Raw genomic sequence first — 144,179 nt, 5'->3', positions numbered from 1 at the left:
GGAGGACAGTTATCTTTGGCTACTCGTCCTGAGAGAAAAGCCTGGGAGCTCTGGATGCTTCGACCTGATTTGCCCTTCAGGTGGAACACGCTTGAGGTTAATCGACAGCATTATGATCCAACAACCTGCCAGGGGAACGGGAAGCAACTCATGGATTTGGTGAAATAATGTTATTTATTGCTTGTATTGGTCGTATATAAATTAGATTTACAAGTAGCAAAAGCAGGACGGCGAGCTACAAAGGGAAAAAGGCTTGAATTAAATAAATAAATACACTCCTGGCATTAAACATGTGTCTTGGTTCCAGATTGTATATCTAGATGTGATTTAACCTGATTATATTTACACCTGGTGTTAATACAGGATGTGTCTCCAGTGTCCACATATAGATCCTAATGAGGTCTGGCGGCTGCTGCTGCAACGAGGAGCCGCACTGCTGCATGCGGGCCACAGCGCACCGCAAAACGGATGGACATCTTTAAAATGCAGTTTCGGGATGTTTTGGAGGTGCAACGTCTAACCACACCGGCCACTTTCGCCTCAGCACTAACACTGCACCGAGCTGCACTGTGAGTGATTCTTTTTATTTTTATTTCTCTAATGGGACTTTTCTTTTGTTGCTGAATGGAGATGTTCTTTGTGTCTGGGCTGAAAGTATTTTAAAACCCTAAAAGATTCAGGGCGTTTGAGAAAACATTAGGGGCTGGAGCCCCAGAAGTCCGCCCTGAAGACCTGCCCTACTCATACTGTCCAAAACCTTATTGAATACAAACAACTTGGCTGAGAATATACAGCTTTTCTGACAAAATTGCATCCTCTCGATTGAAGAGCTGGACTGGGTGCCTCTCCAATCAGGGTCTTCAGGACAGCAGGCAGGAAGCGAGATGGGCGGGGCGACCAATCTGGACCAATCTCACGCAGGCATGCAAAACACTGGAAAGGGTCAGTCACAAGGGGCGGGCGCCAGAGGCCGTAACACAGCAGCTAATTAAAGTTTGCTAGGAGAAAATAAATGTTGCTGTGGGGTGAAAGGAGTTGTTATGTGGGCAGTCTGCGAGAGGGTCAAGCTTTGAACAGGAGGGAAGATAGATATGTGGTGGAGGCGGAGGGCGTGAAATTGAGAGTTGAACCAAAGGCCTGGGTCAAAATTGTTTATCCTCCCTTTCCTTTTAATTTGGAACATTGGTTGGCCATAACTAAAGCCTAGGTATGAGCTAATTCACATAATACATAACTGTGTAAGAATAATACACAGTTGACCATAATCACCCTTATCCTAAAATGTGTGTGTGTGTGTGTGTGTGTGTGTGTGTGTATGTGTGTGTGTGTGTGTGTGTGTGTGTGGCAAAAACTCTTCTCTCTAACTGACAGGACATCCTTTTCTTTAGAAACCTCCGTAGAAACAGTGCAGCTTCTATTAATGAATGCTCTATATTGAGTTAAAGTGGATCTTTATTCTGCTGATGAGACAATCTGTTCTTTCTTAAAGCCAAACACTTGGAGGAATGTTCTCCTATTCCCCTCTGCTGGCATGTGAACGTCTCATCCAACTTTGCTAAGTATCTGTTTTGAGTGTAATGACAGCGTTTCTGAGCGAACTGTGTATTTTATATCACAGTGGAAAGACTCCATGCTGTGAAATTCAGCGTTTAGAGCTAGAACACAAGATCCAGCCTGAAGCCAGGGTTACGCTTTCTGCATTTAGTTACTTTCTTGGTTAGTGTGTGGACAGGTTTATTCAGAAAGGAGAACCTTTATAGAGGAATTTGTGCAGAAGAGACTTTTTTGACATGAGGAGTTGTGTCAAAACAGAAGGCAAACAGAATTTGCCTTCTGTTTTTTTACAGACTGGGTTTTCATTGGGCACAGAAATACAAGCCTCAGATAATATAGTATTGTTGGGAAATATGCTTATTTTTCCTCTGACAATGAGAGTAGAAGATTGATATCAGTCTCTGCTAGAAGTATTTTTTTGTCAAACCGCTGTGTGCAGTGACTGTGTGCAACATCCCAAAGTCTTGTCACAGTGAGGTTGCCAGTTTTGGTACCATTGTGCCAACAAAAGCAAAAAACCTGTGCCCATCAACCAAACCTGGCAACCCTCATAGAAATGTTCAAGTTTGGAAAAGGCCCTTTGATCCCTCAGCTCTGTTACCTCACTTTGAAACCATTCTTATTCCCTCAAACAATGTACACAAATATTCAATTTTAGAAGACCCCATGTTGCCTTAACATAAAAATAATAGTACACAATTTGTTTGTATAATTTACTGATATTGACCTACATGGATATACTTAATTAATTATAAAAGATATGCCAAATAGTCCACTGAATTTGTGTTGGTGGCAAGGTAGTGTACAGTGGAATAATAAATAAACAGCTGAGATTCTGCAGCTGGAAATAAGGTTGATTAGAGCGGATACGGCTGAATCAAAACGCCGGAGTTGTGTTTCCATGACACGAAAACAACAAGCTGGAAGTAGAGTTACTTTTAGGATTCCAACCATAGACAGTTAAAGAAATGGACCAACAGATCCCATTGCTCTGGATGGAGACCAGTGAAGGATATTAGAAGCATTTTCCCGGTGAGTGCTGAGCGTTACTGAGCAGCCTCCAACTGAGCTTGAAGACATAGATGTGACGTGAGCAACCTGTCTGAAAGTTGTAAGTCTTCTGGTAGCTGTGCCAAGAGAAATCTCTATCATTTCCAATCTTGCAGAGACGGAGAGCGTAGGTATATGTAAAGAGATAACATGGACACAGGCTAATTATTGCTAACTAAAATGCTAGTTAAGTAAGTAATTAGTAATTAAACTTAAACAGGTAATGTGAGTCCAAACTGCCTGCGAGCTTCTCCTGTACTATACTGTAATTCCTCTACTGTGTGACAGTAAGTTGCATGGTTATGACACAATCGTTAGTTTTTACAAAAACGTCTGCTACGGAGCCATAACGTGAGGTACAAGGTAATGGAGCCTTTTATACATTGTCGTGCTTCTTTAGAAATAAACAATGGACAAATAGAGTCTTTAAACGCTTCAGATGTAAAGTTATTCGTTGTCAAAGTGACGTCAAAATGAATGGCAGTCAATGGAATGCTAACGGGAGGTGATGGCTTGATAGCATCAAAATGGCTCCATAGGAGGTACGCGTTGTGGAGAGAAGCTTACCCCCTTGATTCCAACCCAGTCCCCAGAAAAACAAGTTTTCCTGCCAAGCAGGTTTTTTTTTTTATCTGACAAATGATTTGAAAGATAAAACATTTTGTAAACAAAAACTTGCCATGGAGAAATTGAGTGGAATGATCACTTTATTTCTGCCTCGTTTCCAGTGAAATCCTTCCCCCCCTCTAGCTCCACTGGGAAGATCTCAGGATTAAAAAAAATGTGACTAAATTAAATAAAAAGAATTAACACTTTGTTGTGATTGTTCAGCTGAAATGCTCTTGGCAGCCTTTGGTGAGATGACAGATATATAGAAGTTTTCTGCTCATTAGTAAGAATTTTCTCAGACTACAGTACATGATCTAAGTAGGAGGAATGAATGGGATTTCACCCTGAGGATTGTCTCTGGCATGTGTTGACACACAGAAAGCAGAATTTCACAAGAGGTTGACAACAGCCCGGGAGGAATTGGTGATGTGTTAGCCTGTTAGATACTTGTTTCCTTGAAACACTTTTCCATGACAATATCACCTTTTCTTTATCTTTTTTTTTTTTGCACTAGCATGAATCTGATAGACCAAATGGGTTTTGGATACTGCAGCACTTTCCTACTGACTTCTCCACTTGGCCCCTTGATGCCTGCATTTATTGCAGTTTGAGGAAATGTTCTGTTAATCCTGCACTTCTGTAACTTGCTGAAATTGGACTCTGTTTTGTTGTTTACCATGCTGGAAGGGAAATGAATGCACATCTTCTGGGACAGACGAGAATCACTCAGCTGTACGAAAATCCCTTTTCCACCTGATATCACGGTATACCTCAGAATGTCTCCGTGGTGTTTAATAAATAACTACTCACCTATTTCTGCTTTTCAACATCTCCTGATTTACAATCCCTCCTCTGGTGACTCTGAGTGTTTTTCATATCCTCGCTGACCCCTCAGCTCTTATGACATTTGCAGTGTGCAGTGACTAAATTGTTAAAGGGACACACAGTCACGCACAGCTCCGGGCCGAGGCTGGATGAAACAGATCTGCAGGGATGGCGCGCTCCAAACGCCTCGACGATCATGGTTTTGCATATGGCAACACTAGTTAAGTCGTAAAAGATCATCCCCATCCTGTGTTCAATGAAGCAAATAAAAAATGATAATGCACACTTCTGCAGCATTATCACAGGCCCGATTAGAAGCAAAACCGTAAGTGCTCTGAGCCAATGAGCAGCTGCTTATGTCACTGTATTTCTCTAATATAAAACCCAAAAGTACATTCAAAAAAAGTTAAAAGTTAAAAATAGAAATGATGGAAATTAGCCACTTGGGCAGTTCTTTGTATGGTTTTAAACTCTAAATGTTTGTTTGTTACCAATGCTGAGTTCAAGAAGGATATTTTATGCATGCGTCCCTATATAGCTTTCTGTTTTTCATTGCTATAACTGTGAATGAGCCATGAGGGATGTGGGACTGGGTCAGGAAATACCAATGTGGAAGGCAGTAGCTCTCCTTAGGATTCCTCTGGCTGGGAGGCCCTCTCTGACTGGCCAGGCTGGAATCTGCAGGCAAGAGGAAACGGGTCGGCTAATGCACCTAGTGATCCCTCTCATCAGACTGCTGCAACCTTTCAAAGGCAGGGAGGCAGGCAGGCAGGGAGAGAGAGAGAGAGAGAGAGAGAGAGAACCAAATACCATTTTTTCCCAGAGAGGAACTCGGGCTCAGCATTCCTGGCATTGCCACTGGCCTCCAAACAATCCGTACTCTATCCTGTGTGTGCTGGGAGAGTGAATAGCCGCAGTGTGTGAGGCTCGCAGGCCCAGTTTGGCCAGCGTAGGGAGAGCAGCCAATGTTGCCGACGCACTCCCCAGACCCGGCCCGGCCTCCGTCCCCCAGCCGCTAAGCTAAACACTGACATGTCTGAGACGGCACTGTTGAGCCAGCGCACAGGTCTGACCACTGCTGAAAACACACTCCAGAAAATAAACAGACTGGTGCCCAAGAAGAGCAAATATTTGATCAGTCTGAGAAAGGCCAGAAAGAGGATGAATGTGCGGAGGTGGTGGAGGAGACAGAGGAGAAAAGGGGAGGCAGGGATTGCTGGAGATGAAAGGTATCTAAACCAAGGTTCACGTTTTTGTGACATTGTATACATTTGATCTGGTTGGTTTTGGTTTTACGCTGCAATGATGCGAGCACACTAAAGAACTCTACAGGACATACCTACGTCCTGTCGTCATCACCCACGTGAGCTGCGTCTCCCGATGCATGACTTTGATTGGTCTGTAGACAGGCTTCCCCATCCTCTGGTATCCTCTCGAAAAATAATTGAAAAGTGGGGTTTTTTTTTGTGAGTTTTTTCACTGACTCTTTATAAAGGCGTTGGATCAAATGTCAATTAAACATTTGGTCTCCTCCTCTCCCCATGTCTTACCAAGGCTCGTTTTGTTTTGTTGCGTTGTTTTTCCTTTTTCCAGTTCTGACGCTGGCCTGCCAGAACGTCCTGTAATTTAGGGCTGTCCCAAACGATTATTTTTTTCTAAAGATGAATTAATTTTTCAATTAGCGATTATTTTCCCATTGCTCAATTATTAACAATTTACACAAAACTAATTTCAATGACGTTCAAATCTCTTATTTATTCAAATTGTTTAACACTGCACTGTTCAAGTAAAATTCATTTGTAGTGCAACCTGAAGCCAGATGGAGGCTATCAATCCGACCACAAAATAAAGTCCCTTTCAGAAGGAATACAAAAATAAAAACTTAAAGTAAACAAGTGCAGAAAGAGTAGCCTGTATTTGCTCTTTTTAACAGTAGTAGGTAAAATAATGAATACGCTCTTGTTTAACATCCAAGCTCTTCTCCCTTTAATTTAACTTTAATTATTTGTATCTGAAGGCTGGAGGGAGGAGAAGTTGGACAGTTTTTTTTGTCTCGTTCCAGTGATTGGCACATCTGGGTGATGGCGTTGGATATATAAATATAAACGTATTGATTATTATGATGTTAGATGAATTTCCACTCACATACCCAACAACTGCTGAACAACGCCGACACAGTCCTTGTCTTATCCACCACTCTCTCGCCTGTAGCCTACTACTGGAACTGTTTTCGAGGCGGGCAGGCACCAGGCGGGAGGGCATGACACAGGAGGCTCCAGGCTGCAGCTATACAATCTCGAAGTTTTCCCAAACTTGAGATCTTAAAGAGGCCGGCGGGTCCTCTAACTCTTGTGGGTCGCCACTACTGCTATCTCTGACTCACTCACTGGACCGTCTACCTGACAAAACACTGCATGTAGGCGGAGAGCTCGGCTAGCTTCAGAGCTAAGGCGGGGCTACAGATTAGGTGTCCCTAGAACCTGCGTATCTAACAGTAGTTCCGCATTACATTCGTTCCGCATTACATTAATTAATTTGCATGCAAGTTTTATTTATTTTATTTAGTGACGCGTCATTTGTCAGCTCAAAATAAATCCAAGAAAATGGCGGACTTGGTTGAAATGTGGCAAGAAACAACAAATGAATCACTCAATTCTCAATGGTTACCTGCCAATTTCGCAGGTAGATTGACAGTTTAACCCGCCAAACTTCACCCTCATTTGGTCTGTGGTCGGGTGTTAATTTCAGACCCTGGACCTAAGTAACAAGAATTTCAGTACTGAATGGCCTGGGGGTCAACTTTTTCTTGGGGTGCCTTTAAGTAGAGCATGGAAGTTCATTCCTCACCGTGGAAATATCAACTTGATAAAAAAAGCCTCTACTCAAGATCCACTTACTATCTTCTTTTAAATTTTTTGCAGCTTGCAACTGCATGTCACAGATTTTAATTAACAAATTAGGAGTTTCCTAAATTATCATGGCAATGGCTGTCATCACGTTGTTGTTGTCGTTTCATACTTAGTCATCACACCTGAGCTGCTGATGAAGGCCATGAGATGTGGTTAAAAGCTCCAGAAAAAGCAAAGAAGTGGAAGATGTCTTTTTCCTTCTTCTTTTTTTGTCAAACTACTATTTCCAAGATCAAGAACGAACCTATGCATTCAGTTGATTGAAATGTGGATGAAAGCTAAAGGAAGAAGATAGTTAAGTGGACCTTTTTTGTTTTGTTTTTTGTCCAAGTTCCTTTGTAACTTCTTTATAAAACCCTGTCAATCTTTTCTCTCAATGCTGCAGGTCAAAACACAGCACTTTGGCTTCACCTCCTTTGGAAAAACGGGTCTGAAAAAAGTCACACCACCGTACAAGTACTATTTCTCTTTTTGGAATTCTTTTTGCACCGTACTCTTCTCTGAAACAGCAATAATATGCGTCAAGTCCCAATGTTCACTGAACCAGTAAATTATTTTCTGAGACAAAGTATTTTCTAATCACATCTAATAACATAAACGGTACGACGGTAGGAAATGATTGGCATATTGTATGTTTGTTTGTCAAGCTGTAAATAGGTCAATCATGTTGGACAGAGAGCAGTGATTATGACTCAGCTAATCTCAATATGTGGGAGCTGACACATAGGGATATGCTACACCTACCATTCCACATTCTCTAACATGCTTCTTCAGTTCGCCAAACATAACCTTAGGCGTCCGGTATACTCGCCGTATCCGACCTGTCGTGCGCCAATGTGACGTCGTGGGAGCGTCGTAACTATTAATACTCCCGCGTGGTGATCGCGACACTAGTTGCAGTCTTCTCCTGAACAGAGGTGTCGCTAATGAGGAAAGGCGACCGACTTTGCTATTTCTACGGACTAGAATGAGAAGAAAAAGGTAAACAATGGCGAAGAGAAGAAGAGAAGCACTTTGAATACTTCAGAATGTCTGCACAACGATTCGATGACCTACTTCGTCGGATCAAGCCTTTCATTTCACCATAAAAGAACTCATCTTAACTCAGTAAGTTTACCAGAGAGACTTGCCGTCACTCTGAGAGTCCTGGCATCCGGTTGCCCTCGAATTCGTCCATGCTTCCTATTTCCGCTTTGTCTTGCGCCGCTGAAATAAATAGATCTAGGTCTACATCATTTTGACATCACATTGGCGCGCGCCCGGCCTTTATTCCACAGACCTCTGGTTTTTCTTTTTTTATCTGTTCAGCCATGGAAGTCTCATCATCTAGGGAGAAGAGCAAATGGGAAAGCTTTCATGACCTGTTGCTGTGTTTCAGCCGACCCTAGAGAGCAGCAAAACACATTTTTTGCATATGAAAATGCTTCAGTGTGTTTCTGGGAGCACAAATGAATGCATAAATGTCTGTTTACCTTACAATCATCACCAACAGGAGTTTATGGTACCCTCTCTCTTTTCATTTATGACATATTCCTGGCTGTGTGAGTGATTGTAGGAATCCACTGTGACTGTCTCAGTGTATTCAGTTCATGACACTCATGAAGCTGACATGAACTGCAGCTATGATCTAAAGTTTATCTGACACGTCACCAGTAGGGTTAGGATGTGATTTACCTTTCCCCCAGGCAGATCCAGAATCTGCAAAGGTTTTGATGGAAACAGAAGCAGGCCTGTCCTTCCCCACTTGGGCAGATCAGATGTCATTCCCCCTTGTTTACAGCAACTCAAACTGTGGCTCATCAATCACCTTCCCTGCCTCCTCCTCAGCATGCAGCTGTGATGCCATAGCCTGCTGAGCTGTATTTCAGAAGGAAACATCAACACTGCCAGTGAAATGTTGCTTCTCTTTACAAGGCTTGATATACAGTGTATGAATCTGGGAAATCAAATTGAGAGGAAAATGAGCCTCGGGGCAAGCAGGCATATGCATTATGCTTAAAATAATACGTTTTTAGCCCTTTTTTTTTTTTAAAAGAGTCGACTCACGCATCTTATATACCTTCCAGATTCCATCAGAATGCTTTGAAGCGAAAGGCGTAATGTGAAATCTTACACATACATAGTTGCCTGGAGGATTTTTTATTTTTTTTGGTGGTATCAGAGAAAGCACATTTCATGCTTAGGAATGCAAAGTAATGAAAGGCTGGGATTTTCTTTAATAAATCCAAATCAAGCAAACGTCCCTCCAAAGTTTTCCTGATATTTATCTCCAATTCGCAGACTCATGGTTGTCTTGGAACCAAAACAAAACTTCTTTTTGCCTATCCTGGCTGCTGTCTGCATATCATTTGGCTGCGGTTGAAATCAGCGGACAACCAGATATGCTGTAGCTTTATTTTTTGAGGAGTTTGTGAGTAAAATGGAGTGGTCATCATAGTGAAGCATGGTATGCTTAGTCTGTGTTGCTCAGATTATTATATTACACTGTTATATAAGATGTGTGAGGCCAACTGATAAACAAGACCCACTATACTGTATTCAGCCAGCTGGGTGCAATGAAGGGTTGGAGTGCCTGGAGGGTAATCCATCATTTGGTGAGAATTTACAGCTGTTGGTTATTCAAGTGGAGAGCTGATGTGGTTGGCAGTAAAACTGTCTGCTATCGCTGATTTCACTTTTAAAGCCAAAGTGATCAAAAAGAATCAAAGCCATGAGGGATCGGAGCTCCAGTCATTTTGGGCTAAGAAGATCCATATGGCAGGAGCAGCGGCCAGACTTTTCCAGGTTGGCCTACCTCTCTGTTTTCCCATGGCCCCACAGTGGAGGAGCCTCTTGCAGCGTTAAAAGGAACAACCCTCCCTCCCACCCTCCACACCCCTTGTTAACAGTCAGTGGCCCCATTCGGTACAGTGGCCATTAATATTTATGAGAGCTCCTCGCAAGGGCCCAAGGGTGACAAACAGTGTGACCTTTCAGAGGGCCAGTGTTTACTGGGGCTGTCAGGAAGCTGGTGGGATAAGGGAAGAGCACCCCCGCCCATCTTCCTTATCCAAATGAAAGCAGGCTGGTGTTTGGCCTGAGCAGATGTTGGTATGATATACCATTAGTTTTTGTCTTCACATGAACTCCAGCAGATGCGTGGAAGCCTGTGAGCTGAAAAAGATCCTCTGTGCCATTTCAAGATGTGACATTTCCATTCAGCAAATCTTTCCCGAAATTGTGTCGTGCGCTCACACTGTCTCTTTTTGTTTCAGTCTGCACCCTCAGTGGTCTGGGACTCTCTCTTAAAAATACAGTTCATTATTTTTAGTGTGGGAGTGACTCAACAGAATATGGTGCTCAGCCGTCTGTGTCCCAGCCCTTATTTGTCATGAAAACACAGACCGAGGCCTCTCTTCAGCGCCTGTGATGTTGTCTGTAAATTATAGGTTACTCACTAATTTGTTCAAATAAAGCGGAGAGATGTATATGAGAACAGTTCTGTTCTGCTTGTTTTGGAAAAATAAATTCAGCTACTGAAGGCATTATACAGCCTGTGTCAATCCAGGAAAATTATGACTTGCTTGACTTTGTTGATTGATTGATCAGTGAGCTGGCCTTTATGGGGACTTTGATGAGATTATATTCCTTTTATTATTTCTGTCTAGTTAACCTCAGATTTGAAATTAGAGAAGACTTATATTGGTTTCTCTGTAGCGTGATAGTGTTAGAAGTAGAATTACATTTTATTTATCTATGAGACTACAGGAACTGGAAAAGTTCTCTCATGGGTGCACAGATATTTCATATTATAATGTAGAACAGACTGTTCACTTAAAATGCATTAAAGGGACACTGTTCAAAAAGGTACCATTGTCAAGTAGCATAATTCTACTCAAAATCTGACGCTAAAGTTCAGTTTTTGAATAGCAGCTGGGAATGCAATTGACCCCATGGTCCATTTAGTAGCAGTTCTGGAGCTTTATATCACGATCTTATCATAATTAGAATTTCTTTTTTGAGCAATTTAGTTTCTAGTTAATTTAATTCTTCTCATTTTGATCATATCCAACCCTATTTTGAGAGTATTTATGACTAGCATGTATCCTGCTATAGCCCTGACATGTATTAGCACTTTCTTGTAACCTAGTAGTTTACATTGTCAGAGGCGGAGTCCGCCATTCCCATTTTATTTTATTTTTTTCTGCCAGAGTAACAGTTTTCTGTCCCCGGTGAATGATAAACGTGTCATTTAGAACAGAACTCTGGGAGTTATTAAGATGTTCTTAGGGTTACCACCAGTAACCACAGGTGTTGCCAAATCAACCAGAACTGAAATGTTAGGATTATGAACTTTAACGACATCTTGCCTTGGTTCATTCTTGACATTGGAAACATCATAGAGAGAAGAAATTTAATCAGCTGATAAAGCTCATTTGATTGATTAAAAGCTCTTTAACAGCTGCTTAATGGCCCTTGTGGCGAGATTATGATTTTAGCTGCTGCTGTTAAGGTCAACCTCAGATTTTGACTATTCAAGAATTAAGTCACATATCATGACATGGTTTGCTCATAGGAGCATCTAGCCCAAGAAGTCAGCAAAAAGGGAGGGAAAATATGCTAAACCGATTTTTTTGTATGTAGCCAATTGGACTTTAATGCCTTCACATAAATGTCATGAATTTTCACTCTTTTGAACAGAAATTCCCCCAATAAATGTGTTTTAACTAGGGCTGTCAGCGATGCGATTAAAGGACAATTCCGGCGCAAAACGAACCTAGGGGTTATTAACTGATGTGTACCTACTCTGTCGCTCTCTGGGACATGTTTTCATGCTAATCAAATGAGTTTGGAGCTTTAACGAGACTACCACGGACCGCTGGTTAGCTTACAATGCTAGTGTTTGGGGCATGGGGACACTCAAATTAAATCGCTATTTAATGCCACTAAAAATACCACTAGTCGGCCGTGCAACGTGGAATCTATGGCGTTCGACTAGTCATGACTGGTTTCCAAGATGGCTCCCGCAAGTAAACATGAACGCGACTGTCTTTATAATCTATCTTTTTAATAAACTATCTGTATACTTACAACGTTGTCAATGCTTCGGTTCACATTTAGGGACCCTAATTATGCTAACGTTAAAGTGTGGTGATATTTCGAGCCTTTTTAGTGGTATTAAATAGAGATTTAATTTGAGTATCCCCATGCCCCCAAATACTAGCATTGTAAGCTAACCAGCGGTCCGCGGTAGCCTCGTTAAAGCTCCAAACTCATTCGATTAGCATGAAAACATGTCCCGCCAAGCACGCCAAGCTTGAGCTACCACCTACGAGCTAAGCATAGCAGTACAGTTAACGTTGATGCTAGCCGCTAGCATGTTACCCGCTCAGGCAAAGCACTATTTTGGAGAGTGCTACTTGCCGACCTGTGGATGAAACCAAATCCCAAAAAATTACTACATTAACATTAAAATTATTACATGTGATAAAATATGTGATTAATCGCGATTAACTATAGAAGTTCAGCGATTAATCGCGATTAAAAAAAAAATTATCGTTTGACAGCCCTAGTTTTAACTCATTTTGTGGCACAGAAAGGTCCAAGGTGGATGCATAGTTAGTGTTTAGTGCCCACTGTATGGCACAGGCAGCCCCTTTGCATTTCAGGACAACAAGTAAACATCACCATGGTGAAGCCGCTTTGAATATCCTCAGATCCTACAAATAGAAATCCTGTGAGTTCCTGGGAATCGCTCACTAACGACATGATGATGGATGGAGCTATGCCACCCAGTCCAGTAAACAGCTTTATGAGAAAAACTTCAGCACCACTTCCTTCATTCTTCAGCTGTAAAGACTGAAATTAGTATAAATCCGATTCAATCGTTCTTGAATAAAAAAACAATAAAAATATATTATATCTCAATCGCAGATTTTTGTACATGTGGTACTTTTATGGAACTTAATTTGGATGGTGGCATCTGAAACTGGGAAAGCATAGTTCTTAACACTTTCTTTGATATAGTGTCTTTTGATATGTTGACTTCCCCTCTAATTTCCCCTAAACTTCTCCTCCCATCATAAATATTTCTTTAACATCCTTCTTGAAGCATAAAGTTCACTGCATTCATCTTTGTTTGAGAAGATCCAGCCACCCACGTAGTATCTCAAGGACAAATTTTGTTTTTCTATTACAATCTCCCCAGGCAGTAAATATACCCAGAAGGTGAACAGTTTCTTACACTGGAGACCACTCTTGTCTTCACGCTCATCCTGACCCCTCCCATCATCCCCCAGGTGGTATCTGTCACCACTAAAGTAGACATTCCCATAATCTAATCAACTGGTGTTCAAACCTACCGCATCCCTAAACAACATGCACACTGTTATCGTCAGATAAGACAGATATTACTCTTCACAGCAGACTAATACAGAACGAGGGGGGGAAATGATAACGAGGCCTTTTGAGCTCAAATGTCATTGGTGGGAGTCAAAGCCAGAAGGGCCCACCCACGTAGACAGGAAAAGATGGGGGTGAGAAGGCCAAGTTGCTGAGGGTTGCTTACCACAGTGTCAGATTTATCTGTGGTATTTGTACAGGTAAAACTAAACTGTGGCAACCTTGCCTTAAATCTAAGGTGCATGACTTAGAATACCCCTCAGCTACTCTTGGAGGAACTGTGTTGGTGTAGAAAAAAATGAACCTTTATGGCATAAAGCCTACATCAAGGTTTTTGCTGGTTAACCACAAGCCTCTGAAACATCAAAAGTCTTCCACGATAATTTCACTTTTTGTAATATTTTTATTTACTAGACTAAGAGTTTATAGCCACATTGGCCGCTCAGTGAGGCTGTACTTATAGTCACAGTAGCAATAGAGCTGAATGCTAACGTTAGCAGGCTAGTATGCTCACAGTGTTAATGTTAAGTCGTTTAATCCTTACCAATTGTACCATGCTTTGCTAATTAGTACTTAACACAATAGTGTCAGCTGAGGCTGATGGGAATGTTAGGAGTTTTGCAGGTATTTGGTTATAAAACAAAATTTTAAATGATAATGGCACTCAGAGTTGTTACAATTAATTCTTAGGGGGGCATGAATGTCTGTACCAAATGTCATGGAAACCCATCAAATAGTTAAGACATTTCACTAAAAACTACAAATGCCAATCTCATGGTGACGCAAGAGGAAAAGTCAGGGATCACCAAAGTCATTAGCATTAATCGTCTAGCAGTAATGAATATCTGTGCCAAATTGTGTGCCAATCCATCATGTAAATGTTGAATAATTTCACTAGATAAGTACAACTTTTTTACAGGGGAACACCAAGTCATTAGGGTTCACCCTCTGGGGACAATGATACGAAATGTCATAGCAATCCATCCAATAGTTGTTGAAATATTTCAGTCTGGACTAAAGTGGTGAAGAACGACCAAGCAGATCGGCATCGCCATCCATGGAGCTGTGCCGCGAGTGTGGCTGAACACTTCAAGTACAGTTTCATTGAGATCAATCTAAACTAATCTTCTCTTTTAACATTAACAACTTCCTGTAGTTTGTTAATTAATATTACACAGAGATGTTTCCTCACAGCTCTCTGTTTGACTCTCGAGGTTTGGCCACCGGGCGCAGAAATCACTGGGTTGTTCAATATACGACAAGCTCACGACATACCATTTGTGACTTTAATGCGTGTTCTCTCCAGGGGTATCCTTTGTTCCCCTTTAATGTTTCTGTTGCAGTTTGGAGACAAGTCTGACAGCTAACCCAGGGGGGAAATTTCCCTTGTCACATTTATATTTCAAACCTTAATCACTTTGACAGACGCTTTCCTTCCAAATGAACTTTTAGAAAGAAATCAGTGAGAGCTTCACTAATGTGTTCTTGCATGAAGTACTCCATCAGAAGCAATAGTAAGCAGGTGTGTCCCAGCTACATGCCTTTTCATGCTCTACTAAATCTCAACAAGTCGTCCCCCATGCAAAAGTAATTAGGATGGAATATCATTGCTGGAGAAATGTTGGTCTTGGTGAGGATGAAATACTGAACTGTTATGATCATCCAGGAAGTGAAGTGCTGGAATGCATCATTACATTTGCTGAAAAGCCAGCAGTCCCATTTCCCCACCTGGTCCTCAACTCATCCAAGACAAGCAGCAGCAATCTCCCCTTTCTGAATGAGGCCAAGGAAACCCCTTGTCGGATGCACAAGTGGAAAGGAAATGGCTAATATATAGGCTGGGCCTCAGGGGACTCCGTTTCTGAGGGGGGCAGAGGAAATGCACAGTGTTTGAACAAGTGTCTGGCTGAAGGAACACAGACAACACACTGAGGAGTTTGTTTGTGATAAAGACAGATAGTGACATAGAAGAATTTTAGAGAGGCAGAAACTGAGAAAGTGAGATACCGAGAATGGAGATAGAGTATGCCTTCATGAACCACATCCCCAGCCTCTTTCAAGTTAACTGGAGCATATTAAAATCCTCTGAACGTTTTTTGAAAAAGTAGAAAGAAAGACCAATGTACCACATCTTTTCATTTTTGTCATTTTTTTTTAATGATTTAAAAACAAATACCCTGACCCTGGATATAGAAATGTAAAGTAACCTGGATGAAAAAGTTTCAAAAACATATTCTTACAGAGCAAATACTATAAAGACAGTTGGTCAGTTTCAGGCACTTGGAACCACATACAGTATTTTTTTGTCATGCTACACAAGAAAGTATTTCTTTGGTCCTTTTTCCCCTCCGATTTGTTCAGCTGAAACCACAGAGAGAACAAAAAAAAAAAAAAAAACAGCTGGTTTTGTACAAAGTATATACATTTCATTTAAGACCCAATGCGATCCTCCATCAGACAAGAAGCAGACCTAGCAAACCCTTCATATTTTTCCATACATGTCCACATTGGTTATAAAACGACAACAGAATAAAAAGATATAAGTATAATGGCTCGAATTAGATTTTTTTTTTTTTTTTTACAGCAGTATTAATATAACTTAGTGGAAGGTTTTTAATATAAGATTTGGCAAAAAAAAAAAAAAGATAACATTATTCCTTTTTGTCCACGCTGGGCCCCAAACCAAAAAGCCACATTGCTACAGAGGCACTGAGCACTTGAATGAATGCTCAGCTTACATCAATGTAAAGTTAAAATGGAAAGCTCACCCTAAACGTAACCGTCATCGCTCAACTGCAAGGCAGCCACGTTTGATAAGAGTTGCATGTTACCATAGGTGACTGAACTTGGGCCACATAATAATTGCTGAAGTTGAGGTCTCTGACATAGGGAGCGGGCTGGTAGTAGCAGGTGATGTTGGACAGAGCAGGGATAGCGTTCTGTTCGGCCATTACGCGCAGCGCCAGGGCGGAAATAAGTGCCAGCGTCTGTCTGCGCTCGTGGCCCATAAGACACACAGTGCTCTCATCCACCACTTGCCTCAGCGTCACCAGGCACTCGTAGCGCTTGTGCTCCATGCCCATGAAGTGGTTCTGCAGATACGCCTCCAGTTTCCTCTGCTGTACGCTAATGTCGGGGAAGTCGATGAAGAAGCGCGAGCACATGTAGCGCTGCATCTGTTTCATCTGAATCTCTGAGGAAGGCCGGAAGCCGCGCACCAGCAGGTGGCAGTACTTGAGCAGCCCGCCGCCCCTGATCTCTTCTGGGCTGCGGGTGGCAATAGTCCTGGTACGGAGGTGACCCAGAGCTTCCTCAAAGTCTCCGTACATGCTCTCCCCATGCACTGTAGGGTGGAAGGTCTCGGACATTGCCGTCTCCGAGCAGCGGTCGAAGAGCAGCAGCGAGTCCAGAGTGATCTGGAAGGAGTCAACACTGAACTCAAACTGCCTTCTCAGGGAGTCCACGAACTTCAGCTCCACGTTCTTGCCGGTGTTGTTTGACAGCGAGATGAGGCTCCAGCGGTCCGTCTCGTTGCAAACTTTTACCAGTTTCTGCACGTACGCTTCCTTCAGGGCGATGGCTGTGATCCGCTCCCTGCACACCCCTTCAGGCAAGAAGTCCACCAGGCAGTCCAGCACCACATCCTTCACTAGCCGGAAGGTTTTGTCATCAGTCAGACTCAGGCCAAAGATCAGGTCCAGGTCTTTGTAGCCAAGGCCATTGTCCTCGTGAAGCACGTGGCTGGCCGCTGAGCCGTTCAGCTTGACGTCACATACCACCACGCCCCGCTCCTCCAGCCGAGCCCTGACCACCTGAAAGGTACACAGACAGGGAGGGGATACTGAGTGATGGCTATCCACATAAGACACCAATCAGAATAGGCTGACAGAAAATACAAGTTTGTACATGCAGAAAGGGAGCTGCTTTCTCCTTCCTGCTTGAAAGAGAATCTGAGGAGCTGTCATTTGAACATAATAAAGCATGACTTGAGGGAGGGACATGAGGGAAAAATGTTTTTAAATGTAAAAATATATTTATAAATGTGTACATGCTTATCTTTCACAAGCTAGTAGATATTATTTAGTTACACATGTCTTGACTTCTTGGATTTAGAGGCAAAATGTGTTCATATAAGAAACCAGTTTACTGCACAAATGCTGCAGGATTTCAGCATTTCATTGCATGTTAATGCAGAAGCTACATTGTAGAGTCAGGGAAAGCAGGTGGCAGATTCCTGAAGCAAGCAGGCTTTCACTATCTTGCTTAAAGGACACTTTAAACAAAGCAGCTGCTTAGAGGCTGTGATCCTCCACTCACTGCACGGTGTCATTAACTGCAGCCAATCCTGTTGCGTGCAGGTTATGATACCCTACACACTGCACAGTTCAGTTGCATACCTATATTATCTGACTTTTCTCTTCACATGTGAAGTAAAAGCAACATCAGCACAACAGAGATAAGTTCTGGAAAAATGACAAGTCAGTGCTTGTTGCTGTTAGAGACTTTAAACATAAAAAAGAACAGCTCAGCTGTGAACTTTTCAACTTGCCCTATGACCACAGCGAGAAAACATGATCCATTTTGCCATCACATAAACACTCTTTGGCAAAGGTTTATCTGATTATTGGAACACACACAATGCTGCGCTACTGCGATTCTTGGGAAAAACTACACACAGCTATGATGTTTTTGCATCCTGTCTGTTGGCATCACATGACACTAAGAGGAGAAACTTATCCAAACAAGACCATTTCTGAAGAAATCCAAAGCACAGCTGTCTGTTAGAAAGCTCTCGCTGAGCCATAGGGATCTGCTGCTGTCCTACAAGCTATCAATCTATGCAGACAGACGTATATGACGTGGTATCCAGCCAGCCAGGTAATCCTATCAGAATTGATTTTAGACCCTAAGATTTTAAATTGCAATGTGTGAACTTAATCTGATGAATCCCTGTTTATCCACTACTTGGCAGTTACAAAGGATATTCTTATGAAAACTAAGAGTGCCCTATTTATTTTGTTATTTTCAGCAATTAAGGTACCGACTAAAGCCATTGAAAGAAAGAAGATTAAAGGAAGTAAGAAGAGGAGGGTATTTTTTATGTTGCAATTCCCCACCCCCCTCTGGCTTCACACCTACTGTACATTAATCTCTGAAGGTTCCTTATTTTTGTAACAGACCATACTGGTACCAAGTGTCTCCATTCATTACATGAAAAAAAAGTTAGGTAGTAGGGAGCTAGAACCTAGAATGTTTAGCCTAGCTAAACAGGGGGGATAACAGCTAGCCAAGTGCTCCCCAAAGTACAAGATATACACTTACAAAGCATCTCCAAAGCCCATGTTAACTCTATCTCGTTGTTTAATCTGTACACAAACATAAATGTGGTAGAGTTAGTTATGTGCTGGATTTCGTGCCTGCAGAGAAAGCAACACCTGTGCCTACTGGCAGCTGGCACGTTAGCGGAAACTGCTGCACAGAAATAGTACCTAAATCTAGCATACAACTCCCCCTAAAGTAACAACTTGTAATTTTTCCGCATTTCTGTTTGTGTATGGATTAAACAAATGCGATACAATGTGTAAATAAGACAACATATAGGTGTTGGTAGATGTATATTTGAAATTGAACACAGTCACGCCTCTTTTATGTTTAGCTAACACCTAGTAACAGTCCTGTCCTTAAGTGTGTGAAGGACAGCGTATTAGTATCAATCTTCTCACCTCACAAGCAAATGAGTGTATTTCCCAAAATATCCCTTTAAAACTAAAGGCTATGATAGAAAAGCAACAAAAACTTGGTTTATCTGCTAATTTTCTTAAAACACTTCTAAAATACAGCATATAATATAATAATATAACAGAAAGCCAATACAAAGCAAAGATGACACAATCCAATGAAAAAATTAGTTTTACAGGGCATTGGACAAAAATGCAGAGAAGTGGATTATTATTAGCTATCCAGCAAGGGAAACCCACAGCAGTATTTGCTGTGACCTCACACTTAAAGTGAGTTAACAGCACACCATAATCTGCCTGTCTGGGGGTCCCCACAAGGAGCGTATGAGGAAGCACAGCTCTGCCACCCCCACCATCCCCCCAGTCCTTCAGCACTCATTAAACAGGCTAGGAGATTTCCCACATGACGCAACAGCACCTGGTGAGCTGAGCGAAGGGAGACACTTCCGCCGACGTTTGAGCAAAAAAATAAATAAAAAATACTCGTAAAAAGAGCCGCAAACACACCAGACTGTCTGGTGTTGACAACGCCTTGGCGACACATTGCAGTCTCTACACTTTCCTTCTCCAGTCTCAATAGTTTCCTTGAGTATTTCATTTAAGCTGCGCCCTGAATGTGTTTTTATTATGGCAGTTTGAAATGATCCAGCCATTTACTAGCCCATAGTCCCCTCTGGACGCCAACGAGAGCTCTGGGCAGTGAGTCAGGTGACCCTCTGCCAAGGATATGGCGACAGTGAGTGAGGAGTTACGGGTCCCTGACCTTCACATTCACTCCAAAACTAACCCAGCCAGTCAGGCATACAGTAGCTTTGCAGGCAACGGGGGGATGATGATGGTTTTTCCTCTGGTTTGAAAGGCTTCCTTGAATTTCCTATGCACGGGTGGTCATTTCACCTGTATGCTCAGGCCAGAGTGAGTCACAGGCTGAAACGTGATGCTATTACTCCTCTATGAGATGGATGTTTTTAATGAAGGATCTGCTTCAAGGGTTCACAGATATTTTAATGTAATTAGTCGTATTAGGTTTTTGAGCTACCCATGTAAGTGATAGTTTATTGTTATTTAATAGTAAAATCGAGCTATTCCCCATCTGGCTGGGTGCCCCTGCAACCATCTAAATCACCTTAATAAGGTACATTACATAGTACAGTGTTGAAGTCAGCATTGAAATTGTATCCGTATTTGTCAAATGGACTTGTTATTATAGTTAGGTGTCAAATGTTGAGTAAAAAAGGTTTTGCTGTGTCTTTTACTGTAGGTTTTATTCTACAAAAATCAACTAGCACACAGGGCTGTAGCCATAAGGCACAAGTCCCCAAAATATATCCACCGCCCACTTTATTGTGATTTTTCGTATTTGATTGATTTAGTTAACGGTTTAATTTCATTTTTTGTAAAATGTATTTCCCAACAAGATGGTCTAAATTAGAAAAAAAGGATACTAAATAATTTTTTGTAGAAGTAATCATATTTAAGTCATAAATATAAATTATTAATACCCATCGAGTACAGGTTTCACTAGAAGGGCATACGGAGAGGCAAAACTCTGCCAAGGCCATGCCCTATCTCGCAATGTTAACATAAGTGAAAAATAATTCCCATAATAATATTATAATAATTAATAATAATATCTTCCCTGGCCCATGATACACCCCTCCACCAAGTTTCATGGATATTAGACCAGTAGTTTTTCTGTAATCCAGTTGATAAACTGACAAACAAACCAACCGTACCGAACACATTACCTTGCTTGCTGAAGATAATGAGTAAACTGACCCCAGGTTGCTAAAGCCACGAAAATCCCACGGAAAAAAGTACCTTGGTGTCATCTATTGTAACTACTACCATGGGCCCACAGGAAGGGATGAAAAGTCCTGAGCAACATTAGCCTCTTTAGTATTAAAAAAAACTCCAACTTTTTCAACAGATAAACCAACCAAAGAGATCAGCACCACCCACACTGTTTGATCAGTGAGAAGCACAAAGATGTGCAAAATGATTAATTTAAAGCCCAAAAATCGAAAGCAGACTGCCAAATCAAATAAAAACCATGACTGAACAGTCTAATCTGAATGTAATCTCCTCTAGGGAGCATCGGGAGCATGTGGTGTCTTCATGTTGCTCATTCTCAACAAAAGCCTAGTAAGGAGTTGGTTTACAGTCTGGCAAAGGCCACAGTGGAGTCAGGCGACAGGTCTTCACTTACCACAGTGATACATTGTCAAACCTGCCCAACAAGCCCAGTGTTATTACAGGCACTAATCCAGTGCTCACATTCTGCTTCCAATCCAGGCCGCTCTCTACTATCCGGGAAAGTGGAGTACTACTTCCAGTAGTTAAAACAATTTAGTTCAAATATGATCGCCCACAGAGCTGGAATAAAATACAACCCTCTTGGTGGCCAACAAAAACACACTGTCCTCAATAGTTCCAACCCACTCATACTGATGTAACGTATGACATACACATCAGATATATGCGTTTATCATCATGTGGTATGATGCTACCGAGTATGTACATAGGGCTCCTATAGATTTAGGGAACATGTAACAGATATTCTGTCTGTGGGTTGATTGCTGAGGACATTAAATCCAGAGTTATACATAGGTGTCAGTAACAGTAAAAGTTTTCCTTCATTGCTCCCGGGGCTCACTCACAACCAGACCGCAAACAGATGTTATTTAAATGTGGCCCTCAGACCAACCCAACCAATGAGAAAGGCTCCTCTTGATTCTTTGGAAACGTGATCCCTTGGTCACCTTACCCAGTGTATGATGACAGGAGCTGTCTCAGGTAGACAGCTCTGTCTGGTGCGTAGGCTAAATATAAATGACAATAAAAGGAGCAGACTGGCGGTTTTGCGTGTTTTAGCCCATTTACCGTTAATCACGAATACCTTGCATGACTGTCAACCATTTTCCAAAACATTTCATAGTGGTTTTTCCTTCCTTCCAGGCAGCCATTAGTTTCCCTTCATGGCCATATGGTATTAAAATCAACTTGCAGAGACTTGAAACCGTGACAGCAAACATGCCGTCTGCTTTGTCAAAACAATGGTACTGTTGCACGGTGATGCAGTGCAGACTTTTCACACCAGTTTCTACCTATAGATCCATTGTGCTAATAACATTTATATATTGTTTCCATATTGTATAGTTAACATAGGCCCCATACAGCTGTCTACCTGAGACTAGCGTCATCCTAAAATGTACAAAACTGGATCTTGTAGCACCTAAGTTTAAATGTTATTTTAAATTAACAGAATACACATGGATGTATCCACAAATATTCCTTTCTCCAACTTTTGAAATGTTGCTTTTTTAGTTTTAATTAGATGTTTTTGCACTGCTGAACTTCACCGACATGAAATGTTTTCTTAAGATAACACTCCCCAGGCCATACACGCGTATCCCTGGGGAGTGTTGTCCCTGTTGGGGTCCCTGTTGTCTTCAGCATTGTGTAACCAAGGGAAGACATCAGTGGATGATAGGGGGGCCTCCTTGATTATAGAGGGCCTTGAAATGTTTTGTGTGTGAGGGTCTCTTTCTTCCCCACAGGATCACCACAGAAAATATGAATCACTCAAGTGAAATATGAACCTGGATTACAGGCAAAGACATTTAAATGTCTGCGAGAACTGCAACGCAGAAGTTCACCTATGTTGTGTCATTCCTAGGAAATATACTGCAGCTCAGTCATTATCTCATTCCCTACAGCTGTGAAAAAAATAAATAACTTAAGGAGCAGAAGCATTAGTGAGCTAGTGGAAAACTGCAGTCATTGTGTTAGATCATCCAAACTCGTATGTCTGTGTTAAACGTACGAGTCATCGAATGTCTTTTTAAGAGTAATTAGCTCTGCCACAAAGCCTTACCACTGCACGTGTGTTTTGTATAAGCAGTGGCAATCTGTGTCCACACGAGACACACAGAGAGAGAAGCCAGGGTGATTTTGTTGGTTCAAGTTGTATGTTTCTGCACACTGTTGTTTCAGCAACAAGTGGACTTACTTGACTTGTTTTTTTTTTCCTTTTACACCCACTGAAACCTGTCCAACACAGCATGTACATCAGTGGTGGAAGAAGTATTCAGATGCTTTATTTAAGTAAAAGTACTAATACCACACTGTAAAAAAAGCAAAAGGAGTGTAAAAGTCCTGCATAGACAATGTATGTATCATCAGGAAAATGTACTTGAAGTATTAAAAGTAAAAGTACTCGATGCAGAAAAATCCTCACATTTTAGAAACGATCCAAACAACTAAGTCTGATGTCAACCAACTAAGTGTTTAATGGTCTAATCATTACAGCTTTACAACAGGCTGTTATATTGTTGGGTAGTTTAATAAAACATTTTATAGTTTTGTGTGCAAGAATCTTAATTTGTAAAGTAACTAGTCACTAAAGCTGTCAGATGAATGTAGTGGAGTAAAAAGAACAATATTTCTCTCTGAGATGTAGAAGTAGAAAATGGCATGAAAAGAAAAGACTCAAGTCAAGTACAAGCACCTCAACATTTGTACTTAAATACAGTACTTGAGTAAATGTACTTAATTCAATTCCACCACTGATACATGGATTAAGGTGCTATTAATGTGACATGTAACGTGGATAGTTCCACCAGTGCAGAGACATACTTTCAGATTTTTCCGAAGAATTTTCCGGCAATTCCAGCAAAGATCACTCAGTGTCAGCTGATTATTAATATGTTGAATGTTATCCGAAACGATAAACACCTTTCACTTTGCTATATCATTGAACTTAGCACTATGGAGACATGTGCAGTATTGGGCAGTCAGTGTGAATTTGTCTGTGTGTGTGTGTGTGTGTGTGTGTGTGTGTGTGTGTGTGTGTGTGTGTGTGTGTGTAGTGTGAGGGGGGGGTAATTCACAGATGAATCATTTCTTCAACCTGGTCATCTCTCATACTACTGTAAACACTTTCTCGGTCTGTTTAAATTACTGACACCTTGTCTTTTGTTTAATTGAAATGACACAAAAAAAATGTATGTCACCCAGGGAAGTTGATGATGTTTACATAGCTTTGGTGTTTGACATAATATAGTTAATACACCACAGTAAGTTAAACTAATGACATTTGCATTATGTCTTGGAAAAAAGTCTGGGTCATTTAGTTCATCCAAGTTTTTATTCCCCTATATCCACCACTAGTGCCACGAGACTTTATTGGAGTGGGCTGATGAATAGCCAAAGGCATTTGGATAGACTGTGGTCTCACCTGGACGATCTGCCGGGGCTGCACGGACAGCGTGGGGAAGTTTCCGCGGCCGTGGATCGGGACGCTCTCTCCCAGTATGGAGTCCAAACGCCGCACCTGATCCCAAGACAGCACGCTGACCCGCCGACTCTGCTCCGCGGCATCACCGGAGGACATGACGACCGGACTGAACGGGATGTGTGCAGGCTATAACGAGAACAGCAGCACGGCGCAATCTCCCAGAAGTGTCCGGTGACTTTAGCTGTGGATAACTGTGGATGAGGTTCTCTATATGTCTCCTCTTCGGGGTTTCACAAACCTCCAAAATGCAATAAAGTGATGGGAAAGTTTTGTGGAATATCGGACATCTCCGAAATGAAAACTTCCAGTCCCTCTGCGCCTCTCTGTCTGCACTGAGTCTCTCCTCACATTAGAGCCGTCTCTGCCTCTCACCGGCTTTTTACCGAGCTGGGTTTACCAGGAGCTTTTCTATTGGCTGGACAGAGATGTATGAGCGCTTCAACATACGGAAGACTACAATCAGCATAGACACACACACGTTCACCCACGCACACACACATACTTCCCATGCGTCAGATGATAGCTTCAAGGAGTGTAGGAAATATTGCCAATGTTTAGTTAAGCGACGCAGCTCTCTTTAACTAAGCACTAAGGCTTATTATTATACGCAATATTGTGTCCCCGTTGCATACTCCCGGTATTCTAACTGCGTTTTGAGTATGTTGTATAAAAATTGAGCATGTTTGATATATTCAAGCCTACACTTGTAGGTGTTTTTATAGGATTTTTAAAGTAAAAAATAAAAAATAGGACTGGATGCGCTCAACTTACGAAGATACTTAGAAAGCTTTGAAGGGTGGGTCAGGTGCTGGATCCTAAAAGTGAATACTCATAAATAAAGCTACTAGGACAGCACTACCAGTTGATAGTTTACTGCCAAACAATGGGCGTTTTGGGCAAAAAATATTTTTCACTGCTTATTTATGGTTTGGTTTGTGTTTACTAACCCTGATCTGGATTGGTTGTGGAACCTTCCGTTGGGATTGATGTGCTTGTTGTGGATGATGTACGCCACCTGTGTACTGTGTATTGGTGGTATAATTAAACCCACCTGTGTGTGGAGTGTAATTGCATGTGCACACGCTGAGGAAGGGCGGTGCCAGAAACGTCTGTCAAATTGGGAGCGCTGTCCTAGTAGCTTTGTTTATTATTTATGATGATTTATGAATTCTGCCTTGCCCTTCTCACCACTGAGTCAGTATGCAGCGCCCAGACCAGGCCCTCTGTGATATGAACACCAAGGTACTCGAAGCTGTCCACCCTCTCCACCACCTGTTGATAATAAGGGGGTGTAGTTCCTTCCCTGCTTTTTCCCAAAGTCCACTATCACCCCTTTAGTTTTACTGACGTTTATGAGTGGGTTGTTGGCCTGACACCAGCGGTTCAGGTCCTCTTTGGGGAGGAGGTCAAGGTGGGTGCATGGTTCGAAAGAACACTGGACTTTAACAAGAGACTGCTGTTTTAAAAATAAACTAATAATACCTCAACCATGTTTTCATTGTTATAATAATCATCAAGATGATGAAGGTGCCCTAACGATGACGATGTACTTTAAAGCTTTAGTGCGTAACTTTTTGATATTCATGAACGTCCGTTACATTCAAGCCATTGCCAAATGAGTTGCTAAAAAGCTAATTATGACTATCAGCTCCACACAACTCTGTCTGGATTTCTCAATGTGACTCAATGTTCAGAAGATTGTGTCGTCCGGTGACTTTTGCAGCACAGAAACTCGAGTGAAGATAATAACCTCTTCTACAGAGTCCATCGTGTTTTTTTTTAATCGTCTGTGTCCTCCTTGGTAACAAGCAACATCGTGGAGGAGGGGTGGGGGTGGTGCACGATCACGGAAGGCTTGTATCATGTGGATGCGGCAACAGTTTTGTTGTCGTTACTTAGAATTCCTCATGGGGGAGACAGAAACTCGCACTATAGCTTTAACCCAAATCATGGTCTTTCCCTACATCTAACTAAGTCGTATTTGTGCCTAAACCTAACCAAACCTTATCGATGGTGAAGTCACATTACAGGGAGATTTAGAAGGGCTTTATTTTTCATCATATGTAACAGTTTTGGAAGGCAGAGACAATTTCATGTCATGCCCTCAGATCAGAAAACTCTTTTATGTTGTTCTTCGTGGCATGGGAAAATGAAGTATTTTGTCATTTAGGTTGGAGGACTTGGAAATTGTTTGATAGATTAAGTTAAGGTTTGTTTTGTGCATCAGAGATTAAATTAAGAATGTCAAAACAGATGTTGAGATATTTCACTGGATAAGGGAAAAAATGACCTGCTGGTCAAATTGAAGAATTAAAAACAAAAAAGTCCAACTTTCATAGAAATCAACCCAACAAACAAGAATTGCAGCCTAATGGCGGCGCTAGATGACGAGTCAGATGCTCACCAGTCATTAGGATTCATTCACTTGTGACCGTAAATGGATTTTTTTGTGAAGTTTTTATTGGCTTTTAATTTTTCATTCAATTTGGGGGTAACAATATCTAAGAAAGTATAATAATAAACGAGACATGCATTCCAAATTGCATTGGTCTCCGTTCTAATAAAAAGTTGTAATCAAGATGAAGTATAAAATACAGAAAATACAGATAAATAAGGTATACATTTTGAATTCCAACTAAATATATTATTACCCAAACGGTTTGGGACACACACCGAAATTTGTTGTCTTGTGGCAGTTTGGGGTAGGCGAATTGATGAACGTCCATTTCTTATGCTTCTTTGTGGAAAGTTACTGACGCCTACGTCAGTAACTTGCCCATGCAGATAGGTTAGTGATGTCTGGACACACAAATACGATCTGATCACTCATAAATAACAGTGCGTCCAGTCGGTCTTAAAGATCTGATTTGAGAAACAAATCAGATTTCCCTGCAGTCTGAACATAGCCTAATTTCATGGAAATCCAACCAGAGGTCAACCAACAGAACAACATTGCAATCCTAGACCAATGGTACTGTAGTGTAGTGTGGCCGAAAACAAGGTACTGACCGAGTAATCATCTGTTTGTCATCAGCTCGGCGTTGTTCCCAGAAATGAACCTGACATCTGTTTTGACCTAATGTCAAACCTCATTGATTTGGAAAGTTTTTTTTGCATTTGATTGGTAAAGTACAAAATATTTTAAGGTATGTTTCCACCCAACCATCCAGGGAATATTATGAAATACTTCAAAGCATACAAAATGGCAATCAGGTGTTTTTCTATCTACTTAAGCTGTATTAGAATACTAAATCACAGGAGAAATGGAAAGAGCCTTTAAAGGCCAGATTAGTTTTAGGCAAGTCAATTTGTCGCTGTATCTGAAAAGAGAATGACGTCATTGATATTGTACAAACAAAAGGTCAGAATGGAGACTCATTCCTTCCTGGATGTTGTGATTAACCAGTATACTTTTCAGGATGTCAGAACATCCCAAATCATGAGACTGAGACATTTGTCAGGCTGATCATATTGATGCCTCGTCAACTTGTGTCATTGTTCATTTCAAATAAGAAGAGTTTGTTTATTATGTAACATATGTATAAAAAAAAAAAAAGCACTTGTAGGCAGAATACCAAAATGTACAACATGTTAGTAACTTGCATGTTATGAATGTCACTTCTGACTGACAGTGTACTAAAAATAGTTATTCCTTTTCAAAAGAAGTTTTTCATTCCAGCCCCAGGGACTGAACACAAAGCGTGACATTTTACGGTGCACTGGCAAATGTGTTTTGAGTTTTTGTAGCTTCTGCTAAAGTTCCCCGCTGGACAACGAAAACTAAACTAATAATAGTAATATTATTGCGGTAATAATAGTCAATCTTTGATTTTCTTCTTGTGTTTAAAGTGCTCATATTATGCTCATTTTCAGTTTCATAATTGTATTTAGAGGTTATATCAGAATAGGTTTACATGGTTTAATTTTCAAAAAACACCATATTTCATTGCTGCAGCTCCTCTTTTCACCCTGTGTGTTGAGCTCTCGGTTTTAGCTACAGAGTGAGACATCTCTCTTCTGTTCCATCTTTGCTGGGAGTCGCACATGAGCAGTAGCTAGGTAAGGACTACTAGCCAACAACAACTAAATGTTTGTTTTTAAATGAAAATTCGGAAGTTAAAATCAAAAGTTTGTGTACTTTATTTTTGTATATATGTAGATATTTATTTAGAGCCTGTCAAATTCCATATAGATGAAATTGATTTTGGAAATTAGGGTATTCGCAGGTTGAAATTGACTCATACAAATGACACCACATCTATTCATCACAAACACTCCTGTGTGGCTTCCCTAAGACGGGGTTTGAACCTGCATGGTCGACGGACAGCGTTCTTCCCTGACTGGACCATCTCCAAGGCTCATCGAAACAAAGACCCAGAGAGGAAGAAGAAACTTCACCTTCATCTAACTGCAGGGAAAAAAGCAATACTGTGTCATAACAAAGTATGTCGAAAATAGTCACAGTATAGTATGTTGAGAAGGTCCCAAAAAAGTCATGCTATAGTACAGTCATGTGAAAAAATTAGGACACCCATGCTAAAGTTGATTAAAAAGAGGAATAAAAAAATCATCTTTTGGAAATTGGCATGGGGTACTTTCCATAAAATCATCTCTCAATGCAAATCAAACCAGCTATTAGGCTAACTGAAATAAAACCATGCTAATCTCTAGGTATGGTGAAGGGGATGTGATGATGTGGAGCTATTTTAATTCCAAAGGCCAAGGGAACTTTATCAGGATCATAGTATCCTGGATCCATGAAATAACTGGCCTTTAAAAATAAAAGAAATCTACCTGCCTCTATGGGAATTTAACATAGGGGTGTACTTACTTATGCCCCCTGTATTTTAAGTATATATAGTATGTATATGTATATAGTATAGTATGTAGAAAAAAGTGATAAAAAAGCCATAGTATATTGTGTTGAAAAAAGTGATAAAAAAGCCATAGTATGGTATGTCGAAAAAAGTCATAGTATAATATGTCAAAAAAGTGATAAAAAGCCATAGTATAGTATGTCGAAAAAAGTGATTAAAAAACATAGTATAGTATATCGAAAAAAGTGATAATAAATCAATTTAAAAAAAGTTATTAAAAAGCCATAGTATAGTATTTCGAAAAAAGTGAGAAAAAAAAGTCATAGTATAGTATGTTGAAAAAAGTTATATAAAAGCCGTAGTATATTATGTCCAAAAATGCTATAGAATAGTGAATTTTAAGGGCTAACAGTGACAGTGAAGAAGTCATATACACTCTACAAATTACACTCTACTAACAACTGTCAAATGTGTCAGATTGGATTGCTCAAAGTAATAGAAAGCTGGTTGGAAAACACAGAGGCCGTGGGTTCAATCCTCATGAGACTTCTTTAATTTTAAGGTCTAACATTGAAAGCGAACAAGTCAAATACGCTCTAAAACAACGGTAGATGGTTCAGAGAAATACTGCGCTGGTTGAAAAACACAGAGGTTTTGGTTTCAATCCACATGAGATTAAAATAATTTTAAGGTCCAACAGTGAAAGCGAACAAGTGTGTCTGATCGGATGGTTCAGAGTTATAGAAAGCTGGTTGGAAAACACAGGTTGAATTTGAAAGTCTAACAGTGAACAGTGGAAGCGAACAAGTCAAATACCTTCTAAAACATTTGTATAGTGTGTCAAATCAGATGATTCAGAGTAATACAACACTGGTTGGAAAACACAGATGTGTGTTCAATCCTCATGTCGCTTGTTTAATTAACAGTGAACAAGTCAAATAAGCTCTGAAACAATTGTAGAGTGTGTCAGATTGGATGGCTCAGAGTAATAGAATGTATGTCAAAAAAAGTGATAAAAAAAGCCATATACACTACCGGTCAAAAGTTTGGGGTCACTTAGAAATTTCCATTCGACTCCATTACAGACAGAATACCAGCTGAGATCAGCTGCAGTGTTTTTTTTAACCAGGGCAGCAGTTTTCAGATAACATTATGTGTTCTCGACTGTTGTAGACAGAAGTGGCCAAAGAAACGCTTAAAATCTATGCTTTTTGGTCTAAACGTCATACCCAAATTAAAAGTGGTACAGCTCCCATATACTTTAACACTCTGGGGAGTGCCTGACATCATTTAAAAAGGTAACACTCTAAAGTTTTTGTTAGAAGTGTCAGGGTGATTCTAGGCCTTACTGACACAGAGTTACAGAGGGTAGAATGGAGGTTTTTTATTTCCATCCAAGTCATACATCTGTAAAATGATTTTATATGATTTATTTTCTACAGCTATGTCTGTGTGTTTTTTTATTTCCATTTGAAAAGTGCAAAGAAAAAAGCCAAAAAAATGCAAAATACAACACTTCTTTCCACATACTATACTATGGCTTTTTTATCACTTTTTTCGTCATACTATACTATGGCTTTTTTATTGATTTTTTCAACATACTATACTATGGCTTTTTTCGACATAATATACTATGACTTTTTTTGACATACTATACTATGGCTTTTTTATAACGTTTTTGACATATTATACTATGGATTTTTTATCACTTTTTTGATATATTATACTATAGCTTTTTTTATCACTTTTTCAAAAGTCATAGTATAGTATAGTATATTATAGTATGTCGAGTACGTCTTTTTCATCACTTGATTCAACATACTATACTATGACTTTTTTCGACATACTATACTATGGCTTTTTTGACATACTATACTATGGCTTTTTTATTACTTTTTTCGACATATTTTACTATGGCTTTTTTATCACTTTTTTGACATACTATACTATGGCTTTTTTTTATCACTTATTTCGACATATTATACTATGGATTTTTTATCACTTTTTTCGACATACTATACTATGGCTTTTTTATCACTTATTTCGACAAACTATACTATGACTGTTTCATAACTTTTTTGACATATTATACTATGGATTTTTTATCACTTTTTTGACATGCTATACTATGGCTTTTTTATTTTTTTTTCCGACATACTATACTATGACTTTTTTCGACATACTATACTATGGCTTTTTTCGACATACCATACTATGGCTTTTTTATTTTTTTTTCCGACATACTATACTATGACTTTTTTCGACATACTATACTATGGCTTTTTTTCGTCATACTATACTATGGCTTTTTTATCACTTTTTTGATATACTATACGATGGCTTTTTTCGACATACTATACTATGGCGTTTTTTTTCACTTTCTTCGACATACTATACTATGGCGTTTTGATCACTTTTTTGACATACTATACTATGGCTTCTTTATCACTTTTTCAAAAGTCATAGTATAGTATATTAGAGTATGTCAAGTATGGCTTTTTATCACTTTTTTCGACTTACTATACTATGACGTTTTTTCGACATACTATACTATGACTTTTTTATTACATTTTTAGACATACTTCACTATGGCTTTTTCATAACTTTTTACGACATACTATACTATGGCTTTTTTATCACTTTTTTGACATACTATACGACGGCTTTTTTCGACATACTATACTATGACTTTTTTCGACATACTATACTATGGCTTTTTTCGACATACTATATTATAGCTTTTTAATCATTTTTTTTTTTACATACTGTACTATGGCGTTTTTATCACTTTTCTTGACATAATATACTATGACATTTAAAAAAAAAAATTTGACATACTATACTATGGCGTTTTGATCACTTTTTTCGACATACTGTACTATGACTTTTTTCGAAAAATTATACTATGACTTTATTCAACAACCTATACGATGGCCTTTTATCACTTTTTCGACATACTATTCTATGGCGTTTTCATCACTTTTTTTGACATGTTATCTTATGACCTTTTTCCACATACTATACTTTGGCTTTTTCATCACTTTTTTCAACAACCTATACTATGGTTTTTTATCACTTTTTTCAACATACTATTCTATGGCTCTTTAATCACTATTTTGACATACTATACTATGAATTTTGTCAACATACTATACTATGACTTTTTTCAACAACCTATACTATGGCTTTTTTATCACTCTTTTCAACAACCTATACTATGGCTTTTTTATCACTCTTTTCGACATACTATACTATGACTTTTTTATAAATAGTTTCAACATACTATACTATGTTTTTTTCATCACTTTTTTCGACATACTATACTATGGCTTTTTTATCACTTTTTCAAAAGCAGCACTAAATCAGTCTCATGTAATAACACTGAAGGAGATGATTATGAGGAAGGCTGCTGTGCTTCCATCATCATGGGTGTCACTCGTAGTGACGAGACCAGTCCCTAATGACTACTGTTAGTTAGGACATTTTTGTTGGCTTTGTTTAAGGACAGAAAAACAAAGTTAGCAATTAGCTGGTAGGGCTGAACCAAATAGTTTGAAGCTTCATTCATAGCATTGACATTGGAATTCTAACAAACACAGGATTTTCATCCAGGAGGCGAGATTCATTTTTATATACCATGGGGAATTGAATTGAAAGCAATGGCTGCCAGGATGGTGGGTAATGTAAAAATGTGCATTGCTTGACAAAACCATTATCAGTAATATGTAGTATGCAATTTGTAATTAATGGGCTAAAACATGCAAAACCACCAACATATTCCTTTAATATGAACCAACCGTAACGCCTCGGAACTGTTACAAGTAATGCTTTCTTTAGAAAAAAACTTAAAGGTTCCACACTTAAAAAAAGCAAGAAAAAACCCAGAGTAGTCTTTTAGATTCAGACTTATATTAAATAATAAGGGTCAAATACAACACTGAATCTGCAGAAAACTTAATGAGGAAACCAAATGGCTATCATGCTACATTACCGTGTTAAATCATGCATTTTTATAGGCATGCCTGAAATATACCAAAACCAAGTATTATGTTCTTACATTATTTTAAAGTGAAGTAATTCTTCTGTCTGTGACAAAAGGGAAAATACTGTATGTCTGACATCAAAGTTACGACTAAATAGACATCTAATTTTGGTCTGCAGGTTTCTGTGTAATTTAATCTATTGTGATCTAAAAAAAAATGTATCACATAAAGTCTCTTTTGGTAAAAGATGTACAATACGCCTCAAATATGACCTCACTGTGACCAAGTCCACAAGACATTGTTGTCAAAGCAACTTACCATTGAACATAGTTTGTGGTATAAGTTGGCAGTAGGCTTATTATCAGTCTTACCTATAATGTTGTTGTCCCATTTTCAAGAGCAACCAACTAAGAGACACAGAAACTAGCTGGTCACGTCCCAGTAAGGATTGCAATTTACACATGTAAATGTCACATGCTACATGTTACTAAAATACTTGCAACCCTTTTCCTTGCCTGACTGCTGACATTTCATGAACATTAATTATAGTGCATCTCTGCAATGAACAATGGAAGCCTTTATGAGTTCCAAAATATTTTTGCACTGGTTTTATCCCCAAGCTCAAATGTGTTCCTTGTTTTCTTAACGTTATTTGTTGCAAACTTGCTTGGCCTGATAAAAATCCTTACACAAGAGAGTCTGTTTCTTGAGTCAATTTCGGATCCCTGGCAGCATTTTTGGTAGTATTTTGTTTTTTCTTCTCTGGTTTAATCTTACTTTGTCCCTGTCTGTCACTACATTAAAAAAAAAAGCAATGGACACCGAAATAGGTCTAAAATGTGATTTATTCATCAATCAAATCATCAGTATGTTTACCTTCACCTTCAAGCATTGTTGTACCAGGTCACATGTAAAGTAGGTCAAATGCTGCAAACAAACTCCTGCACACGGTCTAACTTGCAACAACAACAAAAATTGTCATTTTTTTTGCTAGACCTTTATCAGTTTATTAAGTGTATTTGCATTATAGGGACAAGCTACAAAGAAAGATTAATCTCAAATTAATCTCAGATATAGCTACTAGCAACTTTCCATTCGTAGTCCCTGGGTGAAAGGACACAATGAAAAACAGAACAAAACCTATCATCTCCACTACAAAGGGACCAATAATGCATACACACACACACACACACACACACACACACACACACACACACACACACACAGAGGCATATCACACACACACATCTTAATACAAATACAAATATCAGAATAATACACAATTATTTTTTTTAACTATAATGCAGATATAGTCAGACCTATATTCAGATACTTGTTACAATAAATGTGTTTTAATTTAGGATTGGCTTTAGGACCAGGTGTCCTGCCAGTTGAACTGTTCCAAAAGGAAGTAACATATAGTACATATAAAGTGGTAATACAAAATGACTTATTAGTTACAGGTATGACGATTCAGGAAGCAATGCTAAGCATTCCTCAGGCATCGTACTTGTGATTTATGGCCACCTAACCTATTATTCCAGTTAAAAGGAAGTAAAGAAGCAGGGTGTTTATCTTCAGAGCACTAAATCATTTCCTTTTTATCTGGGAACATTCTAGCCACCTAGCCTCCGTTGTGAGGTAATGGCTTCTACTATATTAAATCAAATGATATACCAACTAGAGGTATACTGTAGATGGGGCTTCTTAGAATCGTATCACTCAAACACCAGATTTTGCATTGCAGTAAATTTAATATCAAGTCACATTATTGCATTTTAACATGCACAAAGTCCAGTATTAAATCAGATCAATTGAAAAAGGGCCAACACACACAGAGTGCCCATTACTTGGAATTCACACCACATGATCGGTAGAGATCAAGACATGCTTTATGAGGTGCAATGGCAATAAAAACTAATGAATGCCCCATTAGGGGTAAAGCCTTTTCCTCGATGGCATCAAACAACCAACAGGTCTTGTTAGACCAATGGCAGCTCCAGCTCCACCCCAGTGTGGAGGAGCTGATGCTGGAGGCTGATCCGTGCACACCTGCCTGGGCCTTTGAAGCAGCAGAAGCACTGCTTCTGGTCCATCTCCAGGGGATAGGATGTGGCTTGTGTCGGGATTTCCACTCTATTACAAAAACACCTCAGAGGGTTTGATTTTGTATCTACCTGTGGGGTTTGGATTATTGCAACTACCCAGCCACATCTTTATTCAGATGGGATTAGTTTTATAGTAGCATGTGGAGCAATGTAATCATTGCCAGCCATGGCTGCAACTCTAGTGCTAATCCTGCTCAAAAAGAGAGAGAAACAGAGGAGAATACCAGCAGTCAGCGACATCTTTGAGGCCCGCTGCCGAAGCAGGGCCACTAACATCACCCATGACCCCACCCACTCTGCCCACCACCTCTTCAGGCTCCTACCATCTGGTAGGAGATTCAGGAGCATATAAACCCAGACTACTAGACTGAAGCACCCCAAGCAGTGAAACTGTTAAATGGTTCCTAGTTTCATATCCCAATTCATCAAACCAATATTTACACATACAAACCTATTTATGTATCTATTTATTACTGAGGCTGCTATCTATCATATGTAATGTGCATTATGCTGGGACTTTTTCATGTCTTGCTCTTATTCAACTGCCTTTTTTATTGGTTTTTATTTCCACTTTTTTAGTGTTTATTGTGATTGTTGTTGTTTTTTAATTTTCAGGGAGTATCAACGTAATTTTGTTGTAATACTGTCAGACAGTGGTGCAATGACAATACAGCTTCTTATGTCTTGTGTCCTCTCTAGGTGTATAATTGTAAATGCTGGCGTCATCCTTCAGCTTTGCGGGAAGGAAGCTTGTTGAGACAGCCGGGCTTCACTCCAGCATTGCTGGAGGGTAGAGTTGAAACTGTAAAAGAAGATTACCTGCAGTTTGAAAGCAAGTGTTTTATATACTTGGCTGACAGGCAACAATCCTGAATCTGATTCAACGAACCACAGTACTAATGCTAATACCAAACCAATAATGTACAAACCAAATTATAATAAAACATTACATTTTCTGTACCTGAATTATCGGTTTACAAAGTTTAGGAATTGTAAGATGTCAATATTAAATCAAATGACTTTAAGGAAGCGATCATTCATTTGGGGAAAGTGGAAGAAGCTGACACAACATTAAAAGTGCAATATGTAATACTGACAGCTAGTATTTAAAATAGTTACTGCAGTACAAATTCAAAATACTGGAGAGAGTCGTCTCCCCCTCCCCTTCCTCCCCAGACTCGAAGTTCACGGAGGTTGCCAGGCTGAGACCACAGCATCCAACAATGTTGCTAGACGCTTGTCTCACATAGCCAGACATTACTTCACAGCACAGCGGAGTAACTTACGTTAGAGGCTGGCTATATTGACAGTCATAAAAGCCCGTGCTCACGTGAAGCTCTGTACCCAACTGACAGACACACTTTTTCGGCTTAGAATTACAATAGGAAACCCTAAAAAACCCACAACCGCGCCGTCCTCTTCACACGCCAGACAGGCACACTTCATCGGCTTAGAATTATGATAGGAACCGCTAAAAATACCACTACCTTTTCATCCTTTTCCACCCGACTGAACACACTTTATTGGCTTAGAATTATGGCAACAATCGCTAAACACACTGCCAACTCACGGTCCTCTCTTCCTGATTTACAGCCCCTCTCTCGTGACTTAAAATAACTGATAACTAATAAGCTGAACTACATTTTGTAAACAGCCTTGGCCCGCTTGCCTGGTCCTCCGGTAACGTTAGCAGTTTGCAGGGTTAGCATGGCGGCGTTAGCCAGGACCAGTTGGGATCACTTCACTGGCTGTGTCTCAATTATTGTTGCGAGTAACCAACTCGGGTACTCTAGCTATATAATTCAATGTGAGTACACAAATATTAAAATTACATCAAATGCCCGTCCCTAGTAGCCGTGATAAATTAGCCTTAAGCTAATGCTTGTTCAGGAGGAAATTAGCCAACTCTGCGTCCTTTTGGGCTCTAAGCTGTCTTCCTCTTTCAAATACATCTCCAATTTCTTAAATTGCTGTTTTTACCACTCACAGGCTCAGATTGTTATTCTGGAAAAGGATCCCTACATTTAGTTAAAGAGTAAGATCCTTTTTCTTTAACCAGAAACAGCTCTGAAATCACTTTCCCCATACTTACCAGACTCCATTTAAATAAACAACACTTTCAACGTGGATAGAGCCAGCATATTTTCATGTGTAAATGGATGAATTAAGGGTTTATTTCAACCAAACCACAGTGGTGATTGTTGAAACAGTGGACAGATGAACAAAGACAGCTTTTCATAGTTTTATATTGGTTCTGTCGACTTTGAATGAATTGTGTTTTATGATGATAAAACCCCTGTTTATTTAAATGGAGTCTGGTGGGTTTGAACATAGCGATTTTGGGTTTTGTTTCATGTTAAAAAATAAATAAAAAATCTTACTATTTAACAAAAAGGTTGACCTCTGTAGGGATCATTTCCATAATGTTGTCAGACACTAAGAATAAGCCTGTCAGTAGCAAAACCAGCACTTTTAGTGGACGTAAACTGACGGTGCAAAATTGCCCATTAACATTACTTGCTTGTTTCACTGAGGCCAACTGCAGTGGTCTCCCTTAATACTGGACCAATTTCAAAGATGTTGTTCCCATCAGTCACTTAGACAAAAAAAACATAGGAAAATAGGGTCCAGATTGAAAAAAAACAATGTTACCCATTAAGTGCAAGGCTCGAGGCTGACCAACTGACCCTGACCTACAGTTTTAGCCGTGAACAAGTCAAAGATGCACTGTATATATATGAAACTGTGTCAGACTCAGCTGCACTCCTTGCTATCATCTGTGGAAGATTCCAAACCTTTGGCCAGAGCCAAGTCCTGATGATGCAGCCATGTGGTCTAAAGGCCTCCAATAAGACCCCCAGTTCAGCAGCAGAGCGTTATATTCTCCACAGCCCTCCACTGATGTTTTCCATTAGCTTTAAGTATACAGGCTTACCTGAGCTTCAGGCCCCCTACCTGGGTCCTTCTCTCCTCTAGCAGAGAACAAAGGCCTTGTGATCGTCCTTACACGCCACGCTGAAGATTGAGCACAGATGTGAGGCCGTTTACGCTCAGCCCAAAAGCCTCTTTTACAACCACATAAATTCATCAGAGTCCATTCGTTTGATGTTAGTAGAAAGCAGTATACGTCACAGGATTGACAAAGTATAGGTCTTTGAAGTCTTGCATTGATAATCCAGGTATTTCAAAGGTTATTGGATTAAATCATTGCTACCGCACCTAGATCACATCTACAAATCTGTGCAGAGAAAGATGTTCAAGCTGTTCAACTCTACATGAATAGCTGACATGTTGCATGCAACTAAAACGTACCCCACATGTGTGCACTGTGAAGTGCAACCGCTGTAATCAACTGTGGAAAATTCATTAGTAGTAGATGTGATAAATGTGTTTAATCAGATAATCTGAGACGGTAGTTGTTGTAATATGCTGCAACAATACACCTTTGTGTAGTTGTACATATGGAAAGTGACTTAGCGGGGTCTTTCAGGGGTGGTCTTCCCTCATTAGAGCATTGTGGGCAGATAATACAGTATGGGCCATGGCACCACACTGTGTTCACAATAACACAGAGAGCGCATGAAAAAAACACTGCAAAAATGTGGAGAATAAAGACCTCCCCAAGAGGCTGTGGCTCGGGGTCAGCATTTTTTTTTTTTTTTTTTAAGATTATTTTTTGGGCATTTTTTAGGCCTATATTTATAGAGGACAGCTGAAGACATTAAAGGGGGGAGAGAGGGGGAATGACATGCAGCACAGGGCTGAGTCGAACCTGTGGCCGCTGGGTCAAGGAGTAAACCTCTATATATGGGTGCCCGCTAGCCTGACAAGCCAGACCCACATCAAGATGTTGGGTCTGGGAACTCACCATTGGCAGGGCTCAATCCGAGGGGCGGGATAAACGGTTGTCTTTCAAATTCCCTCTGCACGCACGCTACAACCAACCAGAGCAACGAAGAAGGTATCCGGTCGACAAAACTCCAAACACATCTTCCTTTTTTAAGAATGACTTTAGTGCCGTTCTTTGTTCTTTTCTCAAAGAAAAGCTTAACTCCAAGTCTTCCAGAGTCGCGGCCAAAGCCGATTCGAAAGACCGCTGTTCGCCAGCAGCAGCAGCAGCAGCAGCAGCAGCAGCAGCAGCCATCGTCTTTGTTTTCAAGTAGCAGGGAATTCACACGGAACCGTCATTATGTTAAGCCCGCCGACCGACTCTCTACACAATGTGATTAGCCCGGCTGGAGTTTGGCTTTTCCAACGGACAGTAGCTAGACCCCTTGCCTTCAAATTACATTTGCTGCCGATAGGGTGCGTCTAGATTTCTAGGCTTGGCGCCCACTCCACCAGGCGAGCTACCCAGGTGACCCAATACAGCATTTTTTTAAAGATGATGTGCTAAAATCATATCAATATCCCACTCATTTCTACGTAGGGAGATTTTAAAATTAAAAGTTCAGACAAGTAAAATAACTTGTGTTAAGGTTTGGCAACTGAAAAAACTATATTTAAAGCTTGGGCGAGGCTATGGTTATGCTTAGGCAACTAAAACAAGTTTGGCTAAGGTTAGGGAGAGGCTGGTTAGGGTGAAACAACAAAACCTTTAGGTACAAATTAAAACCTGACTCACAGTGCGTTCTGGGTAAAAGTCGTGAATTAAAGGCCAATGTATCTGCCCATCCACCCTCGACCACAACACCCTTACTGCACTTTCTGTCATGCTATTTCCATGCTGGACTGCTTCTACACATTGTCCCTCTACGGATGGAAATCAGATTTTTCTCATTTTGTGTAAGAATGAATTAGCAGTTTTAGATTTTACAATGTTTCTCTATTTAACTATGTTTTGAAGTTTTGGTTTATTAGGGTTAAATAGCAGCTTCATTTGTGCATTGTTATATTTGTGGTCACTTTGAATTCCACCTACTTTTCTTCAGCTCTCAACTTGGCTTGAAACAATTCCCTTTTCTTCTTTGGTAGGCTACGTGAACTGTGTATTTTGAGCTGTGAACTGTGTATTTTGAGCAAACTCCGAATACTGAACACCGTGGGGACCCTTTCCTCGCCCGGTTGTTTTATTTTGACTCAAATAAAGTCAAATAACGATAAGGAGAGGAGAGCCCTTTGATTATATTTCCCCACTGGATTATTTTTACTTGCACAACACGGCTCATTGACAGAATTGCAGTCCTTGGCTGTATTTTGGGCCTTTTATTTTTAGGCCTCTTATTTTCTTATTTTCTGACCTTTATGACCAGAAAACCTTCCCAACAACCTCACAAGATCAAAACGAGCTCACCATTATGCCCTCTTTCTTCATAGCGCATTTAAAAACACCTCTTTTATTTTTCAGCAGTTTATTTTTCAGCGTCGGGCATGACGTTTTGGTAATAATCTTATGTGCTCTTCAAATGTTGTGGTGATGACTGATACTCTTCAGTGATTGAATGAACAGTTGTATCTTTATATAAAGTGTGACATTATATAAATGTGTGAAAATGCCCTCCAAAAAAGGAGGTGGAAATGCTCGCGAAAAGCTTAAAATGCATTGACATGACACGCAAAAATTGGCGAACTAATTAAAAAAAATTTAAAAAAATTAAAACACAAGTTTAGTCACATACACACAGTACAATGTAGTGAAACTCAATTACTGCATTTAACCCATCCTAAGTATTAGGAGCAGTGGACAGCTGACAGCATCAGGGTTCAGTGTCTTGCTCAGGGATACTTTGACATGTGGCCAGAGGAGCCTGGGACCAAACTGCCAATCTTGTGGTTGAGGGGCAACCACTCTACATCTGAGCCAGAAAACACCCATATGCCTGCCCATGAGATCACGTCGCACAGTGCTGAACCTCCAGTGTGTTCTCTCTCCCTACCCAGCCTGGTCTCATGAACCATTCGTTTAAAAAGCTACGAAAAGTTAAGCACTGTAATTCGTAAGCATTCCACTTTTTTTTGTTGTTGTTGCTGTATTCACTACATTGGCCACAAAGGAAGGAGGATGGGGTTAATGGCTAGCCGTTAACATGCAGGACTTTCAAGCCAAAGAGCAGCGTTTGCTTCCCAGGAGAAACTAAAGCCTTTCACCCAAGAAATGAATGTTCCTTAAGAGTGTTTTAAGCCAAACCGCGATCTTTTCCCTAATCTTAACTAGTCGTTTTGGTGCCTATCTTAACTTTTGTTGTCCGCCGAAACGACCGGCAGCTCGCCGTGCTTTGTACCCGGCTCAAAGTCACCTATTTTCATGTAACTAAATCACCAACTTCTGCTAATACAACGGAGGTCTGTAGCCGGCGTCACAAAGCTCTGTAGCGGCTTAAACAACTAGCAACTGCCGCTCGGTGTCATGGAGCTCGCAGCCAGCCGGCGTCACGTGACCAGCCGGCGGTCTCCTAATTTCATAAGATATCATGTGTTTTGGTGTGCATACATTTTCGTACGATATCATACGAGAATGTGTTGCCCTACCTGCTGGCTTCTCCCTACCTACCCATCCTCCATAAATTATAGTAAAAAAAAAACTCCTCCCTGATCTATTCATACACACACACACACACACACACACACACACACACACACACAAAAGCAATTGTAACAAGAAAGAATAGGTAAAATGTATATAATGCATCCCATTTCAGCTAAGTGTTGTTTCTGCCACATTCATTATTAATAAAAGAAAAGAAAAAAGATTAGATGCAAGCCCACATCCATAACTCTGAAACTAATGAACATCTTGCTACTTCCCACCCTCCTGCATTGCCACGCGTTGCATACTGACACAGTGGTGAGAAATTAGCCATACTGTTTCACAAATTCCATGTATTCCCTCAAAGACTGAAGGATTTCTACTCCTGCACCATTGGGAGTGTCTTAACAGGGAACATCACGGCTTGGTACAGAAACAGCACCAAAGGTCAGGGTACTAAAGGATAATAAGTTTTTCCAAACAGGCCGCAAGGCCCAACAAAGAGTGACCTGAAAGAGGCTGAACATACCTGCGGTGCTCTATAATGCCTGAAAGATATTTACTGGTGATGGCGAGATGAAGCCTCATGAAGCGTTGAGGCTTTCCAGCAAATTGGTGTGCAAAAGGATTCATTTCTCGAGACTTCATACGCTCACAATACCACCTGCTGGTCAAAGAGTGTAAAATGGGCACACCTTACCGCTGTTACCGACAATGTATTTTGCGTAAAGCCTTAAAAATAACGATGAAGAAAAAATAAATTCCACGTAAGCCATTTATATCAATATAGTGTGTATTTACTGGTTGTAATTGTACAACATAACTGTATAATAAACAAATTGCCTTGAGAGGAATGCGGCTATCAAATGTGTGTAAATCAATCCTTTGGTCACAATATAATAATGTCAGGAGTAGAGTGCGGATCGGGCCGCATTTTTCTGTCCGAACCCGGCCCGCGTCGGACAGGCATTAAGATATTTATGTCTGAACCTGAGCCCGACACAGTTCAAATCTCTTTTTTTTTTCCTCATACTAATGACACATAGGTTTGTTTGTGTGGAAAGCCTGCTTTTATTAAGCAACTGCAGGAAGGCATTCGGAAATGTCAACAGATGAGCGCATCAGCGCACACGGGGCAACAAGCGCACGTTAACACAGGCGCGCACCTACATAATAAGCTTTTTTAAGCACCTTATCGCGCCCGATGTGACCGAGCCCGACCCAAACCCGAATATCATTTCTAAATATCTGTCCGAACCCGGCCCGGCCCGTCGGGTCCCGTCGGGTACCGTCGAGTCCCGTCGGGCTCGGTTTGGGTATCCTTCCTCTAGTCAGGAGGGGAAGTATTAGTATTCTTAAACTGGAAAGTGGCAGTGGTTTAACTGGGCAGAGGGCAGTGAATGTGCTCGTGTAGCTCATGGATGTATAATATAATCGTGTAGATTCGAACCACTTCCTAAACCATTAACATGGTATGAACGGGCAGCGAGGCTTCAGACATCATCAATGACATCATTAGCCTAAAACCATACACGCTTCACAGGAAACTGTTATAAAATATATAAATTCCTAGATTTCTCAATGCACGCTTCGAAGCCTCGGCACAGAACGTAACGTCACTAATATTTACAACAGGAGCTGCGAGAAAAAAGGCTAGGAGAATCATTAAAGATCCAAACCACCCAGGTAACAGCCTTTTCTCCCTGCTGAGTTCGGCAAGAAGGTACTAGATACACCAGGCCAGCACTGAAAGGCTCAGGAGGAGCCACTAGGATCCTAAAAGAGGACACTAAATGTGTGTGTAAATCACTCCTTCATTATAGTTGCATACAGTATATGACATTCTACGGTTAATGGTGGCCAATGATTGTAGGCCTTTTCTAGCTGATGATCTTGTGCTGACAGCTTCTTTTTTGTGTGGTTCAGGGAAACCGTGCAAGCAATCTCTCACATCTCGCCTGTAAAGTAAAAATCAATTAATTTGCAGCACAAGTTAAGCGGCTGCATGTGATTTCTCAATGCAGGAAAGAAAACACCTTTCTCTCCCCTTCATTCAGCAGGGTTTCACGCTGGCGGACCCCACACAGCGTTAGAGGCTGAACAGTCGGTGGTGAGGCAGGGAGAGGCAATGCAATGCCAGCCCACACTGTGAAACTGCCCACAGTTTATACTTATTGTACCACAGAAAACCTGACATGATGGTTCTGTCAGTATGGGATGAGGCAGGGATCCGAAAGTTGAAGAAAAAAGGTAAGTGAGGTTATCCAGCAGCACCTGGATCTGAAATCCAAATTAAGAAGGCACTTTTTCCTTTCTCCTCTAATCCTTCAAAAGTCACAGGTTCAAAAAGAAATACTCTTTCCAGCTCCGATCCAGTCAACACGTGGCCTCCAGGTGCTCCATCATAATTTCCATCTGCCAGCTGTCAGACAGCCTGCCTCTGTCTGAATATCAACCAGTGTAGAAAAATATGACAGCAAGACCAAACACTTATCTGTTTTTGGATTCACAGATTAAAAAGACAATGTCAGTGTGTAATAGAATTCAGTCAGCAGTGGAGTTGTGATCTGAACTGAGCATGAATCTCCTCAAAGCAGTTGAATCCCTCCAGCATCTGTGTTGATGCTTTGGACATGTGACAAATCAACCATTTCCTTCTGGGAGACAGCGCTGACTGGAGGAATTTCAGAATTGGACTGAACCTGTCTGAATCACACAATCTAGTTAAAACATTCAGTGAAATATATAAAACAGAACTCGCGGAAGCTTCTTCAAGCATAAAGGCTCATCTGCTAGATGACGCACTAATCAGTGTGTTTATGCTTGAAGGAAATTATTTAAACACCTGGTCAAACAGGAGGTGCAACTGGCTCTGCTGGGGTTTAACCAAGCGGCAACTTCCAGGCCTAAAAAGTAAAGCTAATGCCAAAGTGCCTTAACCCTGCATTCTATCTAATTTCCAGCAAGGAAAGAAGTCAGTCTCCATAGAAGTCTATGGGGAAATGACCCTACTACTACCTACTACTGCCTTGATGAATTACCTCAATAAACATTTTCATTTTGAGTTTATGGTCTCAATCACTAGTTTCAAGTCTTCTTCAATGCAGCTTGACGTTCATTTAGTAAATGATGGTCCCATTTATTAAAGCAGGGGATGCTTTAGGGGCGTGGCTACATGCCGGCCTGTCAATCATGGCAGAGGCTTAGCAATGCTAACCATGGCCCTGTGTACATAAAAATGGCTGTGAACCTGTTTTGGGGTGTTGTCTGTGTTTTATTTTAAAACGTTGACCCTCTCACTGTGTGTTTTCACTTCATCAGAGTTAATCGGAACGTTTTTCTTGTTTAGCGTTCTGCCAACCAAGCTAGCTAGGGTACAGCTAGCGTTAGTTGGTAATTTAAGGAAAAGTCTATTTTCAACCAGCTCTGTGTACTGCCGGTCATTCAGATGAACGGCAACAGTACCCGGATGGTCCGCGTTTACCCACCAGTAAAACTCCGCAGGATGACTCATGTTAGAAGGGTTGAAAATTAGCGACTTTCCCTCTTTAGCGTTCAGCTTAGCGCAGTGCCATTGAAACCATACACACTGGCTTAGACATGTCACCCTCCCGAGCTGCGCCCTTTTGTCCAAATATGGTCCCTTCAGGCTCCAAAATACCAAAATGCCGACGACCAAAATGCAAACTCCTGGCTTCTAAACGGCAGTCCACAAACCTAAGTGATGCTACGTCCACTATTTTTACAGTCTATGGGTTTAACACAGAGCAGACATCAATTGTCTGGCTACTGACTGCTAGCTGTTCACACAAGCTACCTCAAAACATTTTCTCAACAGATTCACATATAAAATACACTATAGTTATATTCACAATTGACCTATTTTCAGATCTTTCAGAAACTTACTTTGTGCTTGCGTTGTGTCACCACTGTTGACATTATCTAAACAAGACTAAAGCCCCATTCGGGACAGGATTGAAATATTCACTGTGGTTCTCTGTCATTTACAACCATGGCCTCAGACTTGGAGGTGCTGCTGACTTTCATCCCGACTGCTTTTCATTCGACGGCAAAACCACCCCATGCAACATGGCTCCACCCCTCACCCTCCAGTATTCATCACAGTCAGCCCCAGTGTGTCCCGACAGATTTGGGTCTGTCCATCATAAGGAAAAGCTCATCAGGAAACCTTCTATCTCATCCAATTTTTCTGCTGAAGCCTCGTGATCTTCAGATTTTCACCACCACCAGTCTCTAGATTCTGTTAGGGCATATTCCAGCGAGACACCCCCTTGGGTCCAATTGGGTCCAATTGCCCACTATGTTAAAGACATTAATTTAATTATGGCTCTCTAAGCTCCTCTTTCAATTAGTCTTCTCTGATTTAAATGGAAGATATGATGGATAGAAATCTGGCAGGTCAGTTTGTCACGTCACATTTTCCGTTCCTCTCCACTCTATTACTTTCCAGTCATAAGCTCAAAATGACAGCCCTTTTCCAGCCATATTTCAACGCTGACTACAAATCATATTCATTTACTGACTAATACTGTATATTATCTTATTTTTTTATTATTTATTTAGGTAAGTCAAAGCACCAAAATAAAAGTTGGGAAACATTGGGATCACAAATGGGAAAGATTAGGCATTTCAAACACTTGGTTATGTTTGGGGAAGGATCGTGGTCTTTGTTACATGTTGAAAAAGTCGACACTGACATGGTTTGAGGAAAGAATGAGTCCTCAGTGTCAGCCTTGTGCTTTGTGCGCCATTACAAAAGAAAATGACAAGTTTGTTTCCTGTTTTATGTGTCACATGTGACAGCCAATTCATCACTGGTGGATGTGGTCTGTTTTGCCTGTAACCACACCCAAAGTGATGTCACAGTGTCACACATTAACACGTATGTACAGAAGTAAAAAAAAATATATATATATATACATTCCCATTCATATACACATTGCCATTCATGCCTCACTTTTATATTTGTTAATCATCCTACTTTTTAGTATAACAGCGTGTAACACATTTTGTCTTCCTCATCTAAAAGATTCCACATTGCTGATATAGATCTTTGTTTTACATTTGTTCTAATCTTTGTCTTTGTGAACATGCACATCCCCCTCAGTTCATACTTGCTCTCTCTAATCTGAATCTGCTTCTGATAGACTCTTTGGCACTGTCTGTTGCAGAAGCTCTATACTTCTAAATTAAAGTCAGTCACGTCGTCTCATGAGATGCTATCGGTGCCAAGAAGTGAATGCATATAGTAAAGGGTGATGACATTTTTTTAACCTGAAGCCTAAGGCACAGACAAAGACCCCACTCATTAAGCAGAGATGGGGGGACGGGGGGGGGGGGGGGATCTCCTTGGCAACAGCGCTGTGTTTCCATGACATGGCCATACACAGCAGACAAGGAAAGGGAGATCAGCGATGTTAAGCAGCGGCTCTCCATAAACATTTATTTGTTCTTCCGAGGACCTCATTAAACATGGCAGACTCTTTTGGCCCGGAGCGACCCAATTTGTCTTGACATTCCTGAGAGCGTGTGGCGAGAGGGGAGCCCCGCTTCCCTCGTAAGCTGCACACATGTAAGACAGACAGGTTAACTACCAGTTAGATGGCTGGAAAAAAAAACAAAAAAAAAACTTGTTAAGATATTATACTGCTGATGTGCAGTGTTTCAAAAGTTTCTGGATTCCTGGCTTCTTTACAGTACCTGATAACGTTTTAGTCATAGGCTCTTTAGACAAACAAGAGTCCTCATACATGACGTCATATGAGGTCAATGTTTTAAGCTGTAAACATTACATCACGTAGGCCAAAAATGTGTTTGTTTAAATAATGGGGGGGTTATAGGCAGTTTGGTTTGCAGTAGAGCCTCTGTGATGATTAGAACACATGTGCACATGTTGCACTTCATATTAAAGGTGCAGTAGGTAAGCCTAATAAAACTAACTTTCTGTCACATTTGCTGAAATTGAGTTGCAGTAAAACTACATGAAGCAGGTAATTTAAGATCCGGCTCCTCTGGCACCACCTACAGCCTGTAGTGTGATTTGCAAAAATCCACCACTCCCTGTTCAGATGCACCAATCAGGGCCAGGGGGGGTGTCTAACTGCGTGTCAATCACTGCTCATGCACACGCATTCATTCTCCCTTGTGGGGGGAGGGGCTTCGGAGACCGTTTTGGGCTTTAGCAGAAAAGGGGGGAGGGACTGAGAAGTTGTTGATGTTTAAATTTTTTGGCTAAGTCCTGGATCTTCGCAATCCTACCTACGGCACCTTTAATCACTGAATCATTTAGAATTCTTGCCAGATTCAAACGCAGACATTACCAGAGGTCCTTTAAATGTCAGATGGCATTTCTTTATGTATTGCCAGGGACAAAGCACATTGATCAACATGGTATTTCAGCAACAGTATAGGTGCCTGTGTCAGCCAAATGGATAATTCTCAACTGTTGTCACTTGGCCAGATGTAAAACTAGCCATTCAACGTCAAAGTCAAGGTAACTTTATTTATACCCGATGGTAGATTTGGTTTACAGTGAGCGTTGAGTGGGTCAGCCTCCTTTTACACACACACACACACACACACACACACAATCAGCAGCACACAATAGGATGTAACGTGACAAAGAGACAACATTGCTCAGTACTAATAATAAAATACAATACATAAATAAATCAACAGACCAATAAAAAGTAAAAAAAAATAAGGCAGCAGACCTGTATTGCTATTACTTATTGAATATACTGATAGCCACTGGGACAAAGCTGTTTCTGTATCGCTTAGTTTTACAGGCTGGTTGTTACTTGTACTTTGTACCTGCGTGCGGACAGTAGGAGCTGAAATTGACTATGTAAAGGGTGGGAGTGGTCTTTCAAAATAGATCCAGCTATCCTCTGTAACTGTTTGGAATGCAGGGATTCTGGGTTAAGCTGTGGCTTTCCCATCAGCTTACTGGACCATTTCACAATTTGGTTCAGACGGTTCCTATTTGTGTTGTCTTCCCGCGACCATGCAACTTGATGTCCTCCCGGGTAAACCCTTTTTTAGAAGCTTTTGTTTTTAAAGGTTTCTTTTGTTTTTTTGAGATTTTCCGTTTTTTCTGTGCTTTTTTTCCACTACCACCGGATTCACCACTGACACCAACGTATTACCACTAATTTTAAAATAGTAAAATGGTCAATAAACCTCATTTATATGAAATTATACCTCATTTTTTTGTTCAAACAAAGCTGAAGTTGTGAATTATTTTGACAAATAGTTATGATTGAGTGGATGATCACAGACTGTCAAAGTTTAGTCAGGATACTGTTTAGAAACCATTTCATTGTTTTTTCAAATGCTATAAAATTGAATAAAACACCCAAAATTCAATGGAAGTAGTGAACTGATCATTCATTTTACCTGCGAAGAGCATTCTATGAACCATCCATGTTATTTTGGGGGCAATTTGCTTGAAAGAAAACCATATTTCTGATGTAACAACTTTGAAATCGGGTCAAATTTGACCCGAGGACAACAGGAAGGTTAAGAGACAGGTTCCCAAATCATAACACCAGGCAAAAAGACCAAACGGATTCAATAAAAAACATGATAAAATAGAGTCATCAAGGCTCTGTCAATGTGGCTGGAGAACAGTTTTCTCAGGCAAAATAATCACTGGTTTCCCTTTTTATACACAGCATCACAGTTTCCCTCAAAAGTCAGTTTGATGTCAATAATCGTTCCAAGATATTTGTAGGTTTTCATATTGGGCAGTGTGGTGCTGGTCAGGGAGAGTACAGTCGATCTATCAGAGGATCTTTTCTTTTTTGCAGTTTGCAGTTTGCAGGCCAGAAACACCACATTTTTTTCCAGCAATAAACCCGCCAGGCAACCTGAAGGACAGCAAGGTCATTTCTTCTTCCTTTTCATCATTCTTTCTGCATACCTGTAGTTAAGATGCATCATGGAAAGATGGTGTGCAATGCACACACTCTTTACATGTTATACAATGAGTAACATAATGCCATAAACCCGTACAGTATACCTTGAGTAATGAGTGATAGTGCCATAGAATAAAAGAAAAACAAAGACAGAAAAAAATCCTGTGCTTTCAGAAGAGGGACAGTGACACTGTAGACACAAGTTTAAGTTTACCTCAACAGTTATAAATACAACACACCACATTGGCAATATTGAAATGCCAAAAGGTCATAGAACTTTAGCTGGTTCAACCCTTTTAATCTGGGGCAGTATTTTTACTACTAGACTGTGACAAACACAAACTGGTTTTGCTGCGTATGCTCAGGGGTGTCGGACTGGGGGGTGGAAATGGGAGTATCCATGGCCCTCATGTGAGGAGGGCCCAAAAAGAAGACTGATGTCATGACATAGGCGTATGTATGACACGCCAATTTGTATGCCATTATTGGCGTGTTATAAAGACGCATACTCGCTTTGTAGCGTGTTTATCAACGCCGTTTGGCCTCCATTGACTTACATTACTTTGCGATTGCGTGCGAATTTACGAAAATCTGCATAGGGAGGTTGATTGGGGTGGTGGATGGGTCAAAAACAGGACTTTCACACAGGGGAGTGGAGATTGCGTCCCGCGTGTGGCGTTTCCTCGCTCTGTTGTTTGTGTAAAGCCAACCCCGTTCTTCTTTTCCTAAACCCAACCGTAGCTTTCTTCTCGCGATAACACGTTGTTTTCGCGATAACACGGCAAGACAGCCATAACACGCCACGTGGCGTGTATGCTTACATCCGCTGTATACAGCGTAGACATACACGCGGATAGCTCAAAATGCGTACAGCTAACACGCCACTTGGCTTAAGAAAGTCGGCGTGTATGTTTACGTGAAGTCATGATACCACGTTGCCAAAAAGATGCTAAAATGAATAGCTGTGGATGCGGGGAGGGGCCCATAGAGAATGCCTTTCTGCTACGCCCCTGCGTATGCCGCCACTTTAAAAACCTGGGTTTGGATAAATTCAAACTGACATGTTGTTTGTTTGAATTATTTAGACATAACTTGGGTCAAGAATTAACGATTGTCAGCTTACGTGACTGGAAGGAAATATTATTTTTGTAAAAGTTAGCTAACAGACGTATCTGCCAGAGCAAATGAAGCATGAGCTTGCAGATTTGTGTGGTTTCAAGGCTAGGATTTAGTAACATTTAGTTACTCAAACTCTGACAGTCTCAACATGGAAGTTCATTACATCATTTATCATTTTATGATTACATTTAATTCATGTGCTTATTAATATTTTATGTTTTGCTTGTAGGACTTTTTTTTTAATCATAGATGATTTATTACTGTTACATTAACTGATTGTTATTGGGTTTCCTTGTGTTGCCAGGGAGACGCCATAGTCAATCGAATCGGATCAAACCACCCCCGCACAGTTCTGATAAGGATGATTAGCTGGGTGTTTGAGTATTACTCTTGATTAAAAACATCTGTAAGGATGTCTTTCTTGCTTATTTACCCATGACTGTCCAATATTACAGGAAAAAAAGGTTTTTCAGGGGCTTTAACAATAGCACACAACTACTAAATTCTCTCATTTAACATGAAGTAGGCCTAATGACAACGCAGGAGAGGAAGACAAAGTGAAGCAAAGTAACGAGAGAAGAGGCTTAGTGAGAAAGGGGAAAGTGCTAGAAGTGCTTGCAGCTCGACACTGGCTGGCTGGGAGATCATCATCTGACTGTTTATAGGCCATCACTGTCATCTAGTGGTCGACTGCAGCAATTCAGCGGCATAAAAAGAAACAGCCTATTTATTTCTCTGAACTTTATTTTACCTTTCCTTCACTTTGACAGGAGCATTGTGTTAAATCCATACAAATACAGTGCAATGTTATTTCTCCTCAGGAATACAATACTTGCATTTACTCTCAACGACTTCCAGAAGGTGCTCGGGTGACTGTTGACAACAGCGACATAGTGCACAGGAAGGGATGTTGCTCTACTCTGTTTAGGTGAACTACAGACGATTGGATTTTTGCGGTTTCAATGTGGATCAACATGACATACAGTATGTCACCAAGAACTTGCATATTGAGTACCTACCCCCTGCAGATTTCCACCTGAGAACAAATCAACACAACCCAGCGGTCTTAGATTTGTCAAAGCGCACAAAGTAAAACAATTTGGTTACACTTTACTTGAAGGGATCGACATAGGAGTGACATGACACTGTCATGAACGTGTCATAAACATTATAAACAAGTCATAAACATTTATGACGTAACGCTTCTTTTAGTGTCATTCGGTTTTTGTCATGAGAAGTTAGGGTTAGGGTTAGGGTTCATGTGTTATGACTGTGTCATGTGTTCATGACAGTGCCATGTCACTCTTATGTAGATACCTTCAAGTAAAGTGTTCCCAACAATTATGAAGGAGTAGAGAACAGGGCCACGTTCAGCCCCGACAAAACGTAGCAACACGTTTTTATGAACTGAAACGGGGGTGCGTTACAACACCCTGTTGTGTGCGCAAGCGCTCTGCCTTTTTATTACCACAAGTCTACAGACACGTCTCTGATGATTGGGTATCACCTGTGACACACCCACCAAACGAGAGAAGACATATCTCAAAGCCGCTGAACACCGTTGCACGCCGTGTCGAGGAAACATGACGTTCAACCAGGAAACCGTAGCAAAACCGTAGCAAAACGGTGCACATCGTTTTGAGACTGAACGTGCCCCAGGTATTGCTGTGGCAGATACAAAGTGGGAGCAGGAAGTGGAAGATTGAATCATCGTGTGATATTAATAATAACTCAAGCAGGAGGCAATGAACACGATTGTTTTCAGGAAATCTAAATCACAGCTTTCCTACAAAAATGGCAAACGACCTCTACGGTGTATAAAGTGACGTTTGAATTCAATAAACGAAAATAAAATATGTCTCTAGTCATTATCATGCAGTTGCATTCGATGCCATTTATACAGCACGGAAATCTGAACAACAGTACACACCGATACAACCGATACACACGGTGCTGAATGTGCTAAATTAAAGGAAAAATCCACACAAAATGAGAATTCACATGTGCAAGTTTAACATTTTGGATAGTAAAGAAAGATAACGACATTTCATGATCATATTTATGGTGGGCCTATTCATGCTGAATAACTTACTGAGATATTTTAGATGGGCGAAAAAGGAAAACCTGAATAAATGTGTGGAGAAAGAACAAAAGCCTGGGCTGGAAAATGACGTGAATCTTTGCAATGCTTTGGACTTCACAGTTACTAGAACCAAAGGGGTATTAAAGGTCCCATATTGTAAAAAGTAAGATTTCCATGTCTTTTTTTTTTATTATAATGCAGGTTGAGGTGTATATAAACACAGTGAACGTATCATAACCCTCAATCCAAAGAGACCGGATTGTGATTGTCTGTACGGTTGTGATGTCACACCTAAACTATATATAGGGTATATATTTAGAAAGTGCCGCTACAGCACCGTTACAGTCATTCCCCGGCTGCAATGACGGTGCAGAGATACCTAGAGTGTTGATGCGGAAGACCTGGAAACGCTGACCAATCAGAGCAGACTGGGCTTTTTTCGGGAGGGGGGGCTTAAAGAGACAGACGCTAAAGTGGAGCGTTTCCGACAGAGTGTGAATACGTGTATATTCAGACAGACACTGTGAGGACAAAAAAAATGATTTTTGAACATTAAAGCATGTAAACATGTTCTAGCAGAAACCCAAAATACAAGTAAGAACCTGGAAATGAACACAATATGGGACCTTTAATGGGGCTTAATGTATTTTTGCCCCCTCTGTTTAAGCTTAACGTATCTATAGAAAAATAGCAAAAGCAACAAAATGATTGGCTGAGACAGCCAACATGTGATTATTGCTTAGCTGTTCTTTCAGAACAATGGATAGTATGGTGGTACGATAGAATGGGCAGGCCCGATCACTACTGCCCAGACTCTGGCTCCAAAATTACAAGATGGCTGCTGTCAGAGATCATAGGTACTACCTAGACTATATGTCTCAGGATGACATCATCAGTACAAACTGTCTCTCTGCTGTTCAACTTAAGGAGTAACTAGCTCAAGTTCACACTACTAAACTCAGCCGCAAAATGATAGAGGAAGAACATGTGTGAATTCTATATTTGGGGTGGACAATCCCTTTAAGACCATACGAAGCTTTTCAAGCTACTACAGTTTTTCCACCTGGTACATCAAAGCCATTATTTTACAACATTTGCAGGATCGGACATGCTGGTAAAATTCATGTTTGACATGAGAGTCATCAGGAAGGCATATGGCTGTATCAGTACACCAGTTCCTCGATCTTACAAATCTTTTCATGTGCGTGTCATTCTACACCAAAGTTGCACCCTTTACAGCCAGAATAGATCCAATCTGCTCCAGTGCTCCTATTTCCACTACAAACACAAATGCATATCTTTGTGATCGTCATCCTAAAACACAATGACTAGACCTGGAGATTTCAGGGAACCGACACTTAATAACGATTTTTGACTTCATACCATGTGTGTCTGACTGCGTCACAGCATGCAAGCTTCACACAAAGTGTGTTTTTCACTTTCGAAAGCTGTCATTTCAGTCATTGCGAAGGAGTGAAGCTGCCCCTGGCTTTGGAGCTTGGCCCAGCGTCCGGAGAGGTCGGGGAAACAGGAACATCAAAGGAAGGGTTGGGAATATGCAGAGCCGCTAGTTTGCGTTTCTTTGACCGAGTCTTGGTGTGACGTGGTGGAGAGGTGTCGCCCCGGGAGCTGGCGGTATGGCGGGCCCCGCAGCTCGTGGAGAGCTGCGGGGAGGGGTCAGAGTTCACCGCGGGGCTGCTGTCTGGGCAGGTATAAGCTGTCTGAGGTTTCATCTGAGGACACGAGGCGGACAGTAGCGCAGGGAGAGCGGCCGACTCCAGCAGACCTTTAGTTCCCTGCATGTGTGCACGGGAAAGAAGAAGGGGGGGGGAGGGGGGTTGAGGAAAAAGATAAGAAGTGATGAGACGAGCCAGTGAAGTTAAAAGGGGGAACAGCAGGGTATTAAATCACATCAGTGAACGCAGCAACAGCTGTGCGAGATGAATGTCAGGCATATTGGGAGTGTAAGCAGGCCACACGAGTGGTCCGAAAGCAGGAGACTGCAGATGGTTCATTCCATAGATCTGCACGCAGAACATCTGAGTGTGTCCAGCTTGATCAGATGTGCCCAAATTCTTTTATATAAAGGGCCAAAAATGTATCTGGATGAAAGGCAATGAGCCAACAATAAATGTTGATTTTATGTGAAAATGTAATATACTTTTTAGAAAATTAACATTTTAAATAATAATAAAAAACAAAAACACTGCTCTTTAATCTGCATATACTGTATGTCCCATAGTACAGAGCTTGTACTACACACTTCAATGCCTTATAATGACTATTTATCACTTGCAATATCAATGGAAGACATGAAGCCGGTCTTTCAACATTAGGGTTCCAGCTGATCTACTGCATTTTCTTTTATCAGTGTGCCACTGCCTTGAACGCTCCATTTTGACTGGCTGACTCAAAGCCAGTGACGTAGGCACGTCTCACAGCACATGAGCGAGAGTGGGAGAGAGAAAGAATGCCGTCATTTTTGTAATTCTACGTGGATAAAACTTTATGTACGTGGGTTTGCCAGAGCTTTTTCACTGAGGACATCTGTCTGCTGCTGCTGAAAACAAAAGCTGTGATGTGAGTGAACAGTAAAGTTGTAGTCCGTAAAAACAAAAATAGTTAGCTGAAAGGCGCCAAAGCGCTGCATAGAGCCGAGGGAACCCGTAGACATTTGTAATGTTAACGTAAGCATATTGATTAGTGCAGCTTTAAACACAGCTTGTCGTTGACACCAGACCCTTCTCAGTTGTAACTGAGAAGGGTCTGGGTAAGGTTCATTCGCAGCCCATTTCCAAAGGGACCAACGGACGCCACTCACATGCCTCTGGGTGCAATTGGATAGTCCTTCAACCAATCAGACCAACGATCCGGGTGACGTAGCAGCGACGGCGGCATCAACGGGTCGCTGCGTTTCCGTGGCCGTCATGTTGAATGTAAACGAAAAGCTGCTCGCCGTCGCTGCGCTATCGTCATCGTGTAAAGCCCGCCTCAACGGTTGTGATTGGTGCCTCGATTTGGAAAAATTGGAAATGGGCTTGAACGGGCTCTTGGCCGGATTGACTTGCAGAGCAAATCCCAAATTTGCCGGAAGTTCGTCAGGGTTTTCCCAGGCTAGTTTAAAATGTCCTCAGCCTTGAAAGCTACGAGACACTCAGAGCGTGAATAATGGATGAACTTCAGGAGCCTTGAGGTTCATTTCTTATTCAAATTTAAAACGTTAACTGTTAATCAAGGCTCAAAGACTGCCAGTTCACTATTCCCTGTTTAAAAAGCTATGCAACATTTCAGCTTTAACTCCAGCTCCATGCTGTCAGCATGTCCCCAAAGATAAGGACACATGTCAACAGCACTTTGTAATTTGTCTTTCCCTATATGGAGCCGCTCGCCCTAGACTTAAAAATATGTATCCATCAGATAATACTAAGTAGCTACTGGTTTATTCCCCACAATTAATGCCATTGTCTTAATAGGTTATCAGTAATTCTATGGCTAAAATGACAATATATACAGTGTACCGCTCCCATCACGGCCTAAAGGCTATTATAAATATGTATATAATCAAACTGAATTCTGGCAGTAAAAAGGTCACATTTTAAAGATACAGTATAGTGGAATTGTTTCAGCCATCTACATGACTCTATATTAAGGCTGCATCTAACAATTATTTCTATTAACTATTAGTTACTTAATCTGTTGATTATTTTCTCGATTAATCGATTGTTTGGTCCATAAAATGGTGAAAAATGTGTGTCAGTGTTTTCCAAAGTCCAAGATGACGTCCTCAAATGTCTTGTTTTGTCCACAACTCAGAGATATTCAGTTTACTGTCAGAGAGGAGAGAAGAAACTAGAACATATTCACATTTAAGGAGCTGGTATCAGAGAGTTTTGACTTTTTTCATTAAAAAAATGACAAACTGATTAATCAATATGAGTTCCCCCAGCCTGCCTATGGTCCCCCAGTGGTTAGAAATGGTGATAGATGTAAACCGAGCCCTGGGTATCCTGCTCTGCCTTTGAGAAAATGAAAGCTCAGATGGGCCGATCTGGAATCTTCCCTTTATGACGTCCTAAGGGGAAAGGTTACCGCCCCTTTCTCTGCTTTGCCCGCCCATAGGAAGAGAGAGACATCATGGCTTGCAGACGAGCGAAGCATGGCAGTTGGTCAAGGCCAAGGTCTCTCCTCCTCAATAGCATTTAAAGCTACAGACACCAAAATGGCACATCCTAAGGAAAGCTCATTGTGGGACTGACTCTAGTGGCTGTAATTCTGCACCAAGGCTGAATTTCGGGAAAGAGACTTCAGATACAGTATTAGTTGACCACTAAGGCCTATATAAAAGAGACTTCATATACAGTATTAGGGGACCACTAAGATCTATATAAAAGAGACTTCAGATACAGTATTAGGGGACCACTAAGGTCTATATAAAAGACTTCAGATACAGTATTAGGGGACCACTAAGGCCTATATAAAAGAGACTTCAGATACAGTATTAGCAGACCACTAAGGCCTATATAAAAGAGACTTCAGATACAGTATTAGCGGACCACTAAGGCCTATATAAAAGAGACTTCAGATACAGTATTAGCGGACCACTAAGGCCTATATAAAAGAGACTTCAGATACAGTATTAGCGGTCCACTAAGGTCTATATAAAAGAGACTTCAGATACAGTATTAGGGGACCACTACGGTCTATATAAAAGAGACTTCAGATACAGTATTAGGGGACCACTAAGGTCTATATAAATGCATCCAAAAAGCAGCAGGTCATAGGACCTTTAATAGTTGACATCTAATCTATTTTTTCGATAAATAATTGCAGCTCTACTGTATATTGTGAATACATTTGACATACAGTACACACTGTATTGTGGTCAATTACGCACTGTGGAATGTATTCAACATGGCAGCAGCATGAATAAAGCCATGCCAGCAGCTAGCCGAGAGGACATGCAGACACAGCGGCGGGCACGGAAGACTCTGCACTCGCCCTTTCCCCTTCTCTAAACAGGCTTACCAAGCGGCACTAACAGTAGCTAATCAGCCAGTGCAGGACACTGCAAAGTCCAGACATTTCACCTCCTAGTGTTGGTGGAAGGACACAGGCACAGAGACAGAACGGCAAGTTAGGACCGGGTGAAGAGACACACAGGGAGTGTACTGATAGTTTTGGTGCTTTTCTTCCCTTGGAAAATACTTTAACACTATGTGTACACAATATGTACATTTGGGAGGGTGGACAAACTGTACAATGAAAAATGAGTACACACAGATGATGAGTTGCATGGACAAAAATGCATGTTTTTATTATTATTTTACATTTCAGATACTGACAAAATAGAAATATGTATAAAAAAAACAAAAACAGGATGGACAAATAAAAAAAAAACATGTAATAAAAAGGCATGAAGGGAAACTATGTTGATTTGATGTCACAAATCATTTGGCACTTTATATGCAGACAAATAGGACTGTTCACATGAGACAGGAGGAAAAGGGAACCAACACAGAATAAAAACAAGGAACTTTCCTCACAGCTTCACCAGTGCATCAACTGAATTCAAAAAGAATTATTTTATTTTTTTTACACACACACACACACACACACACACACACACACACACGCACACGTTTCACTATCTTTGTGGGGACCCATCATAGACATAATGCATTCCCTAGCCCCTTACCCTAACCTTAACCATCACAACTAAATGCCTAACCTTAACCCTTACCCTCACCCTAACCATAACCTAATTCTAACCCTAAAACCAAGTCTTAACCCTCAAACAGCCCTTTAACATTGTGGGATCCAGCATTTTGGGCCCCACAAGGCTGTGCAGACCCCACAAGTATACTGTATTCCCCGGTTTTTGGACCCCACAAATATAGTAACTAACACTAACAAACACACACACAGTGTTTGTTATTTCGGTGTAAACCATATAGCAGTGCCAAACAGCAGCTACTCTCCCACTTGATATCTGAGTACCGTGGCTCAGACTGCAACTCTAATCTGAACCGCAGTTTACGTCTTGTAAACAAAAACTCTCCAGGCATCCCTTTATATCGCGCGCAGTCGGAGAAAACCAGGGAGGACGACGAGCTGAAAACAGTTCACTTCTTACAACTCCTGCTCTCCTCCTTCCTCATAGAACACCCTGAGTCGACACAGTGCACATGAGCTGAGGTATACTGAGGTGGAGATTGTGATTTAAAAAAAACATTAGATAGCATAAATAAAAAATAGATATATATATATACAGACTACAGAAATACTGTGAGATGAAAGGATTGGTACCCCTCTCATGTCTGTACTCTAATAGTGCATTCCATTTGTACTTGGGAGTCAGAAACACCAATTACTATTTAGGATCCTCATTAGCTCCTGTATTGCAGGTGCTATTCTTCCTGAGGTCCTTACAACTCACTTGAAAATGTGGCAATGCAATAATAAATACACATAACATCATTCATCAGTTCCGAGGTAAATGGAACGCACTATAAATACGAAGCTGCTGCCAGCAGCCGGTTAGCTTACCTTAGCACAAAGACCTGAACACAGGGGGAAGAGACTAGCTAGTCTGGGTCCGTCCAAATGGAAAACCAGGCCTGGCAACACCTCTAAAGTGTCCGGTTTGGAAAAGTTCCAGCTCAATTACTCACCATAAAATCCCAAACAAGAGAAAACGTGTTCATCTGTGAGCTTCAGGGCTGCTGTGGGTTAATTGATTCACTTTGGCCAGAGATATGCTAGCCTATGCTAAACACAGTCCTGACTCCAACTCTGTACTTCAAAAAGAAATAATAGCTCCCTCTCACAAATAACAAGTTGAAATCATTAGAAATAAAAACACACGGCTGCTACAGCCTGACTTAGTCTGGAAAGACCAGTTGCGGTGGCTACTGTTAGCAAGCCTAAAAGGGCTATTGCTGCATAACTGACATTACTGCGCCGCCGTTCAGCAAACGTTCATAGGCTAGCTTTAACACACAGACGTGAGATTGACACTGATCTTACTCTCTGGAGAGAGAAACAAAAGCCAATTTCCCAAAAAGTTTCATGTATTCCTTTAAAAAAGGTGCTCTAAGCGATGTTGGGTGACGGCACTTCTTGTTGACGTTCGAAGTATTTTCAAACAAAATGAGGCTAGCTTGCTCCCCCCTCCTCCACATCCCGTCCCCTCCCCCTCCCTTCCGTGCTTCCGCGCACTAACCCCCCAACCCCCACCCCCAAATCCTTCTTGTCAGTTATTGGCTGGAACGCTGGAAGAGTGTTTGTTATTTTTGGTGGTGCAGGTTGGCAGGTTTGTTTTTGTTGGCGTTTGTGGAGCTTGGGCTGTCTAGAGAGACCGCGTTTTTTTTTTTTTAGTGTGTTCAGGGGACAGGCAGCTCGCGGATAGTGAGGAGATGTTTGCTGTGTGTGACAAAAAATGTTGTAGCCTAAAAAGCACCTTTAACCTGCTTTTCTATTCGATTCAAACTAATTTAAAATGATGCTAGTGTACGCCACGTTTTCAACTATTTTGAAAAATGCTTTTAAATCTAGTTTGCACTGAGGGAAAAGTAATAAATGCTGAAGCTCTGACTGCAGTGTAAACACAGTACATGTAGGGATTAACCCAGTCGGCAGCAGGCAGCAGACAGATGCTGGGTTGGAGCTACAGCCGGCAACAAGGCTTCAGTCAGACAGAGGAAGAGTTTTGGTGGGAGTGAGGGGGTGCAGGCACAGGGGAGGGGGATTCCTGCAAGCCAGAAGCCGGCTGGGAAGACCCTCCTACCACATTTATCTCGCTTTTAGCGGCCAGAGCGGGCAGCTCGATGCCCGCGCCGGCTGTCTGGACAGATTCATCTGTGGGCAGGAAACCCCGTCTGTCGATCAAGCTGAAAAAGACAGAAATAAAGAAGATACGTGTGCATGTTCATCTTTTTTTCTTTTTTAGAAAGACATCTAATGAGTCTCCATTCTGAGCACAGAAACGGCTGAACTACAAGTCAAACTTCTTCTTGCATTCCCTAACACATGCAACTGAGAAACATGCATTTGAATCACTATCATAGAGCCGGTTGGGGCGTAATGATGATATTTGAACATTTTATACAAGTATACATTTTCAACAAATCTTAATCTATTAGTCATAACAAATGGCTGACAGATCAGCTGATGATAAAGCATCTAAACATAAACATCAGGACATGATCCAACATGCAAGGCAGTCTGATTTTTTTGTCATGCTAAACAGAAATATGATATTAAAATGCATATCTGATACATCAATAAAACTAAATGCAGCCAATGTTATTATCATCATTAATTGATGGTAAGTTGATAGTTAATTACACGTTAGTTATCAGTTCTTTTACTGTTAAGCAATGAGATGATGTATAATGTTCACTAAATATTAGTAATGTTAGAATTTAGCTTAGCTTAGTGTAATATAAAATCATGTGTTCATAAATTTAGACAGATAGTAATTGTCAAAAAAGTCAGTGGTTGAACATTGTTTTGTTTGGACGCTATTATAAAGTTACAACTAATGCTTATAATAATTACTTAATGATTAATAAGTGGTTTATAAAGCATCAAGTAGGCCTGCACGATTCGGGGTAAAATATGAATTACGATTTTTTAGCTTAGAATTGATATCACGATTCTCTGCCACGATTTTTTTCCTCACGAAGTGTAATGTTTATTGCACACATGAACCATGACAAAACAAAACTAATTTGACAGTACCAAATATAGATTTTCTTTTTTGGCACCATTGCACATTGCGCATCACCACAAGCCTGTCAACATAGAGGCTTCAATGAATACAGAAAATAAAGTACATACTGGCCATTTAAGTACAGTAGGCTACCAAAAATAGTGACATATAACATATTGAACTAAATATGGCCCTGATACAGACTCTATCTGAACTCCTTGAACATGTCTTAACATCATTAAAACATGTTAATGTAAAATGCTTTCAATAAGGAGAAGAAAAAAATATAAAATAAGAAAAAAATAATCAGTCATTTAAAAATTCAATCGCGAACAGGGGTGAATCGAGATCGCAATTTTATAAGGATTTATCGTGCAGGCCTAGCATCAAGTAACATTCATTTTGCCCCATTAAATCATTTATTGGTAAGCTATAAAATAGATAATTATTTTATTTGTGCACTGATGATAGCTATCTAAATAATGTTTATAGATGCTTTACAACATAGTTTTTAACCATTAACAAGTAGGCCTGTAACAATTTTAACATAATTGTCAATTGTTTTTTACATAATCGCTAATTAATTGCTACCATTAGCTAAGGTCCTAAGGAGCAATGACAGTCTGTTAATGTAATTGTTGATTTAGTTTGGATATGCCAAATTGTAATTATAATAATAAAATTTATAATATATAAAGCTATGCTAGTATTTCGGTTCCTCATTTCGGTGCCCGACTCTTTTTTTTACGGCACCGTTAGCTAGTAGCTGGATTAAACACAATGGTTAAAATGCTGACAGCTTACATTAAGCGGTGTAAAGTGTGACCGTATTTCCCTGTAGAGGATTCCAACACCGGGACCTAACAGTCTGACTGCAGCTGCTGTTGTCGGAAAACAACACAGAGGGTGCATTCACTTGAAACTAGCCAGCCTTGTGGTGCATTCAAAGTTATTGTAAAATACCCTTTTCCCATCTGGTGCTTGTTTTTGTCGTTTACCAGCAAATTACTGGTGAAATAAGTCATTGTTATAAGTTATTACATTATTAATCAATCATTTAATTTTAACCATATGGCCTTAGCAATAAACAAGCCGTTCTTTAATGTCGCCAACTGTCATTTTGTGCACTTTTTTTAATATTATAGACATTATAAATATATTATATATATTTTGGTTCAGGCACCGGCACCGTTTTAAAAGTATTGATTTAGCACAGGTATCGGAAAAAACCCAAACGATACCCAACCCTACATATAAATCGTGTTTTTTGACGGTTTACAAAAGATTTTTCATAGGGTTTATAAATCACTCGGTCATCATTAAAACATTTTTAATATAATACAATGTTATTATGTGTGCATCAATAAGCTGTTAAAATAAAAAATTATAGCATTACTAATAATTAGTAAACATTTATTATCATTTCATCGTTTGTAAACAGTAAAATAACTACTAACGAGTGTGTAATTAACTATCAATTTACCATTTATTGGTGATGGCTATTCTAAAGCGTTACCCAACTGGAGCCCGTGTCTGGATGGGACACGCTTCAGTAATTCAAAGCGTGTGTGAGATTTCAGACTGACCTGGGTGGCATGGGTCCACAGAGCACAGAGCAACAGTTGATGAAGATGTTTTTATGGCTGTATGGGTTGGTGACACCTTCTCCACTCTTCCCTGACCAGGAGCCTTTAATCTGGAACAGAGAGATGTGTAAAACATAGTAACTGTGCAACATTTCACAGTTTCTTGGTTTATTCAACATACATTTAACCCTTGTGTTGTCTTCCCGTTGACCGTGCAACTTTGCTTTTCTGTGTAAATATTTAAACTTTTTTCAATGTTTTGTCTTTTTTTGACACTTTTCCCGAGGTTTTGGAAATGTTTTGACATTTTAGTCACTTTTTTCAAAAAAAATTTTTTCACTTTTTCTGATTTTGCCAATTTTTTTCGGCGCTTTTTCTGACGTTCACTTTTTTTTTTTTTTTTTCAAACGCTATAAAATAGACTAAAACGCCCAAATTCAATGAAAGTAGTGTGCTGAACTTGTGAAGAGCGTTCCTCCTCATTATTTCTTTTGATAATTTGGTTGAAAGAAACCCACATTTCTGATCTAGAAACTTTTTGAAAATGGGTAAAATTTGACCCGAGGACAACAGGAGGGATAATTTGATTTTCGGTTGAGAATCTCTCCAAGGTGATCTGATTTGGAAGTATTCATTAACTCCTAAAAATGTTTCAAAGTCTTTGTATGTTTGCAAAGAGACGCTTCCCTCTGCAATAAGCCATTCGTACGTATTATTTGACACATTTTTCCATGTCCATTTCTTGAAATTCTATTCAAATGTGATATTAGTGTCATATTAGTATAACTCAATCTGTCTTACTGTACCACAAGACACCAAGAAAAATCACTTTCACAGCTACTCTGTAATTGCAGTATAGAGCCTGACCGATAAAGGATTTTTAAGGCCGCTATCGATACAAATATTTGGCGATTTAAAAATCCGATATATCGGCCGATATATTTTTTTAAAAATTCCAGAAACAAAACAGATTTCCCTAACATTAGTTATTTTTAGTTATTTGAATCCTCACTAAAATAACCAACGCCAACACTCATAACATGGTTGAAGGGGGTTTCTTCCGTTTTTATTTTATTTTTTAAACATTCATTTAATCGGCCATTACAAATGCCGATACCGATAGTTTGGAAAATGCCAAATATCGGCCGATATTATCGGCCCGCCGATCGGTCGGGCTCTATGGCAGTATAACAAATTCAACTCGAGGCAGTACTCACATCTTCATTAGTGGTGAGGTTGGAAGCAACCAGGTATGTATGGAAGCCTGAGAGGCCCAAGATGGACCAGACTGAGAAGAAACATATCACCAGCTCCACTGCAGTGGAAGGTTGAGTCAAGGAGAGCATCGGCATATTGGAGGAGGGAGAAATCAATTTAAAAAAAACAGACAGAAATCTTAAACACGTTTGTGATTAAAAGGATATCTGCCCGGACTCTCTTGCAGAGCAAACACCAGGCCTTTTCCACCTTGAGCCCCTGAAACAGAGAAAAGAACAACACGGACACAATGCCCAAAGTGTTTCCAAGGCCATGAATTGTCAAGGTCTATCTGTAAATTATAGAGTGGGGTCTAGACCTACTCTATCTGTAAAGTGGCCTGCGAAAACTTCTTTTATGATTTGACACTATCAATAAAATTGAATTAAAGAGAAGAAAAAAAATAAAGAAAAAAAGTGTGCAGTTCCAAAAACCAACAGCTGCAGTTTATTTCCTTGATGCAGTGATACCAGAGTGGAGCTCAAATGAAATATGTTCAGATTGCCAGACACTTAATACGGTCACATAAAAACTGAAAACACCTGTATATTTGCCTCTGTTGAGGTTATGTTATCGGCTCGGTTTGTAGGTTTGTCTGTCAGCAGGATTACGGAAAAACTTCTTGCCTGATTTTATTGAAACTTGGTGGAATGGTGAAGCATGCCTGGGCCAAGGAAGATCCCATTCAATTTTGGAGCGGATCCGAATCACAGAGCGGATACACAAATCATTTTTAACGTGTGTTAACATTGCGAGATGTGTTTTGAATGGTGCTGAATGTTTGTGCCGCATTCATCAGGGGTCCTGCAGGTTTTACTAAATCAAATTTAAGACCTTTTTAGGACATTTTAATTGAAATGTAAGACCTACACGACGCATTACCAAAAAAATATTCAAATCAAAGAAATTCTGAAAAAAAACATTTTTTGAGTGACTCCAGCGGCTTCACACCCTGGAGCTGGGTACCGCTTGTATCCAACAGCGGAAATCGCTGTGATCTAGCCATGTCTCGTTAAAAGTACACTTTCCCCATTTTCCACACGTAGGCCTAGGCGAACTTGAACAAACTCTGGAGGAGGCGCAGACGTATTTTGCGGGCAGGTATTGCATTTGTCACGGGATTCGTAGTTTTATCACCGCGTACGTACCAACACCAATATCGCCCGGAAAGAACTACAACACACCGAACCAACGTTCTGAGGGCAGCGTTCTGCTGGTTTTGTTACTGAGCAAAGACTCTGGAGCTCCGCTTTGTAGGCTACGACTCCATACTTTTTCCTTTCTGCAGCCAGCGTTTCTGGAAATGAACGAGGGTAAGACCTTTTTTAGACCTGACTAAATGAAATTTAAGACCTCAGATGAAAATCTGGCCGTTTTTTAAGACGTGTTAAGGCCTTAAATTTAAAGTTCAGAATTTTAGACTTTTTAACCGGGAACCCTGATTCACGCGGTGTTGGAATAAACTGAAAAATTAGCTCCCGACTGGGAAACTTCACACTGCATTAACATTGTGAGATAGGGCATGCGGTCTCAGGGTGCCCTTCTAGTTTCCTTATTAGACACTTCACCTGATCGGATGTGGTAAAACCCGCCCGGCCGGTAGCCCGAGCGACACAAAACAAACACTTACAGTTATGCGGGTGCTGTTTGAGCCAGGTGTGTTTTTTCTCTAAACATGCGAACCAGAGCAAAAACACGTACTCAGTGCTAGATGTGTGGTCACACAGCCGAAGATGAACGCCGTCAGGAAGGAGAGCGACACGATGAAGGTGTAGAAGAAACGGTAGTTGCGTTTTCCCACACAGTTCCCCACCCAGGGGCAGTGATGGTCGAATCGCTCTGAAAGAGAGGGGAAGAAAAAAAAAAAGAAAAAAAAAAAAAACGCACCAGAGGAGAGTTCAGCACTGACATTTCGATTTCATTTCAGGGAATACTTCCTACGGTTTGGGAAGTGCTAACCCCGATATGTCAATAACGTCAGGCCAGCCTGAACCAGAGTCATGGGATGACGTTCACTGAGGCCTCTATTTATCATGTGTAAATGTCAGCGTGTCAGCGTGTTTCCACAGCTCACCCACACAGTTGTCACACAGGCTGCAGTGGGAGGTGCGCGGAGGCCGGAACATCTTGCAGGAGAAGCAGTACTTGAGCTTCACCACCTGCTGGTTGATGAGGACTTCCTTGGTGCGCGGCGGAGGCCGATAGCTGGCATTTCCAGTGTTGTCTGAAGAGGCGAGGACAGTTAAAGAGAAACAACGGGACGAAATTGAAATCGGAGTTAGCTGAGTAATTGATCTGAAGTGTTAGTGGGCTGGCCTTTTATTATTAGCACCTAAACACTTGCCATTTAACGTACACTACCAGGGGTGTGAATCGTCACTGTTCTCACGATTCAATCCGATTACGATGATCCTGTAAACGACTCGAATGGATTCGATATAACAATGCATCACATGCTCAATATTATTATATATTGCTACACATGGTTTTCATCGACAAATTCAAGCAGTCAGATATATATGCACTCCCCTTTTTATTGCTCTTAAAGCAACACTAGATCACTGTTCCCGCTTCGGTCTCCCTGCAGGTTGGAAGCGGAATTGTCCATTACATTACATTATGCAAGTTTGCCAGATCGGGTAGTGCTCTAGTGTTGCTTTAAAAAAAAAAAAAAAGATGAGTCTGAACACAACAGACACGGAAGTCATACGCCCAGTACCATTCCTGTCAGACACACACCAATCACAGCCAGTCTTACATCAAGGCGGTCCTTTTAAATACAACTCCCTCCTCACTGGTCCCTGCTACACTGACGCTGCTTCACTCACTGCTGCTGCTGCTGCTGCCGGCAACACGTTGCCTCCACCACCCCAGCCTCCACCTTTCTAGTTCAGAGTAGAGCTGTAATCGGGCCTTAAAAGTTCGGCCCAACAAGGCCCAAGCCCGACAGAATTCGGCCTGAGCCCGACAAGGACATTTTGATTGACAGCTTTTTAAAAAGCCCGAACCCGTTTACAGCCCGACATTCAAATGTGCGCACGCACACAGCTCTTTTTGCCTTTTGTCAAGAATGAGCCATTTACGCCATTTTTTTTAACATCATCTATGCATGACTAAGGTAGGCTATAGGCCACTTGGAAGATGGAACAAAAATAAAGTAAGTCCTCCAGGAGGCAGACCCCCGTTTCACCTCGTCAGCATCCATTTTCGCGCTAATCGAAACGCATCACCTGACCGCTCATTTACCGCGCAACCCGGACCCAACGGGACCCATCTTCAGCTCTAGTTCAGAGTCCTAACATGACTCAGAGTTTAAAATGGGTTTCAATGTCTTCCTTTTGGCTCACTCAGGGGGGTTCAGCTTAGCATGCGGCGTGGCGGGTCCAGGGAGCATTATATAGAGCGGAGCCATAAGCGCCAAGCATAACTGTATTTACATAACTGTACTGCACTTCAGTCACCTTTTCAGTGTGGACACACTAGGCGGTAGGCTACACAAAACCTGCTTAGAAAAAGGTATGAAATTGCTGTGCAGCTCTTGTTTACGCTTGGATTTCTCCAATTTCCACATCCTTCCATTGTATTGGGCATTGATTACGTTCAGCCTAACACTTAAAGAATACTGAGTCAAACTAAATGTCCAAAGCATTTCCTTAAGATAGGGTGGTATAGGTAAATAAATATTTAATACTTATATCAGAGTCTCTGGTTCAAAAATAGCTGGTACAACAGCAGTACAGTTGGGTAATATGAACATCTTACATCATCACTTTGGTGATGAGTAGGAGGTAACAAGGTGCATGCACAAGCCAACTTTAGACACAAAGGTCATTATATGGATGCATGCCATATAAAAAGCAAAGATACCGTTGGCAAGACTTAAAACTGAAAATGGAAGGCGAGGAAATCTTCAGCTCCAAACTTCAAAACTCAACAGGACACACTTCTTCCACAAAAGATCCCACTAATGGCTGCCAGCGCGACGTTCATGACACAGAGTCACGGCAAATGGGTCTTTTCAAAAATTCTACTTAGGCCCTTTAATGTGTCAAAGGATTCACCGTCTTTAAAAATTAACTGGCAACACAATAACTGGTGACTGCTCATTAGTATTAGTCATTAGTAATCTGCCGTATGTTTCAGTTTTTTTGAAAAAAAAAAAAAGCCGACGCTAGCAGAACAATGCCTTCAACCTCAACTGGGGCTTGTGCTCGGAAGCCAAATAAACTGTATAAAAGCTAGGACAGTGACAGAAATAAGATGTCCTTGAAGTTTGACATAATTGATGCCGCTGAGCAGGGGGTAACTTGTGAAGACATGAGCTAAGCTTAATTAGGCAGTTTGAGTTTAGGGATGGCATTTCTTTTAAAGGAAATATACAGGACACATGGAGAGTTCTCGTGCCAATGGTGGCCTAAATTCAGGGCCATAAGCTTGCAGGAATACCAAAAAACTTACATTTTCGTTTATATATATTGGATATCAAAGTCAAAAGCACTTGAGACGGCCATAGTTCTGACTAGGGGTGCATGATATATCGACTCAATGTCATTATCGCGATATCACGTTGCGCAATATTATATCGAAAGTATGGCAATATTTTGTTTATTTTGTGGAGCGCTGCGTCCCGTCCGTTGGCTGCGTGGCTTAGTTGGATTTGATTTAGAGCCCGCTTGAAACGTTGTAATGATCATGTTTCATTGGCCAGTTACCGTGCCACTTGCACGTCAGCGCACGGGTCCGCTACGTGACGAACCCTATGGAGCGTACCACGTGTGTGCATATTTCAACAGAGTTACAGTGTAAGTGAAGAAATAGATAGAGACAACAAAACGGAACGAATCAGAGAAGCGAAAGAAAAGTAGTGTCCTGTTCTCTTTATTTATATATTTTATACTGTCCAAGCAGTAAAACATGTCCTGTTCTGTAGACATGGTCCTTATTTATTTATTCATGTTGGACCAGTCCAATATGACCGTCAGTTGAAATAACCCTCATGTTGTAAGAAAACTTATTTGTTATGAATCTATTTTGATGCGTTTTCCCGCAACTTTTGTAATTTTACATACGTTTAAAAAAAATATATATATATTTTATACATTTTGTCAACATCGTGCAACCCTAGTTCTGACCCCAGTTGTGACTGAGTTGGCCCTTACCGATCTGTTTCTCAATGTCTGCAGCCTCATCTGGTGTTGCTCGGGGCAGAATGCCGGGGTCAGTGAGGCTGGTCTGGAGCAAGGTGATGACCACAAATACAAAGAGGCCTCCTCCGATAACAGGTATGCAGCTGGTCAGGTGTTTGACCAGGAAGGGACAGCTGTGACATGGGGCAGCCACAGACAGAGAGAGGATGAATAACTAAGACATGCGGACCAGATCAAAGGCTGCGAATGGATAGACAAAGCCCGGTCTCATACAGTATAACTGAGCCTACTTCTTTTTCACCCAGCAGGGGATGTAGTTTTAATTAACATTATGTGTCTTTAATCACCATCGGAAATCCATGGAGACAGAACACACTTTACACTATGATGGAAATAATGCAATTTTCATATTCAAGCACTAGTTCATATGTCTTATTAACAGCTGCACAGATTATTATTTTATACACAACCAGAACCGATTACACTACCGGCCAAAAGTTTGGGGTCACTTAGAAATTTCCATTCCACTCCATTATAGACAGAATACCAGCTGAGATCAGTTGCATTGTTTTTTTAATCAGGGCAGCAGTTTTCAGATAACATTATGTGCTTACATAATTGTAAAAGGGTTCTCGACTGTTGCAAAAAGTGGCCGATCTTTAATGCAATATCTACATTGTCCATTACCAGCAACCATTCATCCAATGTTCCAAAGGCACATTCTGTTTACTGATCTGATATCATTTTAAAAGGCTAACTGAGAAAACATTGGAGAACCCTTTTGCAATTATGTAAGCACATAATGTAATCTGAAAACTGCTGCCCTGGTTAAAAAAAACAATGCAACTGATCTCAGCTGGTATTCTGTCTGTAATGGAAATTTCTAAACTAAACTTTTGACCGGTACTACCGGTCCGATGTATATCCACACATTGTAAGGCCAATTGTAAATGTCAAACCTTGTCAGACTACATTATGAAATCTGACCTTTTTCTGTTGATCTGTGTATAGTAAATATATTGTTCTTGTGAAACATGAAAAAAAAGACTTTTTATGAATCAGTAGAACCTGTTCTACGGTTCGGCTTGGACCTACGGGTAATACATCAGACAGGAGTTAAATCTAATAAAATGTTAATATAACGTTACTGTTGTGGATGGATGGATAGATGGATGGATAGATGGATCCCCAAGGGGAATTATCGTCCATTGGCTATATTCCCCAGAACAAGGACTGAACTCAGAGGTGATATGACAGAATCGCTGACCCAATATGAAACACGAACTCACTCAAATATAAAGAATAATCCACTGGTGATGACAATAAGGCCCAGAGTGAGGGGTAAGACCCCACTCTGCCGGGCCACCATGATCCGTCCATCGCAGTAGAAACGATTCTTTCCGGGGAAAACTTGCCACTTTCTCCTCGGTCTTTTCGGCTCCTCTCTCTTGTCACGGTCGTTTCCATGAGGGGCCGGGGTCGGCGTCGGAAGTGACTGGGGGTCGATTTGTTGATACTCGCAGCTTGTCATGGTTTATAATGAAGTTTGGGTGCTCTGTCCCAATTCGGACGAGCGGGGCATTTGACCAGCGGTCGACAGCATCACCGACGCCTGTGTTTGAGGCAGCCGAATGAAGCAGATGTCGTCATTCCACGGAGCAAACAAGCGTATCCTATAATATAACGTTATCCGGTTGTAAATAACCCTAGGAGCCCGTGCTCGAAATTACATCCCTGGTAACTTACTTTCCATGCCTCTTCACTTATTCTTTAAATCCCGGCTCCAGAAAGTCTAACGTCATGCACAAATTCAGGCGTTGAGCCACTGGTCACCGTTAGCTTGTTCAGTGTGCAATTCAAACTAACGTTAGCCAGAAGCCAGAAGCCAGCTGCAGACTATTAAAACATCAGTGAACCCAAAAATACCGTTACCACTGCTAGCTTGTTAGCTTGCTCGTCTTGCACATAGCAAACATGTTGTTACTGTCCAGAGGTCCTATGCAGAAATTAAGAGGAGCACTAAAACTTCGTAATTTTGATGAATAGTGCTCTCCTACAAAGAGTCCCGACACATTCGTGATTAGCGTTATATTGGTTAGGGTTAGCATGTCAACTAACCTTAGCTGTTGTCAAGCTTAACACAAGAAAAGGTGTATATCCGGTTTCTTTCAAAACAAATGTCCTAATAAAGCATCCCGTTTAAGGCATGATGATGATGATGATGACGGTGACATTATATGATAATGTATTATTTCTCGCACTTCATTATTATATTTTTTCCCATAAATGTCAAATGTCTACAAACTGTCAAATGCTTTGGAAACATTTGACAATTTAACCAGGATATTGCAATGTCCAGCAAATAGGCCTACAGCCACTGTGGATGACTTGCTTGAAGTAGGTTCATCAAGCGAGGAAAGCTGGATGCATAAGAACGGGAGTTATCAACAATAGCCTTTATAGAGGGGTGTTATGCCGAGTGCTGTCTGTTTGCCGATTACTGTATACACCTTGCGGGAGCGTGTACAGCTAAAGCCAGACACTGCAAAGCAAGCGGTGCACCAAAAGTGCTTGAAAAGTGCCCCAAGAGAGTTTATAATAGAGCCGGTCGGCAAATAAATACGCTAACTACGCAAGTTACGTAAACAGGCAAATTACCTATGGAAGGGCCCGCCTCCCCCTCATGGGTCAATGTGTATTTCTTCTCCCCGCCGGCCCTTGATGCAGGCTGATAAAGAGATCCTCCTAGGAGATACATTCTAAAAAATAAAAAATAAAAGAACTGGTGACATGCCACAGCGTTCTATTAGTCAGAGGAATAAATAGACTCCTTTAGTAGCCTAATTAATGACTGCTATAGCCTATACATTCAATTCATTTTCAAATGTAGCTCGACATTTGGCACTAAAATAACGCCATAGTCCATGTTCCCAGAATGATGACAAACTGGTTAATTAGATAAGCAGCCGCATTCACTGTGACGCAGCTGCAATTTACTCTAGTCACATTTACGCCACACCTATGCCTACTTAGAAAATGCTATGTCACACTTAAAATTATTTTGTGATGCAGGATGTAGGAGCAATTGTAAGCACAGTATGATAACCATAATAAAGATGAGGCCGAGATGAGGATGATAATATTCTCAGTACCGTTATAGGCTATGCCAGATCAGATTAGTGGTAGGCTATAAGTATAATCTCATTCTAAACATTTTTAATGTTTGTTGTTTTCATTTATTTCGACTCCTTATTGCCCAAAGTTATCTTCATGCGTTTTACTCTGCACAAATAAACCTGCTCCGGTTAAAGATAAAAGTGCTTCAATGCATTATTTAGGCATTAATTGTATATGCTGCTGAGAAAGGGAGATGTAGACCATGCAGGCATACAGGAAAACCATAATCAAAAAAGGAAAATAGACAATCTGTCAAACACTCTGTGAGCTGCTGCCCTATACTGGGACTGATAGCTGATGAGAAGTAGCTGCAGATAGGTGACAGAGAGAGTCAGGAGGAGGTTTATTTATTGGTGACATCATGGCAGAATCAATAAAAGACAGGAAGAGAATGCAGGATGCACCATAATAGGCAAAACCCACCTCTGTGGAATACTGCAACCACTTTCTCTCTACATACCTGGGAGTCAAATGGTTCTAACAGCACATATTTTGGTCTGCTTTGGCTTAGTGATCATTTCATACATGTAACACTCACCTTTGTCTGATAAAGGAGGGGATGCAGTTCTCAGCAGGTAACAGCTTGACAGCTTGAATTTCATACATAGTTACCTAAACTGAAATAATGGGGGACGCACTACTGGGCAGCTAATCAGTAGGCCTACCTACTGCCAATAATACATGGACTCCTTAACACTCAGTTGGACACTTCGACTCAAACTGTGATAGGAAGGAAATGGTGTTATCAGCACATAATATGTATATTTACATATACATTTGCATATAGCCTACATATTTGATCGACTTTTAGTTGAGTGAATTTGACACCTGGCATTAATTTTTCCAAATTTAAAAACTTAATTTTAGAAATCTTAGAAATCATTAAAATGTCAATTGTAGCCAGGGTTTCGCTTTTGCCGTGCGCGCTCCCGCGATGGGTATGTCATATCATATCATATTATGCTATTCTCGGAAGGCAGTCAGAACTTGGTATAACACCGGACAAAATTTCAAAATAAAGGTCTATGTTGACTTTGGTTTTGGAGGTTTATGTTATGAAAATGTTGTATATGTTGGCAACCTTCTCGGCTAATTTATACGTGATGTAAATGCCTTCGCAGTGTGTTATTACTATTGTAAATACGTAAAATACATAATTCTAAGGTAAAAATCACAGTGGCGATTTAACTTGCGTTTTATTTTTGAAGTCATAACCGGAAGTCCAACCTCTTGTTGTAGCTACCTGGTGCTTTCCTCTACCTTGACGCTCAGGTACGGATCTGGTCGAAACTTTACTGAAACGGACATTCTTCAGCGGAGTTGATATATGGGACGTTCAAAATGGATTAAAAACAGAAATGTTTAATGTAAGGTGGTGAAGACAACATTAATTCGGAAGTCAAATTGTGGACGCACCGTGTATACTGTGAGTAATGTTTACTGTAAGTCCTCTAATGGAGGAAAGAGCCGCGATGAGAAAGTCGCCATGAAAGTGAAAATAATTTGTATACGCTAAAGGGTTTGTGGTTGTGTCGAACGGTAACGTGTATCTTAATATTAGTGGAAATACATGTGGGGGGGAAACCCGCAAAATATAATTTACTTCTCACTTTTTTGTTCATTAGCTATGGCTCATATAACTATCTTTCACTACTTTAAACTATGTTTACTACTGTAAACATTCGTCCCAACACATGACGCCATGTCACGGAAAGCCATTTGTGTATACGGCAATTTAAAGCTTAATATGTTTTCAATGAATATTCATACCCGGTCAAACATAACCGAAGATAACTTCAGATTCATTGAGACTTTATCTTGTACTCGGCATTCATGATGCAACCTACAGGCAGGTGCATGCTTTTCTTATCTCACAAAAACAATACATAGGTTTGCTGCAATAATAACTGCCATCAAGCAAGCAAGGGTGGCATTAACTTCCTATAGTTATACATTTAATGTGGTGTGATTGTGTTGATTCAGCGTCACAGTGGAAACACAGGAGATGGGTTCTTTGCATGCAGCAGTTCGCTTGTGGATGAATACAATTTTATTTACCTTTTCATATAACATTTTTTGTTTTCATTGAACAGTTGCAATGGCAAATATGAGTGACATTTTACATACTAGTTGATTGATAATTGTCTTTGACTGTGCGCTCACACATCCTCCAGAGAACCAGTTGGGTTACTTTACCTGCCACCTGGGGATAGTCGTTTCAATTGTCTTGAATAGAGATGCCCTCAGGTGGCTTCAAGTGATTGCAGGTTTCGCAAGCTTTGATATCTTGTTTACTGATGCGATTTCAACTAGGTGCAGAATCCAGATTTTTGGGGTTCGGCCAAATACCGAATCCCCTGGTTAAGATTCCGCCGAAACCGAATACCGAATCCTACTCCCATCCTCATCCTCATCCGCAGTAAACACATTAATGAAGTAAACAACGTCCACAGCCTCTAAAAGCACATCGCTATCGCCATGATGAGTGACAATTCTGTTTGGCAAATTTCCGCTAACCAGTGTATGATGAAGGCATGTTGGGTGGGGGAAATTAAAAAGCTAACGTTAGCTAACGAGCAGCAGCAGCCGGCCGTTCGGTCGCTCCGCTCCGACTGTAGGGAGACTCATTTGCCGAGAGAACTGCTGACAGCCCGGGAGACGCACTGTCTGGTTAACGCAAGTTTTTAGCCGTGGCTGTCCTTCCTTTGCCGTACCTGGGGTTGCGGCGTTTTGGCCGCTGTCTGTAGATTCCTTCAAGCGCGGCTCGTATTCTTTCGGCTGTTTCACGCGCAGGTGTTTTGGCAGCGGCGATGTTGTGTGTTGTTTGGGGTCCTTGCCGCCGCGGGACAGGTCGGCATTGCGGGTTGGCCGTGTGGCTTTGGTTCGGTGGAGAAAAAATTTCTAAGGTTCGGCAGAAACCGAACCCCGTCAAAAAGCCCAATATTCGGCCGAATCCGAACCCGAATCCTGGATTCGGTGCATACCTAATTTCAACACCATTTAGTTACACCTTGATTGATTGATTCATTTTGACCTCATTTTATCCCCTGCTTGTCCAGATCTTGGAGGCAGTAAGTCATGTCTGTCGGCAGCCCTGGCAGTCTGAGACAAAGCTCCGGGCCCGGCAGCTCCAGGTATGGACCCAGCCGGAGCCACAGCCAGAGGTCGTCCTATGAGGAGCGCTGTGTGGACCCAGTGGAAGACAGGCTCCCGACTCCAGAGCCAAAGACAGTCCACAAAGCTCACCTGAAAGATGCTAACGGCAAGGAGTCTGAGACCATCGGCTTCATCCCTGGCTCAGCTGAGCCTCCCTCTGCGACGCAAACCTGCAATCCCTGCGCTCCTCCAGGTAGCTGTAGGACCTTTGTGTGCAGCGTGCTCACCTGCGGCCTGTATAGGGTCTGCCAGCGCTCCGTCCTCGCTCCATGCCTGGCGCCAAACGAGAGCTCCCCAGACGAACCGGAGAAGGTGAGCCTCGGCTCCGTGAACCCAGGAGACAACAGAGAAGAGGACGGCACGGACTGGCTAGGGGACGTCCGCATCGCCGGAGTCAAAGTCGACAGTCCGGGAGAGTATTTAGACGTTGAAACCAAATCTCCGTCGTATGTGCCTCCGCGCGGTGGTCAAACACAGCCCAGGCACGCGTCCCTGCATGAGTCCATGGGGTTTGACGACTGGGAGGATGGCGAGGAGGACGTGGATTCTCTGATTACTAAGAAGCTGCTGGAGCTCTACTCTGAGTATCAGATCGAAGAGTTGGCCCGGTGCACCTCGGACTCTGTGTTTCTGAGAAAGAGCAAGGCCATCAACCAGCTCATCAACTCCCTGGCAGAGGAGCACAAAATGGGCGAGCAAGAGGCCGAGTGCCGGCTGGTGCGCGGCATCATCCGCATCAGCACCCGGAAGAGCGCGAAGAGGAGGCCGCACATCTCCAGGAGAGAGAGGACGCTGTCGGACAGCGGGAACGAGACAATGAAGGAGAGCGATTCCATTTCGTTCAGCAACAACAGTGAGTTCTAGTTCTTCACATCTTCAATCCCCAAAAAACAAATATCAGCGTTGCCTCTGAAACGCTTTGCTGCCATCAAGTAATTCAATTCAACTTCAATTCAGTTGTATTTATAGTGTTAAATCACAACAGGCGTTATCTCAGGACACTTCAGAGATAGAGTAGGTCTAGACCAGTGGGTCTCAAATGGGGGTACGTGTCCCCCTAGGGGTACTTTGGAGGACGGCAGGGGGTACGTGACATTTTTTGCAAAATGTTTTTCAGTTCCAAGGCCGCAGTTACTTCTACTGTCCTTTTTTTCCAAGTTGGTCACCCTTTTTTTTGAAGGTTCTGTCGTTTGTTTTGACCTATTCTTGCCTTTTTGTCTTTTTTTTTCTTCAAAGATTTTGTCTCTTTTTTTTAAAGTTTTTTTTTCTGCTTTTTTCACAGTTTTTGTCTCTTTTTTCGAAGTTTGTCGCTTATTTGAATTTGGTGTCACTTTTGTCGCCCTATTGTTGCCTTCCTTCTTCCTACTGTGTTTTTTTTTCGAAGTTTTTGTTACTATTTTCGACCTGTTCTTGCCTTACTTCCTTCTTTCTACCATTTGTTCCCCCCAAGTCTTTTCACTTTTTCCATCAGCATTTAAATGGACATCGCTGTATTGTTCCTCTTTATATACAATTAGTCACGCTGCTTAGGGGGTACATGGCTTAAACAAAAATGTTCAAATTATTGAAATAAGCTTGAGAACCGCTTGTCTAGACCACACTCTATAATTTACAAAGATCCAACAATTTCAGTTTCCCACGAGCAAGCATTTGGTGCGACAGTGGCGAGGAAAAAACGTCTTTTTTTTACAGGCAGAAACAGACCCCGGCTCTAGGTGGGCGGCCATCTGCCGCTGCTGACTGGGACACAGACACACTGATACAGTTATACAGAAATATGATTCATAATAATTATAGCAGTTGGTACCATTACATTACAAATAACCATTACTCTCTGTCGCCTCCAGATGACTACAAATCAAATCCAAACATCCAAATATCCGAACTGACCTCCTCCGACAAGTGTGCCAGAGAGATGTGGAGGACCAATGGAGGTAAGAAATCTCTCTTTATTAGGTTATTACAGACACGGTATACTGTTACATTCATACTTCATTCTGTTTTTAATGAAAACAGGATGTAGTTCTAGTTGGGTTGGTGGCTTTGTGTTGTTTACACAACTTGTCTGTTATAACAGGGGAAGTCCGTCACGCATGTCTGTGCCATCAGTGGCTGCCCACATCTCGCTGATCCGGCTGATACCAGCTTGTTTCTATCAGAAAGAGCTCGACGCCGGTTTGTAGGGCGGGGACGATACATGCTTTTGTCCGGATTTCGAGTTTACATGGGTGCCGATTTAACTAATTGTTTTCTAAAAAGAATGCACATCACATGGTCAGTCAGTCAGTCTGCCGTTTATTTCATTTGTAAAGACCTACATGACATGGATTTTCTGCATTTTCTGCTTTCCGTCTGTTTTGCTGGAAACGGATATGATGTCGTCGCCGTCAGCTGTACCGTATGAACCTGGGGTCACCGGGAGGGGGGGGCAATAATATTTCGGGGGGGCGGGTGCCCCCGTCTAGCCCCACCCCTGCTGCAGCGCACTGCCGTCCTTCACAACTGAGAACGGAGAAATGTCTGGCTGAGTGGCGTCATAACCGAGCAGTCTGATATGTGTAGAGGTCGGTATGGTGATGCCGGAGCAGCCTGGTGTCGTTTTTTTTCTTTTCAGGAGATTTAATAAAGGTAAACACAGTGAACTGCCGTGCGTAATGCCACCGCCCTCTGGCTGAGTTCTTCCCAAGGCATGCAACACAAGCGTTCAAAACATTAATATAGCAGTAAACAAATATTTGCTGTGACAAGATAGAGTGTGGCGTCCAGAGCAGAGAATGGGTCACACTCCCTCCGTGCGTGTTGTAACGTGTTCTTTGTTTTGATAGCAGGTCCGGCCGCGCTTACATCCGTGTGCCTTGCACAACGGTTTCTGGTACACCTCAAACTGTCAAATTTCCCTTCATATGTTTCCCGTTTGAACTGTTCCCCAATCAGAACACGAGACAAAATAAGAGTTTACTTGCGAAGCGCAACGTGCAAAATGATCCATTACTCTATGTTTGTGATAGATGGGAGCCAAAATCGGAATCGCAATTAAAATTCAATCAACTGCGCAGCCCTAATGCGAGGTACTCCCAGCTAACACACACACACACACACACACACACACACACGACAGGCACCAGACATGCCTTTATGGGACGCTTCACAGTACCTTTACCTAAAACTAATGCCATAAAGGAAACGGTAATGTACAGGGCGATGTCAGACTGGAACATATCAGCACTGCGTTAAACACAGATTGCAAGTGAGATCAGTTTTAAAAGGAGTTCAATTAAATAATAAAAAGGAATAAGGACAATAAAAGGAAATCACCTTCAACTGTGTATGATAGTGGGGATGTGAATGTGGATTCATGTTGTGTTGTTTGCCCGAGTACTGCCACTAGTTTACACCGACCGGTACAGCGTGTCCATGGACCTTTTTTTCACAGCAGACGTGTTGACTTGTCATAGTAGGAAAAGCCCAGCTGAAATTGAGAACCTTAACTATGGCTCAGTTCCATCAAGTGTCCCAGTAAGTTATTTCAGTGAGTCAGCACGAACAACACCAGGGCCTCTCCTAAGTGGAATGCAGCCATCATTAATGGTTTTGAATACACATGTGCTTGTCCTGCTATGACATGTCAACATGTCTGCCGTGATAAAAGGTCCATTGTTTACTTGTGTCAAACGTTTGTTGAGAAGGAAACGTGAAGGCATCAGTACAACCGTATTTTATTGATAATGTGGAATTATTAATTAAATAGTTTTGTATTTATGTATTGTATTGACAATATGGAAGTATTACTGTCACATTGAATGCCTTGTTTAGTTTTATAGTAGAGCCCGACCGATATCTCGGCGGGCCGATAATACCGGCCGATATTAGGCATTTTCCAAACTATCGGTATCGGCATTTATAATGGCCGATAAATGAATATTTAAAAAATAAAATGAAAAACAGACGAAACCCCCTTCAACCATGTTCTGAGTGTTGGCGTTGCATAGTTTGTCCACCAGAGGGCGCTCTACCACGTCCCTGTTGGCAACACTCTTTGATTATTTATTTTTTTGTTACTGTGTTTTTGTTCAAAGGACTTAAGTTTGTATTTTTACACATTTTATTTATCAGAACTTTCATATATTTTGATGTTCCTCTGTTCAGTTTATTTTTAAACTGCATTATCATATTATTTTAGTGTGGACTCATAAATAACTACAAATTTAGGTTTATCTAAGTTAAGGGAAATATGTTTGTTTTGTTACTCATTTCTGGATTTTTAAAAAATATATATATCGGCCTATATATCGGATTTTTAAATCACCAAATATTTGTATCGATATCGGCCTTAAAAATCCTTTATCGATCGGGCTCTGTTTTATATTTTGTGTGGACCCCAGGAAGAATAGTTCTTACGACGGTAACAACTAATGGGCGTCCATACATTTTTGCCCCAAGTCCGGAAGACATTATTATAAATGCTCTCCTGTTTTTTTTTTTTTTTTTCATCATCTATTCATCGGAGGAACTCTTACCTCTTAAAATATCCCAGGTGTGAGGGTGAAGTGGTTTCTAGTTGCAGTGCTCTGAGAACAGGGAAGTGCGAGGAATGACCCTGTGTTTTTTTTTTTGTCCCCCACAGATCCTACTTCTGCTTCTCCAGCAGCCTACTCGTCCTCTCACAGAGACACTCATTCTTCAGGCGTCCCGCTGATTCGCGCCTCTGTGAGAACATGAGTTCTGCCCACCGCTGGCGATGTATGCTTGAAATGATTTCATGTCATGCTGTGTCCACGAGGTCCCAACGCGGGACATTAAACGGCGACACTCCTTGCACATTAGTCCCTGGCTGAGCCGAGCTCTTTGTAGAGACCGTGGCCTTGCCGTGGAAAAAGAAAATGTGAATATTCACGTTGTCTGAAGAACTTCAGGGAACTCATGGCTCTGTGTGTAGATATTTATGCTTGATATATAGTATGTGTGTGTTTGAAAGCTGGACCCTGCAGGCAGATCTGTGTGGCTCTTACTGTACCCCGATTAACCATCCCCTCGTCCTTTTTGAAGGAGAACTGAGTTATGTTCATGAAACCTGACTGCTGTTGTTATGCAAAGGACATTTGGATTTTTGGAGGGGGCACATTTCATCATCTTGTCGTCATCATAGATTTGATTGTAAACTAATTTGTGTGATTTTGAACTATGCATTGCTTTCAATTCAGTGGTTATGTTTCACATATGATGAATGATCAGAAATGATGTTCTGATAGTTTTCAGAATTTGCCATAAAAGAGGTGTAGTGGCAACAGTGTGCAAGGATGAAAGAACAGTTGTCAGGAAGAGGAAGGCAGTTTGACATTATGGCTCATAATCCTGTAATACTGAGTGGAGTTCTTTTATGTGTGCCTGGTAGTACACTAGAAATAAGAATGATGTCAAAGGAACAGTTCGACATTTTTGGGAAATTTCCTTATTGGCTCTCTTGCGAAAGAGTTACACGCTACAGCTTAGCATAAAGACTGGAAACAGCAGCTAGCTCGTTCAGTCCGAAGGTAGTCTACATCCACGACGTACCACTTCTGGGATTGCTCCGGTGCCGCCGGAAATCCCGCCGGATGTCCCTCATTTTCGGCCGGCCTTTGTGTTGGCGTTCTAACCTCCGGTGGATTTGTGAGGACTACGGTTATCTGCTCCTCAGATCTCTGCAGGGTAAATCCAGACAGCTAGCTAGACTATCTGTCCAATCTGAGTTTTCTGTTGCACGACTAAAACGACTTTTGAACGTACACACGTTCCACCAAAACAAGTTGCTCCGTCCGGCGCTTAGCACCGCCCAAGACGATTGGGATTGGTTAAAAGAAATGCCAATAAACCAGAGGACGTTTCTCTCCCATCCCAGAATGCTGCGTGGACTAGCCAGACCTTCCTTTGCGGTGCTGTGGAGGAAGGTCTGGCAATGTGAGACAGGTCCGAAGGTAACAAGATCTGCCTAGCTAAACCTCAAAAGCGTGCTAATTAACACGTTATATGTTGTTTGTTTATTCCACACAGAAACAAACCGTAAAACCGACAAGTTGTGTTTTTTTTCAGGGAGCTATGCTCCAGACTATTTCTTGGTCACAATTTGTCGTTTTTACAATTTTGCTTCTATACATATTTGAAATCATATATAACATGTTAATAAGTGTGCTTCAAAGGTGCTAATAGGAGTATTTTGTTACCTTTTGACTGAGTCAGGCTAGCCGTTTCCCACAGTTTGTCTTAATGCTAAGCTAAACTAACCACTTGGGGGCGTTAGCTTTGTATTTATACCACACAGATAATCTCTCTAAACAGATATCTGCATATGAATGCAGAATATGTAGATAATCGTCTATCGTCTTTAGCTTTCTATTAGCTTTTTTTTTTTTTTTTTTTATTTATCTGCATTCATATGAAGATAGCCGATGGGTTCCGAGATTGCCATACAGATATGAGAGTAGTATTCTCTTGGCAAGAAAGTAAGTAAATAAAATGTGTTTGTTATCCCATGAGAAAAAAATGAGCAGAAAGCTACGGAAAAAGTTAGTAAGCGGACCTTGAGTTTAGATTTTTTTTTTTTTTTAACGTTAAAATGTGTTTATGATCATACAATGTGAAGTGTGAGTGTGTTTGCTCCTGGGCGCTGATGGGAATTTGGCCAGCTGACTCAGCGGAATTTATTTAGCTGTGTATGTGTGTGTGTCTGTGTGTCTGTGTGTCTGTGTCTGTGTGTCTTCTTATCAGCATTAGCTTATGGCCCCTATTGTAATGGCTGCAGTTAACACACTTGGGCAGCTAATCCACACAAAACCTGTCGCTTAACTCTAGATTCTTGTCTCCCAGGATCTATCCTCTCGTGCCCCATTTTTTTAATTCTAAGTATTTTGTGACAGATAATAAACAGTATATTTGGTCACACTTTACTTGAAGGTATCTACACAAGAGTGACATGACACTGTTATGAACGTGTCATGAACATTATAAACAAGTCATAAACGTTTATGACATACCGCTTCTGTCAGTAAGTGTCATTCGGTTTAGGGTTAGGGTTCATGTGTCATGACAGCGTCATGTGTTCATGACAGTGTCGTGTCACTCTTATGTAGATACCTTCAAGTAAAGTGTTACCGTATATTTTTAGTGCGTCAGAAATTTGGCTGCAGCATCAGTGCGTGGTTGTAATGAAATGGTGTGAAACTGGTTGCTCATGTTTCGACCAACAAGCAGAAAATGCAACTAGACTATCGATGAAGTGATTTCATGCGTTTGTGTCACATAAACTGTAATTGTCCTAACATTCTTCTTAATTTACTAAACTGGTTGAATGATCCGCTGAAGTTTTAGCATTTTGTTTTCATGCGCACATAAGATTTTTCTCAGAAGGTTTCCTGAATTCCAAAGTATAATGCTTGGCATTATGTTACTAATGGTACTATGTTGACAGTAACCCATTGTTTAACTGATGTCTCGTTGTAAAAATAAAGTTAATGAAGTGAAACAAAAAGGAAGACATTGTTTGCTTGTTATTCGCCCCGTATGGCCATATGAGGGAGTCAAAGTACGCACCTTTTTTTTTTTTTAAGGTCTGGCCATTTTTTTCACAAAAATTATAACTTCATCAAGCCGAAGAAGATGCTGAAAGGTTTATTTTGTGTGCTTTTCAAATAAGTACTCACATTTCTTTATTAGGTTAAACCCCTTGAGATGTATCATAAGTCTGTATAGTAAGTCTGTCGTACATTACAACACGTTCTGGTTTCTCATTGCAAAAACAACATGTCTGTTAATAAGTGTAACATATTGGTGTTGCCAATAACTGGCTTGAAGAAGAGCTCCGTGACCATGCCGTGGCTGACTGCCTGGATGCTGGAGGCTGCTAGAAGGACGTGGCTGAGGCGAGCGGGGTCCTCTGGGTGCAGGAGGCGGACAGCTTCTCGGAGAGCTCTCTGAGCTTCCTGTTGGAGGCCTTCAACAGACAACGAGGCGCTCAGTCCTTGCACAGCTGTAGCGCATGAAAGAGAAGTTTCTGTTTTAAGCTCATATCTAACAACTTCATGAGAAGGGCTATGGAAACACAACTAGGGCTGGGCAATAGGGCTGAAAATCAGGGGGAAAGGGGGCGCAATATATGTTAAAGGCAAAATATCTGTCAAACCATTCTAAAATAAAGTATTGTGGCCTACAAATCCTATCCTACAGACTAAAGAAAAAAAATCTTTGTTGTTCTCATTCAAAGCCAGTTAATATTTCATAGTCATAGTTCATATTTAATAATCTATTGCACTGTTCAATCCCTGCACTGTTCACTTTTGCACTACCACCATTGCACACACTCTACCGTAGCACCGTATCATGGTCATTGCATTTCTCTGAGTGATCTTTATTTTTACTCTTGTTTATGTGTGATATATGTGTTTGTTGTGTTGTGGTTGTCTAAGCTACTGGATGCCTACAATTTCCTTCGGGATGAATAAACTATCTATCTATCTATAATGATACAAAAATGATCATTACCTCCAATATCGTGAATCATATCGCAATATCAGTCAAAATAATCGCAATTACATATTTTCCTAATATTGTGCAGCCCTACTGGGCAATATCTCAATATTATATCGACATCGATAAATGAGGCTAGATATCGTCTTAAATTAAGGATAGCCTAATATCGTGATATGACACGAGCGTGTCTTTGCCTGGTTTTAAAGGCTGCATTACAGTAAAGTGATATCATTTTCTGAACTTACCAGACGTACACGCTGTTTTACTATTTGCCTTTACCCACCTAGCAATTGTATGCACATTATTGGTGATTGTTTATCGAATCTCTTATTGTGTTAATATTTTGTGAAAGCACGAATAGTCAACCCTACAATTTCGCCATTGATGTATTTGGTCAAAAATAATGCCCTGATATTTGATTGTTTTTCCCTATCGCCCAGCGTCAAACACAACTAATAAAAATGAGTTTTTACCTGGGTTAAACAACAAGGCACCCTTCAGGTAAGCGTATTCCCTTGGACTGAGATCCAGATTCCACAGCAGATGCAAGCAAGATCTTAACTTGTGGACCCCAGCCAGAGTTGGTTGATCAGCCTCCTTTCCGGTGAGTCCTGGTCCAAGCAGAATCTGTCTGAGGATGCTTGAATTTGGCATGTCGGTCACTTCAAACACTATCTTTTCTTGGGCAAGCCCCAGGACCAATAAAGGAACCCAGCAGTGTCTTAACAACGACGACTGGTCTCGTGATGGAAGCTGACTGAACGATGGTAAACTTCTCACGAAGCGGACGGTTTTCTCCAGCACGCCGGAGGCCACTTGGCCGGTGGCCTTTGGGTCCTTGAGGCAAACTGTCCTCCTCCGCTCACAGTGGCAGTTGTGTACTGTGGCGTTACCCTTCAGTTTGTTGTTGAGGTAGCCAATCTCCCTCCCGCTCAAGATGTTATAAAGGATAGTGTGAGGATGCTGAGTCCGGTAACCAGAGCAAGTCCTGTTTGCAATCTCTTCCAGGGGAAACATTATGAAGGAAAAAGTAATCTGCAAAATTTATCCAGGATGTCACCTGCCATCTATTGTCCAAACTCAGCCTTGGCCCTCCTTTTAAAGACCCTGCATTAAAGGAAAGAACAGGGACGCTGGACTTGCCATGCAGACGGATCTTGGTTCCCTCCACGTGGCGAAGATAAGGCTAGTTAAACTCTGCAGCTGCACAGGGAAGGGAAATGCAGAAGCGGGTGGGGTGAATGACATTTATCATGTTTACCTCAGTCATTAACTCAGCCTGTACCAGTCTATCAAGGACTGACGGGGTCAACGCACAGGGTGCCACCTGACCTGTGCCCCAGTTACACCTTGGAACTGCATGAACGGATGCAATGATTGTTTTTTTATAGGTTATGAGGACTAAAACTGTTTTCTGTTTTTTTCAGGTTTACCTGACTGTAATAATTAAATGCTTCTTTCTGTGTTTCAAGATGAAGGCACCAAACTCTTCAAAAAAAAAAGCATGCTTAATTAAGGTTGAGTCAGTATGTATGTTACCTGGGCCCAAGACGGAGCTGTGAACCTATGGATATCACTCACTAATAATATCTGTGGTCTCCAGTAGCACTACAGTAATCGTCCGTGAAAATACTTTTTTATGATTTCTAACATACATACTACTTAATAATACTTGTAACATCTTAAAAATGATAGCTGGTTTATTCTTTGACCTAACAATTAAACTGGCATAAACTGCCCAGCTGCCTTTGTTGGTAGCATCCATAATTGTAATTTAGGCTACACAGTATGAATGTACAAAATCAGAAATTGCAAAGCTGGAAAGTACTTTGGAGAAGCCATTTATCAGGCAAAGACGCCAGACATTGTGTGGTTTGCCATCGTTATGAGTTATAAGTGACATCTGCACCTGTATCTTTTCCTGGTATTAACAAAATAACTTATACAAAATACAGAACATACAGCTAACACCATGAACCCCCTTAGGTTGTGAAATTATATGTCTTGGGGGAAGAAAGCCATTTCTCTTTCTATATTATTATTACTATTTTGATGAGCGCATGCACAAATGTATACAAAACTATGTAGCTTTTTGGAGTTCTTGACTGAATTGATTCTCGCTGCTTTAATATTGTCATCACTGATGTCTTTCCTTTTGTGTACTTTCAGAGATAGAAGATGACTGCCAGGGGGAGCCAGGCATTGTGACAATGACAATGCTGTTAAAAAAAATATGTATTATAAATAATAAATGTCTATTTTTATATTATTATGAATATATAATGTAACTGTAATTCCTTGTGGTTGGGTTTGTTTTCTCTGAGGTCTCTGACATTTTCCCACACATCATCAATGGTTCTTAGTAGCCTTTTGGTCGACCTAGACACATTTTTTTGCATTACTTTAGGTGGTACAGTTTTCTCCAGCAGTGCAAAAACATATTCTCAATTTTCAAAGTATGGAAGTATACACTGTGTGAAATTTTTTTTTTAAAAAGCAAAGAAACGGTAAGTGGTACTACGCTGTACTCTGGTCCTGACCTGTACGCATGTGTGGTGTCTTGTAAGCCCATCCATCCATTCCCTATTGCTATTGTTAAACAACTGTATTCCATCTCTCTCTCAGTGACAGCGTGACCTATGTGCGTCAATACAGCTACTGCTATTAATACGTAGCTAGTGTTGTTCGCATGTGCAACAAGTTGTAGGCACACTGTCAAAATGTCTTGCGGAATGTTCTAGTCTAATATTATTGTCCACTACATTGTGGCTATGGACTCACAATGGCAAAAGTAAATTTATAAAGCAATTACACCAATGTTCGTTGCGTTCGTTTTTTTTTTATGGTTTCTAGAATATTCTTCCTGGGCGCCTCTTTCTGCTCTCACTTTATTGGATTTCTCGCCTGTCATTTAAAATGCATTGTTACAATTGGTCAAATCTAGCGTGGGCGGGGTTTGTTTCCAGGAAGTGAGTGGTGTGACTACGTACGGGCCTGTCACACTTTTTGCTTGTCATTGTCACAGCTAACATTTAATTCAACGGTCTCTTAAGCCACCAATATGGGTGACGATGAAGAAAAGTATGACGGCATGTTGCTTGTTATGGCGCAACAACACGAAGGAGGGATACAAGAGGTATGTTAGTGTGTCGCTTACATGTTAACGCTGACGTGCTAATGTTGAAGCTAATAGTAGCCTGTAATGCTAGTAGGCACGATGGATGTATAATATGACCGTACACCTCGCCTTAAGCATTGACGTTAAGAAACGGCAGATGGATTTCAACTATTGTACAGGTTTCAGCTAATATTGTTATAATTATTAATACTGGACAGACCATTACCTTACGTCTTTTATCAATGGACTGTTCTGTTGAATTCGGCATACATGTGACTAACAAAGCAGCACGAAATTTCAGTCAAATCTCATTTTAGTTCTTGTAAAACTCATTTTCTAAAGAAGCTATTTCCCTGAAAGATGCTATGAATATTCGTTGCACAATTAAACATTTGTATGCATGCAGCACTGGGATGCTGGGCCCTGTGTGGGTAGTGTCAAATGGCTGAAATTTCTAGAAGAATCAGTTTTCCTTTCACATAGCTAGGTTTCTAATAATAAAATAAACATTTAATTATGAGAAGGCTGAGACAATTGAGTAAAGGAAGGATAAATCTCAAGCAATAAATAACAGGAGGGTATGGAGGATTGGAAGAAAAAAATGGAATGTTCATATGCAAATCAGCCTTGAAGCTGATAAATATATCCATGCAAACAATGCTCAAGTCCAAATTAAACTGGGATGGATTTTGCTACAGCCTCATATTATTATTATTATTATTATTATTATTATTATATATATATTTTTTTTTCCCTCAACAGTTAGTAAACACATTTTTCAGCTTCCTCCGCCGCAAAACCGATTTCTTCACCGGTGGAGATCCAGGTGCCGCAGAGAAGGTGAGCGATGTTACTGTCTGCAGCTGCATTTAAGAATATGTACTGTACTATGGAGTGGCAGCAGCGGAATACCTCATTTCTGTCCTCGTCTTCTTTGTTTTTTTGTTTTTTTAGCTAGTCAAAGATGCTCTCACCCACCACAGTCAGCTGGCGCTCAAGTCCCACAAAGAGAAGCAGATGAAACAGGAGAAGGAAAAGAAAGAGAAAGCCAAAAGAGCGGCCAAGCTAGCAGAGGAAGAGAAAAAAAAGAAAAATGACGACGGCCCCAGAATTCAGGAGCTGACTGACGAAGAAGCGGAGAAACTTCAGTCTGAACTTGACAAGGTGAAATCTGGGAGCCTCGCGTGAATCACTGCTGCTGCTGTTCTGGTACGAACATCAATAATGCATTGATCTGTGGTGTTTTGAAATTTTAGAAAAAGAAAGAAGAGGAGAAAAAGGAGACTGCTACAACAAACACAGAAAAGTCATCGGACAAAGTAGAAAAAGAGAAGGGGGTGAGTGGACACATTTCGGTGAGACCGTTTGGTGTTGCTGAGCAGTAAAACCCGTTCCCAGTTGACGTGCTCATCTTCATTTCCATTTCCCCAGTCCGACTCAGATGGAGAGGAGGATGAGAAGGACAAAGATAAACTGAAGCCCAACGCAGGAAACGGAGCTGACCTGCCAAACTACAAGTGGACACAGTCCCTGTCTGAAGTTGATGTGAGTGCCTTTTGACTGATTGTTGATTTCTGTGGACTGCTTCTGCATCACCAACTTGTTTCCCCAAGCCTCTCAGAGTAGGTGTTGGGTTTTTTTTGTTGTTTTTTTTTAATCATCCTCTCCTTCTTTCGTGACTGTTTTTGCTGTAACGGCAGACCCAGGTGTGCTGCAAAAAGTTTGTTGCTGTTAATATACCATCCTTTTCATCTCATATCATTGTCATGCGATTTGATAAAGGTACAGGGTTTCCTCCATGTTGATTTTTGTAGTGGCGGCCCGCCATTGGCAAAATGTCTGCCGCCACGGTATCAGAAATAGGGCAGACGCACAATGTAGTCGCGGTTGCCTTTTTAAAATGATCTTGCCGACATAGATTGCAATTTAACAAGTAGAACTATTCAGAGGTTATTGGGCCCGTCCACTTTCACTCCACATACTGTTGTGTTGAGGTAGTTCATTGTCAAAACGTTCGCTTTCTTCCGATTCGACTATTAAACGAAGAGCGCCGCCAAAAGCGTCACCGCGGTGCGTCCGTTTCTAATTGGACAACGTTCAACCTGTCAGTTCTGTCAGCTCCTCGTCCTGATATCAAACATCTGGAAACATTAAAACGGTAAGTGAGTCAGTGTAATGTAATATAAATTGGAAATGGTCTATAGGTGTAGTCATTCGTCACTCGTCAGACAGTCCTGCAAAAAGTTAAGTCGGCTTCAACTTTTGGAGAAAAGCAACCCGGCGTCAACCTGCGCTGGACAACCGTGTGACGTTAACCGCCGGCTTTCAGACTCGTCAGTCTGTGTCACGGCGTGCGAGTCCCGTGACGGGGAGCATCATTGTCTCTCTCGCTGCTACAAAAAAACTAAAGTTTTAAACACTATGAAAGTAAAAAAAAAAAACGCTGCCCCTGCCCCGAAGCTTTAAAAAATGGTGTTCGGTACAGCCCTACCGTAAACAGAATCTAACAGCAGTGTTACATTTGAACATCCTCCTACAGCTGGTCGTGCCTTTTGACGTGAAGTTCCGCATCAAAGGGAGAGACGTAGTGGTCGACATCCAGCGGCGCTCCATCAAGGTGGGCCTGAAGGGACACCCTCCGGTTATTGAAGGCCAGCTTTGCAACGAAGTGAAGGTAGAAGAAAGCTCCTGGCTCCTCGACGACGGCAAGGTTGTTACAGTCCACTTAGAAAAGGTGAGAACGCAAGTATGTGTGGGTCACTGTAGGTTCGAACCAGCGTTGTCATCTTTGCTCAAGTCCCGAGTAAGTCCCGAGTAAGTCTCGAGTCATTTGGTCCAAGTCTTAAAGTGCTCACATTATGCTCATTTTCAGGTTCATAATTATATTTAGAGGTTATATCAGAATAGGTTTACATGGTTTAATTTTCAGAAAACGCCATATATTTGTCGTACTGCACATTGCTGCAGCTCCTCTTTTCACCCTGTGTGTTGAGCTCTCTGTTTTAGCTACAGAGTGAGACATCTCACTTCTGTCCCATCTTTGCTGGGTGTCGCACATGAGCAGTAGCTAGGTAAGGACTACTAGCCAGTCAGAAGCAGAGTATGAGGCCGTGCCACGCTAGCAGCTAGTGGAGCATTATAACGGGTGTTACAAAGTGACGCACGTTTGTCCCGGAAGTAAAGGCTGGACTACAATAGAGCTGTTTGGAGCAGTTTGTTGATAATATGAGCACTTTAAGCAAGTCTCTAGTCATTTTTTTTTTTTCCAGCAAGTCCCAAATCAAGTCACTTTTTTTTCTCTTCGATGTTGTGTGTTGCCGTAGCAAGGAGTTTGACTGACAGCCCGTCATCCAATCATAACCATCATATCCCGGGGAGCTTTTTTGAGTCGTCCAATCATGATTCACAGTTGCCGCTGCTGCTGCCGCTGTATAGCATACTTGATAGTAAGATGGCACAAGTGACGACATTAAATTATATTACTTTATATTTCACAGCTTTCAAACGACATTCAGATTTAGGAATACACGCGGGTCATCATGCCTCAAGTCAAGTCACGTCTCGAGTCGTTAACTTCCACGTCGAGTCTCAAGTCTTTTTTTTTTTTTTTTTCTTTTTTTTGGTCAAGTCTCAAGTCCACATCTCTTGTTCTAGCCATTGGTCTGCATCTCTTCAGCAGTTTCAAAGTGAATAAAAGCACTAATCCTATTCTTTAATTTCAGATTAATAAAATGGAGTGGTGGAGCCGGATTATTACCACAGATCCAGAAATTAACACCAAGAAAGTCAGTCCAGAGAACTCCAAGGTAAAGATTGTGTATTCTGCCTCCCCATTACATCTGCAGCAACACCTTCCTGCCCCATCCTCCTAACTGTGTGTGTGTGTGTGTGTCCGTGTGTCCGTGTCCTGCTGAGCAGCTGTCAGACCTGGACGGAGAGACTCGCGGTATGGTGGAGAAGATGATGTATGACCAAAGGCAGAAATCAATGGGCCTGCCTACATCTGAAGAGCAGAAGAAACAAGACATTCTTAAAAAGTAGGTTTCCACTCGCTGCGTCGATAACGCGGCGGTGCGGTTTAGCTCAGTAATCGTAAAAGATCTGACATCTTTTTAGCGATGTCGACCGACTCTCCAAAGCAGACGCTGCATTCAGGGTCCGTTTCACAGAAACTTTATGTTGTACGAAGACTTCGTAGGAAGAGTGACATTCGAAAGCTGCCTTTCAAGTTCTGCCCCCAGCGTGGCCTATTTGTGCTCAAGGCCAGGCTCGTCTGCTGTAACAGCAGGTAATAAAAGATAGCGTGGTGTTTGTACCGGCCTCTGCCGTGGTTCAAGGAGAGAGAAATAAAAAAGGCAACTGTCACTTCACTGTCTAGGAAGAGGAATGGATGGAACAACTGATGGTTAAGAACTCTTAAGGATTTTTCCCTCGTAGAATATAATGTCAAATATTACACAGCAGTAGTTAACTGCGTTGAGAGCTGGATGTGGGCCAGCGTCAGAGCTGCGAGGCCGATGTGAAGGACGCGGTCTTATCACTGCTGGCTCAGTTCACACCAGAAGAGACCTGCTGTTATGTTGACCCCCACTTCCTCTCCACGCTCGTTAAAGCTGCCTCCAGATCTCGTATAGTTTTTTTGTTTTGTTTTTATAAGGGTTAAACCGTATTACTGTGGTGACCGTAGTCAGGATATAAAGTTGTTTTTATAGACACAAAGTTCACATTGTGTCTTTCCAATCCAATGTGTTGTCTGTTAGTGTCATCTCCGAGGGATTATGGATCTTTTCCATGTAAAAAATGTAATTCACTCCTCAGCCAGACGGAGGTGCAATAGCTAAAGTTAGAAAATGTTTTCTGTCTGTGCCCTGCAGGAACATGCTGACTATCCAGAAACGTACCAAGTCTCAGACTAGGGCTGCAGCCAACGATTATTTTCATTATCGATTGGTCTGTTGATTATTTTCGCCATTAATCGATCAGTTGTTTGGTCTATACAATGACAGAAAATGGTGAAAAATGTGGATTAGTGTTTTCCAAAGCCTAAGATGCCATCCTCAAATGTCTTGTTTTGTCCACAACTTAAAGATATTCAGTTTACTGTCAGAGGAGAGAAGAAACTGGAACAATATTCACATTTCTACAAGCTGCAATCAGAAGTTTGACTTTTTTTCCCTAACTAAAATAACTCAAACCGATTAATCGATTATCAAAATAGTTGGCGAAAATAGACACTGAGAGAGGGGTGAGAACATGATGCTGTAACATATGTACCAGTGTGGCCGGGTAGAGCAGGCGCACATATGTAGAGGTTTACTCCTCGATGCAGCGGGTTCGACTCCGACCTGCGGCCCTTTGCTGCATGTCATCTCCCCCCCCCCCCCTTCTCTCTCTTTCTCTCCCCCCTTTCATGTTTTCAGCTGTCCTGTGGAAATAAAGGCCTAAAATGCCCCAAAAAATAATCTCTCTAAACGCAATGAGGAATGACATTATCGCGTGTTTAAAAAGCCGTTTTGAAAGAAAAGACTGACTGCATGTGGTTGTTGTTTCCGTCTGCGCAGGTTCATGGCTCAGCACCCAGAGATGGATTTCTCTAAAGCCAAATTCAGCTGAGACTCGCTGCTGTTGGGTCCACATCACCATTCATGTGCATCACATCCGAGTCGACGCCAGCCAGTAACGTCGGCTTCATCTCTACTCTCCATACTGAACACGGTTTTGCTGACCGTCATGTCTTAAGTGCATAGGTTTATGTTTTAGTTATCATTATTACAAGGTTGATGACTGAAATGCCCACGTTCTCCCCTTTGCACGTCGTCTCAATATTTAAAGATGTGTCTGGGTTATTTTTTTTGTTTTTTTAATAAAGGAATTTAAAATGAAAGTGATGTGATGCATGAGTGCTTACAACCTACAAGTGAAGAAAAATAGAATGTAACGGAAAATGATTGTAAGCAGTGACATTTAATTGCCTTTTTGTATTTTTACTGGCTGTGAATTTGGAAGTTGGCAACCTTGAAGAGGCTAAGGCCGAAGCTAGTGGCTTTAGCAGCCTTCGGAGTCACTGAACTCAGCCATGTGTTGTGTTTGGATCCCATCCAAAGGCTACTGGCCTACAATGAGAACATGTTTAGTTAACCCTTGTGTTGTCCTCGGGTCAAATTTGACCCATTTTCAACGTTTTTTTTATATCAGAAATAGGGGTTTCTTAACAACCAAATTGCCCCAAAATAACACGGATGCATGCGTGTCCATACAACATGTACATCCATGTTCTTCACAGGTAAAATTAATGATTACTTCCATTGAATTTTGGATGTTTTATTTAATTTCATGGCATCCTCTGATCTTAACTATTCTATTAGAATAATTCATATCTGCTTTTTTTCAAACTCAAAAATGATGTCATTTTATTAGGTTTATTGACCGTGAATTAAAAAAATAAGCGGTGAAAAGAGGGATAGAAATGATTTTTAAAAAAATATAAAAATTTAAAAAAAAAAAAAAACGCCAAAAGCATAAAGAAAACGTCAAAAAAAGTTCCAAACAAAGCGCTTTTTTTTTTTTTTTTTTCAATTTTGACCCGGAACGACAAGTTCATGGACGACGGTGAAGACGACACGAGGGTGAAGAGTTGTCAATATGCAGGTTAATTGCAACGGATTTCTAAACGTTTTTTGATGTAAACATATTTGCAGTTAATTTATATTACGTGTGTTAGACTAGGTATGATGCACCTTGCACAGGTTGGAAAGGTCTTTAATTCTGAACCACAAGGGGGCAGTGTTTTCCTAAAAGTGGATCGAGGTTGCACGTTATATGTATGTGTAGTTTATGTACAATGATTACCTCATTTCTACAACTTTCCACCATATTTATAGTATAAGACTTTAATTAGGAACTTGAAGAAATCAGTTTATGTCAGCTTTAGGTGAATAAGTCAAGATCAGGACGGCCTGTGAAGTCTTACTCTTTTTTTTTTGTCTAGTGTTTGTCCAATTTCTAAAATAACTCGTGAAAATGCACTAAAGAGTCAATTTAAGAGTAAAAACTTTTTTAAGTTCATTTTATTTGTATGAAATCAATATTTCATGTTAAAATAAGTAATGGAACACGCTGCATGTATGTACTGATTAAACTATAGGAATGTTGCTATAATGAGGAAAAACTAGAGCAGGGAGGAAGGGCTGCTGATGGTAGCACCACAGTGACAAGTAGATATGTATGGAAAGTCAATACAGCTTTGTTCTTGCTAATGCACTAAAAGTGGTGTAATATTTTATAAATTGTGTGTTATAGGAAAACATATTTGGCTTCAAGTTAGGACCAATAATATACAGTATATCGTACAGTCAATTCACAACGTTCCACTTCTGAGATTGCTCCGTTGCCGACGGAAATTTCGCTGGGTTTTCACTCTTTTTCTGCCGGATGTCCGATTTTGCAGCGGCACAGTGGCTCTGTCCGGTGCTTAGCGCCGCCCAGGACGATTGTGATTGGTTCAAAGAAATGCCAATAAACCAGAGCGAGTTTTTCTCCCATCCTCGGGAATGCTGTGTGGACTAGCCAGACCCTCCTTCGCAGCGCCGTGGAGGAAGGTCTGGCAAAGCGAGACTAGGTTGACAGTAAAGCTGGGTTACATGCATGCATCGTGTCCTGGGAGTCCCTTTGCAGTGAAATGTAAATGCTGACCAATAGCATTGATTCATGAAAAAAGAATTAAAATGACAAAATATGGAGATACAAGGTTTTTGCCCAACAGCGATATATACACACATACACGCCTAAAGCGAAACATACATGCACACGCATACACAGACACACAAAATCTCCATTGTTATGAGGTTGGATTAGTTGGATGTTGTGTTTTTAATTCCACGTTGTTCAGATATAATATAGCCTCGAGCTGCTGGCCTCTAGCAGAGATGAGCAGAGGGCTACAGAGTAGAGCTGTAATCGGTAGGGTTGGGTATCGTTTGGATTTTTACGATTCCGATGCCGAACCGGTATTTTTAAAACGATTCTGATTCCTAAACCGATTCTTGAAAAACTGAAAAATGACATCAAAGAAAGGCTCTTTTATAGATGTGGTAGCCGTAATATGCTTTTTTACGTGTGTTTTGGTGAGCCCAGAGGGAAAATATGGCTTGATGGTGTTTTTTTGCCTCCAACGGCGCCTTCCAGGCAGCTAACCCTAACCTTAACCCTAAACATAACCATCGCCGCGCTGCCTGGGAGGAGACGTTGGGGGCAAAAAACACCAAAGACCGAAAATATGGCATTTTAAAAGTAGCATACATTTACGGTAGCTAGCTAACGGTGGGCTACAGAGAAAGGGGGATATTATTACGTACGTTTCGGAGCGACAGAGGGAAAATATTGCAGTCGACACATTAAGTGGAACCGAAATGAGGAACCGAAATTTGCGTTCTAATCCGGTCAGATTCCTACCAGTTGAATAAGAACCGGCTCCATAGTGGAACCGGGTTTCGGTACCCAGCCCTAGTAATCGGGCCTTAAAAGTTAGGCCCGACAAGGCCCGAGCCCGACAATAACATTTTGATTGACAGCTTTTTAAAAGCCTGAACCCGTCTACAGCCCAACATTATTCAAACCCCTCGCTATTTACGATATTAAAAGGCCTAATGTCTTTACAGCAAAAGCTGACACACTTCTCCGTCACCGTTTGTTTCACCTTTGCAGGAATGGGTTTCGATGCCGTAACAAACGTTGTGATTATAGGTTGGTTGATCCAGGGCACTGGCAGGTGTTGAATAGCCCTGATCAACATGCCTTATCAGTGATGAATTCCCTGTTGTTTTGCTGTCGTACTTTAACAGGATGTTGCGTCTTTTGCATTTCACATAACGCACTGGCTCATTATTGTCATTATGCACATGGTCAAAAGTTTTCCACGCCTCATACTTTGCTTTCTTTGCCGGTGCAACCAAAACGTAATTGCCAGAGGCAGGCCTCCGTTTCACCTCCTCAGCATCCATTTTCACGCTAATCGAAACTCATCACCTGACCACTCATTCACCGCGCAACCCGGAGCGAAAAGCCAAGCCCGTGTAAAATGATAAAAATTAGGCAAAGATCTTCAGCTTTACTACAGAGGTCTGCTAAGCTCACTACAATTTTCAAACTTTGCTGCCTGCAAGTGACATCACTTGAGCTTGAGGCAACTCATTAAACTCCACACAGCTCCCTGTGGAGACACAAAAGGCCTTTCCACATACGTAGTAGTACTGCCCAATAGCCTACATGTATACATACTTTAATGTGTAAAATCTGTAATGCTGTATTTTCACTTTAAATTTGAGGCTGGAAGTAAAATATAAGGATTTCAGGTGAAGTTTGCTGCAATCGCCATTCAGACATGCACAGTGATTTACTCTTTTCAAATGGAACTATGTGTGAATGCAGTGGTTGACACGCCGGCTGAACCCTGGGGATAATCAGCATGCTGCTACCAATGAGTGAAAGACACACTTTCTCACTCAGACCACACTGGATATCATGCACCTCTGCTAAATGTTACTTCAGTGAGGACCAGTTTGCTTACAAGTCTTTTCTGCTCGTGTGACTGTCCACAGCTAACTGGACTGGTCTGTCAGGATGGTGAGAGGCTGTCACCATCCCTGTGGTGACCGGAGGAAACATACATTAGCTTATGCTGGCTAGCAAGTCTTCCTAATGTGTGAAATTGCTCATGTAGTTAAAAAATCACTCCTCAGATATCTGTCTCATTGGGACAATAGTGTTTTTGCAAAGGCTGATTTGCTGATTGCAACGTGCAGGTTGCCATGTTTGACTTTTGATTTTTAGGTCGTGAGGTATATTACCAGATAGGGCATGTCACAGGGATCTGAAGCAGTGGTTCCCAACCTTTTTTTGTCTGAGGTACCCCCAGAGCTTCCCAATGTATGTTCCAAATGTCTAACAATTTTCATGATATAAAAGTAGATATTGTTAATTTTTTCATATTTGTTGAAATGTCAATATTTAGATTGCTAAATGTTTGAACTGTTATCCATTACTTTTAGCTAATTATTTGAACTGCTTAGTCAGTAGGCCTACTTTCAGCTAACAATTTCAGCTGCTTATGCAATACTTTTAGCTAACTATTTCAATTGTTTATCCATTACTTTTAGCTAATTATTTGAACTGCTTAGTCAGTAGGCCTATTTTTAGCTAACCATTTTAGCTCCTTATGCAATACTTTTAACAAACTATTTCAACTGTTTATTTGTTACTTTTAGCTAATTATTTTAACTGTTTAGTCAGTAGGCCTACGTTTAGCTAACCATTTCAGCTGCTTATGCAATACTTTTAGCTATTCTTTCTACCATTTATTCATTACTTTTTGCTAACTACCTGTTTAAATGTATGTGTTTGCTTGCTAACTAGATTGCAAGCACTACTGGTGTTCAGGTGTTACAGCTGATATATTCTTTTAATAAAATAATTTCTATTTTTTTTAATTAGTTGAGCTGCTCCACAATCTTTCCACATACCCCCAAGGGGGTAAGCTTCTCCTCGGACCGCGTAGCTCCTATGGCGCCATTTTGATGCTACCAAGTCATCACCTCCCGTTAGCATTCCATTGACTGCCATTCATTTTGGCGCCACTTTGACAGCAAATAACTTTACATCTGAAGCGTTTAAAGACTCTATTTGACCATTGTTTATTTCTAAAGAAACACGACAATGTATAAAAGGCTCCATTACCTTGTATCTCATGTTATGGCTCCGTAGCAGGTTTTTGTAAAGATAGGCTAACGATTGTGTCATAAACCACGCAACATACTGTCGCACAGTAGAGAAATTACCGCACAGTACAGGAGAAGCGCGCAGGCAGTTTCGTCTCACATTAGCTGTTTAAGTGTAATTACTAATGTTAACTAGCATTTTAGTTAGCAATAATTAGCCTGTGCCTATGTTATCTCCTTACATATACCTACACTCTCCGTCTCTGTAAGATTTGGAATGATTGAGATTTCTCTTGGCACAGCTACCAAAAGACTTACAACTTTCAGACAACTCTCCGTCCATGCGAGTTATGTGTTCAAGGAAAGCCAAGAGGGAAAAGGAAAAGAGACAGAGCGAGACAGAGAGCCAATGTGTTGTGTTAGCCTGGCAAGCTAACAGTCAATAATGGACATAATAAAGAAAATATATAGATTTGGTTAATTTTTGGTCTCAAATTTGGCATTAACAGTCGTTTCCAGTCAGTCTGGGTCTCTGTTTTAGGCCACTGCAGAACTCTAGTATGAGTTGATTTGCAAAACATCTTCAAATTTGATCTTGTAGCATACAGCATGACGGTGAAATTCATTGGAACAGAAAGTACGGGAACCGCTCAAAATCCGATTTGCCTCTACATAATGGCAACCGACATCTAATAATCACATTAACAACCACAAACATGTTGTCAGCCTTCAGTTGTTACTATGAAATTTGGTGGCAAAAAGATGTGAAATGCAAGGATTCTGCCTAACCCTGCCATAGGTTAGGAACATTGTAGATCCGTTAACTGCAAGGGAGGTGAAGCCAGAGGCCTGATGGGATTGTGTATGGGTGGGGCAGCTGTATGACTGTGCAGGGGTTGAGGGCACGGAGGAGGCAGAGTCTGCTCAGCTGAGAGCAATGTCTCACCAAGGTACCAGAATTTCTTCATTAACGAAGACACACAGACATCAGAGGGACGGGGTTGGGGTTTTGGGGCGGACGAGGGGGCGGTCTGCAAACACACCTCCCCGCCGCTGCGCTGACTCGCTGTTCCAGACTTGACAACTTGTTTTTTGGCAGCGGCCCCTCGTAAATCACCCGCAAGGCCTTGCACAATGTGACTCACCATCATAATCGTGGTGTTTGCGGAGGCCGCTTCGCCCTTCTGTCGTCTTCCGTAAGGCTGCTCTGTGGCTTATTCCTGGAAGTGAAGGAGGGATACGTGAGGGGACACCAGGACGAAGATGAGACAGGAGACTGGCATCTTCCTCATCTGTCAGATTTAGATTTGCCCCATTGGATGAAATCACAAGTCTAACTTCACTCCCTGTCAGTGTCTGCTTCCTTTTTTTGTTTTTCTTTCTTTGATACTTTTCGTTTATGTAATTAATAAACTCCAATTCTGTCACTAAAACAGATGGAACATGTAGTTTCGGTGAGTTTTACCCTACACTACCCCTCTTCTACAGCTAAAACTAATAACTACAGTCACAATAAGGCAAGAGTGAGCCAATTCAACATCTGCATCTGTTGTTTAGAGTCCTCCGTCCTCCACACCTGGGTGCTGGGCACACTCTGTAAAGCGTATTTGTAACACACACTTCCAGGGGTGGAGAGAAGGGCCAGTGTGCAAAGTCCATCTCCAATTGTCAATTAGTGAAGGCCAACACAGGCTGCAGGCTGGGGTGTACAGAGCAGATCAGCCATCTTGAAGAACAAAGGCTTCAGTGAGCTCAGGGTCCTCAGATTAACACACACACACACACACACACACACACACACACACACACACACACACACACACACACACACACAGTGTGTAAGTGAGAGAGCAGAGATGGCTCTGGGCCCAGCAGGATCTGTTTATCGCTCCAGACTGAGCAAAGACCATCAGCAAACATCCTCCCCACTAAGTCTGGACAACTGCTCATAAACAGGTACTCACACACACACACACACACACACACACACACACACACACACACACACACACACACACACACACACACACACTGGAGATGAAACACAAGGGCTCAGTGACTCTTTTTGGCTTTTTTTGTTTACTGAAGTCATTCCACTTTCCAACTCCAACCCTATGAATAATAGCTATAATAAAAAAGCTATACTCACTGTACTATATCTGGTAGAGCTTGTAGACACAGTAGTGTTACATACTAGTGATAGCCCAGCATGATTTACAAATACTGGCTAATATCAAAATAATGTCCAGTATTCCATATTGGTCCAGTGAATCAAATATTACAAATATGAGAGTATTGAATACATATGAGATATGCATAGAAAGACATGTCAAATACAAATCAGTTGGATTGGTGTGCAGAAACTCAAGATGGTACATACATACTGTACATATGTGTAAATGTATGAAAATACATGTAATGGGGTCGGTGATATGGCAAATGCTTTGCACCAAGCACAACAAATGTTACATAAAGTTGCATTTGATGCTGCTGTCTAAATGTTGCAACTACAGTCCATCTGTACAAATTGCTGTACATTGCATTCTACTCTGTGACTAAATAACCTGTTAAGAAAGCCACTGAATGGGCCTATACATGTGACAACACACATTGTTGTGTTTGTATACATGTTACTGCAGAATTAAACCCTCCTGCAACCACGCAACAGACCACACGCCACATACAATATTAAATAAAGTTAACTGTTCACACAGTACAGTAATGTGAGCTATTTAAATTAGCTGGATACATGGTTAAACAACATTTACTTTTACCAGTGTATCTCCGTGTGTACTGTACGTCCACAGCACACCAGCAAACCCACCAATCGGTCCCAAAACAACCCAGTTAGAGAGGAAATTGCGTAAAGATATTCTTTGTAAATCTTTACAATCATTCCCCGAAAGAACCAAGCAGGCCTGCCTTGTTGCACAGTCCAAATTGTCTTCAAAACTTGCTAGCTCCAAGTCTGTTGTTGTTTCCCGAAGAGATCGGAGTAAGACAACGGCAACACACGTCGCCGCCGGATTTTCCGGTGATTATCCTGGAAATGAACTGTCGTCGCCAAAGTATTACTGTAGGTAATACGCTGACTATGGGTAGGTACCTCATACAATACATTTTCGTGACAATATATGCAAAACATATGTTCAATACGATGGAATTATGATACTGTTTTATACATAAACTACCCACGTAGGTAGTATTGACCTCAACCGCAAACAACGACAAGATTAAAATCTGGCTTAAACATCAATGCACCTGTAATAATAATACAAATATATAATAACATAATAATAGAACACTTACTGTTTAATGACTACTTGCACGTTTGACACTTGTATTAGTACATTTTGTTCTGTACTTTTACCTCAGTACTATTTTGTATACAAGTCATTATAATGGAAGTAAGAGACCACTGCTATTAAGGACTTCTGCCTTCTTCCAAGAAGAAATGAATACACTCAATGTTAATTTGCTCATCTGAATAAATATCCTTCATCCTCAAAAGTAGTGGATCACAGAAGTCCAAGTCTCATTTGACAGTTTAAACAAAGACAGCTACTGTATTTTGCTTAAGCTAACGGAGATAAATTGCTACATTTGCAGAGGTAGCGAAGTGGAGCTTTTCAGAAATGTCAGCGTTTTATGATGGGACCTTTGCACGGCTGTGATCGGCCCCACCAGCTGCAGGTCACATTGCTGCTTCATTACTGTTTGCCCGAGGCCCCCGTGACCCTCCAGCCTTCATTTGCACCTGGGTGAGGACCACTCCATCACTGCTCAGGGGCCGAACCTCTGTGGGCCTGACACACACACACACACACACACACACACACACACACACACATCACACCACTGACATCATGAGTGCACGGCCAAGAAGCTGGCCTCAGATATGAGTTGAAGCAACTATAAAAAAAATACTTTCACTGTATATTTTAGATGTTTTTGCCTTTTTGTTTTCTTCTCTTGTCAATTGAGCTTGGTACTGCAAATGTTGATTTTTATTTAATTTGATGTGTTTTTAGTTCTGTAATTCCAAATATAAATATTTATGACTTATAGATTTTATATGTGTACTTGTATTTTTCCTTAGAATAGAATCAAATCGAAAGAATACACTTTGTTGTCCCCGAGGAGAAATTGGTCTTGGGCATAGTGCTACAATCTGTTACTTCACAACACAAACATGTCACAGAGTAACTATTCTAAATTACATCAAATCAACATAAAACCAAGCTGAAAACAACGTTAGATATACATAAGACATCTTAGGACATGAAGGACACATCTGACTGTACAGACATTACGCCATCTTAAAAAAATGACTGTTAGAATTAAAGTGTATTTATTGCATTTGCTTTGTTGTGCTAAGATTTAGTATTGGAGTCCAGCTGCTTGATAGAGGTTGGGATAAATGATCACTTGAGTCTGTTTGTTTTACATCTCGGCACACGGAATCGTATTTTTCCTTCTTTAACAAAAACAAAAGTTGAATAATACACGTCAAGAGACAATATACCATGAGACATTCCTGAAAACCAATAGTTTTCTAAGAAGAATGCACATCACGTCAGTCAGTCAGTCTGACATTTATTTAGTTAAGTTCATAACATGGATTTTCTGTTTTGCTGGAAACGTACTGTAGTACATATAATGTAGTCACTGTCTGCGGTACCATGTAAACAAAAAATATTTGGGTGAATCATTGGTATAAATACAAAATATTGAATCTAGGGAAATTAATCAATTTTAAAAAAGGTTGCCAAAAAACTCCTAATATATATACAATTTTTGATTTTTCTTTTTTCTTCCCACCTCTACTCTCCAAGAATGCCCGATAGACTCACTACCCCCAGTGATCCGCACCTCGCTACAAGCCTTGGTGTGCGTTACTTTTCTATATTATAATAATAATAATAATAATAATAATGTAATAATGTACACTTTATTAATCCCGCAAGGGGAAATTACAATGTCTTTCAACTCTGTTGTTATTACACAGGCCTGAATTACACACACATGCTCAGTAGCTATACATGCACTAATGGAGAGATGTCAGAGTGGGGGAGCTGCCCATGGAAAGGAGCCCCGAGCAGGAGGTGAACTGGCACCTCTCCAGCTACCAGTCCACCACCGTACTTTGGTCCGTAACCCTCCGGTTCCCAACCCAACTCCCTACTGACTGAGCTACTGCCACCCTAACAAGGTGTTTAAAGTCATGCCGTGCAAATAAAAAGGTTGGTCAACTGAACTGAGTTTGGTTTGCGTCCACTGTGTTCCTGCCAATAACGCAAAGCTGACTTGTGCTAAATGCCCACACTTAAGGGGCTTTCCGACTGGAGAGATTTTTGCAGTTCTTAGAACTAAACGTTCCTAGAACACTTTTTCGTCGTGTTCCGACAGGAAAAATTTGGGGATTTTTAAGTTCCTCTGGCCGCAGTAGCGTACTTTTTTAGCTCCTACTTCAGAGCAGGGTTTTTTCCCTTTTCCCTTTTCCTAGGTGTACTTGATTGGTCGAACTTATAAGTCACGCCCACTGCCAACTCGGAACTTGCAGACAGAGCAACAACCAACAACGGGACATTTTTAACAATTTTCACCATCTTACTCATCATTAAATTCACTTCTGACAACATTTTAGGCGAGAAATTAACTGTTTAGATTTCTAATATAGGCAGTCTTGCGAAAATTGATGCCGAATTGACAATTTGCTTCAAAGTTTTCGGAGTTGAGAAGCTCCATGAAGTGAGATCGACAGCCAGCAAGCGCCTGCCCCGGCCTCTAGCTCGTCGCTCGGCCAGTCTTGGTCAGACACCTCGCTGTGAGCTGGAGGTCTCTCAGACCGCTCTCGTAAATAAGAGGCTTTTATTTCGCCGTTGACGGTTCGTTTGTTTAAATATCACAACACGTGTCCGTCATAAGATTAACGGGAACCTGTGGTTAACTGTCTTTTTGGAGTTAAACTCCACAAGAGTGTCCTGCGGCCGTCACACACACACACACACACACACACACACACACACACACACACACACACACACGTCCACAGCGCGGCAGGCAGAGGCGGGGTCTGTTCCGAGTATAATGAAGCCCCGTCTGTGTTGAGCAAAACATTATGTGAATGACTACGAGAATGGACGGGATGCTGCTTTGTTGTTGTTGTTGTATGTGGCGCTAAGGTCTCGTGACGATGCTATAAAGACCGTTCCCGTGCTTGCGTCACTCCCTTACCCCTCCTACCAGTCCCTATGGCTACTTGGCCAGTGGGAATACAAACAGAAAAAAAAGATTTTGGGGGAGAGTAGTTGTTAGAACTGCTTAGAAGTGTACTTTTCCTCTAAAAAGTACAAGTACTATCCGGTCGGAAAGCACCTTTAGTTTACTCTCTTCGGTCCCAGGTGCTAGCATTCTGGGTCCGTATCCAGTACCTTTGACTTTCCTCACATGCAGATCTGAATGTGTTAGCCGTATGTCGCACCACAACGCAGATTGTAACAAAAGGGTGCCGGTGATGGAAACGCAACCTCGATAGATTTCTTGAACTGGACTTTTCTCCATCACCTCGTTATTTCAATTACATGTCAGAGAAGCCACATTCACTTAGCGTGGCCGTGCAGACGCCGTTATTTAAAGAAAGCTCATAATGTGGGGCCAAACGTTTGATGGTTGAGGTTTGATGCCCAAGGGCAACGTGAGAGTTGCACCTCCACTCTAAACCCGTGGGGTTCGAGATGAGGACAGAAAGAGATGTTGTTACTGTTTTTCTTGTTGATTAAACCGCAGTGGCCTTTGTTTGCCTGACCTCACAGATTATGGGGCTTCAGTGTTAACGTACGTATTGTACATGGCGTTTTAAGCTTTATTTTTCTCTCTGCGTTTTAAAAGCTCTGTGTAAACTTATCATAAAATAGTGAATCAGTGGCCGGGTTGGCTCAGTGTGTAGAGCAGGCGCACATATACTGAGAGGTTTATGCCTCGACGTAGAGGTCCAGGGATTGAATCTGACCTGTGACGATTTCCTGCATGTCTTCCTCCCCTCTCTCTCTCTCTCTCTCTCTCTCTCTCTCTCCCCTCCCTTTCTCACCTAGCTGTCCTGTCAAATAAAGGCAGAAAAGCCCCAAAATAATAATCTTAATAAAATAAAATAGTGAATCAATACATTCCTGGAGATAAACTCATTTGAAAAGGTACTAAGTGACAGACAAACAGACAAAACGCAGACCATGTTTTTGAGAAAACAAACAATTTTAATTTATTATTAAATGACATAAATAAAACTCACAGTGAGTTCAAATACAAATAGATAGTTATGTACACTTGTTTGTGCATGGGAGGGGAGTGGGGGGGTCTTGACAGAAACCTGCCAGGATGCAGAAGGCACTTGTGTCTCTCAGTCCAATCTTGGAACATTTATTGCATTATCAGAAAAGGCACATTTATATGGAAAACACTGGACGTTAATTTATTCTATTTACACACATATACACATTTATGTTAGCAGTACCAATTTTTTTTTTTCATCTTATATATTTAAGACTAAAAAGAAAAAATAGCAAGGATTGCTCAGTTGAGTTTGGCTGTGTGGAGCTAAAGGTGTAATAACATTGTTTTAAATGTGTAATAAGCATGTTGGGAATTCTAAGAGCAGAGGCGTTGAGTTGTGACCATGCAGCTATTCTAAGGCTTATTATTCTATGTGGGAAAGTGTCCAACATGGAAGGATATGATTGTCTTTGCACGTTCTGTCTTTGCACGTAAACTGTTCAGTGTGACTACCGCTTAACTTTACACCTTTGATAACTTAGAGGCTCTGGAATGAGTGATCTAAGCTAACAGGAGCCAGAGGAGATCCCTGCAGGTCTTGTGACATCTCGTCTTCTTCCGGGACCGTTTTTTGTATGTCTTTAGTCCCGCTCCTAAAGCCTCCAGAGAATTGCAGTTTGAGCTCAGTAGCTCTGAGCCACAGGCGCCCAGGACGCGGTCAGCCTGGCGATGGAGCTCTCGAACTGGGCCCCGTCCCCGACGCCGACCTCGCCCAGGCTGGGGTCGTACATGGAGGAGGGCGAGGAGACGGGCAGCGAGGAGGTCAGGCCCGTGTAGGAGGAGCCCCTCAGGAACTGGGAGGTCAAGCCTCCAGGTATGGAGCCGGAGGCCGAGCCTGAAGGGGTCAGGGTGTTGCCGGTGACTGACCACAGGCTGGGGTACTGACTGTGGACCAGAGGGACAACAGGGGGTTATTATTATTATTATTATTATTATATATATATATTTTTTTTTTTGGAGGGGCTTTTTATGTCCTTTAATTGACAGCATGGGGGGATGCAGGTGATATGTAAATATACTAATAATACCACACTGTAAAAAGACTCTGTTACAAGTAAAAGTCCTACATTGAAATTGTTACTTAGTTAAAAGTATCATCAGGAAAATGTTAAAGTATTAAAAGTAAAAGTACTCAATGCAGAAAAATCCTCACATTTTAGAAAGTGGAAAGGATCCAAACAGTTACAGTTGGGTCGTTTGATTTATAATAAAACATTTTTTTGTGTGCAAACATCTTAACTTGTAAAGTAACTAGTAACTAAAGCTGTCAGATGAATGTAGTGGAGTACAAAAGTACAATATTTCCCTTTGAAATGTAGCGGAGTAGAAGTAGAAAGTGGCATGAAAAGAAAAGACTCAAGTCAAGTACAAGTGCCTTCAAATTTGTACTTAAGTACAGTACTTGATTAAGTCTACTTAGTTACATTCCACCACCATCATTGACACATTAACTAATAAACACAAGAGATGCAACATCTCATCTCAACATAACTCAAAAGTAGAACAAGACTTTGTGCAGCCACTGCTTTCATAGCACTGGTTTAAACTGTATCTGGTTGGGAAGCTCACCCGGAGTTAGATGTGGAGTTGGTGGTGTGGGACAGAGTGCCCATTCCTGTGGAGTTGGGGATCTGAAGAGCAGACCAGCTGTCATGAGTGGGCAGAGACCCTGAAGTGTTGTCCATGTAGTTGTCTGGGAAAAAAAGAGGCACAGACCACAAATTAATGCAAATTCTCCCGTTCGTTTTCATTCCTCGCATGACACTAGGGGTGGAACGATACATCGATCTGGATCGATGTATCGATCCAGATCCAGTCCTCCACGATCCAAAATGATCGATACAGGGTGAAAATATCGACACATGTCGTCCGTAAGATTCCCACTTTATATTTATTCTTTTTATGAAAAAGAATAGTTTGTTTTTCATTTAACTGTCTGGAAGATCTCAGTAATAAAGACGTCTGATCGTATTTTAGGTTGTTTTTTTTTTGGTGGGGGTTGCTTTAAATGTAACTGTGTTAAACGGGCATATCATATCACCTCATATCAGCCGCGGGCCCCTGAATTGAAACCAAAATCATCCTATCGTGACAGACTGAGTTAGAGATCATCAGTAGATATCGTATTGTCGTCCAAAGAATCGATATAATATTGTATCGCGATACAACTTAGGATTTACACCCCTCCGCGATACATTTTCATACATGTATGTATTTTTAGGCTACATAAGGTCCGAGTGGGGGGGGGGTCTTACTTGTGCTGGAGGTGCGGTGGGGGTAGTGGCTGGGGTACGGGGCCGCTCTGTGGCTCCTCAGGCTGGAGTAGCGCTCGCAGTAGGAGCCCGAGTGGCCCGCTGTGCCACTGAACTGAGGAGGGCTGCTGCTGGGACAGATGGGACTCTGGCCTGGGAGGAACCAACCTCCAACTGTGGAATTTAACAAACAAAAATAAGTCTTATAACACAGCACAGTTCTCTGTATGAAAAAAAAACTTGATATAAAGCATGCAATCTACAATGTACTATACATCTGCCCATTGCACTAGTTATATATCTTTTGCATTCTGCACTAAACCCATTCAGCCTCCTTTCTCTTATGCTAAACAGCTATTTTGTATATATTTGTTTCTGCGTCTGGATTTATTGTTTATTTCTTATTTATGTCTAATATGTTTGTGTGTGTACGTATGCACCAACCACCAAGGCCAATCCCTCGTAGGCGTAACCTACTGTGGCAATAAACCCTTTTCTGAGTCTGATTCTGATTCTGATTTTGCCATTTATACCATTTCAGAAACGTAGAAACAAAAGGACAAATGAAACTCACGTTGAGAGTAGCCGGACTGTTGGCTGTCTGCACTGTGATCGGGCATGTCTTTATGGTCGCTCCTGCAAATCAAAAACAACAATGTTAGATGCCGTACCGCCAGTAACTTGGTCATTTGAGGAGTAATTTGAGCCTTCAGGCCTGTACCTTTCTTTAGCGTCCAAGAAGGCTTTAGCGAAGGGATTGTGCTTGATCTTCAGAGCAGTAATCTATAGAGAGGACATTGCAGATGTTAGCGTTTCCAATCAATATCCAAGACACTCACTTGGGAGCGTTGATATGTTTCATGTAGAGCATATATGCCCCCGTGCGCAACTGACCTCTTCGTTCTGGTAGGCGGTGACCGCGATGAACTGTGTTTCGGGGAACGACTGGCTGCTGATCATCTTCTGGATGCCTCCAACCTTCACGATGTGTATCCTCGGCTCGTATTTGTGCAGAGAATTCAGCATGATCTATGGGGAGGGGAAAAAATCCCAACATTATAACAAACTGCAGGACTATTTCACCCAATGAGTACATAGTACTTTTCTCAGATTCAAGTGGAGGTGTAAAGAGATATAAATCCAGTGTTTTTTTTTGTTTTTTTTGTCTTTCTCCTGATACTAATGATCCACCTTATTTGGCCATGTTTCAAAAATAAAGGGAAAAAGAAATCCAACAGTTCCTAAACAAAGTGGAAGGATTTTGGAAACGAGTGTATTATTTCATATTCCAGTGGTAAAGTTGAAAGACTAATTTAACATTAAATAGCCTCTTTAAATGAATATATCTTCCAGGTTGTTGTTTTTTTTTTCTCATCCTGTTGTATTGTATTGTATTTTGTGTCAGAAACGCTTTTCATATCACCCTAATTCCTGATATTCTTCCCATCTAACAGTCTCCTCACCTGTCCGCCCCCGTTGAGTTTATTGGAGAGTTTGACTTTGCTGAAGGAGACGGGCGCTTTCATCCAGTGCGCCCCGAAGTTGGGGGAGTCCGGGTGGATGTAGACGCAGCTGGGGCTCTGGGGCTCCGGTTTACCACCGGGGACCCACTCCCCGTTCACGTATTTCCACCGGTTGTTGTCCGCCGCCACGAAATCCAGCAGCACCGAGTACATGGCGTTGGGGTCCAGGCCGCTGACGCTGGCTCGGAGCACCGGGAACATCCTCCTGCGGAAACAACAAGCGCGGAATCGGTGAGGACTTGTTTTAAGTCTGTCATTCAGGTTTTTAAACACGTCATTGTATTGGAGCTCAATCACAGAACCAAATTTCGTTAGGTTAACCTTTTTTTTATATTAACCTAAAGGCCGCTCAGGCCTCGCGAGCAGACAGAGCAATTGTGTATTTATAGTTTATTTTTTTGTATTTGACTTCATGCTGTTGGTTGTGTTGTTCTTGTTTTGTTTTTTTCTTTTTTCTTTTTCTGGAAAGCACTTTGTGACCTTGTTAGGAAAAGTGATATAGAAACAATAGTAATAAAGTAATAATAGTTTATTATTATTAAATTGTAGGCTATTATGTGCGAGTCTGCAAGATATCAAAATAAAAACCTGCTTTACGGCTATCACAATTAAAAACATCTTTATGAAGTCATTTAAACTCATCACACTGAAAACCCCCGTGCGTAAAATGCGCGTAAAATGTGCCCGGCCTGTGCGCAAAAGGACAACCATCGCAGCCACGGCTTCTCCACAGGCTGCTGTTGCTGCTGCTGCTGCTTCATCGGGACCTACCTTCCAGTTTTGGTGACAATCATCTCATTGGTTAACTCTTTAAACTTGTTCCATAAGTCTGCATCATCCAGCGTCAGTTTAATATCCCTCTCGGACGCGTCTCCCTTCTCGCTGCCCTTTTGGAACTCGCTCTCCACGGCGCTGAGCAGATGCTCCAGGCGCTGGTCACTGTTGGAGGAAGTCATATTTCCGAGCAGTTTGTAGATCGATCTAAATCCAAGAGGTCTGGTGCAAACGGGTTGGGGGGGGGGGGGGGGGCTCACTGACTCAGAGACAGCCGCTGACAGAGAGAGAGAGAAGGCCCGAGTGATTAGGACTGCTTTCTAAAACCCTGAAGGCCTCATCATTTAACGGCCCCCAGGGACCTCATGGGGATGCGGGGGCGTGGTTTGTGCGCACACATCTCGCCTCTTTGACCTGGTTCGACGTCTCCAAACGCCGCCCCGCCCCCAGTCTGAACCTCTCTCTACAATATAACACAACTTTAGATGAATACATTAACAATAAAACCTTTTCAGTTAAAATTATTTCCCCCCAAACCAAACTCCACTCCAAAACTTCCACTCTTTTTTTTTTTTTTTACAGATTTCCCAGATCTTTAAAGAACGGCTTCGCTGTAGGACATGCTGCTGGAGTGAAGTTTGGTGATTTATATTTTTTGATACCTACAAATCAAGTATGTTGCATTTGATGCCCAACACATTCAAAGCTTGGCGTTGAGACAAAAGAAGGGAAGCGAGGCCACAGAGCCGTGCCTTTGAACTCAGTTGTATATTTGCAAATAGTGCTAATCTTTTGTTGTCTCAAATCCACATGGGAGAGGGCTTGTGTTTACTGAGCATGGGCCATTAGGGCAGACTCTGTGTTCCTGTTGTGCCAAAGTGTGGACGGCCCACAAGTGATGCCTGGATTTACATAATGGGCCTGCATGAATCCCTCTGATATTAAATATTTCGGCCAGTTGGAGGCTGAGGGCTCGACACAGGCCATTTCTCCTATTCAAATAGAGACATTAACTTACTAAACAAAAGCTGTGGAGTCCCTGAACTTCTCAAATCTGCTGTTTACTGGCTTGAGTGCTCTGTAAATAAAGATTATGGTTATTATTACTGGCTACACTTCAGTGTAGTGGGAACATCAATGACTCAAGTCCATTTATACAAAAACAAAGTTGCTTATTTTCACTATTTGCACGCTATGCAGCTTTATATTTCTACTCCAATACAGGCCAGAAGGAAATGTTGTACTTTTAACAATTAAAATGTAGTTGAAATTGAAATATAACACTCCGCTGCTCTTTCAGTGGCCATTCTCTGTTTGTTCTTTTTAAAATGAACAGAACCACAAAGAGATAAAGCCAGGGAAGTTACAGAAGTAACTACATGTATTTTCTATTCCATTCTAGTGAATAATAATGATGAAAACATTGTATATATATATACAACACAAAACAAGAGTGAGTAACTGCTTTGCAGATTAAGATTTCATGGTTTTCGTTGGACAGGGACGCTAAGTGCCATGTAGTAATGAAGTATTTCTACATAGTGGTGATGCTTCATTCTGAGGAAAACATCAGAATACTTGAGAGCTGCAAAGATGAATCCAATAATTCATTAGTTGTGAACTATCAAATCAATCGCCAACTATTTTGATGATCAATTAATCAGTTTGAAAACTCTCTCATTCCCGCTTCTTAAATGTGAATATTTCCTAGTTTCTTCTCTCCTCTGTGACAGTACACGGAATATCTTTGAGTTGTGGCCAAAACGAGACATTTCAGGACGTCTTGGTGGGCTTTAAAAAAAACCCAACCCCGCTGATTAACATTTTTCGCCATTTTATAGACCAAAAAAAACTAATCGATTACAGTAATCGAGAAGAATAATCGACAGACTAATCGACAATGAAAATCCTGGTTTCTTGCAGCCCTAGAATACTCCCTCCTCCAGTTGCAGGCCACCGTGTATTAATACTGAGCCGATACAGTATTCACTGTTACGTTCACATTGTGCCCGTTGATCCTGAGAAAGTTTTTTTTATGTTTCACATGTGAGCCGTGTGGCTTTCTTCCCGTCGCCTGGTATTCCACTGTCTGTGATGTACTTGGAATTGAGTGAGGGCTTTGGAGCGCGACTCCACTTTACTACACCACTTCCTCCACTTCTACAGAGGCCATAAATGTAAAGGGGTTCTCTCACACCTTTCCATCCAGTATTATTCAGCAGCCTCTTCCTTTTCCCCCTGTATGTGTGTGTGTGTGTGTGTGTGTGTGTGTGTGTGTGTGTGTGTGTGTGTGTGTGTGTGTGTGTGTGTGTGTGTGTGTGTGTGTTTTAAAATGTTGGGTCAGAGAGAAAGAGACAGAGAGTTTAAAAAAAAGCCGACATAACCCCCTGCAGGCCGGGCCTATAGGCCCTGCTGACCCCCGAAAGACAGTCCCACTCACAGGAAGCCGCCTCAGAACTCCAAATTAAGATATTATCCACTCATCATGCCTGTTTGATAAATCAGAGATGAGTGGTCTGTAGCTGCAGCAGCAAAAACAGCGGTGTGTTGTGCTTGTCATGTGTCGCCTGGTGATAATTATTAAAGCACGAGACAACACAAAACCTCCTCACAGTTGGACCGACAGGCCACACTGAGGCACAGGACGGGCATCGCAGTCCCGCACGGTGAGCAAATGTCTGCTCTGAAATGTGAAGTTTACTTGAAAAAGCCGGCTGAGGTTTCCCACAGCTTTTTCTCTCCTCAGGCCGCTCAGTGCTGCCGCCCGACGAGCCGAGGGTTAACCGACCGAGGCAGGCCTCGCTCTGGCATCGGCACACACTCACCTAGGTGAGAAATATTGCAGAGGTCTGGTGCTTCACAAAGGGACAGTTATAACGATGCATATTTTCCAGAGGACTTCGCCGGGCCTAAATAAGTAAACACAAGTAGGCGGGTGAGTCAGCCCTGGGAAGAAAAAACACTCACGCACGCACACACACACACACACACACACACACACACACACACACACACACACACACACACACTCTCTCACAAAGACATTTTTTTCATGTATTATGACATAAGCTCGTTACTAGAAAAAAACAACAAGCTCTAATTTTACTGATAAAAACCAAAACTAAGAAAGTCTCAGAGGTGTAAGCAGCCTAAAATTATATAATACATCTAAAATGTTCCTGATATTAAAGATCAAACAGCTCAGTGATGGATTTCATATATATATATATATATATATATATATATATATATATATATATATATATATATATATATATATGATGTGATGTGAAATGTGACACGCAAGCAATCTCTTATATGATTTTTATTGGCTTTTTCTTAAGGAGCTTTTGATCACACTGTTGTTTAATTCTCATCTTGCGGCCTATTTTGCGTTATCTGTGTTGTGTATGATATTAGTGAAATAACTCACTGTTGTTGCTGTCAAAATACAAAACAAGTTGAGTCTTAAAAAATACAGTAAAATAGCCCATAAAATACCCGCCATGTGTACGTCTGTAATTGTACAATGTAAACTCCATCCATCCCTTGTTAAAAGAATTAAACCAAAAATAAAAGATCAGACTGAAAACGATTTTGCAAATGTCAAAATAAAAGCTCTTCCTGCCTCTCTGTCTCAAGCTATCATTAGATCTTAGACAGTTGTGGAAGACGTACTCAGATTATTCGCTTTAAGTGAGACTATGTAGCTTCAAGATTCAAAAAGCTTTATTGTCTAATATGTTGCCACGTTAGAACATTTTCTTTTGATTGAAGGCAGAGTGTGTGTGATGTGTCAGTAGCATGAGTTTTGTATATGTGTTGCATTGGGATTTTGCAACCAATGTCACAAGAGGCAATTGCAGAATAGCATTGTGTTGAATTTCTCTTCAGTTCCCAACATTTTGGAGTCAGTTGCTTTGAAGACGCCATCATTAAGCCACCTGACTAAGCTCAAATGTTGTGGAACAGCAGCACTAATAGAGAAGAGCCATAACATCCAGCTACGTGATCCAGAAATAACATTCACACAGCAATATCTGCAGCAGCTAACGTTAGCTAACGTTAGCTAACATTAGCTACCGTGAGCTACTGGTCATACCAGACCATACAGCCTCCGAGCTAGCAAAGCTACACGCTAAAAATGGCAAATTTTGAAGACAATTTGGAACGTGCAACAAGGCAGGCCTGCTTGGTTCTTTCTGGGGGAATGATTGTAAAGATTTACAAAGAATATGTTTACAGCATTTAATCTCTAACTGGGACGTTTTGGGACCGACTGGTGGGATTGCTGTGGACAAAGTACACACGGTGATACACTGGTAAGAGACAATGTCGTTTAACCATGTATCCTATATCCTATATCCTGGACTGTATGTGTGATGTAGCCACAGCACTGTGGAGTTAGTTCTGGCAATGCAAGATTATATTGCGTATGAATTAAGCTTTTCATTTGTGTAAGGAAGATTGTGTTGTGTTTTTTCTTCTAAAAGTTACATTAAGTTGCTTTAAGTAAAAGTATTAATACCACAGTGTAAAAGCATGCCAGAAGTAAAAGTCCTTCGTCATGTTGTAATTATTATTACTTACAGTATTATTACGATAAGTAAAAAAGTAATTGCACTGTTGTAGCTAGTGGAGCTAATACTAGCTCTTGGCCAGTTTCATCTATGACAATGCATTTTATTTCATTTAATTATCATGTGTTTGCATGTAATATCTTAATATGTGAAGAACTATAGCTGTCAGATTCATGTGATGGAGTAAAAAGCACAGTATTTCCCTTTGAAATGTGGTGAAGAAGTACAAGTAGAATAAACTGGAAATATGCGAGTAAAGTGCAAGTGAAGTACATTTGTACTTAAGTACAGAACTTTCTACATAGAAGTTGGTATGTTTTTTCCCTGACCTATGACCCACAGATTTTTAATACAATGTGTATTGTATTTCATGTTAATTTTAACAGAAAGAAAGAGCAGCAAGTGAAACACCAGCCACTTACATCGCGTGGTAAGCCTACCAGTAAAGACATGAAGAGTCCCCGACACACACACACACACACACACACACACACGCACACACACACACACACACACACACACACACACACACACACACACACAGACACACACACACACACACACACACACACACACACACACACACACACACACACACGGCCCCTGCCCTCCATGATGTGGATTGAGCCCTGAGCTTCGTCTGTCACTTTTGCGTTTCCACTTCAAGTTCAGGAAATCTAAACTTTCCTCTTCTAATCACCCGTCCCTTTGAAAGGAATAAAAAGAATTAGTGGGGACAGTAATTGCCCCCCCCCCCCCGGCCCCCACCGTCCCTCATCTAGGTGCCCTACAGTAGACCTGTGGCCCTTTGGCATGCTAATGATAGCAGGCTCAGCTTTGACACTACAGGGACAGAGCCAGCCAGGAGGACTGCTGGGAGGAATTTGTTATTATCTAACTGTCACTCTGAATGCAAAGCATAGCTGGTGTGAATGAATAAAAGTTGAAACATGTCAGTATTGTAGAACCAACTTAAGAACATTTAGGAAATGATAATGAATTAGAGACTTTGGAAATATCCTCATTAAAACTCTTTCCATTGGACATATAAAAACTCCTAGCTTTATTGTCTGTCCCAAGCAGTCACAGACATTTTTCTTCAATAAGGCTTATTAAAAACACACATTTATATTTTTTTAAGGCCTAGGCGCAGCACCCATTTTGGGGACCAATCAAATCAATGTGAACATCAAATCTAACTAAATAACTTGATTAAATGACTCTGATCTAATGGTTGTACTTGGTCCCCAGTGGACTTCTTTGGCAACATTTGGTCTTTATTATCTTCTCTAGTTTTTCCAACGTTGTATACACAGATGGTTATAATATGTTTATATAAATAATAGTCCAAAATGATTTCAAATTGCAACAATTTCTTTATTAAAAAAATAAATAAAAAATCTCCAGGGAGAATATGTGCACCTAAGTCTTCCACAAACCTAGGGAAAACCCTGTATGATTTGACACTACAAATAAATTCAATTCAATTGACTATACAGACATACAAACACAGAAAACCATTGTCATTCATTCATGGTTTTCCACCCTACTAGATAGTGAAGTTGTATTTCACACACTTTTTGTTTCTTGCAGGTTTGTTTTTGCCTGTTTCCTACTCTCTCTTTTTTTTTTTTTTTTTCCACAGCGATCAGTGTTGCCTGATGTAAATATGAGCAGCTGAGGTCAGCAGACACCAGTGTGTGAGAAAACAGTTAAATCTCCTCACTGCAGCCCCCAGCTGTGTGCACATGCACCCACCCACACACACACACACACACACACACACACACACATATTAACAGTAGACCCTGCAGCGTGAGATCACACTTCAGACTATCTCCTTCTGACGTGAAGAGGGATCGACTTCGTCTGTGCTGCCAAGCTACGAAAGACATTAGCAAATATTAGCCGATATTAATCATGACTTTTGGGTGGATCATCATAACCGGGGCCCGCTGTCTCCTCGGGGAAGACTTTTTATAACCACCTCAGTCTCTCTGCTCTGACCTGGGTGGGTGAGTGTTTTTAGTGGGAGGGTTGAATAGGCAGGGGGGGGGGGGGGAGATCAAAAGAAGCGAGGCCAGTTTCCACTGACAAACAGTAAGTGTTAAAGACAGAGGATTAATGATAGGTGCAGCCAGGAAGATTATTTACCCAGAGTCAGAGGACGTGTGACTTCAGAGCTCATCACCCTCTTCCTCTGACACTTCCTCTCTCTATAAATGCACAATTAAAATGAGATGGTCACACAGCACCGTGTCACCTTCCGATGCGTGGCCAATGAACTGTCAGCGTCTTACTTGCTTGTCACGTTGCCAAGCAATAATATGGATGGCTAATAACAAGCCAAACAAAGTGCTTTGCTATTGACTACAGGTGCCATTGTTACTTGTTTTGATGCACTTAGTGCTGTCACCGCAGCCACAATCCACAAAGTTTCTCTTGAAATCTAAACCTGTGGTTGTCAACCTAGGGGGTCGACCTACAAGAGTCGCGAGATGATGAACATTCTCCAAAAGATGTTCCAGTTCTACTCCTTTATCCCAGTCACCTAGTCCTCCCTATTTTCGAGCCCACCCATATTCAATGTTGTGTCACTCCCAGTCTGTTTTCCAATTTTATTTCAACACAATTCCCAAAGCCATTATTACAACACAACGTCAGCCCATAATCTTCATCCCACTGTCTTTCCATTAGACTCCGAGGTCATCATTGTTGGGACAGTTTACCAAGTCATGTTCTTAGTCAGTCTATGGCATCTTCTGACAGAACTGTTATTCTCTGTTTCCTGCCCAGGGACTACAGATGGAAATTAGCTTAAAGCTAACTCTGGTGCTGCTATTGTACCCGTCAAAAAAACAAATAAATTAAATCAATTCAAACCTGCACGAGTCTAAATTCTAATCATTAATATTATTATTAATAACATCCTAATTATTCTCTGTCAAAATGTATCCACCATTCATACTCTATGCCTATTCTTTAGCTGTGTTACATATGTTTGTACTGCTTTGTTTGTATTTTAAATAAATGTCTTACATACAGCAGGAGGGCCACCTGTCAAGCCCCTATGGGTTTTTATTTTTTATTTTTTGCTCCTCCTGCACATTATCTGTTTTATTTTTCACTATATACTGTATGTATCTTGTTCCTTTTTTACTAGTCTATAATGCATTTTCTTAGGTGCAATAAAAAATCTAATCTAATGATTTACAGGACAGGATAGAATTACTGCCTAATTCTACACTTTCAGGCCTCTAAAAAAATATGCACAATATAGTAACCTGCTTTTATTTTATTTTTTTTAGAGATTAAGATTATTTTTATAGGACAGCTGAAGACATGAAAGGGGAAATGACATGGCGGACGTTAAAAGACCCTTTCTAAATTGTATAAAATCTCCCATTTCTGTTGAAGATTTTTAAATATTATACTCAGGCATTTATTTATGTTGTTATCTCATCCAGACATGTTTTAAGATCTGCTACTCTGCTCTGATTGATAAATTGAGTCCGATATGGTTTCATTTACAAAAGAAGTTCCAAAATAATTCTTAACATTGCATCACATTACAAAAAGAAAAGTCAGGGAAGACGCAACCTTCCAATCCCTCGCCGTAGTCGACTCACAGGACTGTACGTGCTCTATCCAACGGATACAAAAAATAAAAGGTTGAAGCCATCGTTCCTGGCCGAAGCAATAAAATTTATAGTTCTTGATTAGATATTTTGAATCTTTGACATTCTGGTTTATTTGCGTTGAAAATAAGTAAGTTGCATATTGGACAATGATTGGCTTCCACTAGTTGTGATGTCATTAGACGTACACCTGTTCAACTTTCCCTCTTCAGCAGGGCCACGTTCAGGGGGCTGCACGCCGTTTCACACCGTTTCCGAGGAAACACGTCGTTTAACACGGAAACGGTAGCAACGCGGTGCATAACGTTTTGAAAAAGAGCTCTTAGTCACAGTGAGACTACCTGGTTAAGTTGGGGGATTTAATATGTATATCAAATGCAGTATTCAACCGGAACAAGTGGTTGTAAACAGATATTGTTTCTTTAAAGTGGTCTCCAGCCAAAAGGATTGGGATCCACTGATGTTGTTTTAATATTCTTGTCAGAATGGAAGCTTTTTTAAAGGGCCAGTTCACCCATAACACAACAACATATTCTCTCTTACGTCTCGTGGTAGCCATGCAGATTGTTTTACATCGTTACCTGTGAGCCCCGGCATGCAGCCATACCTCTACGGGTGTCCAGGGGCTCTGGAGAGGCAGCCAGTGTCTGTCTGCAGAGTCTGGAGGCCAGGCAGGACTATAGGAAGGGAGTGGGAGGGTGGGAGGGTAGGGGGGGACGGACGCTGTACCGTAAACTCAAGGGGGTAAACAAAGGGGGCCGGGCAGCTTTTACTGCCTTCCCACGCCAGGCAGCAGCAGCAGCAGCTGACTGGAAAGTGTTACCTGGAATATGCCGAGTCGCCCCCTCCACCAGCAGACAGCCAATCTGAATGCAGGCGCAGGGACCCAGGTGTACAAACAGCTAACAGTGGAGCCACATCAAAGGGTCTCATTAAAAGACAAAGATGCAGCCCGCCTCCTCATCTCGCCTGCCCCCCCCAAGTCCTGCCAGGGCTTTTAGCTCAACACACAGCTGTCCCCCCCCCCCCCCCCAAGGGTGTTTTCCTAGTTCCATCCTTGTGTATGTTTCATGCTTTAGTTTCCTGTTTTATTTTGTAGTCTCTGTTTCTCATGTGTCATGTCTTGTTTGACTTCCTGCCTCGTGTATTTTCCCACCTTTGTGATCTGCCATGCCCTGATGTGTCTCACCTGTTCACCAGCCCTCATGGCACCTGTCCCTTGTTACTACTCTCGTTAGCTCTTGTAGTTTGTCTCTGTGCTTCCTTTGTCTGTTGTCAGATCATTGTTTCTTACTCACTACGTCTCGCCGGTCCTTTGGTTTTTGATTCCCTAGTCTTTAGTTTTCTCAGTGTTTCTGAACTCCTTTTGCCTGCATGCCTCAGGACTTTGTCGTAAGCCGTTTTATTTGAATAAATCTTCTAAATCTGGGATCTTCAACAGGGGGTCTGGGACCGCTAGGGGGTCCTCAGAGTCAATGCAGGGGGCCCTCCAAATTATTGCAAAGTTTTTTTCAAAAATTAAAAAAATCTTAACATGAATCTAACATATTATTAGCAAATGTAAATCCCTACTGATGATAGGCTTACTGGCCTATAGGTAAGGTAGTCACTAAGATAGCCATCCACAGATCCAGTTCATCCTAAGGACAGTGTCACTGTGCCACATGTATGTTTAACATTAAAACGTGATTTATAAAATCATGCCAACAATTATTAGGCTATTTTAATAGCTTAGTATTTTATGCAAAAAAAGGTATGTATAAAGTTTTTAGGCCGCCCTACACATTATTGTAGGCCCACTTTAATATGCAACTTCATTTTACACAATATATACAGTATATAGCAGGGGGTCCCTGCTCAGGTCTCTCTTTCAGTTAAGGGGTCCTTGGCCTAAAAAACGTTGAAGACCCCTGTTCTAAATCTTCCTCTGCTTCCACACCTCTGCACTTCTGGGTCCAAGCCTGCATCCCTAGACGTCTACATCTGGTGATATGGACTACCTCCTGGAGACTGTCCTCCGATAAAACGCCCACATGTAAGTTGTTTGTTCAAGCAGCAATTACGACTCATATTTACGTTTATAAGGAGGGAGGTTGGGGTGGTGGGTGGGTTCAAACAAACACAGGACTTTCACCCAGAAGATTGATAGGTGTTCCGTTCTAAAATAAAAGTAAGGTAAGGTTGTTTTTTTTTTAAGTTTACAGAACAAATGAAACTTAACACTTGACATCTAACAACAATGGACCTTTTATCACAGCAGACATGTTGACATGTCATAGTAGGAAAAGCACATGTGTATTCAAAACCATTAATGATGGCTGCATTCCACTTAGGAGAGGCCCTGGTGTTGTTCGTGCTGACTCACTGAAATAACTTACTGGGACACTTGATGGAACTGAGCCATAGTTAAGGTTCTCAATTTCAGCTGGGCTTTTCCTACTATGACAAGTCAACACGTCTGCTGTGAAAAAGATCCATTGCTAGTTGTTTTATACTAGTCAAATGACCATGACAAACAGCTCAATGTCCTTTCTATCCATTTTATTTCTATGATTTTAACACATCAGTGAGCCACACTGTTGCACTGGCTGGCATGTTCCTTTGTTACCATGAACACACACACACACACACACACACACACTGTAGTTTATTTTGACTCAATCCCACACACACCGTCCTGCTGCTGGAAATACTCACCACACACTCACACACATCAAGTCACTTTTTTTTTTTTTAAAGAATGTATATATTGTGATCTGTTTTTAAAGGTTAATGTCTTCAGTGGTAGCAGATGAGGTTAGGGATGAGTGCCACACCCTTAAAAGGCTATTCCAGTGGTTTCATAAGTTTTAGCCCAGTGGTTAGCAAAGTGGGGTCCGGGGACCCCCAGGGGTCCAATGGGTCCCCATCAAAAAGGGGGGGAATCATTTATTTTCACTATAATTCCATCCATAAGAAATACAATGACTATGTTGGTCATGAGTTTCATACAATTTCTGTAATAAAACAAAAATTCTATCAGTTTTTTTTTTTAAATACCTCAATTGTAGATATAAAAAAAGCAAAAACAAACACACTCACACGGTCCGTCGAACGTGAATGAAGAATGTAGAATGTAGAGATGATTCTCCTCTCTTATTTTAAAGCTATCTCATGTTTTATTTGAAGTAGTTCTAGTTGATTTTAACAACGCATTTTCCTGATTCGTCCTCAGATGTGCAGTGCACCTGTAGTTTTCTTCCCCAGTCTCTGAAAAAAAATTAAAAAAAATAAACGTTCTTCACATTGAAACCACCCGGTTACATATAGAGTAAACTTAAATATGAATACACTAAATGCAGAGCTCTATCCTTTCATTTTATTTCTTATTACGACAATATGAGGATCACTCCCAGCTGTCAGTGCCGAGGCGTGGAAGATGTGCAGTCGATGGTAATAATACACCAAGTTAACACCTTTAAGTCATTATTAGAATTTCTCTCTGAGCCGTCAACGCTCATTATAGGAAAACAACTTCAAAAATCCATTACAGTAGTATACCTGCCTTCCCCGTCCTCATAACAACCACATCACTGCGCGCCTACGTCTCTGATGCAAGCTTTGAATTATTAAATGATTGTATATATTGTATTATAGTATGTCCCTAAAGTCATTTCCCTCCCATTATAAGGCTTAGGTGCAGCACCCAAGCCATTTTGGGGACCACCTAAGCCGAATCAATATAAAACCAATGTGAGCATCAAAACTAACTAAATGTATGTAATGTTTAATATGGTTGTTTGTTTGTTTGTTTGTTTGTTTATGCATGTACCTTTCACCAGGGCAAATTCGTCATAAGCGTAACTTATTGTGGCAATAAAACCTTTTCTGATTCTGATGACTTCTCTCAGATCTAATGATTGCAGTTGGACTTCTTTAGCAAGATTTGTCTTTTAAGTTTTTTGAGTGTTATCTATTATCTGCTCTAGCTTTTCCATGTTTTAGACACAGATATGGTTGTCCAAAATGACGTGAAATTACATATTTATTTATTGAAAAACGTAACAGTTTCTTAATGGAGGACCCCCTAAACCCTCTGTGCACCTAAGTCTTGTATAAACCTAGGGGAAACACTGCCTAAAGTCACTGGGGATTACTTGCGCAAGCATTAATTTCTGCAACATTCAGAAGATGTGAAACGCAGGAAGACGCCATCGCTCGTCCCGGCAAAGGGAAAACAACACACACACACACACACACACACACAGACATGGCCTGGCTTGGCCTGGGAAAAGCCTATCTGGACTCCACAGACAGCAGCAGCCTCCAGCTTTGATGGGGAAGCCTCTTTGTAGTTGGCGTGGAGATAGCTTGTTAGTCAGTAAAAGTGAGGGCTAAATGGCTCCCTAACAGGAAGCAGTTTACACGGTGACGCTCAACCTGCCTGTGGCCCTCTATTGTCCCGAGCCCCATGTCCCACTTCATTACCATTTCCATAAGAAAGGAACAGTAATTGCCCCTTTTCTTCTGCTGCCCCTTCATCTTGGAGTGTTTCTTCTTTTTTCTTTTTTCTCCCCCCCCCCAACCCCCTCCTTCTTCTCTGTCTTGCTCAATCCTTCTCTATCTATCTGTCTCTGAGGAGTCCCAGCAAACCGGCTGGAAAAATAATACTTCATTTGATACACTTTATCATTTAAAAGTAAGGATTGTATGTGTAGTTTCTCACCGAACTCTTATTTCCTTCATGTACTCTTTTCTCCATTTTATGAAGTGCATGTTTAAATAGAAGAGAAGGGTGTAAATGAATCATATAATATATGCAATAATATCATTTTTCAGTGTCCCACTACCTTCCAAAAGTACCCCCAAAAGGTCCAAAGCATGAGAGCAGTGTTTGTTGTGGAGGTCCTGAGACTCTCCTGACCTTTGACCTGACCTGTCTGATCAGTGCAGAGAATAACCGTCTCCCTGGGTTACTTGGAAAGACACTACAAGAGGGGAAAATGCCAAGTTCAGCAAACTGCGCATAATTGCATTTCACAGTAATACATAGTGTGTACAGTATGTGTAGCATATATTTAGATTTTTACAATTTCATGGCGGCCATAGTTCATATTTTTGTGTTTTTTTTATATTTCACACATTCTACTATCGTTGTGTTCTTTCTATGAATGATGATTTACAGCTGTTATTGTAGCACACTTTTATACACATCAATGCCATACAAGCACTCATGTATTTCTACTTAATTCCTCTGATGCCATTTATGCATGTTTGAATCAGCCCATTTTTACAGGTATTCTATAGGCTATTTGCTACTGAATACATTATATACATTATGTGTACTATATTTGTCACTGTGCTGTGAAAACATGTATCTCCAAAATATCAACTTCTCTTATCAGCTGGGATGAAGCACCTTGTTTTCAGCTTTGTGACAAATGTATTTTCCAGCTTAAACCCAACACGTTTAAAACGGTTTATTTAGTAAATGGTTTATTTTGTTTATTTATGCATAAGTCAGAGACGATCTCAAACCATAAATGAGCATTTAAAGCTATAGTGCGTATCTGTCTCCCCCATTAGGAATTCTAATCACAACAAAACAGTTCTGTCGGCGCGTCCACATGATACAAGCCTTCCGTGATCGCGCTTCACCCCCACTCCTCCTCCTGTTATGTTTGGTGGAGCATGTTGGCGCTGTTTGTTTTTGTTGGTGTTTGTGGAGCCTGGGCTGTCTACAGAGACCGCGTTCAGACCGTGTGTTCAGGGGGCAGGCAGTTCGCGGAGAGTGAGGCGATGTTTGCTGTATGTGACAAAAAATGTTGTAGCCTAAAAAACGCATGACATTGCTTAGAGCACCTTTAAAATAATGTTTCCAAAATCGTTTCAGTGGTTCATCAACTCGTAACAGGGTGAACGGCACTTCTGCATTCGCGTATCGGGTATAACCGTACTATGCAAGTTTGCCAGATCGGGTAGCGGATCTGTAGTTCGGACGAGACATGAGAAACGGTAATGGACAATTCCGCTTCTAACCTGTAGGGGGACCGAAGAGGAAAAGTGCTTTGATGTTGCTTTAAATCCAAAATGAAAGAAAGGGAGGCAGACTCTTTAAGATGTTATTGTCAATATTTTTTTCTGGTTACTAAAAAGGCTATGTGGAATTGATGTCATCTAAATTGCTTTGCTTTATTTCACTTTTATTAACTTTGTCCTCTTGTTCTCTTGTCTGTAACTATGTGTTTTTTGTGTCTTGGCCAGGTCACCCTTGAAAAAGAGATTCTTTATCTCAATGGGTTAAATAGGTTATAATAACAATTAAAACTATAATAAGTTAGGATTCCTTCAGCGTCAGTTCAGGAGGTCTGGAGGTCTGACGTACAACACTGAATAAAAATCACACACACAAGCTGCTGCACTCAGCGTGTTCCTCTGATAACTTTAGATCCACACGTCCAATCACTAAAATCCTTCGTCTATGAAGTTTAAAAAAACGGCCAAGATATCAAAAGTGTATTGTGAAAATTGTGGCTTAGAGCTGCATAAAATGTACATTTAGGACAGCTTCTGGCAGACAACCACTATGCTTGATGCATGCACAAAGAGGATATGACGCCATTTACAGGCTTACGGACTTTCCCTGGGTTTGAACAGTGTTGGAAACATTTGGGATAATACACGTTTCAGTTTGTGGAAGACTCAGGTGTATGTATTTGGCATGGAGTTTAGGGGTCTTTCCTCATCAAAAATGTGATGTTTTTCAATAAAAAAAAAAAAAATGCACTTTGACATAATTTTGGACCATTATTATCACCTTATCTGTGACTAAAACATGGAAAAGTTAGAGCAGATAATAGATAACACTCAAAAAACTTAAAGACAAATGTTGTTAAATGACTACAATCATTAGTTAGTTAGTTTGGTGTTTTTTTTCACCGTTTTGCTGCATTTCAGCTTAGGTTCTGCAAAAAAAAACAACGGCTCAGGTGCTGCACCTTAGACTTAAAATGGCAGGGAAAACCCTGAACTCATCAAAATATATGACATCGGTCTCGTCGTTCTCAGCACAATCTTCCAAAATTATTGTAAGTGATTCAAATAACAAATTCCCATGTAGGAAGACATTTAAAAAAAAAGACTTTTCTGACCCTACCACCTTTTTCCATTTTAATCCTTTAGTTAAATACAAAATAATTTGATGCTTCACTTATTTATTCATGTTTACGTACACATACACCGTATATCTACCTACCAACACATGCATACACATACACACAGATGCATACATACATGTATATACATACGTACATATCCTTCGTCGCATTTTTGAAGGGGTTAGAATGCACGAAAACTCACAACAATTTGCACACGTCACAACTGGTGAAAATTGCAAGGATTCAAAATAATTACTCATATGCACCACTAGGTGGCGCTATTGCAGAAAAAACCCCGCGTTTGCCCCTATAACTCCCAAGCTGTACATCGCACATTCAAAAACCATATATCTTCGCGTTCCCTGGATCCAGCTGAATCTCCTGATATAGGCCACGCCCATTTCCGCCTAGACTTTTATGCGTGAAAAATGGCGATTTATTGAAAACCTACTTTGCCGAACTCCTCCTAGACCGTGCGACCGATCTGCACGAAACTTGGCAGGTAGCATCTTCAGATGGACCTGACAAAAAGTTATCCAAAGAATTTTTATAGGATAAAAATTGCACAAATTACGCACAAACAAATTTGTGTAGCAAAGTATATAAACACCAACTTTGCCATATCTCGACCATATCTTTGCCATATCTGCTATCAACGCAAAACTTAAGATTCTTGTTTGTAAAGGTTACTGATTGGTCAAAGTGGGCGTGGCCTATGGGACCCTAATTGGTTTTAGCCATTGGGCACATTTTTGACGGCCTCAATATATACGAAAACTCACAAAAATTGGCGCCCACATAAACGCCTGGGAGCTTTGCGAGACTGTACAGCTGTCTGACTTAGACATAAGCCCAGGAACCATACAGACACTAACAATACTAACACCTCGAGTCCTTTTCCTATCCATTCAATATATTCATTTTAAATAGTCTCTTAAAATTGCTCATCGTTGTACATGATTTCATCTCTTCACATCAGCCGTTCCATAAATGAACTCCTTTGGTTGGGATGCAGTGATATTTAGCATTTGTTCTGTTTGGAATACAAAAGTTCCTCTTAAGTGATGTTTGCTCTCTCTCTCTCATTTGTTTTGAAGTTACACATTATATCTTTAATCCTTTAGTTTGGCTGAAAAAAATCACCAACTTGTCTTTGCACAGTGACGAAAAACAAATTGTTGTAGTTCAGTCTGTAAAGTAAAGGCAGGAATACTCTTTTTTTATCGGAGTGCTTTCCTGCTGATGATTTGTGACGGCAGTATAGAGTGCAGTGATTCATCACCATCCGTCAATAAATCATCAAGTAAGTTATGAGGAAACCTTAATGGTTCCAGTGGGGATCATTGCAGCAAATGGTTCACGCCAAGAAAAATAGACTATGAATAAGATTCACACACATATCGGTGGGGTAAGAGTGCCTGGAAACCACACTTGAGAAACCGTCCTGGAGAGGATACACACACACTCTCTCACACTCTGACATCACAGGCCTTCTTTCTTTGCCTCACTCTCCCGAGGTGGCAACAGACTGAATCTATGCGGAGAGAACGATCGACAGCCTCGGCGCGTCAGTAATCCTATCAAGAGCAGCGGGGATACATGCAAACAAGCAAAGTCAAACATGTTGTTTCACACGCACACTTGGAAGGATACAGGGATCCAGCTGATCCCTGCACAGCAGAGGCCACTCCAAAAGCAGGCTCATCTAAAAAAAAAAAACTAAGAGTAGGTTATACTCTGATTTATATCATCAGACAGGGAAGGACCTGCCCGAGGAGATAAGGCTTGCCGAATCAGTGACTTCTTTTAAATCACTTCTTAAAACACACTTTGACACACTATCACCTGTTCATTGATTTTGGTTTGTCGAATCATGTTTTTTTTCTCTGTCCTTCAGAGATGCCCCATCTTTCCTTTTTCACTATTACAATGTTGCAGTGGTGGAATGTAACTTAGCACATTTACTCAAGTACTGTACTTAAGTACATATTAGAGGTACTTGTACTTTACGCGGGTCTTTTCTTTTCATGCCACTTTCTACTTCTGCTCTGCTACATTTCAGAGAGAAATATTGTACTTTTTACTCCACTACATTCATCTGACAGCTTTAGTTACTAGTTACTTTACACATTAAGATTCCTGCACACAAAACACATGTAGTTTATAAAATACGATGTTTTATTATAAATGAAACTACCCGACAATATAACGGCCTACAAGTCCAGCTGACGTGATTAGACCAGTTAACACTTAGTTGATTGACACAACTGTTTGGATCGTTTCCAGTTTCTAAAATGGGAGGATTTTTCTGCATCGAGTACTTTTACTTTGAATACTTCAGGTACATTTTCCTGATGATACTTACATACTTTTACTTAAGTAACATTTTCAATGAAGTGTGATAGTAGTACTTTTACTTCAGTGAAGGATCTGAATACTTCTTCCACCACTGCAACGTTGTGTATCTATGTGTATGTGCATACATGTATTTGAATTGATTTGTATGCGCTTTTATTTCCACTGTCAAAGCACTTTGTAAACTTTTTCAAAGGTGCTAAATAAAGTTATCATTTTTCATTTATTATATCTCATTTTGTGTGGGTGTCAACGGCTTCAGATGTTCTTCCACAAAACTCTTCTCTTTCTTGCTTTTTTTTTGGACAAAATGCATCATCCAAAGAATCAGGTAAACAACATAGCACATAAACATCAAGACTCATTCTTACAAATATACATATATGCATAAAATAAGGAAATAATACAAAGAACTATACAATAACAGATTGATTACTTAAAAATTATGTAAAGAAAAAGAGGTGCAAGGAAACATTTAGTCAGAGGTTTCAGGGGAAAAAATATTCAAGATCTTCCACAAAACAGACAGACCCACTCCTTCTGTCTCCCCAGTTTCCTGGGGCCCTCCATGGGAAGGCTGCAGGTAGTGCTGCTGTCAAGGGGAAGGGGAGGGGAGGTGAGGCCCACCGGACCCCCTCGGTGACTTGAACTGTTTTAATCATGGCCCCATGTGGACCCGGACAAAAGAGCCAGGTCGGAATCACCGTCTGCTCCTTTGTTGCGGGGGGAGCCAGCGAGGCTGGGAGTGGGCCGCGGGGCCCAGTCGCTGCTCCCATCACCACAGCAGGCCTCCTGTTTATTTGCTTTGGAGATTGTTTTATCCCAGGTGACAGTAAAGGCAGCCTACTTCCCGGGATGACGTGTTGCACTGTAATCGTTCTTACTGTAACAGTCGGCCGGTGATGGCTGTCAGCGGAGCCGCTAACGTGTTCCTTCATCCCGTTACATACACAAAGATTCCACTTATGATTATACATGAATTGAACAAGCTACTAGTGACATTTATGAGCAATGTGTATTCAGATGTAATTCATGTGTTACAGTCCATGTTCCAGCAGCATATATTACCTTGACATAACCCCCCTAGATGTTTATTATAATGTCTGTTATCAATTATAATTGATTCTACTTATTTATTTATATTCCACCTATTTATTTCTCTGTGGTTTATGGATTTATTTATTTATTTATTTATTTTGGGGGGGGGGGTGTGTGTGTGTGTGTGTGTGTGTGTGTGTGTGTGTGTGTGTGTGTGTGTGTGTGTGTTGTACATGTATGAATATTGCTATGTAAATAAAGTCTGATTGATTGATATCATCAGTATTTATTTACTGATATATTGTTTAGTTTCGTGATCTAAATGTGCAATGACCTGAGATCAATTCAACATAGCTGATAAATATCTAAATATATAGCAAATCTACTACGTTAAATATCAATATGATCTAAATATACATTATAATTATCATTTTCTTATTCATTAGTAGTTTTCCATTAGTCGAACTACAGAAAAGTGCGTGGCAGGGGCGTGGCTCAGCAATCACTACCTGGCACACCTGACTCCCATCAACCATGGAGCCCAGTGTAAATAAATACCTCGGCTCCCTGCTCACTTTCTCATAGTTTCTCTATGTGCTAATGCTCCAGGCCCTAGTTCTCCAGTGACAGAAACTGAAATGATCTGTAGCTGTGACTGTGCTGTAAATGTTCTCACCTGTGACTCTTCTACCTCCAGTACCTTCCAGAACCGGAGCTGAGCCTTCCCCTGCTGATCACCTGCCGTTCCCTGCCGCCAAACTCAGCAGCCTGCACCAGTCCCCCCCCCCCACCGCCAGACGACATCACCTTCCACCTGGATAGCCATTCCACCTGTTCATCATTCAAACACTGCTTGCAAGTACCAAATATACGCCCATGTCATGTGCAGTGCAACAGTCGGTGCGTTTACATGCAGTTTAAAAAAAACCGATTACATTCGGGTTAAGACAATACGCCGATTTCTCAAATGCCATGTAAACACCTTACCCCGGTTAAAATCAGAGTTCTCTTAACCCGGTTAAAGGCAGTTACACACTAACCAGACGGCCGACCGTTGGCAGAAAAGGCAGTTGGACTGATCAGTGAACACACCAAAGCGACGAGACGTAATACGTCTCCATGACAGCAGGCGCTAATCTGTATTGACGCCCAAAAAATGAAAACCGGTAGCTGATTGGACGAACGAGTCACGTAGGTCTGGCTGCTGCTTCCGGATTTTGGATTTTTTAAGCGGCCATTAATGGCGACTCATTCAGAATACGATCTCATATTGTACTGAAATAGTTCACCGAAACGTGTTTCTGAAAACATTTAAAGTGAGAAATAGGCCGTGCAGTTGCTGAATCTGTCTTCATTTCAGATCGACAAAGAGTCAGTTTAAAAGATTTTCGTCAGATTTTGAGAGGCTTAGTCACGGTCATCCCGCTTGCCACTTCAGGGTGAGTCCCGACTGCCCCGTCTCCGACTGAACATGTCAGGTCGGCCAAAATGAAGGCCGACGGCTCCTCCGACGGACGACGGCACGGGACACACCGAACAGACTCGAGTCACCGACCTCGCCAGGCTGTCCAACCAGACGCGTAACTATCGGTAAGCAGGGTAAGCGGTGCTTACGGGCCCGGACCAATCAGGGGCCCGCGTGACTGGAAGATATTGATTGACAGCCGGGGCCCCCTATCGCATTTGGCCACTGACCAAGCAAGAGTGAGAACGGGTCAAATTCATTTCCTTGTTTCAGAGACCGTTCTCTTCACGTGTGTGACTCGAACATCTCACATTTACCAACAAAACGTACAACGAAAGACCGTGCAGAACATTTCAGACCGTCCTGCCAACCTGTAAACATTTTAACATCATAACGTTTTTTCACTCTAAAGTCACTGAAAGCTGCTGCTGTTTACATCCTGTCTGATCTCTGCAGCGGGCGGGGCTGCTGAGTTCCCCCCGCGACTGACACACACACACAATCTCACACGGTGGATGCAGGAAAAACCGGAGATGAGACGTACAGGATGACCTAAATTGAGGACAGCTACACTCTTTTTTTTTTTTATTTGATTCATTCAATAAATTATTACTTTTTGTCTTAAACCCACCAGCCATTTTCATACTATACCAACATTTACAGCATCTATAAATAAATAAGGCCACTAAATCCTGCAGGGACTGCCCTTGTGTGTTTTTTCATGTGTTATGGTGCGCATTCACCAGTGTTTTTTTGTTGTTGTTGTTGTTGTTGTGGTGCGCGTGGGCTACTCCTGATTTTGTCAGTCATCTCATCTCTTATATGCTGTGTCTCTATGATCCTATCCTGTCCTATTGATGGTAGCCTACTCGTGGACATTGCGCCGTCATCACGTGCTGTAGTAAGGGGGCCTGCCTTGATAATCCTGCTTAGGGGCCCGGTGTTGGCTCGTTACGCCACTGTGTCCAACGGCCGATTATCGGACCGGTGTGTAGTTGCCTTAAGAGAGGTAGAGAACTCCTTCAGTAACCGCGTTATTCCTCCATGTATACACCTTAATGGGCTATGATCGACGGTTTAATAGTGTGATATAATATCACCGGCCTTCTCCTAACTCCCCTGTCACTCCCTCGGCTGCTTTTAAGAGACACAGCTGCCGACACTCTTTCAACGTTTGGTGACATTTCCATTGATCCCCGCAGTGATCTCTGGCTAAATGGCCCCCTGGTGTTTATGACAGAGGAAAACATCTGTACAAATGAAGGCTTTGGATAAGACGTTCTACATATCCTTTTTGCAGTTTTTGTACATCACTCTACATTTTTGTACATCTCTCGTTGTGTTGTCCTCCATTCGACCATCGAAAACAAAAATCAACACTTTTTTGTGTCTTTTTATTCAAAACTTTTGGCGCTTTTTTTTCAATATTTTTGGCACGTTTTTTTGAATTTTTTTTTTTACATTTGGCGCTTTTTTTTCACTACCATGTATAAACACCACTAACACCAACTTATTACCACCAGTTTAACACATGATCCATAAACCTCATTTATAGGAAACACATGCATGATTTTGACTCGTATTAAAGGAAGGATAATCACAGAAGGGTCAACATTCAGTCGGGATACTGTTTTGAAACATTTTAAAAAAAATGCCCAAAATTCAATGAAAGTAGAGATCCGATCTTTTGTTGTACTCGCGAAGCCGTTGTGTGGAATCATCCATGTTATTTTTGGGTAATTAAAATTGGGTAGCTAAAAAGGAACCCATATTTCTGATATAGACATTTTGAAAACGGGTCCAATTGGACCCAAAGACAACACACTGGTTAATGTTAAATAGTTGTATGTATGTGTTTTTTATATCTATCGTGTGTATTTTATGTTGTCTTTATATCACCATCAACCAAAGCAAATTCCTAGTAAGTGCTAATTACCTGGCAATAAATATATCTAATCTATCTAATATATATATATATATATATATATATATATATATATATATATATATATATATATATATATCTAATGTCAAACTCCAATGGGAGTTTTAAATGGTCGTGTTGTTTTGGTGGCTGCTGCTTTACTGTGACATAATGCTAATTTGCAACTGGTCTGCCTGTTGAGTTTTTGCTTCTTCCACACACATTGGCCGGGGCTTTAAATAATGCATGGTCACCCTCTGCTGGCCACAGTCATTACCACCATGCTCTATGTGCTAGTGCATGTATTCTCGTGCACCAGCCTTCCATAATACCATGCCCTAGGGCTGCGTATCGCCACGGATTCCCAACATGCTGATACTATTACATTTCCGATTCGATATCAATTAGGTTAGAGAGAGAGAGAGAAGTTGTGCTTTCAGTTGTACAAGCAAGAAGATTTTATAATGCACCAGGTTAATGTTTACATTGAGAATTGACCCCCCCCCAAAAAAAGTACTTTTTACTTAACAGGACTGAAAGATAGATTTTAGGATGTTATGAATCGATGTCAGATCACTCAAACAAAGATTGAATTTATTGGAGAATTGGTTATTTTAACCCAGCCCTACTGTGCACTATGTTGGATACAATAATTGAATCTTCTCTGAATGTGAACCCCAAACAATGTACAATGCGCTTTTTTTTTCTTCCCTCCCCACAACATGCACAAGACTGATGATGAATATGCCTCAAATCATATAGAGCGAGGTGACAGAAAATGCACGTCTCCACAGTTTCACTTTTCCACGCCTGCTTTTGTTGCCACGAATATTACACTGAGAATCAAATTACAGGCCCAGGCTTTGTGAATGATTGATATAATGCAACAGCATGCGGTAAAAATGACTACGGCATGTTTTATTCATGAGGGGGTGAAATAAATAATGAAATCTGGGCTCAAACGTGAACAACAACACAACAATGGATTCATGAGAATATAGCAAATGTATTAGACTGTTGTATAATCGTTCCTTCTTAGTGTTATCGCATGAAAATGTATAAATTGAGTCTGTAATATGAATTCTGATGTCAGCAGCAGCAGCAGCAGCAGGCAAAGTACCTTCAGAGGGGAACATTTCTGAACACATCTCATCAGGCTTTATGGAATTTATATAAGTGAGTTTGCATTCGTGTTGGACCTCTTTCCCCGCTCTTTGAATTGGACACTTTCATTTGCACCAGTGTCTTTCACTCGCTCCAAACCATGACAAACAGATGCATTAGCTCCCTAATTGCTGAGATTACCAATGAGATGCCTTATGAGTTACCAGGGTTGCCTCCTAGAAATGAAAGCCCCGGCCAATTTGCATGGGAGGTAATTGAATACCCTGCAGTGAGGGGGGGGGGGGGGGAGAGAGGGACGTGCTACGCATTACAGCCCAATTGGCTTCTCTGAGAGTGTGGCATGAAAAGCCATTTCCAAGCACTGAATGCCAAGGGTTTGATCTCTCATTCATGCAGAGTCCACTTCTGGCAGATTTTCCCATCCACTCCAGTGCTTCTCCGGCCCGGTTGATAGCTGTTGAATGGGGTTGCGTTCAGGGGCCCCTCGCTCTCTCTCTCTCTCTCTCTCTCTCTCTCTCTCACACTCTCTCTCTCTCTATCTCTCACTCTCTCTCTCTCTCTCTCTCTTATGGGGAAATGACCAATCACTCCTTCATCTGGAAATCCTGAGAAAAGTCACGAAAGGGAGGGGAAGCAAGGAGAGGGGAGGGGAGGAGGGGAGAAATGACAATGTGTGGGAATATGGAATAAGATGAACTATTGCTGTAAAATTCTCTAAAGTGGGGGGGTGAGAAATGCATTGGGACGGCGGTGAGATGGACTTGTCATGTGTTATCTGCATGTGCAAACTGACTGTATTGATGAGGTGAATAGTGACACACGCGCGCACACACACACACACACACACACGTACACACACACACATCTACACACCCAGGGGGATCCCTTTGTGCTGCAAGTAATCTGTTTGTGGAATGTTATTCATTGACATTTTTATACACTGAAATACATTTCCCACTTAATTCTTGCTGCAATATTTCACGTTTTCAATCTGTTTGTCTTTGCCTCATATCATAATACTCTCATAATGCTTGTCTCATACCTTTTTTTTTTTTTTTTTCCCCCAGCCATTCTTTTCAACATGTTTGGTGTTGAAATGACTGCACTATATGGCCAAAAGTATGTGGACACACATACCTACATACTTTCAATCTGAGGCTGTTTAGATTAGATGAGATTAGATAGACTTTATTGATCCCAAAATTGGGAAATTTCAGTGCTACAGCAGCAAAATATCAGACGCACAGCACACACACACAGAACATACAAGAAATAATAAATCGGATACAAGAGCAAATATTCCAAAAGTAAAGATAAATATTTGTTCTTCTATCCTATTCATTATTTCTTGGGATGTCCCGATCAGCTTTTTTGACTTCCAATCCCAATCCGTTTTTTTTTTACATATTGAATATCTGCTGATGCCGAGACCAATTCAGATTCTTGTATTTGCTCAGATAATAGAGCTGCACGCAGTTTTTTTTTGTTTACAAAAATAACCAAGTAAACAAAGTAAGCTCAATACATTAAACTTAGTGCAGCAAATGAGCCTTTTCTCCAAAACAGTTCTCTTGAGCAAACCCCCCAACCAAAGAATAAACAGTCTCAAGTTCCCCACTGGACTACGAAAACTAAACTTAGTGATGCCTCTTGCGGTTAACAGTCAATCTTTGGTTTTCTTCTCGTGTTTACCGATGTCGCGCCAGGGAATAGACCTTTTTTGATTTTTTTTGGAATTGAGCCATCGTTAAGGTTATCAGTGTCAGCTGGGCTTTTCCTACTATGACATATCAAAATGTCTGCTGTGAAAAAGATCCATAACGGCCTATTCTATCTAGAGGTAGAGATAGAGATAGTGTTCCATCTGTACACACTGTTTCTTCTTGTATTGTATTGCTGCAAGATGGCAGATAACTGACATATGTTTGTATTTTTTTAACACTGTAAATTTCAACAATATTTAGAATGAATGCACATTGTAACTACTGTCCAAGCTATGTACTGTAACTAATAAACCCTTGACAAATTGTGCTTTACACAAAGTCTGATCAATAATATTCCAAAAATAAATGTCCCAGTGGTGATTATGAAAGCTAGAAAAATGTTCCTAGAGTGCAAAAGCTTTATTGAAAAAGTTTTTTTTTTTTTTTTTTTTTGAGCTAAATTCAAACAATTCTTTTTTTATCAGCGAATAAGGTACTTCAAGCTTAACAATAAGAAGTCAAGGAAGTGAAGGAGTACAGCCATATCCCAGCACTTCAAAGAGCTGTCCTGCAGGAAAGGCTGTCGCCCGGACTGGAGCGGTGGACCATCAGTGAGCTCAGGAGACCAGATGATCCCAGGCGTCTAGGAGTTGTGTGTGATATTCCTGCACCACCCTCAGACACAAGCCAGCAGAGGAATACAGCTTGTCTTATGTGAATAGCAGCTGATTCATCCTATGGTTTTGTGTTTTCAGGTGTCCACATACATTTTGGGGATATTCACTGAACAAAATCATAACACTTTTGTTTTCGACCCCATTTATCATGAGCTGAACTCAAAGATCTTTGAGACTTTTTCTACGTACACAAAAGGCCTATTTCTCTCAAATATTGTTCACAAATCTGTCTAAATCTGTGTTAGTGAGTACTTCTCCTTTGCCGAGACAATCCATCCACCTCAGAGGCGTGGCATATCAAGATGCTGATTAGACAGCGTGATTATTGCACAGGTGTGCCTTAGGCTGGCCACAATAAAAGGCCACTCTAAAATGTGCAGTTTTACTGTATTGGGGGTGGTTCCGGGGGGGTCCGAAAACCAGTCAGTATCTGGTGTTAGGATTAGGGTTAGGTCACATTCGATGGCGTCTGGCACTTTGGAGAGGTTTTTTTTTTTTTTCTCATTAGCTGGGATCTCGTTGATACTTTACTTTTCTTTGCAGTATCCTCCCAGTTTCCCATAGTGATCATTAGGTTTCATTTGATCTTATGTTACACAGGGCTCATTTGAATATATAGGCTAATGAAGCCTTTTATCTAGATGGCTTCACAGCAATGAAAGGGACGCGACAGTAGAACCATTATTTATTTCCTGCACTCGTGCTGCCCGACAGCGTGGATGGACAACAGATGAGGGTCTCTCTGCTTCCCATTCGCTGCCTGTGCATCTCTTTTGTCTTTAGACCACAGAAAAGAGAAACATACCCCACTCTTAATTATTTTTTTAGTCCTGGCCTCGAATGGGAATGAGGCCGATTACACTTCCTAGATTGACAATTTTATGCTGCCAAATTAAAAGAACCCTCTGAATTAGCGAGATAATTGCATGCAATCTCCCTTTAATGGACCTGTCAGTGATTACTGGCTGCCTGGTCCATCCCTATCAGTGGCGGGGGGTGGGGGGAGCGCTGGAATGAAATGTCAATCACATTCGCATAAATGAGTAAATTAGTGCGAGTGGCTCATTGTCAGAGCGAATCAGTCATAACGTGTCACCCTCCAACCTGCGGTGCCTGACTGACACTGTGAGGACGGGTGGATGAAGAATAAGAAAACAGAATCGGAATCAGAAAGGAGTTCATTGCCACAGCAGTTAACCTATAAGTGGAATTTGCCTCGGTGATAGGTGCATACATACATACACAAACAAGTTAACATGTTAAACAATAATAAGAAATAAACATAAATACACAAATAAATACAGAAACAAATGTATACAAAATAGCTGTTTGGCATAAGAGAAAGGAGGCTGAATGGGTTTAGTGCAGAATGCAAATAAATATATACAGTAGGATGTGCAATGGGCAGATGTGTAGTCCAGGATGAAGTGTAGTGACTAGGGATGGGGGGGGGGGGATGAAAGGGGGGGGGGGGGTTTAGAGAGAGGGAGGGAGGGAGGGGTAAGAGAGACAAAGAAATGACATGCGAGCATATGGTGCTGACAGCTTATGAGATGTACAATTATTATCTTTGACTGGTTCCATGGTGTCATGGTTGTGTATGTTTCTGTTTCCTGTTTTATTTTGGTAGTCTGTTTTCTCCCATGTCATGTCTTGTTTCACTTCCTGCCTTGTGTTTCCCGCCTTTGTGATTGTCTGCCCCACCCTGATGTGTTTCACCTGTTCCTGAGCCCTCGTGTCACCTGTCCCTTGTTTCACCCTGGTTACCTTGTGTATTTAGTCTCTGTGTTGTCTTTGTCTTGTGTCAGATCATTGTATTGTAATGTATGTTTTGGGTGTTAGTGTGTGGAGTCTACCCCCTTTGTCTCTGTGTTCCAGTTTTTGTGATTCCTGGTCTTTTGGCTTCCTCTACGTTTTGGAACTATTTTTGCCTGCTGCCTTCAGGACTCCTTTGGTTGTATCGTTTTTGTTATTTTCATTAAATCCTCAAGCTCTCCACTGCCTGCTGTCTCTGCATTTGGGTCCACCATTTCCCTAAACCCTAACACATGGTATCAGAATCTTGCATGGTCATCATGGAAACATTAATTGGTCATGTGACCAAGGGCTGGGAAGATTGGCAGAACAGGCAGCCAAGTGACAGTACTCTGATCCAATGGAAATCACCATTGTCAGATTGACAGCACTCTAGGGAGGGGGGGGGGGCAATCATAATTCAGGTGGGCCTGTGGCCCCCTTCTAGCCCCGCCCCTGCGTTTAGTCCTGCAGTGCTCAGTTTCACAACAGCATCACCAGAGAGGAAGACTTTTGAGGAAGTTCTGAAGAAGGCTTTACAGTTCTCCAATATTTGCTTAAGATTAGTCTCTTCTCTTACACATACTTACGTGTGTGTGTGTGTGTGTGTGTGTGTGTGTGTGTGTGTGTGTGTGTGTGTGTGTGTGTGTGTGTGTGTGTGTGTATGTATGTGTGTCCATCCATCTTCTTCCGCTTATCTGGGGTCCGGTCGCGGGGGCAGCACCTCCAGCAGGGGACCCCAAACTTCCCTTTCCCGGGCCACATTAACCAGCTCCGACTGGGGGATCCCGAGGCGTTCCCAGGCCAGGTTGGAGATATAATCCCTCCACCTAGTCCTGGGTCTCCCCCGAGGCCTCCTCCCAGCTGGACGTGCCTGGAACACCTCCCTAGGGAGGCGCCCAGGGGGCATCCTTACCAGATGCCCGAACCACCTCAACTGGCTCTTTTCGACGCAAAGGAGCAGCGGCTCTACTCCGAGCTCCTCACGGATAACTGAGCTTCTCACCCTATCTCTAAGGGAGACGCCAGCCAGAGTAGAGGCTGGCGAATAGAGTAACAGACAAAACAGTCATAACACACAGCTAGGTTAGGCAACCACATAATGAGAATCAGTACCATGTACTGACATTTTATTTTTAAGCCTAGTTGACATTAGCCTAAATTGTATTTACTATCAAAAATATAACATACCTCTGATCATCATAGACACAGACTCCTTGATATCTTCAGGGACCAAAACGTCATGGGTCAACCACATGTTGCCAAATGAAGGATCCAGCAGAGCAGCTTTCAGGTAAAGAGGGTCAGAGAAAGGCTCTGATGGCCCATCATCCTGTCCATCTGCCATCTGCCATCCTCATATTCACGAAGATCCCTCTGAATCTTCTTTTAAGGGGTCTTTGCAAGCTACAGATCTAGCCACCCAAGTAGCGCACTTCCTGTTTTTGATTCTCTAGGTGGTGATTTAGAGAAAGGACACAGGGCACCACAGCACTTATGGTCACATTTTGTTCTCCTTGTGTGAAATCTGTGGCTTCCGCAAAAGGCTGAAGGACTCGTACAAGTTCCTGTATCCGATTCCACTCTCTAGCTGTGAATACCGTCTCCTTGTGTCCCACATTTGCAAGAAGTGTAGAAGGTTTTAGGTGGTCACAGCTAAGCACCGCTTTCAGTTGTCTCAGTGTAGAATTCCAGCGCATGGTAACAGAGGCAGGGATTCACACACGCTGTCCAAACTCATTGCAAACTGCCGTTCGTTTCTTCTTTGCCTGGTCAGATGTGTAATCCTTATAGCCAAGCTTTATTATTTTCGGTGCAGAGGGATCCATGACGTTAAGTTACTGGCCGTAGCCAGTCTCGTTTACTGCAGGTCTGCCGCCGCGTCATCATATCAACGGGTTCCCGCGCATGCAACAGCACCCAATCAGATCACCTAATCAGATTTTCTCATCTGTATATGGAGTCAAGTCATGTGACTCGAGTCCCCCACGTCTGCTTACAGGCCTCTCTGTGTTTCTCGCAGAGGGATTTCTCAAACACAACCTTACCGTACAAACACTGGTAGAATGTAAACATAAATAAAAGAGGGACTTTCCTCATGATTTACTTCAATAAATTACTTTTAAGTCTCAAATATTGATTTCTGCATTTTGGCTGTAAGCATGTTAATAGCACAGTATATAGCACACTTCTGTGCTATATACTCTTATGTTACACATAACAGTAGTGAATATAAAAATGTTGACTAGTGCAGCTTAGGCTCTATTCAGTGGGTGTGACGCTCCCAGTGTGTTGCAGGAGCTCTCTGTTATTAATGTGTAGTCTCTAAGACCAAAATGAGATAACCCCAGTGGTGGAATGTAACTGTACTTAACCCTTGTGATGTCTTCCCGTCAAACATGACATTTTCTTTTATTAATAATTCATTTTTTAAAGTTTTTTTGTCTTTTTTGTGCGTTTTGGCCACTTTTTTTCCATATTTTTATAGCTTTTTCTGATGTTTGCATACCTTTTTTTTGGACATTTTGTTGCTTTTGCCGACATTTTTGATGCTTTTCCCAAAGTTTTAGGCGCTTATTTCGACGTCCCATATTTCGGATGTAAAAAAACTTAGAAAACGGGTCATATTTGACCCAAGGACAACGTGACGGTTAAGTACAAATGTTGAGGTACTTGTACTTGACTTGAGTCTTTCCTTTTCATGCCACTTTCTACTTCTACTCTGCTACATTTCAGAGAGAAATACTACATTCATCTGACAGCTTTAGTTACTAGTTACTTTACAAGTTAGGATTTTTGCACACAGTAGTGTGGGTTAGCGTAGTATTAGTACTGTCGCTTAAGTAAACGATCTGAATACTTCATCCACCACTGGATAACCCTAATGACACCATCAAGGGTTATTTTCTCTGACTCGACAAAGATCCTCCAGAGCCACAGGAGACATTATACAACTGAGTATCATGACAAGTAGAACTGAGCTTTAAGTGTAAAGTTGGTGCGGTTCTCCTTAAGACTTGTTTTTGTCATTGGTAAGTTTTAAAGAGAACACTTAAGAAGTTTTGTATTTTTGGCTTCTGGTGGTCAAAATACTCTGCTTCTGTCTTTCTCTCACACACACACACACACACACACACACACTCACACACACTTACACACTCAGCCCCTTCCCTTACAATTTCCCACAGGCTCTGGGAACAGAGTGTAAATCAAGGCAAAATTCCTCCAGTTCGACAATTCATTTGTCCACGGGCTTGTTAGGCAGGAAGAAGGAGGAGAGGGAGCGCGTGTCAATAAATCATCTGACGCCTGGCTATATTTATGCCCACAGCAATGAGTTTAACAAGGAGAGCAGTCCTTGAAGCAATATCCTAAGTGGCACTTCATCCCTGTCTCCTTCTCCTACACCCTCCCTTCCTCCCTCTCTTCCTCATCCCTCAGGAGGCCTCTGATTCTGAAGTGGCAGAAGATGCTTCAGCTCTAGCGCCGAGCACAGAGAGAAGACGGAACCCGAGACGCCCCGCTGCTGTCTCTCGGCTGAAATGATCCCATGAGCCAGAGATTTGGAGAACTTAATTTCCTTGCTCATAATTAAACTCCTCAACCTTAATCTGACCCAGTCGTTCTCCTGCTGGAGCCGAGCTGGGGGCTTCCTGCAGCGCCTTAATGAGCCCTACTTATTACAGGGATCAGAATCCATCCTCCACTTCAGCTGCCAAGTACGGGTCACCCTATTATTTTGGCCGTTCATAGTGTGAGGAGATGATGGATCCGTGGAGAGATCCTGCCAGTCGCTGCTTTCGCACACACTGGTGAAGAGCGACCCTAGGGGTTCTGTCTCAACCGTGCACAATATCATTGCACAATACTCAGGGTAGGGGCTGCTGCACGATGTGAGGAAAATCTGCAATATGCAATTGAATACCGCGATAACGATATTACTCGCGTTAAATAAACAGATATTAACGTGCACTCAGTTCTGCATTTCTGCTGCCCTCAGCATTCTGCTAAAATGCAACAAATTGCACGTTTAATTTCAAACAAATGCGAGGAAATCATAACCAACATTCTTTTACTGAATAAATTAAACGTTGAGTTGGATAGAAAAGGCACCACTAAAAACAGTTACATTATAAAGTTCACGTTTCTACTGATATTTTCTTTCAGCAATCACAAAATAAATCTCTTTCGCGATGTGTTTATTGCGCCTGTTGATATTGCGATGACGATAAAAAAAACTATATATTGTGCAGCCTTAACTCAGGGCCAGTGATGGTATGTAACTAAGTACATTTACTCAAGTATAGTACTTAAGTACAAATGTTGAGGTACTTGTACTTTACTTGAGTCTTTTCTTTTCATGCCACTTTCTACTTCTACTCCGCTACATCTCAGAGAGAAATATTGATCTTTTTACTCCACTACATTCATCTGGCAGCTTTAGTTACTAGTTACTTTACACATGAAGTAACTAGCACACAAAACATATGTAGTTTATAAAATTTGATGTTTCATTATAAATTAAACTCCCCAACAATATAACAGCCTATAAGTCCAGCTGACATGATTAGACCATTAAACACACAACTGTTTGGATTGTTTCCAGTTTCTAAAATGTGAGGATTTTTCTGCATTGAGTACTTCCACTTTTAATACTTTTAAGTACATTTTCCTGATGACACTTACATACTTTTACTTAAAGGAACACGCAGACTTATTGGGACTTTAGCTTATTCACCGTATCCCCCAGAGTTAGATAAGTCCATACACACCCTTCTCATCTCCGTGCGTGTCGTAACTCTGTCTGACTCACCCACCGATAGCCTAGCTTAGCACAGATCCTGGAGGTAACCGGCTCCATCTACCAATAAGTGACAAAATAACTCCAACATTTTCCTATTTACATGTTGTGATTTGTTCCTTTAAGGACATTTACTTGTAACAGAGTATTTTTTTTACAGTGTGGTATTAGTACTTTTACTTAAGTAAAGGATCTGAATACTTCTTCCACCACTGCTCAGGGCATACTCCACAGAAAAGCAATAAAACACAGCACTTTGCTGGTTTTTACCCTGCATCACGCCTGTCACACCACTAGGTGGCAACCCCGAGCCAGCCCTCTTCCACTCTCTCTGCCTCTTTCCCACACTCTTCCACCCACTGCTGGTGTAATTACTGGCATGAAAGAGGGAGCTGTTTGTTCTCTCCGCTCCTCGTAGACCCTCATCATTCCTCTGATTGAGATAGACACTGTTGTTTTGCTGTCAAAGCCATTTCCAAAATCAAGAATAGCCCCAGGTAAACAGCTTTAAAAATGGAGCTTATTTCAAAGTACAAACCCAACACTGAAAATAGCAGCTGCCCCTTTTCTCTCCTGACCTTCTTTGCTAATTATTTTTTCCCGTCAAAGTGATCTTATTGTGAAGAATTAAAGAAAATCAAACACACCTCTGCAGGCCTATCTCATTTGAATACAAACAGCTCTCGATTAGCTCACGGTTTCCACTCCAAGAGAAAGACATGCAGCGCCTGTAAGTCCTTGTTATTCATTTTGCTGGTAAACCAAAGGTGCCACAATCACCAGGCTGCTGCCGCTGCCGCTGCTACACCTCTTGACCTGCACGAGCGCCATAGACAACATCTGAGACGAAAAGGGAGCATGTAGGTTATCAGACACTTTCACCAGCTGTGACTGAGAGATAGCCTGGAAGTGTGTCTGACACCGTGGCGGTATTAGTAGATTTGTCAGTGTCAGCCCCTGCTCCCTCAGCACCAGTTTAATATCATGGGGAGAAAAATGTGGAAAGGAGTGTGATCTGTTCAAGTTAACCTTTAATCGACAACGTTTCATTTACGGGATAGTTCCGGTGGCGCCGGAAGTTCCGCCGGAAGTTCCGCCGGAAGTTCCGCCGGATGTCCCTCGTTTTCGGCCGGATGTCCGTCACCTTCCGCTTTCTTTGTGTTGGCGTTCTAAACTCCGGTGGATTTATGAGGACTATAGCCTTTTTCCGACCGGAGTTATTTTTACAGTTCCTAGAACATAACATTCCTAGAATCCTTTTTTTTCCTCCTGTTCCGACTGGACCAATTTGGGGATTATTAAGTTCCTCTGACTGCAGTTCCTGTAACTCTTTCAGCTCCTACTTCAGGGGCAGGGTGTTTTCCCTTTTCCGCATAGGAACCCCCTTAGTGACCTAGCAACGTCTGAAACACAAACAGTACATATTCTTCACTGTCTGTTGCAATTCGCCTACGTATGCTAACTCATTAAGGTAAGGACACACAGAGCCGACGGCCGACCCTCGGCAGAAAAAGCAGTTGGGCTGATCAGTCTCCCCAAATTGGTCAAAAACGTTCCTCAGAACAAACCAAAGCGACGAGACGTAATACGTCTCCATAACAGCAGGCGGCGCTAATCTGTATTGTCGCCCAAAAATGAAAACCGGCAGCTGATTGGACGAACGCGTCACGTGGGTCTGGTTTCTCCGGAAATTCAAAGCCAGACTGTCATGGCGGCTTGTTCAGAATATGATCTCATATTGTACTGAAATAGTTCACCAAAACGTGTTTCTGAAAACATTTTAAGCGAGAAATAGGCCGTGCAGTTGCTGAATCCG

The 144,179-nt window shown here is 41.3% G+C and overlaps 6 protein-coding genes across 8 annotated transcripts; 2 read left to right on the top strand and 4 right to left on the bottom strand.

Annotated features, from left to right (window-relative positions):
- Positions 1-15,460: 15,460 nt before the first annotated feature.
- Positions 15,461-24,792, bottom strand: tent5bb (terminal nucleotidyltransferase 5Bb). The gene is made up of 2 exons (XM_078268221.1): positions 24,306-24,792; positions 15,461-17,140 (listed from the first exon to the last, which is right to left on the bottom strand). The coding sequence occupies exons 1-2, from the start codon at positions 24,459-24,461 to the stop codon at positions 16,118-16,120; spliced, it is 1,179 nt and encodes a 392-aa protein (XP_078124347.1). The 5' UTR covers positions 24,462-24,792; the 3' UTR covers positions 15,461-16,117.
- A 33,695-nt stretch (positions 24,793-58,487) lies between these two features.
- zdhhc18b (zDHHC palmitoyltransferase 18b) lies at positions 58,488-71,741 on the bottom strand. 2 transcript variants are annotated; one of them, XM_078267878.1, is made up of 8 exons: positions 70,874-71,739; positions 69,597-69,757; positions 66,512-66,661; positions 66,139-66,276; positions 64,605-64,656; positions 64,398-64,500; positions 63,181-63,290; positions 58,488-60,770 (listed from the first exon to the last, which is right to left on the bottom strand). In XM_078267878.1, exons 1-8 carry the CDS (start codon positions 71,113-71,115, stop codon positions 60,572-60,574), a joined length of 1,155 nt encoding a protein of 384 aa, XP_078124004.1. In that variant the 5' UTR covers positions 71,116-71,739; the 3' UTR covers positions 58,488-60,571. The 2 variants fall into 2 exon arrangements, with proteins under 2 accessions (XP_078124004.1, XP_078124005.1); XM_078267879.1 differs by lacking the exon at positions 58,488-60,770 and adding an exon at positions 60,784-61,676 and having other exon boundaries at positions 70,874-71,741.
- Positions 71,742-74,004: 2,263 nt separating this feature from the next.
- Positions 74,005-83,425, top strand: kdf1b (keratinocyte differentiation factor 1b). 2 transcript variants are annotated; one of them, XM_078267059.1, is made up of 5 exons: positions 74,005-74,187; positions 75,821-76,770; positions 77,765-77,851; positions 77,995-78,092; positions 80,542-80,632. In XM_078267059.1, the coding sequence occupies exons 2-4, from the start codon at positions 75,840-75,842 to the stop codon at positions 78,045-78,047; spliced, it is 1,071 nt and encodes a 356-aa protein (XP_078123185.1). In that variant the 5' UTR covers positions 74,005-74,187; positions 75,821-75,839; the 3' UTR covers positions 78,048-78,092; positions 80,542-80,632. The 2 variants fall into 2 exon arrangements, with proteins under 2 accessions (XP_078123185.1, XP_078123184.1); XM_078267058.1 differs by lacking the exon at positions 77,995-78,092 and having other exon boundaries at positions 74,006-74,187; positions 80,542-83,425.
- Positions 83,426-83,552: 127 nt separating this feature from the next.
- nr0b2b (nuclear receptor subfamily 0, group B, member 2b) lies at positions 83,553-87,277 on the bottom strand. Its single transcript, XM_078267061.1, has 3 exons — positions 86,960-87,277; positions 84,893-85,622; positions 83,553-83,919 (listed from the first exon to the last, which is right to left on the bottom strand). Exons 2-3 carry the CDS (start codon positions 85,434-85,436, stop codon positions 83,678-83,680), a joined length of 786 nt encoding a protein of 261 aa, XP_078123187.1. The 5' UTR covers positions 85,437-85,622; positions 86,960-87,277; the 3' UTR covers positions 83,553-83,677.
- A 100-nt stretch (positions 87,278-87,377) lies between these two features.
- nudc (nudC nuclear distribution protein) lies at positions 87,378-93,421 on the top strand. Its single transcript, XM_078267060.1, has 9 exons — positions 87,378-87,555; positions 88,300-88,377; positions 88,492-88,701; positions 88,794-88,874; positions 88,969-89,082; positions 90,077-90,271; positions 91,260-91,343; positions 91,456-91,574; positions 93,099-93,421. Exons 1-9 carry the CDS (start codon positions 87,481-87,483, stop codon positions 93,148-93,150), a joined length of 1,008 nt encoding a protein of 335 aa, XP_078123186.1. The 5' UTR covers positions 87,378-87,480; the 3' UTR covers positions 93,151-93,421.
- A 12,780-nt stretch (positions 93,422-106,201) lies between these two features.
- tbxta (T-box transcription factor Ta) lies at positions 106,202-110,309 on the bottom strand. The gene is made up of 8 exons (XM_078267947.1): positions 110,125-110,309; positions 109,294-109,558; positions 108,725-108,859; positions 108,552-108,613; positions 108,405-108,466; positions 107,834-108,004; positions 107,148-107,271; positions 106,202-106,463 (listed from the first exon to the last, which is right to left on the bottom strand). The coding sequence occupies exons 1-8, from the start codon at positions 110,307-110,309 to the stop codon at positions 106,202-106,204; spliced, it is 1,266 nt and encodes a 421-aa protein (XP_078124073.1).
- Between the last annotated feature and the right edge of the window lie 33,870 nt (positions 110,310-144,179).

The sequence above is a fragment of the Sander vitreus genome, chromosome 14 (assembly GCF_031162955.1).
Source record: "Sander vitreus isolate 19-12246 chromosome 14, sanVit1, whole genome shotgun sequence".
In the NCBI taxonomy this organism is placed as follows: Eukaryota; Metazoa; Chordata; class Actinopteri; order Perciformes; family Percidae; genus Sander; species Sander vitreus.
This window is presented reverse-complemented; position numbering and strand designations above follow the sequence as displayed.

Bases quoted from the DNA above. Each gene is read 5' to 3' on its own strand.
- tent5bb (XM_078268221.1), bottom strand. From the start codon at position 24,461: ATGTCCTCCGGTGATGCCGCGGAGCAGAGTCGGCGGGTCAGCGTGCTG. The intron at 17,141-24,305 runs GTGAGACCACAG...TGTACCTTTCAG, and splicing joins AGCCCCGGCAGATCGTCCAG to GTGGTCAGGGCTCGGCTGGA.
- zdhhc18b (XM_078267878.1), bottom strand. From the start codon at position 71,115: ATGACAAGCTGCGAGTATCAACAAATCGACCCCCAGTCACTTCCGACG. The intron at 69,758-70,873 runs GTGAGTTCGTGT...CCCATGTCACAG, and splicing joins GGATTATTCTTTATATTTGA to CTGTCCCTTCCTGGTCAAAC. The intron at 64,501-64,604 runs ATATCCTTTTAA...TCAACCTTCCAC, and splicing joins CTGCAAGAGAGTCCGGGCAG to TGCAGTGGAGCTGGTGATAT.
- kdf1b (XM_078267058.1), top strand. From the start codon at position 75,840: ATGTCTGTCGGCAGCCCTGGCAGTCTGAGACAAAGCTCCGGGCCCGGC. The intron at 76,771-77,764 runs GTGAGTTCTAGT...TGTCGCCTCCAG, and splicing joins CATTTCGTTCAGCAACAACA to ATGACTACAAATCAAATCCA. The intron at 77,852-80,541 runs GTAAGAAATCTC...TGTCCCCCACAG, and splicing joins GATGTGGAGGACCAATGGAG to ATCCTACTTCTGCTTCTCCA.
- nr0b2b (XM_078267061.1), bottom strand. From the start codon at position 85,436: ATGTTTCCCCTGGAAGAGATTGCAAACAGGACTTGCTCTGGTTACCGG. The intron at 83,920-84,892 runs GTAAAAACTCAT...CATGCGCTACAG, and splicing joins TGCCTTGTTGTTTAACCCAG to CTGTGCAAGGACTGAGCGCC.
- nudc (XM_078267060.1), top strand. From the start codon at position 87,481: ATGGGTGACGATGAAGAAAAGTATGACGGCATGTTGCTTGTTATGGCG. The intron at 88,875-88,968 runs GTGAGTGGACAC...CCATTTCCCCAG, and splicing joins AAGTAGAAAAAGAGAAGGGG to TCCGACTCAGATGGAGAGGA. The intron at 89,083-90,076 runs GTGAGTGCCTTT...ATCCTCCTACAG, and splicing joins AGTCCCTGTCTGAAGTTGAT to CTGGTCGTGCCTTTTGACGT.
- tbxta (XM_078267947.1), bottom strand. From the start codon at position 110,309: ATGACTTCCTCCAACAGTGACCAGCGCCTGGAGCATCTGCTCAGCGCC. The intron at 108,005-108,404 runs GTGAGTTTCATT...TAAATTCCACAG, and splicing joins ACAGTCCGGCTACTCTCAAC to TTGGAGGTTGGTTCCTCCCA. The intron at 106,464-107,147 runs GTGAGCTTCCCA...TCTGGTCCACAG, and splicing joins AACTCCACATCTAACTCCGG to TCAGTACCCCAGCCTGTGGT.